The 144179-nt window shown below is 37.5% G+C and overlaps 2 protein-coding genes across 2 annotated transcripts in view; one reads left to right on the top strand and one right to left on the bottom strand.

Moving 5' to 3' along the window:
* Positions 1-23273: 23273 nt before the first annotated feature.
* Positions 23274-93494, bottom strand: LOC149793149 (uncharacterized). The gene is made up of 5 exons (XM_089967070.1): positions 93308-93494; positions 75236-75604; positions 26132-26237; positions 25363-25434; positions 23274-24692 (listed from the first exon to the last, which is right to left on the bottom strand). The coding sequence occupies exons 1-5, from the start codon at positions 93345-93347 to the stop codon at positions 24635-24637; spliced, it is 645 nt and encodes a 214-aa protein (XP_089823196.1). The 5' UTR covers positions 93348-93494; the 3' UTR covers positions 23274-24634.
* A 45197-nt stretch (positions 93495-138691) lies between these two features.
* LOC149793148 (uncharacterized) overlaps positions 138692-144179 on the top strand; it is a 42993-nt gene continuing 37505 nt past the window's right edge. Inside the window, exon 1 of the mRNA XM_089966303.1 lies at positions 138692-139200. Within this exon, the coding sequence (XP_089822429.1) occupies positions 138717-139200 (484 nt within the window). The 5' untranslated portion in view covers positions 138692-138716. The remainder of the gene's footprint in view (positions 139201-144179) is intronic.

Genomic DNA, 144179 nt, shown 5'->3' with positions numbered 1-144179 from the left:
CCACAGGCAAACCACGAATGTGCTCTTTTAAGTTATCCATCCAGGGATTACTTGAGTTTATCCCCTTCGCCCAAGTGGAAAAATCCAGCTCTGGCTAAGACTTCCGGGGTAGGTCCTCCCAGATATTTAGGCCATATTCCTTGGAAGGATTGGAAACGATTTTCAAAGTCGAAGTATTAAGGGAGTCGCACAGGGAACGAATATTTGGTCTTTTAGAGGTTAGTTTCGATGAGGGCAGGGTAAAATCGACAGATGTTTGATCAGTTTTGAGTGGTAGACGCATGGTCTCACGTTACGGTTGGCATTAATAATGAAAACCAGTAAAGACTCGACAATAACGAGCGGCATGGCTTTCGCATATGTCAGGTTTGACACGCACATCATCAATTTCCATGGTAGTTGTAGTAGTAGTAGTAGTTATAACAAAGTTCCCATGATGGTTACTGCATCGCTCTCATCGTAAAGCACAGCATCGCACTCCACTTGAGAATAACCGATCTTGAATGATGTCTGTTTAAAAGGATTTCTTCTTCGCTTGGTCTTGGTAGTTACAATGAACTATATAGATCTTGGACGTTGTCCTTTTTTATACTAGCTGTAATGAAGTCTCGAACTTGTATATCTTTCCTTTTTATGTCTAGTTTTGGAAGTCTTTCTTTTTTTCTTCCAGGACAACGGTACTACCTTCTCTAAGGAATCGTCACAATTGTACCGCAGTGTGATAGGTGGAAAGGCCATATAAAGGTAAAGACAGAACGGAGTATGTTGCAGAATAGCTGAATCTTTATAAATGCATTGATCCATTCGCAACTTCAGGCCACAACGGAAAAACTGTAATTCGTATCCAAGTCCAGTCTCAGGTACCAAGTAGACAAATCCTGTTCTAGCTAAAACATTTGAAGTAGGTTATCCTTTCTCTATCCGTGGGCCATTTTCGAAACGTTTCCAATCGACGGCCACAATCACACTAGTCAGTCACGGAGACAGGAAAATGGTATGGTTTGAACTTAGAGTTCTCATTGGGTCTCTCACTAGATTCTTGCTGTGACCAAGTCACCTTTCTTGTTGGTTGCTATCCTCTTGGAACCATTTTTTTATACCCACATGTCCGTACGGTAAAGTGAAGTGGTTGGGAAGTCGCACTTGCATCTGGTACACGATTTGATACACTTTATCCAAAGGCCGACTGACGATTTGGTGAGTGGATAAACGTACAATCTTATGCGGTTCATAGGTGGTCACTCTAAAGTTTCCATCCTCTCCAGACTGCAAGGTTTCTTTTAATACCCTGAAGTTCACCACTCCACTGGTGCGATAATTGAACGTCAATCCTTTCACTTGACACTCCGTGTGCACTTCTCTGCTTGTCGCGGTATTCGTAGCCGTACATTTTAGGACCGCCACTAGCGAAACTTAAAATCTTCTCGTCGAGGTGTTCATCTGTACAGGCTCCTAAACGGTCTCCTTCGATATCTGGGTGACGTTGACCCGGGCGATCAATGTAGATACAAACTTCCGTGTCAAAGTTCTGTACGGACCACCACCACTAAAGCTTCGTACAATATTAAGCGAGCATTTCCTGTCACATAAGCCACAATGATGACATTTCCAAATTCGTCAGCTTCTAAAGAGTTCGTAATTGACTATGATCAAGTCGTCACGAACGACGTTCACGTGTTTAATGTACTTGATTTTGTCATGAATCATCTGATAGTAACGGGAAGGTTCTGTCAGATACTCCGGCTTAGATAAACACGGTCGTTGTGCCATTTTGCAGCACAAGTAATTTGACATCACTTTGGCAAACGATCGTCTTCCTTCGTTTTTCTGGATGTGGTCTAAAGTGATGCCTTCCTGCTCCCAGTATTTCTCTTGCAATTTATTTTGGTTTTCAGGAGTTCGGCACCAGGAAGGATTGCCGCTGGCTTCTTGCTTCACTTTCATAAAGGCATACACATAGTCTTCGAAAATACCTTTCTGAGTCTCGTCGCCTTTGTGGTATTTTTGTGTCTTGGGAAAGTGGTAAATTTCGTACACTTCTAACAGTTGGTATACCAAGTACAGAGCTTTGATCAATTGTATGCTGACCCATGGTCCCGTCAAAGCACGTTCTTCCTGGCTGCGTTGACAATCTCGGTCTTGTTTGCCGTTTCAGCACAAGTACAGCACAAGGGAGACCAGTTTTCCTTGGCAATGGTGAGGTAACACGGGATGGTACAAGTCCATGGGAGGCAAAACTTTGCACTTCAAGACTTCGTATTGTGGACTGTAGTCCAGGTCACTGTGTTCCTTCAGCAATTGTGGATGTCATGCAGGATAGAGTGAACACACTTCCAAGTATTTGATTTATTCTTCTTTCTCTTTGTCAGCGTGGTACAACAAACAGGTGGCATTCATCCGTCCTCCGTACAAACTATCCCTCGGGTTCAGTGGGTCCACCAGCTTGTAACTTTCCATGATGCGTTTAAACTCGGAATCGGTTTTCAGACGGTGATCGTATGCTTGTTCTCACATTTCCACCACTTGGTATCCTTGCTGTTCTAACTGGGTCTGTTGTAAAACTGATTTTAGGTGCTACGTTGAGGGTAGCAAAAGGGACCTCCATGAAATAAGCAACCGTTAAATTCGTACGCAATCTTGGGATTTTCTAAGTCCCAAACATCCACCGAATACGTTCCAATGGTCTGTTCGCCTCCTCCGTTGCGGGCGTTCTGGATCCTTTTGTCTTCCTTGTCGTACAAGTAATGTAGCCAGCCTACGTCTTTTACCGAGTAATGACGTTTAACAAAGATGGTCGTTTGAGGGCTGATGAGTGCCATGGTGTTTTCTGGTATGAATCGTTGGCGGTACACTAAGGAACACACTTAGGCAATGGTGCAGGCTTCTTTCAAAGGATCGATCCCTCCGTGTTCCATGAGCAGTTGTCGAAATATCTACAGCAACAGCGTAAAACGACAATACTTTAACATTTCTTTATAAAATTCGAAGGGGTCCGAGGGGTGAGCCTAGTACCAAGCGCAGAAAGCTTCTCATTGTTCGGTACGCATGTTGTCAGGGTCGTATTGTGCCTTAGGCAAATGTGGTAGAACATCGTGTTGATTGACTTGGTATTAAAAAAGGGAGGAAAATAGCCTTTGGCCATTTTTGCCATTCCAAACGTTTTAGGCATTCGACTCAAAGGCATGGCCAAGTAGCTCATTGAATCTTTAAACTGTACTTGTCCCACTTGCATGGAAATGACTTTGGCTCCGTTCAAAATCACTTTAGGACGTTATGTGCCTTGTTGCTTATAGTATCTCCAATAAAAGTGTCCATCGCATCCCGAGAAATTGTGAGCCATCACCGTGGCATCGCGATGACAATCTCCGTAACGTTCGATGTCCTCTTGGCTCCACGTCTCGTCGATGGGGTCTAAGATCCAATGGACGAAATCGGCTAGCGTGTTCGGTCCCTGAAAGATTTTTTCACGTCCTCCAGGAATATTGCTACATTGAGGGCAATGACTAAAGATGCACTTCTCGCACGCTCGATGAGCCACGCAGAAATTAGGAATGTGAATCCCAGTCTCTTGCATGCACTGGACATAAAAAAGATGAAACTGCCTTTCTTCTGGTCATCGTCTTTCTCTTGATGTTTGGAATGATATTTTTGAATGTAGCGTTGGTGTTCCAAGTCTACGCTTTGGTGACAAATGTGACATCGTTTCTTTCCTGAACATACGTTTGCCTTGACATTGCTGCGTATGACTTGTCCACAAGTAGGGCACAATCTCAGCAGTTGACAAGCACTTTTATGCTATTAAAGTTGCGTTGTTAGATGTTGCTGGTAACAGGTTGGGCTGACAAAAGTGCTCTGACAAGCAGAGCAATGTAGTCGTTCTTGTCCTTCGTCAAGACAGCGTTGAGAGGCCAAACTCCCTGTGCATTTCGATCCACAATGCTTGTGTTGCTCTCGATTGTTATGCCATAGTCACATTTCTCACAGTAATAACCATATCCCAAGAAAGGTAATACTGGTGGTGACATCGAAATGTTCACCGTGATACTAGACGTGAATGTATTTTCCGTCTTTGAAATATTTGCATCGAAACAACAAAGGTCCGCGTACTTCTTGATCGTGCACTTTCAAAGTGTAGCGTGGAGCTAGGACATCTTGCAATTTTCCCATTTCGGTAATGCCACAGGGTGTGTCTTTGGATAGTCCTGCTTGTTGTAACGGGGGTTCTGCTTCTCTTTGTTGTTTGGCTCGGTTCGATTTTCGAATGTTCTCCCAGTGTCTTTTCGTTCTTGTCGGCATACGTTCGTCTCGCGACGATGGCAGGGATTAATCACACCACGTCGTGAGGGTTGTTAATTTGGACGAGGCTCTTTTTGGTGCTACGAAGGTCGTCAATCAATAACACTTTTTTGCGTTGTCTAGTCTCTTTGGGAAGAGACACATGGGTCATAAAGAGTGTCGCTTTTCCACCGGTGATGTGACACTTATCATTGGATTGTCGTATGTGTTGAATGTTGTCGATGATTTTGGAAGGTGTTAATTCTGCTGGGCTACTAAACCCTATCCAGACGGGGGGATTTTAAATTGTCGTGATGAATGGAAAGTCTCAAGCGATCGTCTTCTTTGGCTTGACATTGTTGTTTCAGTGTGGTTAACAAAGAATGCCACACCTCGGCGATGAAGCCCTCTGCTTTCTCCAACGGTACGTCAGACTAGCAATCTTTAAATTTCACTGTGGACGTGGCAGCCGTAGTTCTAAATGTTCTAGAGGAGTACCATTGCGTCTCTCGAATGTGGTAGTACCTTTCAGGGCTTACTATTGGTGGTGAACTTTGGCTAGGTGTAGACTCTCTGGGCCTGGAACCTAGCTCACTCATGCCATCTTCAAAATCACTGGCATGAATTTGTGCCAAGACTTCAGCTACTGTACGAGGCGATAAATCACGTTTCTGCCTCTTATTTTCTTCACGTTTCTCCACGAAATGAGGCGATCGTTTCAACTTGACTGCGAAAAGTAAGATGACTACATTTTAAACGCCATTGGTTGCTTTATATCCATGTCAAACCAGAGTATATATATATATAAGGGGTGTGTCTCTTCCCTTCCAGCATTCATTTCACTCTTAAACTCAGCAGAACGATGGAAGAGCCCACACAGATTGAACCTTTAATCAGAGCTTTGCGAGGTGTCATAAGAAAATTTTCTTCAGACTAACCGACGGACTAATGCCCCTACTTACTAGATAAAAGTCAATATACTTGTATATCTGTGAGAAGAAAGGACATTTGTCTTCAGAGTGTCCAGACCGTCAAAAAAAGCAAAACAGGTACCAGAAGAGACAAAAGGCAAGATACATGTTATAATTTGCCAAGAAAAAGGACATTGGTCTTCAGAATGTCTTAAGAAACAACAGGAGCAAGAACAAGAGAGGTGTTCCGAACTGAAAGCAGAAGAGAACTCCTCCCCAAAGGAATACCCCAAAAATGTGAAGAAAGAGACAAAATAGTAGAAAAGAAGACGCGAAGAAGGTGAGGAAGAAGAGGATGAAAAAACTGAATGTGAAAAAATTCAACCAAAATCAAAACAGGGAGAGTGAAGAAAGACACAGCAGTCTATGAACTTGTTTACAGTCTTGTGTTGTGATGTGAATTGGATTGTAAAATTTGTACCAGAATAGACCAGGCATAAAACGTAAGTGTCTTTTGGTTTCGATATTGTCCTACACTCAAGTAATCACACACGTACATCAAGTGCAAAACATGGCTTTTTAGTTTTAATTGATTTGGCAATTGAAATAATCACTCTTTTCGAGAGAATTGGGGTGCTTTGAAAAAGACCGTTGTGTATTTGTTTGTTTAAAAAAGAAACTCAGGAACGAGACGTAATCAACTTTAACTCCCTTAAGCCTTTGACACGCCCAAATCCTACTCCTGGACTGGCTCCTTTCGATGACGAGTTGGTAGAAATCACTAAGGGTGGTATCGCATGCGTAGTAACAGGGTTGGGTTGTTTGCCTTGGTAAGGTGTTTTTCTCTTGGGTCGTAATAAAGGAGTCTGATACATTTGTTTCAGACTCCATAACTCTGCTAAAATGTCTCAAAGTATCGTTACTGTTTGGATATAACTAATCTCCTTCTCTCCTAGACCTTGTTTCTTCTCTGCTGATTCTTACTGTCGTTTCCGTCTTCCCTCTTGCTCTTCTCGCTGTTGCTATTGAAGTAAAAAAGCTTATTCTGGTTCCTTCTGTTGATGTTAAATTTTCTCCAATTCTTATCTTTGTCTCCGTTTAAAATCTTCGACGTGTGATAAAGGAGAGGGTGGCAAAGATACTGGTACCGAGACAAATTCTTGCGAAGAAAGAATATCGACTAAATCCCAATTAAAATCGACCTCTTCTGGAAGTAAGCCTCTGTTGTCTTTGTTAGCCACTGATATTCCAACGCTTCTCGTCTCCACGGTAGGTGCACCATAATTCATTGTCTTCTTAGTTTCCGTCATGTGTCTCTCATGGATTGACTGTGCACAGACGATAACGCATCTGCATAGGCAATGTGACGTCACAGTCACCTCTCTTCGAATTGGAAGACCGACTCCGTGTTGTGACTGAATTTTGTAACTCATGTTTGTATTGGTGAATAAACTCCGTTTCGATCATCACTTCCACTATAAATAACCGCAGTTCACTTGATTCCCTTCACCTGCTCTCGTCATAAGATGTGGACAAACATAGAATCATCTACTCTCGTATCGTCGATGCTCTTCTGTACGGACTTACACATGTATGTGAAATCATCATGGACAATTATCAGGATCAAATATACGAGTGTTTGGAAAAGAAGGATTGATGTGGAGAGACAAGGCTGTGTGAAGAGAGTCCTTATCTACGGACCAAAAGACAGAAGAAGTTTGAGGAAGAGAAGAAGACGTATGCGTTGCCCTCTATATAACGGAATGATGTTAACAAAAGATATGCCTCGAAAAGAGTTGCTTTCTTGCCTATAATTTTAATGTCTTGTGTAGTTGTTTGTATAATGTCTATTCTTTGTGTTATCTCTGTCTCTGTAAAGCAAGTCCCGTTCATGCCAAGCGTTCTAGGCTTTGTTTCCTCCGCTGTTTGGTCCGATTGAGGTCAACCCCATTGTTGCTAATCGTAAGTACCGTGACGTCACTTTACCTGTTCCATTCCACTTGTCCCTATACAGTATCAATACGTTGTGTCACTCTATAGACCCACTCATTTTAAAATTCCCCATGTTAAATTTTCTTCTTCCCAATATCGTTCCACGACCTTTTCGACTGGATTTTCCATTGTCCCTATATCGTCTCCCTTCACTACTGACACCCAGTACATGAGTATCAAATGTCAGATGACCTAAATCGTTGATCGTAAACAGCAGAATGACGCTTAGTATATACATATTTTTTAAAATAGTTTTTGTCGGTATTAAGGACACTTTTAACACATGATTGGATAACAGCAGAGAGGATGAACAACCTCTAATTGACTTATCTGTCAAATCGCTAAATAAACCTTCCTCTGAAAATCGCCAAAACTCTAATTGACTCACTCTCGAATCGTCAAAATAAGCCTTCATGAAAACCGTTTAAAAAAATCGCGGCGGTGACTGGGGGGCCAAGAGAGAGTTCCTCATTGCTGCTACTGTCCAAAAATTTTATCAAGACCGACTCGGTATCTCGACCGTTGATCATGTAAGTTTATTGTTATAAATCAATGTGGGTGCTGGAATAATATATATTGAGTTTTACTACGTTGACGCCTCATCATTGTCGCATTTTCTCTGCTGCTATTAATCAAATTGATTATTATATCAAATAATGGCCAATATTGGCGAAGCGTATACCACCAGACTAGCTCGAAAGCGGGCAGAAGCACTAACGAAATATATACCAATAAGATATGCTGTTCAGGAAAAACTACAAGTAAGACAGGAATGTCAAGTTGAGTACGTAGAAGGTACAGAACAATTATTTAAACCCGTTACAAAAGTTACAGAAAGAGTCGCAACGGCTACTGAAGAGGGCCTTTTTACTAAAACGAACAAAACAAATTTTACAGGAGCTTCCAACTAAAATAGACGCCGCACAACCTCAACCACCTCACCCTAAAATTACTGTTGGTGGAAAACCAAAGGAAGGAAGGAGAATTTACTTTAAGGAAAAATTTACTGTAAAAGCTCTAAGAGTAATAAAAAAAACAGGATTTTGATAATATATATCATACGGTCGCTTTTGGTGGTTATGCAGAATCAAGTTATCATTCAAGGAAAGATTTTTTAAAACCCGGATATGTTAGAGGAGTAACTAATACGGTATGGAGGGATTGGTTGTTTACTATAAGACGAAATACTGATGGTATTGATGAGCAAGAAATACGTTATAGAGGGTTTTCAAGAGGATTAGAAACAAAAAGAAATGGAACAAGAAGAAAGGGAAAAACAAAAACGTCAACGAGAATGGAAACAAAGAGAAAGAGAAGAAAAGTAAGAACAAAAACGAAAAGAAATGCAGCGACAACTTTCCAAACAAAAGCTTTTCCTTCCTTCACTTCTACCACCTCTGCAACAACTTCCTTCACCTCCGCAACGAGAAGAAGAATCGACTGAAGATTTTTATAAACTATACGGAGAACCCAAAGAAGAAGAATCTTACGATGCACCTGGCACCGGTGCTACTGGTTGCGGTTTTACCACAGGAAGTGGTCTTACTCCATGCCCTAACAATATTTTCGATGACGTGAAACGACTAGAAGTTCTCATAGGAGGGAAACGAGCCAATAAAAATTCTCCAGAAATAATTAAAAATGAAGCAGCTGATATCTGTCGACGATTATTTCATGGTAGTATCATATGCATCGATATTTATCGGAAACTACAGCGATTAAACGAATAAATAACAAATAAGATGATCATACACAACTCTCACCGCAGGCCCGTGATGGTCAGATTAGTAAACTCATGATTACCTGTTTATACAATGTATTACGGAGATGGATTCGGGAATGCTATTCACGGATTATTTACAACGATTGCCCCAAAAGCAGCACCAATCGCGAAACAATTATCATTGAAAACCATTGGCGTTATTCGTGAAAATGCTCCTGGTGCAATCAGCAGCGTTGCTGATAAGGCGTTTTCGGCAATCAAAGACAGAATAGCACGATTAATATGTAAACGTCAAAGAGGTTTATCGTAAGTGGTTCAACCACAACCACCAGTAAAATTACTCAGCACTGAAGTTATGCCCGCAAATGGCAGTAAAGTAATAAATCAAGCCGCAAATAAATAAAAAAACTAGCAGAGTTGGCTGGTGTACCTTCCGCTAAAGAAATAGAAAACAGCATAGCTGCAAATCTGATAGCAGGAACTGGTCTTCGTGTTAGACGATAACAACTATAATAAAAATGTTCAAGCGCATATCCGACACAGCATTTGACGTAGATGCACCAGTTCCGAAAGATGAGTCTGTGCGTGATTATCAGTATTATTCTTATGATGCGCGCACACCAGACGCACGTGGAAGATTTGAATTACAAGTTCAGGATGCACGCAGATATTTCCTACCCTCCGAGGCATTCATCGAAGTTGAAGGTAGACTAACAAAAGCAGATGACACAGATTTAATTCTACGTTGAAATTCATCATTGATTTGTTCAATCTTATAATTGCCAGTGGGTATTCCAACAATTTGCCAGTCAGGTGATCCATCATCTTTATTTTGGCGATCGAGTTGGGTTTGTTGACAACGGCGTAATTGCGTTATTTAAAAGTGCTATATATATTATTGACGGAAAAAATATTGATTCGTGTCTTGAAAATGTCGAGGTGGCCACGACGATACTTGCTCTTGCAAGATACTCCGACGACTATACAAGATCGGCTGGTCCAACAATGATGTTTGCAAAAGACACAACTGATCATCCAGAGCACAGAAACGTAACCGTAGGTAATGTGGGAAACGTGGCTGGAAACGCAGAACCACCTGCAGCAATATCAATGAATGCAAATCACAACTTAGGATTTACCACACGTCGAGCAATGTTGAATAACGATGAAGAGTTTTCGTGCGCGATTCCACCATCTCATATTTTTGGATTTTGCAAAAATGTCAGAAAGATTATATTCGGTGCTAAACACACAATAATGCTTGTCAGAAAACCTACCGATAACGATGCGATATGGCATGCTGATGGAGTTGATCCTGGTAAAGTAATACTAACAAAACTGTCGCTATGGATGCCAGTAATGACTCCATCGATTACCCAGGAACAGCGAATGTTTTCTTTCTTGAACACAGGTGGTAAATCTTTGCTGTCATGGTATACAATGTCCACAGATAGTACCCCAATTAACGATGCTGGGCTGTTCACGTGGCAAATAGCATCACAGCGGGGAGTGACAGCACCACGACATGTGTTTATCGCGCTAATAATGCTAGATTAAACAACAACGAAATCCAATGGTATTTGACAAATTTAGAGTGTCTGAATTTGTTTTGAGGAAAAACGGACATCAAGAACCTTCTGAAGAAATATTGTTGGATTTTGAACACAATCATGTTGCACTTGCATATCATCGATTGATGTCGTATATGGGCGTGATCAGAATATTGACACTGGGTTGCAAATATCTCAGCGTGATTTCACAACACTGTATCCGATCTGTTAGTTTGCGTTGGAACACTTGGATTTATTGAGACAATCAGTCGATATACACTTCCGAGTTCGAATAGGTGATTTACCCTCTAATCGTGGCAGATCAATTGCTGTTATACTTTGCGACAAAGCAATGTTGATTGAAGGTGTTGGTAGTCGAATGAGAGTCATTGATGCACCAGTAGAAAATATCTGATTTAAAAACACTTGTATTATCATAAATGTCATCAAATAATCATGTTAGTATCAGTCTGACTCTTGGTCAGATTAAAAAGCTAAAATTTGCGTCAGTGAAAAAACAGGAACCACAATAACGCTAAAGCATAATCACATTACAGGCGGTCAAAATAAACTGTCGTTGACAGAACGTCACCTTAAACATCTTAATAAAGCCTAACTATCCCGAACTGGAATACGACTTGGACTTTCCGCCGAAGCCATCAAAGATGCTGTTAAGAGAGGTGGTATATTTCCACTTCTCGCGGCAATATCAGCATTGATAGCCGCTGCAGCTCCAGCCGTTGCAAAAGCGGCCGCGTTAGGTGCTGTTGGAACCGCTGCTGTAATGGCATTTAAAAAAGCAACGGGAAAGGGCTTAAGACTTCCGGGAACACTTCGTTAAAAACCAGTGGTTTAACGCCCATGTCAAATTTTGATTTACGTGATGCTGCTAAGCAACTAAAAAAAAAACTTTAGAAGTGTTTTTATGCGAGATCAGTTACCACAACGACCACACAATATTGAAACCGGTATTATTAATCTCGATAACAGCGCTGGGCCTTTAACTCATTGGGTAGCATACGCAATTGATCCCCGTGGAATTGTTTATTTCGGTTCGTATGGGTTAGCTCCACCGCAGGAATTTATACACTATGTCACATCACTTCACTTAAAAACCTGGTACTCAACGCAACCAACACAAACATTAACCGATCCACCAATATGTGGCCGTGAAGCAATTGCTGTACTCGATGCCGTATCAAAATCATCGTTGCCACCTCACAAAGTCGTATCTGATTATACAAGTCAACAGTTTGAGAAATCATTGATTTAGATCACCATTTGGAACAACGACGAAGAAAATAATGGTAGATATTTACGGAAGATCCCATGGTGATACTTCTGCGAGTATACAAAAATTCGACAAAATAGATCTGTCAAATTACGCGACTAAAGACGAACTCGCTGATAGCATGAACCTCTCTGTGGTTGACCGAGATTAGGTTGTTGTTTTTCAGGATAAATACGGCGTTTTCAAAACTATATCAATGATATAGTTCGTAGAGTCCTCGGTGCTACCACGAATAACATTTCAGTATTTACTGACGGGGGAAGAATCAGAGCCTCAAAACTATCGTTTACAACCATCAGAGAGGAAATTGCAAGAAGGTTGCTAATCGTTTAAAGAATACCGGTGACACAATGACAGGTGAACTCAGCATGAACGGAAATGAAATAGTCGTGCTAAGAGATCCAACATCCGACGAAGATGCGGCAACAAAACAATACATGGACACCGTAGATGGTAAATTATTCACGCTGCGAGCCGAGTACGACTTTCAAGTAAATATGTTCAAGAATCTTCGTAGAAATGTTTGAAAAAATTAATCAAACCGCAGAGGAATGCTTTGGTACTCCTCTGACTGCTAACGTGAAACTTTCTGATAACAAGAGGAAGATTGAAACGATTAAAATAACACTAGAATATGTCAAAAGTGGAATTCCTGATATCGTTAACAAAATTAATCTGATTAAATCCCCTCAAACAGTTTGTCAATATAATATACACAGTGTCATCGGGATTATTGACATCGTCATAGCAAAATAATAATATCAAGCATACCGCAGTAGTCACTGGTGTATATATGCTGTCTGTGTTACTAAAATTTAGCATATACACTACATATTCTTGGCGGCATTCAACCGATAAGTTTTTCGGGGTTGTGTCTTTTGTGTTAAACAGCGGTGATGAAGAAACATTTATACTGGAAGCAGCTGACAAGAAATTAACCGCAACGTCTTACTGGTGGTGTCTGGAATTTATTGCTGAAACGCTTCAATTGGTTACTGCGTAACAAATAACGAGCATTTCAATCGACGTCCAAATATTCAGATATGATCACGTACGTGATTGGCAAATAGCGTTGAAAATCATCGTTGACAAATATACACCGAAAGTAAAAAAATACCGAAGACGTGCAGTTCTCATTGATGTTATTGTTCACTCGGTATCCATACTCGTGGCATCCACCGGTGTGGTGTTATCAACGCTAACACCAGTGACAACAGCAGTAATAACAATGTGTGTTTCATCATCCGCAGCCATCGCTGGGTTTTTAATATTATCGCAAACAAGATATCCACGTGTACGAGCACAAAATTGCACTATTATGTTGTAAAATTACACACGCATCGAACGCTTATTCTAAAATGTCGTCGCTGATATCATCAAGCCTTAACGATACAACGATATCAGATTCCGAATTTGATGTGATGCTTAAGATGTACAATAATGTCATCGATTTGGAAAACCACCATTTGGAAAATGGTGTGAGTTTAAGTAATGACAACTACTTCAACAGATAGCCACAAATACAACCCCGCTGAAAACCACGATGATATCAATAAACTCCACTAACCCTGAGTTCGGTATTAATTTTCCAACCCCGATTCCAGTAAAAGAAATCGCCCTTGCGCAGTTGCGATTATACAACAGTTGGCCAAATATCCGGTCAAGGTCATTAAGTGGACTACAATCAAATAATTCGCTGGTATTTGCAAATAAAAATAAAGATGATGGATCATCTGACTGGCAAATTGTTGGAATACCCACTGGCAATTATAAGATTGAACAAATCAATGATGAATTTTAACGTAGAATTAAATCTGTTACGGGCAGGGACTCCCAGATGGCCATAACAGTACAGGAACCAACGCTATCATCCGCAATTGAAATAAATTCACCGGATTACGTCGTTGAAATATATGAGTCATCGATCAGAAGTATTTTAGGATGGCCTGAAGTTGCTCCACCAGCGCCTACATTGATACTTGAACCAGCGCGGTCTGATTTTACCTCAGCAAATCACTCGTATTAGAATTATACTCCAGATTATGAGCATAATCCGCAGTGGAAAGTTATAAAACATAACCCAGACGGCGGTGAATTACAATACATATATAATGATATATGGTGGATATACGGAATACCCCAAAAACCGTATATTGAGCAAGACATCAGGATTACCTTTGATAATATTAATCGTGAACACGAGCAGCAACGAAAAAATTGTACCAATTATTTATCGAGTATCTTCCTGACATAACGTATACAAGCGATGAAATCATTAAACAAATCGAACTATGGAGAAAAATAAATCCACTCAGCAAAATCGCTTGAGATAATATTCTCTGATAGAACAATGACTCATACGGACAAGGCCGTCATATTTCTCTGGGAATTATAAATATAACCTCAACGATCGCAGTCAACCTTATTTGTGATGTAATTGATGGAAGTTATTAGTCAAATACTGATATATCAACTCAGGCACAGCAGGATATATCTTATATACTTTTACACCTGGATATTTGATTGTGCAAGAACCGATCAAACCGGTCTATCTACGATGTCATAATCCGCTATATCAAGAATAAATTACAAACTAACTGACAAATCCGGCAACTTGCTTGACTTAAGAAATGTAACGCTGAGACTGAATTTGCAAGCAAAATCCAAAAATCTACGATTTTCGAGGATTTTTAATCGTCGAGTGTTGTCTCCCCTTATCAAGGAGAAAAAGAACAACACATAATTTAAATATGCCACTAACGTGTGATACACATTAAAAACAGTTAAAATAAATGATCTCTTTTGTCCTTGATAAAATCATTGGGATGGATATTTTTTTACTGACAAATTGACAAATATCAGTGAAAGAAAAACTAAAATCTGACATACTTTCACTTTCATTTCCACAAATGACTCTAATTTTCATTTTCATTATCACTGACAGTTTCTAACATAATTTTTCTTAATTGTCTTATGCGAGTATTGATTATATTTTTTGCGTCATATTCACGAGACAGTTCTAGTCTAATTTGTTCTATTGTGAGAGAGAGATGGACAAATTCCCTCACTTCATTTTATATTACTGTAGCTAACGATTGAAACATCCCCGTTTGAATTCGTTTTACGAACTTGTATTCCGATGGTAGCGTGTATCCACCTTCATATTTATGTTCTTGTGATGTTTCAAAATCAGCAATAATTTTTTCAGGATTAGTTCATCAGATATATTTATTCCGTCTTTTTCTAATTTTCTAATAGCAGAAATAATATCATTAATATTTCATAATTCATTATATACTAAATATACGTTTAAAAGAAGAATACTTTACACTCTTATGTTAAAACCTCTAGATTGCCATATGACATTCTAGCAAGTCCAGAAGGGTATTTTTCTTTTACACTAAGGACGGCACAACCCATGTGGTATCCTAGATTGCCATATGACAATATAGGACGCTCAGGTGCGCAAGAATCACAACCCCCATGTGAGCTCCTAGATTGCCAAAGAACAGACTAGCAGGCTCAGGAGGACGTGTTTAGTGCAGGACGGCACAGTACATAAATCTTATATCTAAATCTTAATTCTAAGGACGACAATACCACATGTGAGCTCCTAGATTGTCAAACAACAGTCTAGCAGGCTGAAAATGCCAACAGCGCTCTTGAGACAGTAGTCATTTACTTCCGTGCTTATGGAATTAACATTAAAGTAATAGGTCTGTCTTTTGTGTTGCGCCGAATCCTTCAAAAATCGATTTGACTTTTTTCCAAGCATTAGATTCTGTGACTTTTAGGAACACCTGACCCCCAAGATACTCCGGAAAAGAGAATTACCAACAAAAAAAAATTATATTTACAAATATCCTGAAATTTATCTCCCTTGACAGAGTCAATGATAAAATCAGGGACAGTGTCAAGGGAACAATGATAACTCTATCAATCACATTACATATCTGCGGCAGAGTTATCCCCGTTGATTTAATCAAGGATGTTGTCGGTATCTAATACAAACGGCAGGTATTCAAATGAAATCATTTGTACTTGTGTGAAAAAACCAATTTGGTTATTTTATCTGCTTCACGTAGTACTGGAGGCATGCATATACCGAAATACTTGGCGGCTGCATTCAGCGATTGAAATATTACTTCTTCACCGGTTTCAATATTTTTTGATTTGATGCCTCTCCTATTAAATTTTTTCATACTTCCCAGTATTTCCGAATAAACAATTTTTGCTCTGTGTAATAGCACTAATAATAATGAGGACTTTGTATAGCGCCTTATCTTTAGAAACTCTAAGCGCTTTACAACATTAGACAACACCTATAAGATAAAAAAATATATAAAGATATGATACAAACACAAACACTATGAAAGTAGAAAAAATAGAAGAATATTAAACAAAAAAATAAAAAATAAAATAAAAAATAAAATTATTTGTCTTTACAAATCTAGCCATGTATTCTTCAGGGGTTCTTATAACTTTATCAAGGGCCTTGACAGAGTCAGAGTTGTTACTTTTTATCATAATATCGTTTTAGTTCTCTATATCTTTTACCACCACATTGCACACACATCTGCGTTTTCCTCTAACCCCAACACCACACTGTAAACACGGTTCTATACCAAGACTCCCTCTTCTTACGCTTTGTAAATGCTGTCCGCAGAATTCATTTACACAAGATTTGTTACAAGGAGTTGAAGACCCTATCATCAACCAACTGCCATGATTTCTTATTTGAGTCATTGTATATATAATATTTTTTTATTTAAATATGTGTCTTAAATATAATATGGAAGAGTTTGAGAGATTATCTACAATCGAGCCCTGGAAAACTTCGTTTCCTGAATACAGATTCGATCTTCACAGAAGAACCCCCTGACTTGCGGAGGAGAGCTTTGGTTGATCCGACGAATAATCTGATTAATAATATTCGGAATGCTAAAAAAGAATTTCGTGATCATGGGGCATCTCACGTTTGGTCGACAGTCAAAATTATACGCAACACCAAAGGTGTCGACGAAGTCATTGATGCTACAATGAACGATGAGCGGGCGCAAAAGGCTATTGATTATCTCAACGATCAAAGATAATTTTTTTCAGAATAAAGTTTATTGTGCTAGCAGAAACAGATTCCGCTGAGTGGATTATCCGTGACAAACGTGACCCTGTCCTTGCCAATGAATAAAAACGCTGTACTAAGTAAAAATTCCAAACCAGGAATGTTCACTGGAATTGACAGACCATATTACGCTCGAGCGTATCCTATGACCGTGGTTATTTATGGAATTTATCAGCTAAATGATAACCCCAACATTAATGATTTTGCGCCAATGAGATTTTCAAAGCTGAATGGTGCCGCCGAATGAGTAATCGAACATTTTGCAAACGCGATGAGTGGAAATGGGTTAACGGATCTACTACGTGAAAAAGTAAACAAATGGGCTGAATTAGTTAAGAATACCGGAGGTACAATAAATGATGTCGCCTAGTTAGGAAGTAAATTAAAATTTCTAATAATACTAAAAACGATGACAGAAGAGATTTTCTACGAATCAAAGAATAAGTCGAATGGAGCTCCAATTGAAATTATTGATCATAATGCACACGCGTGGAGTAACGCAGTAAGAATATTTCCACGAGATCGAACCATAAGATTTTACCCTCAAGACTCTGGGAGAAACATGTTTGATTTTATTCACGAAATAAATAAAAACGATCCGGTATCAGTATGACTATTTAAGAGTTCCGATGATGAAAAATATGATTAATTTGTACGACCTAACGGCGAAATATAACGTAAAGAATCTGTTCATGAAAAATGAAAAATCTTGAGCATAAATTTTCAACAGAGAATACTGAACAATTGCTAAATAATTGTTTTACAGTTTCGTCAGTTGCAGCTCACTTTGCAAGAGAGAAAAATTCGTGGAAGCCAACACGATTTTAATTTCTCGAAGACGTGCTGCTTAGTTTTTGTTATTACGGACACGGTGGATTGTGGAATACTAAGTATAATTACAGCGACGTTATCTCGGTTGATATGGTCGCATGTTATCCGGGAAGATGTATTGGTTACGGAGAGTGTTCTGGATATTTTGAAAGATTTGGACACCCCACACACGAGATGACTAGAGTATCGATAAATGGACCCTTACCTGATTTTGATCTAACCGGATTCTCTCGTATTGTATCATTCGAGTTTGCTGAAGGTCTACATCCGATCTGTTATGTCTGGTTTGGTAGGCACTTTTCAGAAAAAATGTGGGCACCAATAGTTTTATTGCGATTTATGCTCGATGCAGCGATATTGATATCGATGATAAAACCCCAAAGGATCTCGGTAGAAGAATAATCGGTAAATTTACTCAAGGCGGGGCATATGATCATAAACGACATTATGCACAATTAATTCTAGATGATACTGAATATGATTTTATAATCGCCGATACAATAAAGAGAGATATATTTGTAAGTCTAGAAAACGCCTACTTGTCTAACGGAACACGATTAGGTACAATTGTTGGTTATATTGATAGCCAGTCACCTCAATTTACTCATTTAAGATCTTCAATGCTCGCTTATGTTTCTATAAATGTATTATCGATGATAAATAGATTCCCTGCCACCGCGGTCAGAGATGCAACGGTTTCATTATATATTGAAAAAAATATACAGAATTACTGACTCAATTTGCAAGTACTGATGCATCATGGGTGAATGGAGAATAAAACAAGAAATATTATTATAATTATATAATAATATAATTATATTATATAATTATTCTGAATCCGGAGATGTCGAAAGCAAAGATATTTATCACAAAAATAATCAAATATCAAAACTATCGTCTGCGGCATCCTTGTATGATCCAGTATCTAGACACAAGACTGTTTATCTAAACGGAACGGGTAAAACAACGCAAGTTATTCAATTATTTCGACAGAATTCAGATGATATGGTTGTTTTAACACTTGCACACAGACTCGCAAGAGAAATGAAACAACGAGGAGTGCAATCATGCACTTATCATAGCTTTTTTCGATGGAAGGGAGACGCACGGACTCCTGATCGAATGGGAGAGAAATATATTCCAAAGATCATCATTTTTTATGAGATATGTACAGTGTCGCTAGATACATTACAAATATTTCTCGATTGGCTGTTATTGAAAAATACTGCTGTGATAATGTGCGGCGATCAAGGTCAACCACCACCGTTTGTTGGGTTATCTCCGCACGGGTGGCTAAAGAATTTTGTGGATTATTACGAGGAGATAACTGATGATCATAAATCTCTTGATGTAGAATTAAGGGACTATAAGAAATTGATCAGACTACAACCGAATAAAATTAAATGTGAAATAATGCGTAAAATAATTTCTGAAACTTCTATGAAGATTTTCTGCAAGTGTGGAGACCAAATGATTTAACAGTGGCAAGTAGAAAGATAGTTCGTGATACGCTTCAACAGCGGTTATTTCAGTTGCATAAAGAAAAAAAATTCAGATCTACGTGTACCATTGTGTTATAGACCAGCTGATACACGACGACGGAATATCGACGTTGATATACCAGGACAGTCTGAGAAACAGAATCTTGTATTAAATGAAGTTGTCGCAGTTGATATCAGTGTTGTTGAGGTTGCGCTGAGCGCGGATAAATCCCCGTGGATACGCAATGACAATTCACTCATCTCATGGGTTAACTATTTTGATACGCTAGTTTGGATTGTCGATGATCGTGTCGAGTGGTAAAACTTAGCTTATCTCGCAGTGTCTCGAGTCAGAGGAATATCTCAGTTGCGAAGAATTGTCATAGACGCTACAGAAGCCATTGATGATGTCCTCGAAGATAGTGATATAGTAAGTAAAAAATTAGCTGGTTATAAACAAAGTGAGAGAAAAAAAGAGACTTTGATCTCGATGTTGAATTTATCATAGCGTTAAAACAACAGCAGAATAATCATTTTGCAAGTTGTAATACAGTAATGTTGTGGCGATATTCAAATAATTTACCGTAGACTGAAAAGATAGTAGACTTGGTCATACACGCCAAAATGTGATGCTAACCTGTCTTGAGGTGCTAGTTATGTGATCGCAGTGGTAATTGTGTGTCTTCAGGAATTAATTGTAATTGTTCACGTGTAAATCCACGTTGAGGAACAGTTGAATCTAGTCTGTAGATTGCAGGTCTACCCACGAATCTTACCACGCTGGAAGTTTTATGTGCCGTAATACTCCAAATAGGATCAGTCGCTCCTTTTTTTACCACCTTCAAGTTCACCAGGTTCATATAAATACCTGACAGTAACATTACCTAATACTGGTTGTTTTGAAAATTCATGTTGTTGCATTGGTATATGTTTTGGGGTTTTTTTTGTAATCGCATTAATTGGTTTCATGGCAGTTGTTCGAGTAATTTCATTATTTAATTATTATCACACTTGGTAATCTTGCAACCCTCTCGCGAGATCTTGTATCTTGAATTATTTGCTTCGCGTATTGATATCCAAATAACCACTCAGCAATCGTTCGATTAAATCGTTCACCAATTGCCTGATCATGATGAATTGCAGCATATCCTCATCGTATTTTTACATAATGTTTTTTCATCAGCTATGATACTGCGCCCTGAAATTCTTTGCCAGGATCAACCTATAGCAGCTGTGGCCATCGTAGGCCACCACGTCGATAAACACGTTCAAACGCAGGAGCAACTTCAGCTGCTGCCTTTGTTGATAACTGCTCTGCTTCTTTATATCTACTTGTAACATCAACGACAGTTAATGCGTATGTGTACGTTAATCGACGTCGACCAATTTTAATAGCATCATGTGGTAAAAATAAAATATCAGCCTGATGAACTTCATTAGGAACGCTAACATCATAATGTGCATGCTCGATTCTGTGGTAGTTAATTTGCCATAGTGCCTGTTGTGCTAAACATTTATCAGCAGCAACACGTGTAACATTTGTTGCTTCAGCGAGTTTACAAATCGCTTTTCCAATATCCTCTTGGGCTATAATAACTCGACTCCATTATAATAATAATCGGTTGATTAATTAGCAGCTCCTAATACAAGCTTACTTTTCATCGCAGATCTCACCAAGCATATAGCTAATGATTCTTTGAAAGATTTATTATTTATGGAATTTAACGCATGAATTAATTTTGCATCTGCAATATGTCTATCTTGTAGTTTTTTACTTTTATAAGCTACATCATGAGCGTGACACGCTTTATCAAGAGCGTTTACTGGTTGATCTTGGCTGTCAAGTCGAATATCAAGTCGAGTACCAGTACCGCATTAGTTATACCCGGGAAGGTGTTATGGTGTTCCTGGTAATTTTGCTAACTGAGCTGCAACATCACCTCCTCTTTTTTATATTGTTTAGATTAGAAATAAATTTAAATTTATTTTGCACCACATTGTTCACACTTACCTGTAACTGCTGATCTGTTATTTTTTTGTTGTAATAGTTGTTAGTCCACTTGTGGGAGTACGCATCCTACATTTCACACAATATAAATCCATATTATTTATTATATTTCTACATCATGGATATAACTGATTTTTCGGCAACAAAAAAGCGAGAACCGGTCAAGCATCATCCAGCATTACCAAATTATATCCAAATGTTTATAATTGAGCCATCTGGAAGTGGTAAAACGCAACTGTTACTTAATTCAATAATGAGATTTCTGAAATGGGATAAGCTGTATTTGGTAGCTCCGTCTGTGGATGATCAGCAATGCTACAATGTACTTAAAGGCTTTAATGAAAACGCAAAATTGTTGGATGAAATCGGTGTCAGTGTTATTGAAATTATTACTGATATTAATGAAGCGCCATCTGTAGATGATATTGATGGATTTATTAATAATTTAGTTGTATACGACGATGTAATGCTGGATAAGCAATCTAATCCTGCTAGAATATTTTCACGCGACAGACATAAAAACACAATTTATGTAACCCAGCGGTATACACAAATACCAAAAGTCATCAGAGATAACTGCAATATTTTAGCTGTATTTAATGGTGTTGATACACACACGTTACGAAATATTCATCAGACTTGGTGCAGCGGAGTTACGAACATAATTAAGTTTAGAAATTTATTTAGTCAGGCTCAGTTAACACCACATGGATTTATAACAATAAACTTACATGATCCGTGGTCGAGATACCGAGTCGGTCTTGATAAAATATTTGGATAGTAGCAGCAATGAGGCGCGCTGTCTCTGCCCCTCAGTCACCGCCGCGATCTTCATTTTTACGATTTTCAGGAAGGCTTATTTTGCGATTTGACAGATAAATCAATTAGAAGCTGTTCACCCTATCTACTGCTTGGCTATATCAAGCTGTAAAAATAGGAGCTACGTGGCTAGGCCACACTAAATCAGCTGACAAGGGCTGCCCTAGGTGCATATCAAACCCACTACCCATGCGTTGCGAAGCCGACGTTTTACCACCTAAGTTACCTGTCGTGGTAATGTCAAGGCGCTTATAGACTGGTGCAAGTGGACTGACGGACACCAGATGCACGATAATTAACTGTCAAATGAACAATATCATTCATATTGTAGAACAAGACTATACAGCATTCATGTTTAGTAAACCAAATAAAACAGTTATTGTTATTGGATTGTTACAACGGTAAAGTTCATTCAGCGATAATAATGCGGTTTATATACACCCATTCCGAGAAAGGAAAATATTATACACAAGTAACGGGATGGCCTCCCGATAAAGCAAGAAAAGTAAAGATGAAAATACATATATACAAGTAGACAGGTACCATCGCGTGTTTCTGTCAGGACCTTTGCTCAGAATGATAGAAGTGTGTAAAGACCAAGAGAGCGAGAGAGAGGGGGGGGGGGCATTAATAAGTTTTAATTATCTCCAACACGGAGTAAATGTATAGGAAATATATTTTTAGTTCCTTATGGTGCAATTTTCAAATACCACATAGCTATAATGATTGTATTGGCACATGGGTTTGAGGTTCACAAATGTAAGACCAAGGACATAATCAAAACATGGGCGTGAAATCAAAGTACTTGATAATTCTTCAGCAAGGAATTTTAGTCTCTGAAAAATTCATGAAAGGCATGAGTTGTGACAGATTTAAGGAAATGGTAACAATGAAAAGCTAGATTACATACGAGGTGAAAAGGGAAGATGGACAAATAAACACAATCTAGATAACAAAATGTTGTATGCATGATCAATACCTTATTTCAAATCCTTCTAAATATTTAGCTGATTTGCACATTTTGATTTTAGAACATAAACCGTGATCAAAGAATTTGGCAGGCTTGGAAATGGATCTTAATGAAGATAACGCAGATATAAAACCATCTCTCAAGCCACGGTTTTCTCACCTTACTATATGAAGTCGAATCTCTCAGAACAAATATTTCTTCGACGGGTGAGAATACCCAACTCTTTCATTAATTGCTTTTCTTTTATTTGAGAAAATGCATAAACCCCAAAGTAAAAACAAAAAAGAAACAAAAGACAAATTAAATGTGTGTAAGTTTAATGGGAGCTGAAAATATATAACAAAGAAAACATATCGTCCTAATTAATCTGACGGGAGTATTTACTGTGAAGTATAAAATTTCCTTGCGTGTATCGTAGACCGATACTATGACATTACTGTCGTGTGTCTAGTGATTAGCCTTCAGAACAAAAATACTCACTGTACCTTATTTTTCATATGGATTCGCAAAAACATAGCGAATAATACAGCAATGTTCCACCTTGAGACAGCAACCCAAATATTGCTTTCTTTTAACATTTTATCTTTTGTTATCAACTTGTATGGTTACCGCCATTCACAACAAGGTCAAGCCTACCGATCATACCTCGAACGTATGCCGAAAGCTGTCATTAGCTGCCGTTTGGACCACCTCGGCTTTTATTGAAACAAGAATTGACCGAGATGTTGCGAATATTTCTTATTTCATTCTCAACTCCTCGTTCAACCACTCTGTGGTGAATCCAATCGAAGAAATAGTCGAGATGGTCGAATTGGTTGCGGCTTCTTTCTTGCGAAGAAATTTCCGGCGAACAAACTGTATGACTTCTCTGTAAATTACAACGCCAACATATTTCTTATGTACACTTTTGTCATGCAGAATAGCCGAGGTGGTCCGAATGAAGTTAGCATATCTTAAATTCAGATTTACAAGGCCATAGCAGACGATACTTCTATATTTGTTATCAAAATATATTTGAATATCACAATCCTTTACAGAGATATATGTAATGGACATTGAAGTTTTCGCTTCTCTTGGTCTAATTTTCAATGGGAAAAAAAATAACTAAAAAAATCCATTACTGCTTCATCTTTCCTACTTAAATATAATGTGATTAACGTATTGTCGAAAGCTAGTGATCTAATTGTTTACTAATCATAGCATTCATTATCATGAAAATTCTATTTTCGATTTAATACTTATTTGAAACGTCAAAACTGATGTCGGTATTTAGATGACACAAATAGCATTCACACATAATAGATTATAAAATGTAAGCAAATTAACAATCTTATTTATTTTTGTCCTGTAATCTCTGTTAATTTAAATTCATGCAATTAAATTTATTGGGGATCAACCTTTCGCTGTTGTGTATGGAATGTTACATTTCTTTATTCATTATATTTTGTCCCAGTAGATGTGTTTGTACATAAAGATATTTGCTTTTGTTGGCCAGTGTTTACCTTTATTATGTTCTCATAGCTACAATATACATAAACATTTATTTAAGTACAGATGTAATAGTTGATGCAATGTAAGATGTATAAAGCTCAATCTGTATTGCCCCAATAGTTCTAAATTATGAATTATTTCAAGAAATTTCCTTATTATATCCCAGTTCTTTACTTTTTGTATAGGTAATGCAGGTCAACAAATTGAACCTGTGGATCGTACACCGTTCTGAAATAAAAAAAGAAATATTTAGATTAAACCTAATACTTATCGTGGGATACAAAGTCAGCTTTCAGTGGTAAATAAATAATGTTGACTTGCTTTAGAGTCAACTAACATACAGATATAAAGGCAGACAGACACAGACAGACAGACAGATAATAGATAGATATATTGTTTTTTGATTGATTGATTGATTGATTGATTGATTGAGCACTTAATCGATATATATAACAGAAGAGAAATGTAAATTGCATTGTTTCAAAATGTATCTGCTCTGAATCTACACTTCTACTGTCTTTCACAAAAATAGCTAGTTTCTCCAATCTATTTACAGCCACATCGGTATTTTAAAGCAACGTCAGTATTTTATGTAAACGTCAGTATTTTAAGGCAACGTCGGTATTTTAGGGTAACATAAGTATTTTGGACAAATTTCAATTTCTCTTCAGTAAACTCAAAGGTAATGACTTCACAAGCGTTTCCTGTTGAATAACAGTAAAATGTACTGGATATTTGAAAACTAAATAACAAGTTTTAATTGTACCAAACTCACCAGTGGCACAGGGGACTAAAACTGTATACATTATGCTGTAATGAAATTAGTATATAACATATTCGGAGCTCATTCTTTGCGCACTTTTGAAATGCATTACAATTATGTTCTCCTTTTACTTACATATATTCGTTTCCCCAAGAATTGTGTTGATTGACGTTTTTCCTCTTGTAGCGGGCATTGAATGTTATGTATCTGTGAATCAATAATACAATTATGTACATGATGATCAAACTATTTTAAGTTGTCAACATGAAAGGCTATTATAAAGTCTACGTTAACTAAAAACGTCGATTAAAAAATTTGATTTAAACTACAAGGTTTATTAAAAACTATGTAAATACAAAGGCTGTTGAAAACTCGATCTCAGCTACAAAGGCTATTGAAAACTCGATCTCAACTACAAAGGCTATTGAAAACTCGATCTCAACTATAAAGGCTATTGAAAACTCGATCTCAACTATAAAGGCTACTGGAAAGTGGGTGTAAAGTACAAATGGTCCTAAAAACTCAATGTCAACAAAAGGACATTATTCATTCTATGTAAACTACTAATGATATTAATTCTATTGTATAACCTACACTAAATATGATTAGTCTATTTACTAAAAATGTATATTAATTAATGTATGTATATTATAACGGATATTAATAATAGGATGTAACAAACTACAAAGTATATTATTAATGTTTTTTCAGCTTCAAAAGATATTAATAATTTTATGTCAATTATAAAGGATATTTTTTGCACCCTGTTAAGCTTTGATATAGTTACAGTGTATATAAGAATGGTGCTAGACAGACATCGTCCAAGATACTTGAAATGATAAGAATGAAAAATGCTAGGTAGACGAAAAGCTGAGAAAAAGGAGGAGGTGTAGGGTAAACATACATTCGGCACAGTCCATGCGTTGTCTCTAATACTACTGTGTAATCTTGGAAAGATGCTCTGGAAGCTGGACATGAGTTATAATCATCTATCACCGTCACGTTCAGGGCTGAAATAGAACTCACGGTGATCATAAACAGTAATACAAAATCAAATGAAATAATCTTTTGCAATAATCCCAACGGTATAGAGACCTACATGTTTAATGCAGTTACGGAATGCCTTTGATGTGAAATGTCGAAAATCGGCAAGGTATAATAATAACGTTATCCACAAAGTAGGTTTCATGCACCATGATATTAATGTATGAAAACTATCAAATTGCATGAAAATTGTTGGCTGGGACATCGCCGTCGCCCCGGGAACCATTGATCCTTAGTACGCCACTGTTACTACTGTATTAATCTTTTAGGAATCTATTAATCGTGAGTCATATAAATATTGTAATAAACGCTGTTCGATATTTTGTGTCTGAGTTAATAAAACGTCACTACATGATTCCTGTGAGAGATGATTTCTCACTGGCTGTCACAACGTTACATAAAAATGATTATAGGATTAAATGATCATGTTTGGGTATTTATCGATGTGTAAATTTTACATAATCACTCACAAAGTAAATAAAGTTCAAAGGACTTTATGTTAACTTTGCGAGTGATTAGGTAAAATTTACACATCGATAAATACCCAAACATGATCATTTAATCCTTATAATTTCAATTTCGTCCTTTCTTCGTCAAATCAACTTATTCCATCAACAATGCATTCCAATTTAAGTAGCGCGTACGTTCCTTTCATTCGCCGCTTCACATTGTCCCATAATACATAACCTGTACAGAATCAAAAGAACATATTGACAGTTACGTTAATTCAGAAACTTCATACTTCACATCTTATGCAATGGCTACCGATGGTTTCAACACATTTAGTTCATTTACAACATTCTTGTTCAATTTTAGTCAGTCCCATTTGCTACGTCAGATGACCATGACCTTACATAATAACAGCTGATACGGAATGAACAAGTGTGCTAGATTAAATTTCCAATCAAACCTCAAATCATAATGGATTTTATCAATGAACAACATGGAAATATGAACAAGATGATGATACCCCTTACTAACATAAAGGTAACAATTAAATAAATTGTATAAAGAAATAGCGTTATATATCATTCTCAACAGCGTTAAATTCCCCGTTAATACTTGTGAAGACTCGATCAGTGATCTAATGCCAAATGAAATTTAACAAATGTCACAGTTACGTTTATTCGGCAACTTTATACTTTACATCTTAGGAATGGCTACCAGTGGTGTCAGCACATTTCTTTTAAAATAAAAAAATAACATTCTTTTTTGATTATGGTAAATCCTATACAGGAATTACATTTTTATATCTTTTTCATCAGCGTTAATACTTAACAAGACCCTTTCAATTATCTAATCTGAAATTAAATGTGCAGTTGTTAAATGTAGAGTTGTTCGCAAAACCGGCCATATATTTTGTTTGATTGCATAGTTGAGTGCTGGAGTGCTGGAAGGAATTAATGACTACACATCCAACATAATTTGAATTAGCTAAACAATTACCTTTATGGATTATTATATACATTTTTCAACGGTGTTAAGTCACATTGGTGGAGATGGTAGTTTTACCATTTAAAAACTGTATTCACGCTTTGAATAATGATCTCATAAATATGTGTTTTTATTTTTGTGTAGGTGGTCATATTCACCAAACCACCAACATCCACATACGTTTCACGTTTTTGTAAATAAGCAAACAAAATTAAAATAAAAAGTGTATAAAAAAATTACCATTGAAAACGCCATAACCCGTTTTTGTGTTTCCTTTAGTAGCCTCTGAATATCAATTTATTTCAATAGCTTTTAAGTCATCAGATTATTTTTCGAATCTTGGTTGATATCCCTCAGTGGCCTCAAAATTGACTGGCACAGTTTCCACGCTATTATTGTTGTTGTTGCTTATGGCTAGGGTGAATGAAGTCATCAGGTGCTGTGTGAATTTATCAATCTCTGTTTTTCTGTTTCATTTTCAGCGTTTGTAACATCCATCCACATTATAGTCTAATCCATCTTCATCTGCTTCAATCGCTGCTATTATTTCTTTTAACTCCTTGTCATCCAATTGTTCAAAAAACTACGCAGAATATTGCAGCAAAAAATCACCGTAATCGGCCATTTTGCGCGACTTTGTAGCAGACGAACGCCAAATTGTAAGCTATGCATTTCATTCAAAGAATATTTGAAAAAGTATAAAAAGGGTATAATTTATGCTTTTTTTTTTTGCTGAAAAAAATGTAAATGATGAAACAATTGTTTCACAATGACGTGTCTGCTAAGTTTATTTATGTTGCAAACAGTAGAAAAAACCGAAAGTAGTCCCATAATTTATCGATGTACAAAATTCCAGATCAGTATCACGTGATCGTTTATAGCCAATCGTATTGCAGAAAATCCGTTTCATTTATAAAAGTTGGAATTATATTTCATTGATCTCTATTTTTATATAGAATGATCATTCTGCATATCGCCTGACCATGACATCACTGACTTTTACATGACGTCATAGCCATAAGTCTTAGAGTCATCAGTTAAAATGGCATTTGCATATTTCTAAAGCAAATTAAATTACATTTGTTCTTAAAATCATGTATAAAAAAGATTAAACTTATGGTGTGATAAATATACAGTTGCATGAACCAGCAAACGTATCATATTGACCTGATTTTCACATCGGCCCCTATGTTTAATGGTTTATAAAACTTCGAATTTCTCGTCAACAAATGACCATAACTGTATAGTATTAACGTACTTGTTTGATCTCGCCTAACTGATTAAAACAGCAAAACAGACTTTTAAAAATATGTCTTGCCAGTGTACATCTTGTCCTGCAAATTTCCAAATTAATATTTGTTTACAATTACAATTATTGTAGGGACACAATGTATACCAGAAGCTGTCACGTAACAAAATAGGAAGGGACCTGGAGTTTGATGCGCTATCTTTTTGTTCTTCTTTTTACATACGTCATGGCGATAGTGGCTGATGAACCTGATGTGTACCAAAACATACACGTTTCTTTCATGTAAGGGTGACAATAGCGTAGTGTACAAACGGGGGGGGGGGGGACTGGGAGGTTGCCCCGGGAGCCAGAGGTCTTGGGGCGCCAAAACAGCTGAAAAATATTTAACTGCATAAAAATTGTTGGCTAGGCCATCACCGTCGCCCCGGAAACCATTTAACCTCTGTACGCCACAGTTCCAACGGCCTCCCCCGATATTACACCCTCCCTTCGTTAATTAATGCGAGAAAACAAATTTGAATTCATGGCATCACGTGGACGAGTATTTGATGCTATTGTTGATGCTTGTGTATTCTGCTTTTTCCGGTGAAACAAATTTCCCTATATAGTTAAAACTAGTTTTTCACTGTTTATGTCAAAAATAATTACTTAATATAAGAAATACAAACATGTACAACATATACTACATGTATACATTTTCCCTTAAAAGAAAACGAGGTCGGCCGACTTTCCTTTCAATTAAAATTTTAATATATTTTATTTATATCACATTCACATAGAAATACAAATAATTCCATTTACAGCGGAGTTAGAATTGACAACAGGAAACTGTGTATTGACGGAGAGAGTGAACTCTTCACATACTTGCCCAGTTCGTCCGCTACAAAATGTAGTTATGTACCTGTTGCTCTTCACAATCCCATTGCAAATTTATAACGTGTTTTTTTACTTCTTTGGGGTGTCTATTTTCATTTATACTGATTAAATATTTATTAGCCACACTTATGATTTTAACATGAAAGATGTGTTAAGTGATGAAAGTAGAACACTACAAGCACAACATGGTTAGCTTTTTGAACAATGCCATTCAGCAAACGAGTGGGAAATATAGACGAACCAACAAAGATAATTTAAATGTTTTAATATATCTACAGTTAATCTAAGTCTTTAGACTTTAATTAACATTGCTATTCACCAGACGATTGCTTTTATGCTACAATTCTCTCTTTACCCTTTCCGTTGGCCGGTTGCATGTAAATTGTTCCAACATTCATTGTCGTCGCTTGACCTTGGCGAAAATCCGTTAAGCTCGTTATGAGCTTGCGACAATGGCAGAGAGAGAGAGAGAGAGAGAGAGAGAGTGATCATATGATCATTTTTCTCACCCATGCAACAGAGAAATCTAGGTGGCGCTCTACAGTTTCGCGTTTTGCATAGGGGTTAGAATTGTAAAGAAAATAATTTCCCCGGCTTTTCTCACTGGTTATACTGGCTATTTCAAAAAGACCTTGTATATCTTAGGTATAATTCAAAGAACCTTCAATTCCCTTTATTTTGGTGTATGATTGATGGGTGTAATATGGGTTATAGAGTATACAGCTTGGCCTTACTCTAGATGTGTACGTTTCAAAAAAGTGCTAGCTCCACATGGTCGTTTTCACTTCCTGAACTTCAGATGTAAATTGTATAAAAAAAAGAGCCGATAACTTTTTTTTTACATTTTATGTATTTAGTAATTCATTCATTGCACTTTCAGAAGCTAGTATTGTCTAGTCTGGCAAAATTCATTTTCTTTTATTTTAGTAGCTGCTATGTTAAGTGTACTTTAGACTAGTTCATGCTGCTTTTTCAGCACAAGGGAGCAGTCATTTTAGTTAGCAATGTGCTTAGATCATTTACGATTTCCAAAACTACAATATCCAAAGAAATATCATCCACATAACATTAATGTAGAATAGAGGTATGCCAACATTCTCTCCATTGTGCATGTTTTAAATGTAAACAACTTCACCTTACATTGGTCACTCTCTCAAAAGTACATAATAACTGGTGAGCGCCCCCCCCCCCAGCTGTTTTGCTAACATTATTGTTTTCGATCAGAACTACTTTTTAAAAAAAGAAACCCTTGTCGTCATCTGCTGTGCCCGACGTAGTTGTTCTAAAATCAAACAACAACAACAACAAATATATAACTAGAACATGATAAATTAGTGTCAATCCATCTTTGGGAACACACCATACAAAAACATTTTGAGAGAGACAAAGACACACACGCATATGATGTCGAACGTTTTGGTATTATGCTAGTTTGTTCCACACAGCATGGTCAGTTTTATCCTATATGCAGGCCTAGCTCAGTACATTTTCAGGTCAGCGTCATTAAATGTAGTTCAAGCTACCTACCTAGTTTTAAATACTTCATACGAAACAACTTATATACTGTTAGCTTAAGCTACATTTAATGATGCTGACCTGAAAATTGACTGTGCCACATATAGGATAAAATTCTCGATGCTGTGTGAAATGAACCATGACAGAAAACACTTATCCATGCACATAGACTATAGACATATACACTTCATAGCCTCCCAACTCTCTTAACTAGGGAAAACTTAGTAACAGCCAGAAATGTGTTACGTCAAGCATGCTTTATTCTAATTTTATTAGGCATCTCCACTGTGCGTCATTTGAATATAAAATATACCTACAATATTTCATGACAAATAATGCAATTACCAGCCAGAAGGAACCATTTATCAGTCAACACATTAATCCATAAGCAAATTTCACGGTTAGACTTGCTATATTTCCAAGATAGAAAAATAAATTTTCAAATAATCCGTGAACTTGAACGTTTAGAACATGGTTATCCGCTAATGTTCGTATTTGGACGGTCTTTTATACACGGGAGGAATATTGCAATCAATATTAAGGCTATACCAGTATGTCACAAACAGTTTCACCTCCTACAAAGAAAAGGAGAGCTATATACGATAGTGATACAGATCACTAATTACACATGAATAATCAAATGCAACATGTTACTCTTCGGTACAGCTTGTACTAAGTATAACTTCAGTAGAGCTGAGTATCCAGTATCGTTTCATTATTTACAATATAACTTTTCAGAATTGGAACTGATGAAAATGAAACAGTTTCTTGTAATAAATATTAATTATTTATTGTCAATTTCATATAACATCCATATATTAAATGTGAAATACATCATGACTATGCGACGTTTTATGCTGTTATTTTCCTTTGTTTACGCGTATAAACTGTGTACTTCGGATGCAAATGTCACATCACAGACGTCATTAATATATTTGAATTAATGAGCCGCATGTAAACATTTGCACGTGAACAATATTACACTATTGAAGAGTTATTTTTACTTTAAAGGAAAATATTGGGTGACAAGTATAATCGACTTTGGGGACTGGACCGAGACAAGGAAATCACAGTCGCGGGTTACATTATAATATAACCCCCGCGACTGCGATTTTCTTGTCTCGGTCCAAACCCCAACGTAGATTGTATATATCATATTGTCCATGCCTATGTTTTTCTATTGTCGATTAGTTTGCTGAGAGACCAAGCAACACAGCGAGAAAGAGACAAAGCGAAAGTTGCGTTCGGATATTTTAATATTTAAAATAGAGCCAAGATAGGTTATATATATATATATATATATATATATATATATATATATATATATATATATATATATATATATATATATATATATATATATATATATATATATAATAAACCCTGCTATTTAAATATAAAATGTCTTTATGTGTGTTTTTTCGTTTTTTTAGAAGATTACAATGGCACATATTTAAATGGAAGAGCAGTAACTATAACATTCTTTAATACATAACTCCTAAGAGTTATGTACCAGTTACTTTCCATATTAAACGCGAGACTCCAGGTGAAAGAGCGCTGCAAGGCACACGCCTATACAGATCACTGATAGTTTACTATGAAATATTTGGTTGGAGTCTCTGCTTCGGTCAATAAGGTTATTTGAGAAATCTTACCAGTAGCTTGCCGTGGATTGATGGTTCTTCCCGGGGTTTTCCCGGGTTCTTCCTCCACCGAATATACTGATCACCGTGTGCAGAAAAATGGTGCTATGCACATAACAATCAATCAACCAATCACACTGCACATAGTTGAGTTTCCAGAGAGTACAATGAAGCATATTTTACACCTTTTACTACTACAAAGTCTGTCTATGGAATCACCAGGTGTAAGTTTATAAAATGTCTTTTTTGAAATTAGTGATGAATGATTTTATAGTTTTGTTCTTAGAAGTCTAAAAAAGTACTAGTGAAAACAGTTCCGTCCCTAGCGCTATTTCGTTAAGCCTGTGAAATACATATTTCGTTAAACCTACGTCCTTCGACATTTGAAATTCGCAAAATCCGAAATCTGTGATTGTTTGTTTATAACATACCCAAGCAATGAAACAGCAAAGACATTACATGAATAAGCATGCAGTGGGTTACTACATTTAAACATAAAGTCTCATTTACTAAATATAACAATACCAGGTCTTAAGGAACTGGGAACAATTCTCCAAATGATATCAAAGGTGTTTGATCTCCTGACTCGCTTTGCCCGCAGGTCAAATATTTAAAAGTTTAAATAGACATCAGTTTGTTAAAATTCGAGGATATAATACGCATAAACGTGTTTTACGACACGAGTCAATCATTTCATAGCGTAGGTTGAAAACTTGACGGTATGTACATTCAAAATATCAATGTGTCATAATTTATAAAGTGGAATTGTCAACATTTACATTGGCCATACACATTTCCTTGAATGTACACACGAAGGATCTTAATTGTAACCATTTCACACATCAATTCGTACTTTAATAATTCAATAGCTTTTCTATACCTTTTGGGCAGTGTCTAATACTCTCGGTTATGAAAGTTCTCACATACTTAAAATACATATCGCTTGAATCTTGAAGAAGAACGCGTGGCGTATTGTTTATCAATAATAACTTCTTGATGTCATATTATGTTAGAAGCCTGACAGATCTTCCTTTGAAGTGATGGCAGTTGAGTTAAAATGGTTGAGTGTGTTTCTATTGTAAAAATAATAAGGAACTAGTCAATCTTCCTTCGGTAATTAATGCCAAATCGTGTAGAACGTTCATCACAGATGATATTAAATATCCACCTACAGGATGATAAATAACCCAAAAGTTACTCTGCATTACGGAGATTCGATGAGACAGATGAACAAACCGCCCTTCTACTCTCCGCACAATGCACATTACAGTGTGAAAACACAAATGTAACAAGCAACAAATGTCCCTCCACAGACGTAGCAAACCAAGATGTCACGGGCAAAATATGTTCAAAGATAATGAATTAAAAGTTAAACATTACACGCAAGACGGACTATAACAGTTAATACGAAATTCGGAGTACAGGTCGGGCGATATCATGACCCACTTTTGCAAATAGGGATAAAGAAACTAAATGTTGGATCTGTTAGACACCGACTGTGGTAAATTTATACCTTTTGCATTATCATAATATTTCAGAAACATAGTGTCTTCAGCTATATTAGAGGAAACGAGGTTATATATATATATATATATATATATATATATATATATATATATATATATATATATATATATATATATATATGAAATATGGTGACATGACCCATTAAAACCTCAAGTGGGCTATTTGCAGTTTAGATCCCGGATGTGTCAAAATAGCATTGTCTTTTTGTAAATTCTAAACCTGCAGACTGCTGTTAAACCATTCTAAACGACCATAAACTGATTGGGGGAGTCCAGAGCATGTTAAAATAAAATGTATATGTCAGAAATCTGCGTGTGACCTCGACCTGATAATATTATTCGATATGGATGAAATCAATAAGATAATATTAATCGATGGGGAATAAACTAACAGGAACATAATAATCGATATGGATTAAATCGACAACTTAATATTAATCGATATGGATTAAATCGACAACTTAATATTAATCGATAGGGATTAAACAGCTTTAAATGCATTATGTTCGAACCTGCAAATGTTACCAATGCAATTTTACAACTATTGAATATTGTTTCTAAATGTATAGGATAAGGTGTGGATATATTATAAACTTGGATATAATCTATGTCTATCATTGAGAAAGCACCAATATGATAACATATAACGAAATTCATTTTTTATAATGTAATTCTTTGTAAACTGTATATAATTCTGAACGGGTAACCCATGATGTTTGTTCTGAACTGTATTAACATTGTATAAAACACACCAGGCAGTACTAAATAAACGTGTCATGGTCCCAAGAAATTTAGAATTGATATATCCACAACCGTTAGAAACATCTGTCTATACTGATGTTATTTGTAGTTCCAGCTTTCGATTGCCATTTTAACGAGAGAAAAAAACCTGACCTAGTATTGTCTAAAATGGTTTTCCCTGCAAACATGGATATACTGATATATTTTAGTAATTTATAAAATATCCTGTACACTTGATAGTAGTGAAGGGGGATATTATAGGGTCTATGGGACTTATCATTAAAAATACCCTTGGGACAATATAGGGTCTATGTAAATTTAACATGGAGAAAAATCGTGGGACAATATAGGGTCTATGGGAATTAACATGGCCAAAAACCCTGGGACAATATAGGGTCTATGGGAATTAACATGGCCAAAAACCTAAGAATAAGAAGTGGGACAATATAGGGTCTATGTAAATTTAACATGGTCAAAAACCCCTGGGACTGTATAGGGTCTATGTAAAATTGAAACAGGGAGGGTCTCTATTTTTTTTTTAAAAAAAATAAAAAATAAAAAAGGGGTAGGCAATGGAAAGGCTATCTCTTTTCGAGAAATATGGCTGGCCCTGAAAAGGGCCTTTGGGTTTATGTTAATGTATTCATTAACATAAATGGCACCGCATTGGTCTTCTTCTTGTCCTTAGGCTACGTCTCACTGTTGGTCCGTAAATCAGCACTCTTTTCATGCATCCTTGTCTTTCAACGTAGATCCTACGTATCCACAGGCTGGTGTTTGTCCTGTGGACAACGGTCCACTTCGATCGGACATACATGAGCAAGTCTGTCCGAAACATCATGGAAGACACAAGGGTGGATGACTCAACTGTGGTCCACATCTTGAAGCGACGAGAACAGGTGAATCAATGCAGTCAACGGCGCTTATTTATAGGTACAGGTAGGATTGAAACGGATTGAGTTCATTCACCAATCCGAACACGCGTTACGAAATTCAGTTAGCCCGCATCCAATCCGAAGAGAGCAGTCTGTGACGTCACGTAGTCAATATAGATTCGCTAGCGCTTGTGTGCAGTCAATCTATGCGACAGTGATTCAACATGACGGAAACTCAGAAAACGATTCAATGGGGTGCACCAGCAGCGGAGACCGCCCAAGGGAACCCGGACTTACTTTCAGAAGAGGTAAATTGGGATTTTGTGGATTTTCTCTCCTCGCAAGAATTTGTTCCGGAACCTTCGTTACCTTCTTCATTACCGCAAGTGGAGAATTTTAGACAGAGACAGAAAGAAGAATTGGAGAAATTTATACAACGACAAAAGGAAGCGGAACAGGCTTTTCTCCTACAGCAACAGCAACAAGAAGAAGAGGTAAGAAAAAAACAACAGCAACAACAGCAAGAAGAAGTAGCAGCAAAGAAACAAGAGGGTGAGAATCAAACGGTCACGGTACTGTTGGACATTTTAGCGGAGTTAAGAAGTCTGAAACAAATGTATCAGACTTCTTTATCACGACCTAAGAGAATACGACCTTCCCGAGCTAAACACGTCAACCCTGTGACTAAGCCTACCGTACCACCCTTAGTGATTTCAACCCAATCATTATCATCATCATCAACATTACGCAGTCCAGAAGTAGGCCTTGGCCGTGGCAAAGGCATAAGGCAGTTAAAGTTGATTGCTTAAACTCACCCCTTCACCATGAAGAAAAAAGGCCCTTTTCAGGGCCACCCACATTTCTCGAAAAGAAATACAATTTCAATTTGCCAATAACTCAAAAAAATAAACCCCACCCATTTTACCCTTATAGTACGTTTCTGTGTATGAGTGCGTGAGTGTAGCTTCTTATTTTAAAATCAAAACTCAAAGACACTTACCTTATATCATTAATTTATTCTTTTATCCATTTTTTACAATCCAATTCACAATTCACAACACAACACTTTAATAAAAAGTTCATTGACTTCTTCTTTCTCCTTGTTTAGTCTCTCTGTTTTTTAAATTTCTTCACCGTTTTTTCCTCATTTTCTTCCCTTCTTCTTTTCTTCTCCTGTTTCTTTGCCTCTTCTAAATAGAATTGTCTTCTTTCTTCCTCTTCTTCCTCTGAAGAATCCCTCTCTTCTTCTGAAGAATCCTTCTTTTCTTCTGACTCCTCTTGTTTTTTTTTTTTGGGCAATCTGGAGACCAATGTCCTTTTTCTTTACAATAATAACAGGTATCTTGACTTTTGTCTTTTTTAGTCCCTGTTTTTGTTCTTTTTTGACGGTCTGGACACTCTGAAGACCAATGCCCTTTCTTCTGACAGATATAGCAAGTATCTTGACTTTTATCTCTAAAGGAAGGAGAGTAGTCCGTAGGCTGGTCGGAAGAGAATTTTCTAATGACCCCTCGCAAAGCTCTGACGAAACGTTCCATCTGGTTAGTCTCTTCCATCGTTGTGCTCGGCTTGAGAGTGAAATGAATAGTGAAAGGATAAGACACACACCCTTTTATATACGCTGGTTTGCTATGACTATAAAGTAGCTCATGGTGTTTGAACTTGAGTCATTTGACTTTTTGCTTTCAAGATGAAACGATCTAATTCATTCGAGAAGAAAGAAGAAGAAAGTAAGAGGCAGAAACGTGATCTATCGCCTCGTACCAGGGCTGAAATCTTGGCACAAATTCATGCCAGTGATTTTGAAGAGGACGTGAGTGAACCAGAATCAGAAACCTCTAAACCAAGTTCACCATCCTTAGTCAACCCTGAAAAATACTATTCCATTCGAGAAACGGAAAAGCGCTCCTCTAGAAAATTTAGAACCACGGCTTACAAATACACGGTGAAGTTTAAAGATTTCAAGTCCGAAGTACCGTTAGAGAAAGCAGAAGGGTTCATCACCGGAGTGTGGGATTCTCTGCTCACTGTACTCAAGCAACAATGTCAACCCAAAGAAGACGATCGCTTGAGACTTTCCATACAACACGACGGTTTGAAATCCCCTGTTTGGATCGAGTTTAGCACCCCTGCAGAATTGACCGCTTCCAAAGTCATGGACAAGATTCAACACGTGCAACAATCTAATGACCAGTTTGACATCACCGATGGAAAAGCCACACTGGACATGACCCACGTCTCTCCTCCTCAAGGGACTGGACGTAAAAAGATGCTATTGGTGAACGAGCTTCGCAGCATTAAGCGTAGCCTCGTCCAAATTCACAACCCTCATGACCAGATGTGTTTAGCCCGTGCCATCGTGGTGGGACGAACCTATGCCAACAAGAACGACACGGCAGAATGGAAAAGAGACTGGGAGAACATTCGACAATCGGACCGAGCCAAACAACGAAGTGAAGCAGAACTCCTGTTACGACAAGCTGGCATGTCCAAAGACACACCCTGTGGCATTCCTGAGATGCAAAAATTGCAAGATGCCCTAGCTCCACGATACACTTTGAAAGTGCACCCTCAAGAAGTGCGCGGGTCTCTGTTGTTTCGAGGGCAAGATTTTAAGGACGGAAAATACATTCATGTTTATCATCACGATGACCATTTCGATACCATTACCAGTATCACCGGATTCCTGGGATACGGTTATTACTGTGAGAAATGTGACCATGGTTATAATAATCGAGAGCAACACAAGCATTGTGGATTGAAATGCTCAGGATGTTTGGCCTCTTCACCCTGTCTGAGCGAAGAACCAGTGCCTTGTTCGACTTGTCTGCGCACGTTTGTCAGCCCTACCTGTTACCAACAACATCTGAAAACGCAAGGTTCACAGAAGAAATGTGCTTGTCAACTCCTGAGATTGTGCCCTACGTGTGAACAAGTCATACGTACCAATAATACCAAGGCACACGTATGTTCAGGAAAGAAAAAATGTCACATTTGTCACCACATCGTGGACTTGGAACACCAATGTTACGTGCAAAAATACCAACCCCCACCAGAGAAAGAGGACGGTCACAAGAAGAAAGGCAATTTCATCTTTTTCGATTTCGAATGCATGCAAGAGACTGGCATTCACATTCCTAATTTCTGCGTGGCTCATCGAGCGTGTGAGAAGTGCATTAAAGAACCTATCTTCAGTCATTGCCCTCACTGCAGCAAGATTCCCGGAGGACGTGAAAAAATCTTTCGAGGACAGAACACGTTAGCCGATTTTGCCCAATGGGTCTTAGACCCCGTCGACAAGACGTAGAGCCAAGAGGACATCGAACGTTACGGAGATTGTCATCGTCATGCCACGGTGATGGCTCACAATTTCTCCGGATACGATGGACAGTTTCTTTTGAGGCACTATACGGAACAAGGCACCGAACGTCCTAAAGTGACTTTGAACGGAGCCAAAATCATTTTCATGCAAGTGGGACAAGTACAGTTTAAAGATTCGATGAGCTATTTGGCCATGCCTTTGAGTCGAATGCCTAAAACGTTTGGAATGACAGAAATGGCTAAAGGGTACTTTCCACACTTTTTCAATACGGAAGCCAATCAACACGCCGTTCTACCCCATTTACATGAGGCTCACTATTACGACCCCGACAACATGCGTACCGAACAACGAGAAGCTTTCTACGCTTGGTACCAAGCTCACGTCTCGGACCCTTTCGACTTTCAGGAAGAAATGTTAAAGTATTGTCGTTCCGACGTGGACATTTTACGGCGTTGCCGTGGAAAATTTCGAGAACTGTTCATGGAACACGGAGGGGTCGATCCTTTGAAAGAAGCTTGCACCATTGCCAAAGCGTGTTCCTTAGTGTACCGCCAACGATTCATGCCTGAAAACACCGTGGCTGTCATCAGTCCTCAAACGACCCACTTTGTCAAACGTCAATACTCGGTCAAAGCCCTACGTTGGTAACATTACTTGTGCGACAAGGAAGACAAGTGGATTCAACATGCCCGCAACGGAGGGGGCGAAAAGACCATCGGAACGTATTCGGTCGATGGCTGGGACTTAGAAAACCCCAAGATCGTGTACGAGTTTAACGGTTGCTTATTTCACGGATGTCCCGTCTGTTACCCTGACCGTGGCACTAAAAAATCAGTTTTTGCAACGAACCATGGAAGACTTGTACCAGGACACTTGTCAGCGGCGCCTAAAGTTAGAACAGCAAGGATACCAAGTGGTGGAAATGTGGGAACACGAGTACGATCACCGTATGAAAACCGATCCCGAGTTTAAACGCCTCGTGGAAAGTTACCAGTTCATGGACCCGCTGAACCCGAGGGATAGTTTGTACGGAGGAAGGACCAATGCCACCTGTTTGCTGTACCAAGCCGACGAAGAGAAAGGAGAAGAAATCAAATACTTGGACGTGTGTTCGCTGTATCCCTACGTGTGCAAATATTGTCGCTTTCCCGTAGGGCACCCACAATTGCTGACGGAACACATCGACCTGAAAAACATTCGACAATACGAAGGCTTCATCAAGTGTAAAGTTTTGCCTCCCACGAACCTATACCATCCCGTCTTACCTCACCATTGTCAAGGCAAACTGATGTTTCCCTTGTGCCGTACTTGTGCCGAAACGTGCAACCAAGACCAACCTTGCCATCATAGCCAGGAAGAACGGTCCTTGACGGGAACCTGGGTCAGCGTAGAATTGTTCAAAGCTCTGGACATGGGATACCAACTGTTAGAAGTGTACGAAATTTGCCACTTTCCCAAGACACAACAATACCACAAGGGTGACCCCACGCAGAAAGGCATTTTCGCAGACTACGTGGATGCCTTTTTGAAACTGAAGCAAGAAGCCAGCGGCTATCCTTCCTGGTGTCACACTCCCGAAGACCAAATACAATTCAAAGAGAAATACTACGAACAAGAAGGCATCACTTTAGACCACATCGAGAAAAACGAAGGCAGGCGATCGTTTGCCAAAGTGATGTTAAATTGCTTGTGGGGTAAAATGCCACAACGACCGTGTTTACCCAAGACGGAATATTTGACAGAACCTTCCCGCTACTTCCAGATGATTCACGACAAAACCAAATACATGAAACACGTGGACGTCGTTCGAGAGAATTTGATCTTGGTCAATTACGAAGAAGATCTGGACTTTGTACAAGACGACCCTTTTGGAAATGTCATCATTGCGGCTTACGTGACAGCCCATGCTCGCTTAAAATTGTACGAAGCTTTAGAACTGTTAGAAGAACGCGTCCTGTACTTTGACACGGACAGTTGCATTTACATCCATCACCCGATTCAACATCACCCTAACATCGAAGGAGACCGTTTAGGAGCCTGGACAGACGAGCATCCCGACGACAAGATTCTAAGTTTCGTCAGTGGCGGTCCCAAAAATTACGGCTACGAATACCGGGACCCACAAGGAGAAGTGCACACGAAGTGTAAAGTGAAAGGACTGACTCTGAATTATCGTACCAGTCGAGTGGTCAACTTTGGGGTATTGAAAAAAGCCTTGCAATCGGGAGAGGATGGAAACTTTAAAGTGACCACCTATCAACCGAACAAGATTGTACGTTTACCCACTCACCACATCGTCAGTCGACCCTTGGAAAAAGTCTATCAAATTGTATACCAGAAGCGAGTGCGACTTCCCAATCACTTCACCTTACCGTACGGTCACGTCGGTATTGGTCTGTATATAAAAAGGAACACTAGGCAAGATCGATAGTTCATTGTGACTACCAAGACCGAGCGAACAAGATGAATACTTTGAAAGAGACATCGTTCCAGTTTGGGGATTGTAAAAAAGTTGTATCTTCCTCTAGTGTGACTAATACTGGATGGATAAGACCCAGGCATTGCGACGGAAAATGTCCGGAAGGAAACTGCGATTGTCCATGTGGTTACCATTGTAATTGCGTAACGGAGTTTGCAGACGAGTGCGATTGTGAGCCTTGCGATGGGTACGATGCTGTACGTTGTGACCTGAGCGATGCCGTAAAGCATCATGGGAACTTTAGTGTCACTACCCCTATCATGGAAAGGGATGCTGTGCGTGTCAAACCTGAGAGATGCGAAAGTGATGCCGCTCGTCCTCTTGGACATTTTACTGGGTTTCGTTTTAAAGGGGAATGTTCACCTTCACGTCTACCCCCTTAAGGATGTCATCCAGCCCTGAGCAAACTCCAACCTATGTCACTTAACCCTCATCGAAACGAACCTGTGAAAGACGAATATTCGTTCCCTGTGCGTTTGTCGGAATACTGCGACTTTGAAAATCGTCTTCAATCGTTCAAAGGAAAATGGCCAAAGTATCTGGGAGGACCGACCCCCGAAGAATTAGCCAGAGCCGGATTTTTCTACTTGGGTGAAGGAGATAAAGTCAAGTGCTTCAGTTGCGGTGTGTCACTTCACCACTGGGAACCGCAAGATTTGGCCTACGTAGAACATGCTCGATGGTCACCGAATTGTCATTACTTACCCTTAGTGGGACCGAGACATTGAAGTAACTTACCATGTCGTTGACGAAGAAGAAACCAGATTGGCTAGAAGTCAAATGTTGGACATCACCGAGACCAGTATTTAAACTTCATTTCAAAAACGATATTGAATCATTACCTAAAGAACTGCAAGAGAAGATTTACAAGGAAGTTTGGCAGGGGTTTGCCAGAGTGAAATCTCAATGGGTCACTGTAGAACTTTTGTGTCGAGAAATTCATAAGAGGAAAGTGAAAAAAGTCAACCAGTGTGTTAGATTTCTTTGGGTCAAGGTTGCATTCATCCTATTATATCGCTTTAGACCGTTTACATCAAAAGAGTTCAGTGACATTCTTGGACGTTACCCTGAATGGCAGTGGTCAGAAATTACTCACTATGTGGATTACTTTTGTGAATTGTACAGACTGACCTATTCATGAGTACTTTACAAGAGAACATTCGTGCTTTGCCTGTGGAATTGAGAGAAAGGATTTACCGAGAGCTGGTGAAAATACAAGTCAAACGTAAAGAACAATTGCATCCGTTACGTCACCAGATCTTTAACCACTGGTACCTGAATGGTATAAGAGAACTGATTCGTCAGAAATTGTTTCAATGGTCAGACCTTGTTCAATACTTCCAGGCCCCCGATGATTCACGTGTTGATCATTTTGGTTACTTCGAGATTCACCTAGAGCAACCCCTTGAGTAAGACGAGGTAAAGGATTACCAACATTTGTTACGTGGAATCTACTTAGCGGAAGAGGAAACTTCTAATCGAACTCTGACGTTTCGGTTACAGTATGCAAGATTTACATTCCCCACTGGAGAACGAAGATCACTGGCTAGAAAGTACGTGTATTCTTTTCGAAACAAAGAGACTATAAAAACAGGCAGCTATGCCACGACTTATGTCGTATGTCATCCAACAGATTCCGTGGAAGGAACTCAATGACCATATTCAAACTGTGGATCATTACCATCGATTATTACAAGAACTGTATCCATTCAATTTGGGACGACAAGTGGTGTGTGTCTTAGTGACTTGTTTTCTGGGATTTCGTTTACCAGCCGATTCCTTGTGGACTCTTTACGATCAGTACTTACCACCTCAATGGCCTTAAATGGTCACGAAAAACTCCTTTTGCTCAAAGCCCTGCGGTTTCATCTGGATACTTCTCGACCTCAACAGGAAAAAAAGATTCGTCAACTTTTAGCTACCCAAGACGTGTATGACGATGTGTGTGTAGCTTGTGACTTACATCCCCATTGGACAGATGTCCGTGCCTGGAAAGAATGGGGTTTTGAGACTTGGACCCAAGAAGTGGCCCAATATGCACGAGAGTTGTTCAAGGAAAAAAGTTACTTTTCAACCCGTGTTAGTGACGGTGCCAGAAGAACCCGTCACCCAGGACAGGACTGTCGTGGACAGACCTGAAAGACCCTTTCGGGAGGACACTTGTGTGACCTTACCCCCTACTATAGAACTGGTTAGAACATTACCCAAAACATGTTGTTGTACAGACACTTGTGTTTATTCCACGTTCATAGTTATCATGTGCCTTTTATCCTTGTACTTAAGCCTTTGGCTTTTATGTATTTTTGTCTTTCGTATTCATGTTTGAAAAAAAAACATTCAATAAACGTGTTCTGAAAAAGTATATAAACTCTTGTCTTGTTTGTTTTTCGTGTCACAAGTGACATTTCTCACACCATGACTACCTCTGCTGTCTCTGCTCTCTCTTCCTCTACTGTCAAAGTCATCGACGAACACTTAGATCGTGCCAGTTGGGAGGCTTTGTATCTTCGCCATCCCTTTAACATGCTCATTGCTGGACCTAGCGGTTCAGGCAAAACCGAATTCGTCAAACGTTTGATCGAACATAAACATCATTTGATCGATCGACCCCCTCAACGGATCGTGTGGTGTTACAAAGAGTGGCAATCGGCGTACAGCCTCTTGCGAGAAAGTCAAGGCGATTCCATCGTGTTTGTGGAAGGCATTCCTAAAGAAGACGACGGCATCGTCTCTGACTCCCGTCAAACCCATTTGGTCATTTTCGACGACATGTTAGGAGAAGACGAAGAAGAAATTAAATTGTGGTTCACACGCAAAGGGCATCACCGTAATGCCAGTGTCATTTACATCACCCAAAATTTGTTTCAACAAAGTAAAGCCCATCGCACCATCAGTCTCAATGCACATTACGTGGTCTTGTTTAAAAGCCCTCGAGATAAATCGCAAGTGCAAGTCTTAGCCAAACAGTTAGGAACGCCTTGGCTGACTCAGGCCTACGACGATGCCACTCAAACGCCACACGCCTATTTACTCGTCGATTTGAAACCTACGACTCCCGAGGATTTGCGATTTCGTACCCACTTGTTTCACCACTGGTGCCAAGACGGAGGGCCTGTCCTGTACACGTCTCCGTCCTCGACTTCATTTCACTCCCCATAAAAAAATCTATAAAAACCTCAGACCCTTTTTCGTCTGTCTCACACAGTGTAAACATGACGTCCCTTCAGTCGCATCTTCCCGTCAAATTGATTCGTGCCTTGTATGGCATCAGTCGAGAAAAAGATCTACAAACACGAGCTCGTGTCTTAGAAGCTAGTCTCAAAGAAGTCTTACGATGGTTTACGGTGACGGCACGTCAATTACTCCAAGGAATCATTCAGATTCCTCATCAAACCAAACGCTTTTTCGATCGAAACAAAGTCGCTTTGGTCCAACTGGCCGATCCTCGCATCGACACTCAAACCAAAAAACAAATCATTTTGAAACCTGGAGGGAGCGGTACTCTAGGAGGGGTCATCATTCGCTCACTCTTAAGATGGGATCCTAATGCCCCCAAAGTTATACCCAAGACAAAAGTTCAACGAAGCCCCAAGAAGAAAAAGAAAAAGACCAGGTCCCCAAAGAGAAGAACTTCTCCAGTGGCAGGACCCTCCTCTTACCAGACACCACCCCGGAAAAAGAAAAGAAGCCCCCAGAAAAAGAAACAGAGAAAAAGTCCTCAGAAAAAGAAAAGTCCACAGAAGAAAACTAGTCGCAAGAGAGGCGCTTCGGCCAGGACGCAACCTTACACTCGCAAACCACGACCTGCCACGGCGGTGACTGCGTCTCCGGCAGCCTCACGTTTATCCACTTCTCCGTTGATGTCACCAGGAACTGAAGAGTACTTGGAGACGTTGATCACACCAAGAACTTCTCCGTTGATGACCCCCAAAAGAACTTCCCCAGTGGCAGGACCTTCCAATTTAGCGGCAGTGGCTGCTGCTCACAAATTACCTTCTCCCAAAATCAAAGTCCATGAAAGATCGGGCATGTTACAAAGTTTACTGGATTTGTCCAAGCAAGAACTGGCTCGATTTAGTCCGTTACGTACCCCTGCACGACGTGTCATGCCTGTCCTCAAACTGATACGCCGTAAAGACAATCAGTGGCGACGCGTTCCAGTATAAAAAAGGCCTGTGACCAAGTCGGGGTATCAGTGTTTTTATGGTGCTCCTAAAGACTCAAAGATGTCACCCTCCAAAAAACCCCAAGGAAAGAAAAGGAAAGGACTGCCACCACGTTTAGCCAAACATGGGGACCTGTTATCTGTCCTGTCCAAAGCTTCTCCACCCCTACGAAAAAAACTCATTCAAACGGCCTCCAAAGAGGTCATGGATACCGTGTGCGAATGTTGTTTGAACGTTTTGAAAGGCACGATCCCTTTGTCCAAACACCAGAAACAATGCTTAGGCAAACATCGTCACTTTCTTCGCCAAATCGTTCAAAAGAAAATTCCCATTCGTCAAAAAAAGAAAATGTTGGTCCAACGTGGAGGCATTTTGCCTCTCTTGTTAGGCCCCATACTGAAAGGAGTCTTGGGAACCATGTTGGGAGGACTGGTGGGAGCAAGATAAAAAGGCCTTCGAAAGTCCCAAGATCTCAGAATCGACCCCTGACAACCTCATGGAAGGACGAAAACTAGCTTTAGTGCCTTACAAACGATGGATGGAATACCATCGGTGGCAACAACAACGCACCCCGCATTTACCTCCCAATCCCAATTTGAGCGAGATGTCCCAGTTACAACACGAATTGCAGTCCTTGATGGATCGCCAAGATTTGTCCGAAACAGAAAAATCGCAAAAGTACGGTGAACTCTTGCAACGACTGCAACTCTTTCACCAGAAAGCTTTAGACGAAACAGCTCTACCCACTCTGAAAGATTTTAAAACCTTGATGAAAAGTCCAGCACCATCACCAGTACCAGTACCAGTACCAGTGACCAAGACAGAAAAAGGAAAAGAAGAAGAAGAAGAAGAAGGGTTTCAAACTCCACCAGAAAAAGTACGCAAGTTAACAACACCACCTACCTCCAGAATTGGATGGATTAAAAAGATGATGGCCACCCCTTCTTCATCACAAGAGAAAAAGAAAGTGAAGACAAAAGTGAAGACAGAAGTGAAACAAGAACCGATATCCCCTGCTCAGACATCCTCCTCTTCAACACCTATTGCCGGTCGCACACGCAAAGCCTTGCAATCCAAGAAAATACCCCACGAGAAAAAGAGTAGCCTCTTCCAAGAGTGGGTGCCTTATTAACACACCAATCAACACAAAAAAAATGGAAAAAGTCTTAGACAGCATTTACTACGATCCCTCACATCCTGCAGGTTACGCAGGAGTTCAAAAATTGTATCGTGCTGCCAAAACTCGACTGAAAAGTCTCCGTTTACCTCAAGTGCAACGATGGTTACAAGAACAAGCTACCTACACTTTACACAAACCCATTCGACGCAAGTTTGCCAGAAGTCGCACCCGAGTGGAAGGCATCGATCATCAATGGCAAGCCGATTTAGCCGATGTCTCTCATTTGGCCAGCTACAATCGTGGCTACAAATATTTGTTTTGTGTCATCGACGTCTTTTCCAAATTTGCCTGGGTCGTGCCCTTGACTTCCAAATCCAGCAGCGAGTTAGTGCGAGCCCTGCAACGGGTGTTGAAACAAAGCGGTCGTCACCCTCTTCGATGGCAAACGGACAAAGGCACCGAATTTCTGAACCAAGCTTTCCAAAAAGAATTAAAAAAACGTGACATTCATTTTTTTACCACCGAGAATCCCGAAACCAAAGCCAGCATCGTGGAACGTTTTCAACGCACTTTGAAAGAACGCATGTGGAAATATTTTACGCATCACCACACTCTGAAGTACATCGACATCTTACCGCCCCTGGTGCAAGCGTACAACCAATCTTACCATCGAAGCATCGGACGTGCCCCGCAAGACGTGACTCCCGAGAACGAAGTGCTGGTGTTTGAGCGCCTGTTCGGTACGTCCCCGACGAGGGCTGTCCCCAAGAAAAGTGGAGAGTTGGTCGTAGGAGATTGGGTGCGCATTGGCAAAACCAAACGCACTTTCGACAAAGGTTACTTACCTAACTGGACGACCGAATTGTTTCGCGTCACTGGACGAGTGCATGGTCGTCATCCTGCCGTCTACAAATTGGAAGACATGAACGGAGAAGTACTCAAAGGAACGTTTTATTTACCCGAGTTACAACGTGTCACCAAAAAAGAAGACGACGTGTACGACATCGAAAGCATTCTCGAACGCAGAACCCGTAAAGTGGGCAAACGACGTGTCAAAGAAGTCAAAGTACGTTGGAAAGGATATCCACCCAGTTTCGATTCTTGGATCGACGCTTCGCAAGTCATCGACTATAAAAAGAAGAAGTGACCATCATGCCCTTTCACACAGCAGACGCAGCTACGTCGACCACTCCTTCTTCACCCAGTTCTTCTGTGCAAGATTTACAAAAACAACCCTTGTGGGTGTGGTGTGGAGAACGTGTGCCTAAAACGCAAATCGTCTTTTTCTGCCAAATATTCGTGGTGTATTGTGTCATCGGGGCAGCCATTGCCAATTTGAGTTTGCAACAAGGAGACAAACAATTGTGGACCATTTTATTGAGCAGTTGCATCGGTTACCTGCTTCCCAATCCCTCCCTGAAATTCTCCTCGAACGGGAACGTTGTGTCCAGTGCCAGTGCCAGTCACCACTCCAACAACAACCACAACCAAAACCCCATTTTGGGCGGAGACACGCCTCTGACATCCACTAACCCCTCGGACAGCCACAGAACTCTGGAATTATGAGTCACCAAAACCAATTTTACTTAACCTTACCCAGTGACAGTTCCATGGAGGTGTTTCCCAATAACACGTTGTGCTGTTACACGGCCAAATTACCTCAAGCCATCCCCTTAGATCACGAAGCCCATTGGGAAGTGGCTTTGGTAGAAATGATTCACCCAACCCAAGTCCTCAATGTCCTTACCCATCAAAATTTTTTTACGGTGGAAGTTTATGACGAACCATTGCAAAAGTGGATGAATGACAATATCAAATATGACAAGAAAAAACCTAACAAAGACAATCCAAAGTGGACCGACTATCAGTTGCTCATTCCCTCAGGCTATTATTTTAGTGGTCAACATTTGGTCAACACCACAGCCACCAAGTTTAATGTCGTGTTTGGGGAAGCTTTTAAGACTTTCAAGGCCAAAGCTGTCACCATGGAATACCACAAAACAGCTCGTCGCTTCCTGATGAAATTTCCTGAGGGGGAAAAAATCATGGGTTTCTATTTTAATGATGAATTGTTTGACATGTTGGGTGGTGACATAAAGATGAGGAAGAAAGTAGAACAAACACTACCCCAAAAAACCGTCATTTACGACAACGAGACTTTTGTCAAGTATTTTCGTACCCCGGTAGAACTGAACCAAGGACTGAATTTGATGTTTGTGTATTCCGATGTGGTGGAATACAACGTGGTGGGACACACCTCCGTGCCGTTACTGCGTGTCATTCCTTTCAAAGTGGATTCTGCCACGAACGCTGACGAGGAAGGTGGAAACACTTACCACGTCCACCGCGAATTTGTCCATCCTCACTATTTGCCGGTCAGCAAGTCGTATTTGGACACGGTCAACATTACTATAAAAGGAGATTTGGGACAAAATATTCCATTCACCAAAGGAAAAGTCACGGTGAAACTCCATTTTCGAGAACGGTTCTCTCACGATTCATAAGTAAGTCATGTATCCAGTGTACCGAGGGGTTGCACGACAGCGAGGACACGGTTTAGGAGATATGTTAAAATCGGCCTTTCGTTCGGTGGCCCCGGTGTTGAAACCGATGGTGACACGCGGATTGCACACCTTGAAAGATGCGGCACTGACGCAAGGCAAAGAATTTCTCCAAAATGTCATCATCGACAAACAAAACCCTAAAGAAGCCTTCATGAGGGCAGGCAAAAATGTCTTGCTGCAAACGGGCAAAGACATTTTGGGCCGACGAGACACACCTATAAATGCCCTGCACGCTACCGACTCTGGCATTCAGCAAGGACAAGGCAGAAAGAGACGACGAAGAAAACACCCTTTCACCAGACTTCAAGCGAGAAAGGCCAAGAAAAGAAGAACCGTCCGAGACTTAGACGTTTTCGATTATTGAGAAAGAGAAAAAAATGATGCACCGAGAGTCTTGCGCTTGTTCCAAGACGGAACTGGATCTGTTTGCCATGCCCCCCACCATGATGACGATGCAAGAATCCCAGTGGGTGGAATTTAATCCCGTCTCCTCATTGACCGATTCCGCTCCCATCGAGTTCGAAATCAAAGGACAGCCCGAAGATTACATCGATCTGAATAGCAGTTACTTGTACTTGAAAGTGAAAGTGATGGAAGGAACACCTCCCGCTAACATAGACGCTGATGAAGCAGTAGCTCCCGTCAACAATTTCATGCATTCCTTGTTCAGCGAGGTGGACTTGTACTTGAATAACAAACTGGTCAGCAGCAGCATGGATACTTACCCTTATCGTGCCTACCTGGAAAATCTCTTGACGTACGGAAAAGAAGCCAAGGACACTCATCTGGATGCTTGCGTGGTATGGAGACCTGACCAAGCGACTAGGTTCAACAAAATTATACTTACTGCGACGGATAATCCAAATAAAACGGGATTTGTAGAACGACAAAAGAAAATTGCTGGAAGTCGTAGTTTAGAACTAATGGATCGCTTGCATTTGGACATGTGGTTGCAAGAAAAGTATTTGCTGAACGGGGTGGATGTCCGCCTGCGACTGAATCGCAGCAGTGCCGCTTTCCATTTGATGGCTGATGATGGTTCCACTTACAAAACCATCATCGAAGAAGCCAGACTCTACGTGCGTCGTGTGGAAGTGTTACGTAAAGTAGGTAACGACATCAGTCAGACATTGAGCAGAACAACCGCCAAGTATCCCATACGACGCGTGGAAGTGAAAACGTTCACCATTGCCTCTGGACTCCGATCCAAGATCGAAGATCATCTGTTCCAAGGACAGTTACCCAAACGTTTGATTGTTGGTATCGTCAAGAATTCAGCTTTCAATGGTGTCTATAACGAAAATCCTTTTGAGTTTCAACATTACAAAGTGTCCAAGATCGAAGTCAGTCGCGACGGCAAGACCTTGTGTACCCGACCTTTCGAACCTGTCTTTAATACCGCCGATAGGACTAAGTCGAATTACTTGAGATCGTACTTGTCCCTGTACGAAGCCACCGGACAGTTAGGAACCAACACCAGTCACGGCATTACGTACGACGATTATGACGGAGGCTATGCTTTGTGGGCTTTTGATTTCACTCCTGACCAGGGCAGCGACGAGGGACATTTCCACCCTATAAAATCCGGCCAGATTCGTGTGGAACTTCAGTTTGCGGTTGGTCTACCAGACACGGTGAACGTCATCCTGTATGCAGAATTCGATAATACCATAGAAATCAACAGTTTGAGAGAAGTCATTCTAGATTACTAGAAGCCATGGAAGACTGTTATCCCTCTTTACAAAGTGGAGAAACTTTGGACATGGAATGTGAGGAGACCGTGGAAGGAGAATCCCAAGACAAAGACGAAGAAGTTGTCATGATGAAGTCGAGATGGCCAGAACAAGAAGCCCATTTAGTCTCCTGTTTTGCCAAACACTTGGTCGACAAAATGACGGAATTGATCAAGAAAAATTGCTATGGATGTCAAAACGATCATCCCAGTCAAATTCAACACGATAAATGCCTGATGTTAAGTCAAGAAGAAAAATTGGACGAGTATCTGGACGAAGCTTGGAGTCTCATCTCGAACAAAGACGTGTTGCACCAGTGGTATAAAGACTTGCGTGAACATTCTTGTCCACCATTAACCACTCAAGAGATCCATCGTATCGAAGCTCTCCTGAATCAGAGTGAGGAAACAAAACGAATAACCGTTTATTCGTCAGACATTTTCAAGCAAAAAGTCAGGATCGAATTGACGACTTATTATTACCTGTGAAGAAGAAAAAAAAACAATGGATACCTGGGAACTTTATTACCTTTTGAACCACAGTTCGTATACGGCTTCTTGGAATCCTGTCGTCTGTGCTAAAGATGAACTCCCTCATCGCAAACCTCAAGACCATCAAGCTTACGTGATCAACACGGACGACAGTCATCTCCCAGGAACCCACTGGGTAGCCGTCTACTTTCCTCAAGAAGGATGTGTGGAATATTTCGATTCGTACGGATTGCCCCCTTTGGAAGACGATATCATCGACTTTATGAGAAGAAATGCTCAAACCACCCGATTCAATAATGTGAAATTACAAGGCACAGATTCCTTGGTGTGTGGACAGTACTGTGTGTATTTTCTGCATCATCGCAGCCTGGGCTATTCCTTAGAACATTTAGTGACTCATTTCGATCCTCGTTCCTCTGCTAGAAACGATGTGAAAGTAGATCGATGGTTTTGTGACCATTATGCTTATCTTTTGTCTCAAGCTAGGAAACGTAGTGTCCATCAATGGCCTAATGATTTCCAACAGTGGAAATCACGATTTCATTCACAACGTTGTCAGCCTTGTTTAAAGTAGATTGTCTATTGAGAAAAAATGTTAGTGATTTGAAAAAAAATTGTTTGATGTTATAGTGTTGGATTATTGTTAAAAAATGTTAGAGTTGTTGTTGTTTAGTGTTAAGTGATTTTTGAATAAAAAATGTTGTGTTTTGAAAAAAAATGCCTTTGTGGTTTGTTCAGCTATAAGAATGTTGGATTGATGCTCTTTCATTTCTTACTATCCCTCTCATGACACTCACTAAACGTTGCGGCTCGAAAACCGTGTGGGGGATGTTTTCCTTCACGTCCGCGCTTTGACTTTAAGAACCGGGGTTGTTTCCAGTCTAACCATCCATTGTCGACTCATCCTCCTAAGAAGATGTGCTCCAAACTAGCTAAGCTCAACGAAGCCTATGTGAATTTGCATAGGGTCAGACACAGTCTGATACCGAAGCCAGAAGAAATAGAGAACGTGAGAATGCTAAAAATCACTGAAGACCTAATAGAAGAGCTCTTCAGAGAAGAAATGAACAGGGAAAAAGAAGAATGGACAGAGAAGTACAGACTTCAGAGACAGCAGCAGCAACAACAGCAGCAGCAGCAACCTGAAGCTGACAGAGGCTTTGTCGATTGCCGTATCGACACCAAAGAGTTCTTCTTCTCTTTCCGAAGAAGCAGACCTATCGCCAGAAAGTCTATCCTCAGAGGACATCGCATTCTTAGAAACTAAAAAAGAATGCCATAGCAAACAAAAAAACATCCCTTTTCAGGGCTACCCAATACTCTATAAAAGAAATAACGATCAATTTGCCAATGTGTAGGTAGAGTAGTGTGAAAATAAACACTAACTCTTTATTAATAGTGGAAGTGTATGTGTTTGTGAGTTTGTGTTATTAAGTGCTCAAGTAAGTTGGTATGGATATTAGATTAAAATGATGTCTTTTTTGATGTTTGAGGTGTATATTTGGGGTTAGATTGGATTGCTTTGCGTATGTGGATAGTCTATTGAAGTGATTTATAAAAAATTTTACAATAGTGATGGGTAGCATAAAAAAAAGTGAGTGTTTCTTTTAGGTCCGCGCGTTGTTGTTGTTTTTTTTTGGTCATGATCTAGGTAAGATGAATTTTATGTTATTAGGGGGATGTTTTCCTTCACGTCCGCGCTTTCAGTATAAATTGAAACTCGTTCGGCAGTCCAGCTACCCTTGTTGATTGATCAACACCAAAAAATGAACACGAGACTTGAGAAACTGTTGGAGCTTCATGTGCATCTGGAATATGCCAGGCGCATATTAAATGAACTGGCCGCGGAAGCCATTGTCGAGGAGGGAAGGATAAGAGAGGAGGAAAGAAGAAACAAAGAAGAGGAGGAGAGAAGATATAAAGAAGAAGAAGAAGAAAGAAGATATAAAGAGGAAAGAAGAAACAAAGAAGAGGAGGAGGAAAAGGAGAGTAGAAATTTCAAAATCCCAGAGAGCGAAAATTGGGATTCTGAAGCGACATATCCTGCCTCTGCTCTCTCCCCCCAAAAGGTAAAAAGTAACTGGGGGATAAGATGTGTATGTGGCGCCAGGCCTGGAAGGTGCCACCATTAACCAGGTGTCCATGAAGTTCCAAACAAAACAGCCCTTTTCAGGGCTACCCAATACTCTAGAAAAGAAATAACGATCGATTTGCCAATGTGTGTAGGTAGAGTAGTGTGAATATAAACACTAACTCTTTATTAATAGTGGAAGTGTATGTGTTTGTGTGTTTGTGTTTGTAAATGATGAAGTAAGTTTGTGTGAATAGTAGATTATGGGTTTATTTATTGATTCTTAGAGTATGTAGAGAGTAAAGTTGTGGTTATATTATATGAAATGAGAAAGTAAGGGGATGTTTTCCTTCACGTACGCGCGATGTTCGGTCATGATCTAGGTAAGATCAATTATATGTTTTAGGGGGATGTTTTCCGTCACGTCCGCGCTTTCACTATAAGAACCCACCATGTTCGTCGTTGGAACCATTCTACAAAGAAGATGGCTTCGAACCACCTCGATAAATTCCAATCATTGCAAGACGTCCTTGACAATTTGGGAATGATAGAACAAATGCTCGTACGACTCAATGAAGACCATTATTCTTATAGTCCGCATAGAGTAAAAATGGAAATTAACAATTTAAGAAAAGCAAAGGATATGATAAGTGGTGTAATGAAGGAAATAAAGGAGGAGAAGGAGGATGAAAAGGAAAAGATAAGAATAAGAACATGGAACGAAAAAATTGAAAAAGAAGAAGAAAATGAAAAGAGGAAGAAAGAAGAGGAGGAAGAGAAGAAAGAAGAAGAGGAGGAGAAGAAAAAAAAGAAAGAGAAGAAGAGTGTAGGAGATAAAATAAGAAATTGGTGGAGGAAAAGAAGAAATTAGAAGAAGAAAACCCAAAGGCCCTTTTCAGGGCCAGCCATATTTCTCGAAAAGAGATAGCCTTTCCATTGCCTACCCCTTTTTTATTTTTTATTTTTTAAAAAAAAAAACAATAGAGACCCTCCCTGTTTCAATTTTACATAGACCCTATACAGTCCCAGGGGTTTTTGACCATGTTAAATTTACATAGACCCTATATTGTCCCACTTCTTATTCTTAGGTTTTTGGCCATGTTAATTCCCATAGACCCTATATTGTCCCAGGGTTTTTGGCCATGTTAATTCCCATAGACCCTATATTGTCCCAGGGTTTTTGGCCATGTTAATTCCCATAGACCCTATATTGTCCCACGATTTTTCTCCATGTTAAATTTACATAGACCCTATATTGTCCCAAGGGTATTTTTAATGATAAGTCCCATAGACCCTATAATATCCCCCTTCACTACTCTTGATTATCATGTTGTTTCTCTTTCTTTGTCTTTACGACTTAACAACATCGTCCAGTAATTTACCATATCGGTTTAATAGTAGCAGTCAGCTGGAAACGTCGAAATCCACCAGATATGTACACAGCAGACTACATCTTGTAACGAGTCTGACAATGTATCAAGTGATCTAGCGTCTCTTACACACCTACAAACACACTAAAACACACAGACACACATACACACATTTTCAGACACCGACTATTTCTTCAGTAGATAGCATTTTTTGAGAGATCGATTATATTTCATTTAAAATGGAAATTATTCATTGTAGTTCTCACCTCGTCGATCATTATTACCTGGGTGGTCATTATAAAAGTTCCCCTAGAAATGCATATGACAAAGTCAATGTTAGGGTACATCTACATGATTAGATGGAGCCAACCAAGAGATCATCTGCAACTTCGAGGTCAATCATACGGCTCTCATCTCGAATGTATGCCAATAGCTGTTATGGGCTGCTGCTCGAAGCACCTCCGTCATTATGAAAGGTGTAGTGACCGAGAAGTTGCGAATGCATTTATGTTTTCATTCGCAGCTTCTCTGTTACAGCTATGGACAATTCAAATGTAGAGATAGACAAGCTGATCCGAATAGACTGCGGTTTCCTCTCTGTCAAATAGTTTGTTACGAACAAAATATGTGATTCTTCTGTAAAGTACTACGCCGAGCTGGAATGGTCCGAATACCAAAATACGTGATCCAAATTTAAAACAGGAATCAATCTCGCTATGATCTAACAATGAAAGCACCGCGTGTTGGAAACTGTTTATAACTAGCCTGGTTATCTGAACAATATTATCCCTGCTAAGCTATTTGTACCATGACCGCTGATTAAGCGTCTCTGTTTTCTGGCGATTTACTATCCAATTTTGGATATTATCCATAAGCTAAACAGCTTGGAGGGCATATATTTGTTTACTTTCATGACTTGTCTAGGTCAAAATAATAATTGTCTAGATTGTAACTTAACTAAAATATCTTGTTAGAGAATAAATGAGTCAATGTTTTAGCACAATGCCTAAATAGAAGTGATCGGGTTTGGAAAACAAACGGTGGAGTGCGTATCTGTGAGCATACAACGTAGAGAACAGGGCAAATTTAAACTAGTCATCACTAACATTAAGTAGGTCTTGCGTCACTTTTCTTGACCCAGATTAGTATCATTGTGCCATTGTAAAAGTCCAATGCAATCGATATATTTTCTCCTAGTCGTGTTGTGCTGATAACAAAAGGTGTCGAACACTCGCCAATAATTAATATACACTGGTAACGCTACTTAATCAACTGAGAACAACAGTTAATATTTGATTTAATATCAGTATGTGTTGATACATTAGCAACGTTGTTGGTGATTCACTATTAACATTGACCTCTGGTGACGAGGAATAATATACGTTATTTATACAAGTACTGTACTAAGAGTATTCAAAAAGAAATGTATAGATTGTGGTCATTTGGCAGATTGACCGTTGACTTTATATGGTGCCTGGAAGTTGAAATAAATTCAATGAATCTCTAGATATTTTTACGAAATTTACATACATAAACAGAACGAAAATCAGGCTTTCTATTAGTATCTATATTTGTGATTTATAAGTTGACCTTGCTTCAGTGTGCCTTGTTAAAAATGCTAAATGCTAGTGACCTCATCGGGAAGCATCTATTAAGAATACTCATTACGTATTGTATTAAGAATAATCAGTGAGTACTGAATTTAGAGTGTCCAGTTATAATGTATTAAGAGCTTTCAGTGAGTACTGTATGAAGAGTATTCAACGAGTACTGTATTGGATATATTCAATAGGTACTGTATTAAAAATGCAATAGGTATTATGAGTATTCAGTAAGTACTCTAATAACTGTAATCAATATATATTATACTAAGAACATTTAAAGAAATTATATTATGAGTTTTGAATAAATACTGTATTTACAGTATTCAGTAGACACTGTCTTAATATTTTTCAATAAGTATTTTAGAAAGAGTATCAAATAATTATTATATTAAGTGCATTCAATAGGCAGTGTGTTAAAGGGTATTCAAAAGTACAGTATTAAGTGTATTCAGTAAGCAATGGATTAAGTGTATCCGATAAGTGCTAAATTAACTGTATTCAATACGTATAGTATTAAGAGTATGGAATAAATACTGTATTAAGTGTATTCAATCGGTATTGTGTTCAATGGTATTCAAAAAGTACTGTATTAAATATATTCAAAAAGTACAGTATTAAATGCATTTAATAAGTACTTATTAAATTTATTCAATACGTACAGTATTAAGATTATTCAGCAAGTACATTATTAAGCACATTCAATAAGTACAGTATTAAGAATATTCAATAAGTACTGTATTAAATTTATTCAATAAGTACAGTATTAAGTGCATTCAGTAAGTACTGTACTAAATGTATTCAATACGTACATTATTAAGAGTATTCAATAAGTACATTAGTAAGTATATTAAATAAGTACAGTATTAAGATTATTCAAGGGTAGTGTGTTAAAGGGTATTCAAAAAGTACAGTACTAAGATTATTCAAGAAGCAATGGATTAAGTGTATTTGATACATGCTGTATTAAATGTATTCAATACGTATAGTATTAAAAATATTCAATAAGCACTGTATTAAGCGTATTCAAAGGGTAGTGTGTTAAACGGTATTTAATAAGTACTGTATTAAATATATTCAATAAGTACTGTATTAAGTGCATTCAATAAGTACAGTATTAAATACATTAAATAAGTACAGTATGAAGAGAATTGAATAAGTACAGTATTATGTGTATTCAATAAGTACTGTTTTAAGTGTAATCAAAACGTAGTGGACTAAATTTATTCAATAAGTACTGTATAAAGTGTATTCAATAAGTTCTGTATAAGTGTATTCAATAAGTACTGTATACGTGTTTTCAATAAGTACTGTACTAAATTTATTCAATAAGTACTGTATAAAGTTATTCAATAGGCACTGTATGAAGTATATTTAATAATTACGTAGTTAAATTTATTCAATAAGTATAGTATTAAGTGTATTCAACAGGCACTCTATTGAGTGTACTCAATAAGTACTGTATGACATTTATTCAATAAGTACCGTATTAAGTGTATTAAATAGGTACTGTATTAAATTGATTCAATAAGTACTGTATTAAGTGTATTCATTAATTACTGTGATAAATGTATTCAATAAGTACTGTATTAAGTGTATTCAATACGTACTGTGATAAATTATTTCAATTCAATAAGTACTGTATTAAGTGTATTCATTAATTACTGTGATAAATTTATTCAATAAGTACTGTATTAAGTGTATTCAGTACGTACTGTGATAAATTATTTCAATTCAATAAGTGCTGTATTAAGTGTATTCATTAATTACTGTGATAAATTATTTCAATAAGTACTGTATTAAGTGTATTCATTAAGTACAGTATTAAGTGTATTCAATATGTACTGTGATAAATTATTTCAATAAGTACAGTATTAAGTGTATTCATTAAGTACAGTATTAAGTGTATTCAATAAGTACAGTATTAAGTGTATTCAATAAGTGTATTCAATAAGAACAATATTGATTGTATTTAATAACTACTTTATTAAGTATATTCAATAGGCACTGTATTAAGAGTATTCATTAATTACTGTGATAAATTATTTCAATAGGCACTGTATTAAGAGTATTCATTAATTACTGTGATAAATTATTTCAATAGGCACTGTATTAAGTATATTCAATAGGCACTGTATTAAGTATATTCAATAGGCACTGTATTAGGAGTATTTAATAAATACTGCATTAAATGTATTCAATAATGATTGTCATAAGCAATACAATTAACAAGGTCCATACATCTGATTTAGCATCATGCATTGTTGTATTTCATCAACGACCATTGAGAGAGCCAATTTAATGAAAAAATAGATAACAAGTTACCTTTCATTTATTTGTATGCAGTGATGGTAGAGTGTTTTGCTAATCGAAGTTATAATAAACTAATAAACAGTGGCGATATTAGGACAATTTTTTTAAAATAAAAGTCTAAAGATTTAAATTTTCTCTAAATTGTATTAAAATAATTTCTCATTAAATTAAATTGAAAGTGTTTTTGAACTAAAATATATTGAGATTAAGTTTATTTATTTGTGTACCACATTTGTATACAATTATAATAAAGATTGCGCTTTTACGAGCAAGTGGAAAACCCCTTTGTACTAAACAATAAATTTCTCTTGTATCCAAAATAAGAGCAAATTTTAGACTCGGCTGTAAGTTGCTGAACAGGAAATTTCCTTAAATTCCTTTTAAAAGAGTAAGCTAGAATATTCACACGTTTCTTAAAACGAATAATTCGATGCAGCAGAATTGTCTGTCTGATGACGCACTCAGACGCTAAACAGCGCCTGTAGGAAAGGATGAGGGCCTCATTCTGATTCGAAATGAACGAACAGATGTACCTAGACAAATGTCAATATTTGGTCATGAGATTTACGTTCAAAATTGCGTATAAACTGAGAACAAGCTTGCGAAAGATCAGTTCGTTCGTCGAGAATCAGAAGTCTGTGTCTTTCCTTACAAGTAAGAATCGGCTGTGTTAGTAGACTTCTTTAAAGAATAGGGACTTTTTAATATTTTATTTTTTAACGGTAAAGTTCATATTTTTGCAACATTTTTGTGAGTTTTTCTCATTTTAAATTTTAATGTAATGAAGTGTTTAGTTGTTTAAAGGAATTTATATTCATTCGTATTTATGGTAATTATTATTGGAAAAGGCGAATTCGATAACCATCTTCATGTTAAGATCTAATTTGGAAATAACATATTCTTTAAGTAATAACAAATAATGCTTCAGTAACCTATTCCAAATTAGTATTCTATTTTAAATTTAGTAAAATATATTTCTTCAAAACGATTGTTACATTAATCACAACTACTGAATTTTATACTCTTTGGTTATCATGAGTTTAGTCGAGATTTAATTGTATTATATTGTATTCTAAAAAGTCAGAAATGTTTACAAATGTATGAAGTTGGTGTGCTCGAAGGAAAAGCATAATCTAATATGTATTTCGTGTATTTTAAATATAAAGGTTTTTTTTGATGTATTTCGAGACTGTAGTGTTATACATATGCATATCAATTATTTAAATAAAAAGTTTGTTCATCGAGAATCAGAAGATTCTTTCTTTTCTTACAGAATCTCCGTTACCTCTCACATTGCCATTTTCTCAAAGATGTAGCCGTATCTTCACCCTTATGAGTGACACATTTTGCTAAGAGAGACTGAACGTTTTCTCTCTCTCTCTCTCTCTCTCTCTCTCTCTCTCTAACCATGTGCAAAGACATTTCTTAGGTTATGAGTATTTCCTTCTCACAGCAAGAAATGAGAAGAAGGTTATGATTAAAATCTCTTTCATACCACCTGTGTGAGAAATGTAAGCAACAATCTTGATACTCAAAACCATTTTAAAATTACAAGAAACAATTAGTAATCGTTACCTGAGATAAATAAGTACGGAAATGTCAGTATCTAAATCAGCAGTGATCTTCTGACATGAACAATCTAATGATATCACAGCCCAAATTGGTGATCATTATCTGGCATAACTTATGCGGCGAAAGCACTGTACGGAAAGTCGTCAGTATCAGAGATAGACAATCGGGAAGTCACTGTCAAAAAAAGCACTCATTATATGAGATAAATTTCGTAGAGGTGAGAGGGTGTGTCACTGCACAGCTAGTCAACAATATGGTGAGAAATAATCGGAGAAAGTCACTGCCCAAAGTAGTAGTCATTATCTGAGACTAAACGCCAGGGGAAGTCACCATCCCCCAAAAAATGTCTTGGTTGAGAATTTAGTTTGAATTTGACTAATCGCATACCATGTCTTTTGGTTTTGGTTTTTTGTTGGTGGGGGGGGGGAGGGTAGGTTGGAAGGAAGGGTAGTTTGACTTCAACTGTGAAAGAAGAGAATTAAGCAATATGCAAGGCAGGTTTTATATCGGAGTATTGGTTCCTGTGTAAGATCCTACACTTGATAATAAATGACGTTATGAATTTTCAGATGATAAAATGGCTCATCCATCGAGAACACGAAAGCAACGTGATATAACTTACATATTATTAGCATAAATAACAAACATTTGTGACCTTATAAATCAGAAGTGTATGACCTACCCAATTTTGAAGTGATGACAATCTCCCTATGCGCGTTTTAAGGATAAAGATAATGCATTCTAGTATGTGTCCGACATTCGTACATAATTTAGGTACAAGTGCCACTTAGTGACCGAGCTGGCTTCCACATGTCATAGGAATCGAATATATTCTCATCTCCTCTCCCAATTTACGGACATACTCTCTCTCTCTCTCTCTCTCTCATACATATAAACAAATAAACGCACACACACAAACACACAAACACAACCGGGCGTGCGCGCACGATCTCACAAATTTTCATGGACAATACCCTTAACAGACCTCATTAAGTTTTAACCTTGCTCTATATTAAACAATGAGCAGCTCATAAAATGTCGCCAGTTCAAATACCAGAAGACAGGACAGGGCCAGTACAAGAAGGGTTACTGTGGGTTTAAATTACAGTCCGGTGACTTCTGAGGAAGTGGGATTGCGTAGCTATTATACATGTTACTGCAGTCTGGAACAGTCAAACATTATCTGCATTAATAATGTCGATGAACAAAGTCATGAAATCTTCTCTCGATTAAGAAATATGTTTCAAAGATTACGTAGACAGTTAAATAAATGTCGGCATGGATAAAAATATTTTTTTCAAAAAAATAACCACTCGCTGAGGAAAGCGTCACTAGTTTGTTAAAATGTTTCATTAATTAGACCAAAACGGAACAAAATAAAAATTCTATATAACAGCAGTATTATGTTGACATAGTATATAACAAGATCTGCATGCTTACAAGCATTTTTTAGAAGGGTTTAGTCACTGGCAACAGTTAACCACAGTTGTCCAATACCTAGGATGTAAACCCACGTGCAAAGCGTGTATATATATATATATATATATATATATATATATATATATATATATATATATATATATATATATATATATATATATATATATATATATATATATATATATATATATATATATATATATATATATATATATATATATATATATATATATATGTTGAAGGGTCTATTCCAGTATAGGACTTAACTACACCTTTGTAACAGATGGATCTCAACGAACCGACAAAATAGCACTAATACTGAGATGTTTACGAGTGAAGCGTTGTAACTTATGTGCTGAGGCCCACGAAATAACGATAGTAGCAATCACACCGTTCATGTTCGCTTTTAAAGGTTAAAGGATTCCTTTACGTGGATAATTAGCAACCTTATTCATGTGTCATTCATTCTGACCAGCTTGTGTTTCTTATACTGGAAGACACACACGCACGCACACGCACACACACAGAGTTCCATCAGTCTTAATATGTGTGGCGGCACATTACTCCGATCAGAATTATTAATACCGTGTCTACGACTGTGGTCCCAATTGTTTCCTCTCTTTTTTGGAGATGGTATGGCCATTCTTGGTACTGATTTAAAAGAAATTGTGAATTCTTGATAAAATGACATATTTTCCAATGTAGTTCAAAAGGCAGCGAATTATACCCGAGGTTTCATTCTCGACTTGTTACAATTTCCGAGTCAACCGCAGAACAGTGTATACTTTAATTGTTACATGTGTACTTTCATAAACAGTAACTGAGCTTATGTTCTGGAATGCACATTTGTCTCGAATACGTTGCATTCAGAATCTTAAATAGCCTGATTTTAAGTGGGATTCTATTAGGAGGATCTGCACAGATGAAATGTTGTCAACGGCTTTAATCTTGGGGCTTTAGATATAACCAAGTCCTATTCATTACATGTGTAAAGGAATGAACTTGCGATACAACTAACCTATTCAGCTTGGAAAGGTAACATTGTCTGGAAAATATTCCTAGAATCGCGAGAGCAAGACAAGTACATAATTACCTATTCTTCTTGACAGCGAAAAACAGCCTATCTATAGAAAAGACATTACACTTCTGGGGCTTCATCTCTGGGACAGTCAAAAATTTGCCGTGGGATGTATCACTTATATCACTTATATCACTTATATCACTTCTGGTGGTCCATGTCTGGGACAGTCCAAAATTTGCCTTGTGATATTTAACTTCTGGGACTCCATGACTGGGACAGTCAAATATTTGGCGAGTGATATTGCACTTCTGAGGCTCCATGTCTTGGACAGTCCAAAATTAGTCTTATAATATGTGAAAATTTTGATTTTTGAGACTTAAAGTTGAATGCACTAAACGTTAAAATTTTATCGCATTTAAGCCAGAAAAGTCATCGTGAAGGGTCACTTCGACCTTTCTTCTTTTTTCCCCCCACCCGTGTCAGTGTTAAAACTTGAAAGGCTAAAACTTATGACCCAGTGAGATCGACCAAGGCATTGCTATGCTGTCCTGAGAATATAAACATTTGAACTACCAACCATAACCGCTTATGTCAAATTATCATTTTCAAAGGGAAGTTGATATACCCCCGTAGTTCACAGATTCTATGCTGTCTAAATCTGACGAAAGAAATTATTATCTTGGGGAATATACTGGAACCGCTGCCTACAATTGGGCATAATAAAATAAGGCGTACACTTTAGAAGCAATGAGAATTTAAAGTGACGAACTTAGTCGGGATACTTTAGTCTTAATTTCCTGCGAGGGGAGTAGTTTTGGCTTGGGGGAAAACTAAAGATAATAGTGTTTTCCTCGTTAAACAAGAAAGGGACCAGGTGGCTGTCTTGTGAGAAAAGGCAGGGTTTAGTCTATGACGCACAAGTTCTGAAAGAGAACAGCATTAAGGTACGCAATTGTAAGTTCTCACGTTTTTTTTTTATTTATTGATTGTTTGTTTTATGCAAATGTGTTTGCTGTGTCTAGGTTCCATATTATGTATCGTTTATTCAATTTCATGGAAATATTTTGATGCTAGAGTTGTTATGCAATTTACCTATTAATTTTACACTTATTAGTTCATTTGTAGAATTGACTAAAGCGATCCAAAATTTCATATGTGTACGATTTCATAGGGTTATATGAAATAATTTCCTTTTGTCTCTTAGGAAGATACTGATTATCATGAGTAAACGATAATTACCTATTTATATTTGATTTTGAAATGCTTAAATAATCTTGTAGGTTAGAGATTGCTGTGAGTTAGAATTTGTGAATTTCATGCAATAGTAATCGAACATTTAGTAGCATAGGTAAAGGAATACGGCAATGTTCGATAGACGCTCACGTGGTAATTTATGACCTGACGCTGTGAAGCGATGGTAATGTTCTACCGTACTAAGTCATAATTTACGCAGTGTGTGGATAGCTAGTATGCTTTTGAGCAACGAAGTGAGGGAATTTTATGTGCATGTAGAAAATGGTACATACAGAGATTTAGGGGTAATTTTGTCCTTTAAGTAACAGCTTTCTGAGAGAGAAACGGGACAGTCCGAAGACGGAAGTCCAAATAAAAAGGAGTGACGAGTTCAGAATAAAAGACTAGGGGGTCCGGGAAGGGGTGAAGCGTAGAGAATATGAAGGCTCGAGGAAAATGGATAATGCTATTAAATTATGTTGACGTAATTTAGATTGAATTGGAATTGCTACATTCATTTTGTTTTGATTAAATTTGTTATTATTCTTGACTATGGGGGCTCGTATTGCTTTAATTCTTCCCAGTATTCTTGCTCAGTTCTCTGTTCAAATTTTATTCTTTTTTTTACTCCCATCAGCCCATAACTTCGAGGGAGTCATCCTCTAGACAACGTCAGCCAAATCCAATTAAACACCCCTTTTGTAACAGGGCGAAGTTACATAATACTAAACTGTTAGAACCCATGTCTAGAACAGACCAAAATCTGCTGTGTTTAATTACAATTCAGGAACTCTACTGTCTGGGACAGTCTAAAATTTGCCTTGTGATAATTCACTTCTGGGGCTCCATGTCTAGGACAGTCCAAAATTTGTCGTGTGATATCACACTTCTGGGGCTTCATGTCTGGGATAGTTCGAAATTTGCCGTGTGATATTACAGTTATGGGGCTCCATGTCTGGGACAGTTCAAAATTAGTCATATGACATTACACTTCTGGGGCTCCATGTCTGGGACAGTTCAAAATTAGTCATATGATATTACACTTCTGGGGCTCCATGTCTGGAATAGTTCAAAATTAGTCATATGATATTACATTTCTGGGAATCTATGTCTGTAACAATCCCAAATTAGCCGCAGAATATCACATTTCTGGAAATCTACGTCTTGGAAAGTCAAAAACTTGCCGCGTTTTTATAATTTTGGGTTACTATGTCTGGGACAGCCCACCTATTGCATGATATTATCCTTTCCTTGTAATCTAACTGAGTATGATAATAATAAAAAATAGCACGTTTGATTTAGAGTAGTTGTACAATGTACAAATTGAGCAATGAAGTACTTGACCCTAGACAATACCAGAAATATATGCATGTTGAAATATCAAATTATTAGCAATTCTTGAACAAAAACTATACTCTGGTAACATACTGAAACATTGTACATGTAAACCAATTACTCCATGATCGGGAAGAGTGCAAGAGAAGCTACATAACTTTATACATTTAGTCCACTTAATACACGCTGGTAGAGTCCACACTATGTGTGTTATGTGTGTTCTGTCTATAAGAATGATTGATTATTCCTTCTGAAAGCTGACATACTGTAATACATCTGTTCCGGGAAGGATATCACTCAAAATACCTTAACTTTTTCATATTAGTTTAGCACAAACATTCTTCACTTCTTGCAATGTTAATAAATTAATTCTCTCTCTCTCTCTCTCTCTCTCTCTCGGGGCCCCGAGTGGCCGAGTGGTCTAAAGCTCTCTCCGTTACGGATCACTGCCATCTCACCTCTGTCCGCGCAGGTTCGAGTCTCAGATTCAGCCAATGTGGGTATGTGAGAAAGCTTGCCAGTAGCTTCTCGTGGGTCGGTGGTTCTTTCCGAGATTTTCCTGGGTTCTTCCTCCACCGTTAATACTGGCCGCCATGTATGGCCTATCGTGTGCTGAAAAATGGCGTTAAACCCCACAACAACAACAACTCTCTCTCTCTCTCGTGATGCCCGTCCGTACATGTATACTTACGTGCATACCGTATATGTACGAACATACAATATTAGTTACTTTTAACTCTTTTCAACATACTTATGCGTATTTAAAGTATTGGTTTGAACAAAGATTGTCATGATATTTTCTAATATGGCTACAGATATTCTCTCCCAAATGGATAGGACCAGGTAAATTTGAAAGTTTTCCTATACCGATGTGTGCATTAGGTTTAAAGGTGTTTAAAAATAGGAATTATGGTGAAACCTGGATCGATGTAAGCTGAATGGTCGCTTTATATATCAACCAAAGAAAGAAAGACGTGGAAGTATAAGGAGAACGCGAAAGTTGACAAACACTTTCTGCACGTCATTATATCTCCCGCGAATCAGGCACCCGTCTATATGCACTAACGTGCGTGCCTACGCCAACCCCCTTGCTTAAGGTTGAGAAATGTTAACACAAATCACAAATTATGGCTGTAAATTTGTCTATGACCGCTGCGTGCGTGGGAAACAAGACTGATTCGCGACATACAATCTTACTACCATTTAGGATTGAGCGTGAAGTTCGTCCCTGTTTGACATTATTTTCCTAGTGCAGTAATTCTTCGTTTTATAGGTTACAGCATGTCCTGTTCTCTGCTCCATAGCATGTAACATTTCGTGGGCATCTCATTGAATTAATATTGAGACGTACAGAGGGAAGACGTAGGCTGTATAATTCTGACATATTACAGTGAAGTACGGCTATTGTATAAACCAAACTTATAATCAGTTCTAATGTTTTGTGTTACAGAAAGTACCATAAACACAGTAACCTTTCATTCATTCATTCTTTCTTTCTTTCAAAACTACACAATAATGCTCAGTTAACTTCACTTAGCTCAAAGTGTTTAAAAGACTTTGCTTTAACCCAACATTTACACCTGATGAGAAAACTTTGTACCTCACAGACCTTGTACTCTCACCAAAAAGAAACATGTACAATGAATGGTCAGCGACGAATGGTACTGGACTCGTCGTATCCAGACTGCACTATATCTGTTACTCGACATAAAGACAACACTGGGTCGGTGGTTCTTTCCGGGGTTTTCCGGATTCTTCCTCCACCATTAATACTGGCCGCCATGTATAGCCTATCGTGCTGAAAAATGGCGTTAAACCCCACAACAACAACATTTTGTAGTTGTTTACCATATTGAAATTCATACGCCAATTTCTCACCCCATCAGTTTCGCACATGTACAGTGTTATGCAGTTTGTTTGTCTATAGTCTAGCATTAAACTTAAAGAACGCCTTCTTTGAAAGTAATGTCAAAGTTTGCATGTAGTTTTGTTTCCTGAGAATGTTAATCTGCAGCAACGGCCTTAGCAAACGCAGGGCCCGGTTTTGATCAATTTAGCGGGCTCCCTGGATTTACGCGCTGGGCCCCCTGTTAGCACGGCATTTGGAAATAAACTTTGAAACACGTTTTATATGAGATCGAATTATAAAGTTTCTTCCATTGCTTTAAAATTTATTTCTCTGTATAGATACGTTTTTAAAACTTACTAACGCGCGGGGCCCACGTGAGCGACGGGTCCGATTGGGACAAATCGGTCAAATCGGCCTAAGGCCGGCCCTGGTAATCTGCAAAGATTATAAAGGCTGCAGATGTAGAAAACGTGTTCTCTAGTTGCTAATACTTTGGTGAAAAGAATAACAATGAAAAGTATCATTCCTATTTAAATGGACTTAATTATAATTTTTCTTCAAAATTTCAACTTGCATATTCGTCTCGACAAAAACCTTCATCCTTTCATGTTGAAAATAAATGTGCTATTTGTAAAACGAATATATCGGTACGTGACTCATTAATTTATATTAAATTAATTAATAGAAATTATACATTTGCAATTCACTGATTGAATTAAGATGAATTTGTTACCTAGCCCTGTTTTGCATTACTTCCATATGAATATTATTACATGGAACTTCGTAAGTCGGTGTCCATTGTCTTCTAATTCAATTTAAATTAGTCCGGCACACCATGATTATAAACATATATAGAATTATTTATTGGTTTTGTGGAAGTGAACATTCCGAATTTCAGCTTGACTGACTATCGATTGTTGATTTTATGGTGCAAACCATACGGATTTTTAGCGCTACAAAAACGTTTGCATGATATAGATGTTTGTGTCAAAATGATTCATTACCAGCGAGCCAAATTTGGCTTATACCAGGCCAATAGTGTCTTAAATAATAAGTACCTGTCAGTGTGTCTTTAAACGCTCTCTTTTGACAATATATATATATATATATATATATATATATATATATATATATATATATATATAATTGTGCTTAAAAATGACATGGACTATAGGGCTAGTAGCATCATTCCTTTCGGCCAAAGTATTGCTAACTTAAAGAAATGAAAATGGTTAAAGAATAGATGCGAAAAATGTGCCTAATATAAAGGATTGGACAGGTACATGTGATAAATCAGTTACATATATGTAGTGCTTTTGTAAAAGTTTAATTTTTTTCACTAACTGTTAGGAAGCTCTTAAAAGACGATACCCTATTATTGAAGTTGATGTATACCATTCGGGTTCCAAAGGTTTTCATAGCCGGGGGCGGATGTGGGAGATAAGCACCCACTTCCCTTGGAAATCCCCCAATGGCTTGCGTCTGATAGAGCCTCTGACAACCAAATCCAGCTCCAAGCCTTCACGAGTGGTGGAACCTGTTTAAACTGACTGGAGAAGGGATGACAGGCGAGTTTCTGGAGCCTCAAAACCAGACGCTTCGGACAGATGGGGCTCGTGAACCTTGGGCGGTCGCCCATCAGAGGTGATGGTAAACTCCGATTTCAACCCTTCGCTGCCTTGCGACTATACCCTCTCATTGGAAAGGCTAAAGGAATAAACCCCAACAGCAAATCCAGAGACGGAGACCCTAAAACAACTTGGCATTGCTTTCAGTGTCATCTCGGTAACTCCTGCGACTCAGCTAGTGCCATGACGTATCGGCTTGTTCTTTCCCTTGGTTCCGTCGGCTGCGTGGAGAGGGAAGATCAGAAGCATGGGCAACAGGTGATTCTCCATATCACCCTGCCCAGGCTTGCGCCATGGAGAGAACACTCCAGCTTCGCGCCACAGCGTCGACACAACACGGGAATCAGCAGTTTACAGGTTATAAGTCGCCGCTCGATTGGCGTAGATTCAGACAGCAGGGGTTGCTTCTGACGGTGGGAGAGACCAACAGGTTTCACTGGACAGCTACCGACCGCCTCAAACTTGGCAGCCCCTAGCCAATAAGGTGCCGTCCAGCCATAGTTCGCCTGCCTTACTGGGTGCGTAAGGCTTAAGGTACGTGAGTACCTGACAAACGGACTGCAACTACTGCACCAAAAAATAACAAAAGAAAACCAACAAGGAAACCTTCAATCCTCAAACTAGGTACCTGGAATATCCGGACCATGCTGACTGGGTGTTCAGATGATCTCCAGACAATCAGTTGTGTTCGACAACAGTCATCAACGACGAACTTGCAAGACTCCAGGACGACATAGCCTCGCTACATGAGACACGACTACCAGATTCCTGGTCCCTCAGAGAAACGAACTACACGTTCTTCTGGCAAGAAAAGAGCGCCGACGAAGCCAGAGAGTTTGGTGTTGGATTCGCTGTCAGGAACATTCTGCTGGGGATGATAGAACCCTGCCAATAAGGAAATGGAAGACTGATATCCCTCCGCCTCCACACCACAGCCTGGCCTGTAAACCTGATCAGCGTTTACGCTCCCACACTAAGCGCCACCACAGATACCAAAGATGACATATACGATGAGTTAAACTCGCTCGTCGACAAAAGCCCCAAGAAAGAGAACTTGATTTTGCTGAGCAACTTCAACGCTAGGGTGGTTGCCGACCATGACACTTGGCCTTCCTGTCTTGAAAAGTTTTGACGCTGAGAAGGTGAATGAGAACGGGCAGCACCTTCTAGAGATATGCTTGTACCACGAACTCAGCATATTCACCAATTCATTCTTTCAGACAAAACCACAGCATAAAGTGTTTTGGAGGCATCCACGATCTAAACACTGGCAGCAGGTGGACTTGAAGGGTGTGCTGGTGTGCTTCTTACCCATATCTTCATTATCGCTGACTGCGACACCGACCTCTCGCTGATGTGCTGATAATGAAGCTTCAGTCGGGCAACTGCAGGAGAATTACAAAGAACAACACAGACCCCTCTTCCTGACCTTTATAGACCTCACCAAGGTGTTCGATCTGGTCAGCAGAGACGCACTCTTCACAATCCTGGCAAATATTGGATGCCCTCCAAAGCTGCTAAGCATGATCCAGTTCTTCCATGATGATTGAAAGGCACAGTGTAGTACGATGGCTCCTGTAGTTGCCCGACGAAGAAGATCATGTCGATTGTGGAACTCTCTGCGCGGAACCCACACTGCGACACTGGATACACTCTGTCAGCAAGCATCTGCAGGCTGTTCAGGAAGACGCGTGCGAAAACTTTACCCACGATGCTGAGAAGGGATATGCCTCTGTAGTTGTTGCAGTCGCTTTTGTCGCCCTTGTTCTTGTACAGGGTTACGATGTTGGCGTCTCTCATGTCCTGAGTCACTGCACCACATCACAGCACTGGCAGAGGAGGTCGTTCAGGTGTATGATCAGCACGCTACATCCGCACTTGATGACTTCTGCTGTGATGCCACCCTTCCCTGGGGCTTTACCTAAGGACATTTCTCTAAGGTCTTCTTTAGTTCGGATACAGTAGGTTTGTCGTCCAGTTCGGCCACGAGAGGGAGGTTTTCAATGGCATTGAGGCATCGTTAGTCATGTGGTTTCGTTCTAGTGTACAGTTCAGAGTAGTATTCCACTCAATGCTCCATCTGCTTGCCCTTGTTGTGTATGGTATCGCCTGAGGAAGACTTCAGTGGTGCTGTCGCTTTCATCGTGATACCCACTGGTTTCTTTATGGCATCATACATGCCTCTGATGTTTACGATATCTGCTGCTGACTGGATTCTCTGACAGAGCTGAAGTCAGTATTCATTGGCGCACTGCCGTGCTAATCTCTGCACTTTGCTTTTGGTAGACCTGTATACCTGTAGTGTCTTCTGGCAGGTGGATCTCTTGTATTACAGGTGAGCACTGCGACGCTCTTCTATGGCTGGCATGAGTGTGGCGGAGTTAGCTTCAAACTAGTCATTGTTCTTTGTACATAGTCTTTCTGATCCCATCTTTCTTTGGCACTGCTGTTGGGAGGTTCTGAATCAAACATCTTGGAAAGAGCATAGGTGAATTCCTGAGCCTTGTCTGGATATGACGTTTTGCTCATACCACTGCGTGGTTTACCGTCTTGCCTAGAGTGGTGGATCTTCTTCGGCTGAAGCTTCATTGTCAGCACAGCAGCGAGAGGTCGGTGTCGCAGTTTATTTCCAAATGCCGTGCTAACAGAGGGCCCAGCGCGTAAATCCAGGGAGCCCGCTAAATTGATCAAAACCGGGCCCTGCGTTTGCTAAGGCCGTTGCTGCAGATTAACATTCTCAGGAAACAAAACTACATGCAAACTTTGACATTACTTTCAAAGAAGGCGTTCTTTAAGTTTAATGCTAGACTATAGACAAACAAACTGCATAACACTGTACATGTGCGAAACTGATGGGGTGAGAAATTGGCGTATGAATTTCAATATGGTAAACAACTACAAAAAGTGATAGCTGCTTTCGACCTCCAGTGTTGTCTTTATGTCGAGTAACAGATATAGTGCAGTCTGGATACGACGAGTCCAGTACCATTCGTCGCTGACCATTCATTGTACATGTTACTTTTTGGTGAGAGTACAAGGTCTTTGAGGTACAAAGTTTTCTCATCAGGTGTAAATGTTGGGTTAAAGCAAATTCTTTTAAACACTTTGAGTTAAGTGAAGTTAACTGAGCATTATTGTGTAGTTTTGAAAGAAAGAAAGAAAGAATGAAAGGTTACTGTGTTTATGGTACTTTCTGTAACACAAAACATTAGAACTGATTATAAATTTGGTTTATAGAATAGCCGTACTTCACTGTAATATATCAGAATTATACAGCCTACGTCTTCCCTCTGTACGTCTCAACATTAATACAATGAGATGCCCACGAAATGTTACAGTTTTTGTTGTAGCAGAAATTTATGGCGGAGTATCATGTTCTAAAAGTAGTTTAGTTATCGCTTATTTCATTGATGTCGGCGGAAAACAGATTTAATGCAAGCGAAGTAGCATAACTAAAACTAAATGAAGATACATTTTAATATTCGTAGCTATATGCGCCATGGAGCAGAGAACAGGACATGCTGTAACCTATAAAACGAAGAATTACTGCACTAGGAAACTAATGTCAAACAGATACGAACTTTACGCTCAATCCTAAATGGTAATAAGATTGTATGTCGCTAATCAGTCTTGTTTCCCACGCACGCAGCGGTCATAGACAAATTTACAGCCATAATTTGTGATTTGTGTTAACATTTCTCAACCTTAAGCAAGGGGGTTGGCGTAGGCACGCACGTTAGTGCATATAGACGGGTGCCTGTTTCGCAATGGCTCAACATCCGACCCCTTTGACATCCGCAGTGGGGTGAAACAGGGCGGCGTCCTTGCCCCCACGCTCTTCGGCATATTCATCGCAGTCCTGCTCAAGCACGCCTTTGGGACGTCCACAGAAGAGATCTACCTGCACACACGATCAGACGGCAGACTGTTCAACCTGGCACGACTGAAGGCAAAGAGCAAAGTGCGTGAAGCAACCATCAGGGACATGTTCTTCGCAGACGATGCTGCTCTAGCCACTCACATAGAAGCTGAGCTACAGCGCTTGAATGAACGCTTTGCCAAGGCATGCGATGAGTTTGGGTTGACCATCAGCCTATAGAAAACAAACGTGATGGTTCAGGACGCGGACCCCCCAAGCATCATCACCAACAACTACGAATTTGAGGTGGTCAGTGAGTTCACGTACCTCGGCTCTACAATCGCCAACATCCTCTCGCTCGATTCTGAGCTCAACAAGCGGATCGGAAAGGCAACGACAACTCTCTCCAGGTTGTCGCAGAGAGTGTGGAACAACAGCATGCTGATCCTGAACACTAAGATCTATGTGTACCGTGCCTGCGTGCTAAGCACTCTCCACTACACTAGTGAGACCTGAACTATGTACGCCTCACAAAAGAAAAGACTGAGCGTCTTTCACATGCGATGCCTTCGACGCATCGTCAGGATCACCTGGAGCGATCGAGTAACAATCAACGAGGTGCTTGAACGTGCCAAGATTCCCAGCATGGTCACACTCCTCCGTCAACGCTGCATCAGATGCCTGGGCCATGTACGTCGGATGGCAAACGGCCATATCTCCGCTTGAATGATGTCTGCAAGCGCGACATCAAAGCCCTTGATATCGATGTCAACACCTGGGAAGAGCTCGCTCTAGACAGGTCCAGCTGTCGACATGCTCTGATCATTGGTCTGAATGCCGGCGAGGACAAGCTACACTTGCTAGCTGAGGAAAATCGATCGCAGAGGAAGAAGAAGCAGCTCCAACCCACACCAGACGCAATCTTCAAGTGCAGCAAGGACTGCCACTACCGTGTTGGGCTACATAGCCACAGCAGACGCTGCACAACCACCAACCGGGACATCTCTCATGATCGCACTTCCATCGTCTCTCGAGACTAATGGATGCCAACTAACTAACTAACTAAACTAACTGTTTTTATTGTCAGTTGGGCTTTGTATAATTAATGACTTTCTGAAATTTAAATTACGGTGGGTTTGAAATGTCTGACAAAGGGGATGATGTTCTACATAAATGGTTATCCTGAGATTTTCTTTAATGTACATTTTAACAGCCATTGTCTTCGTTTTATATGTGTTGAAAGATAGTAATGTCATCAGTCTGACTATCAGTGTCTCGTACATACAAACGAGCTGCCTTTGTTCTCTGAGTCCTGTCACACAAGAATGAACAGCCCTCTCATCAATAACTCTCACTGCGGCACAATTTGACACGAGTTGAAATGATTTCAGCATTAAACCAGAATGAATGTCAATTATGCATCATACTTATCAGCATTTTGATGAATTTAAAGATGATTTCGTAATGAACGCACCTGATTAGCAGTAGAGTAAATGATGTACTGATAGCTACTCTGCTGGCATATGTGGTGATTTATTGGTGGCGACAGTAAAGTTGAAAATGTGTGATGAAAACGAATCGATTCCTTTTTCAAGGGCACACAGTCAAAAACGATAATTAGATAAACGACAACATAACAAAACATAAACACGAGAGTACTATACGAAGTCTACATTGTGTCTGCTGTAGATACATAAATACCACACACACACACACACATATATATATATGTATATATATATATATATATATATATATATATATATATATATATATATATATATATATATATATATATATATATATATATATATATATACTACTTATGTTAATAGCACTGTTAGTGATATCTATATATATATACTACTTATGTTAATAGCACTGTTAGTGCTATCGCTACATCCGTTACTTCTACTACATAAGAACAAAAGCTCTTACCGTTATTATCCCAATCAACGTACATGTCGCCTGCAAAATGTTGCGTGTATCTCGCGTTTCGTGGAGGAGCAAATGTAGTGGTCGTTGTCCTACGCCAGCCCTTCCATGAATTTCTAGACCTTAAAGTTGTTCTTGAAAATGAATTGGACTTCTCCCAGCCTCCCCTCGGGCTGTCCCAGTAATCGTAATATGGTGTTGTCCGTGGTGACAATGTGGATCCCCAGTAGGAGGATGCAGTGGTCGGGAATCCGCGATTTGAGGTACTCCATCCTCTGCCACTTCCTCCTGATACACGTCCCCACGAGCTTAGATGCTCCTCTCGAACGGACAGGGGCCTGGACCAACTCTGCCCGGTTATTGCACGTAAACCTGAAACAAATACTATTATTATTTTCTTACATAACGGGACCTATTCGAGGTGGTTTGAAACTTGGGATTCGAGGTGGTTTGAAACTTGGGATTCAGTCTTTGTGAACCTCTTTTTGTAAATACATGGGATCATGGAGAGAGAGAGAGTTTTGTTTAGCTGCTTGAGCTAAGAGTAGGCAGTGATAGGCAAGAATAAACGCAATACAGGATTTAGTTACAAGTGTCTACTAGCATGTATAACCTAGTAGCGTATAGCCATACAAAGATTATTGATACACTCCAAGTATTAAAAGTTGCGAGAAACATCGGGGTCTTCTAGGACACAGAGTGTTAATGATATGGAAAAATGGGAACCAGCCTGGAAATGGGTGAACATAAAACAGAGTATATATGGATTGTAAGTGAAAAAAATAGAGACATTGTTTTACTGATGGAATTTCAGTTCTTTTACAATTTCAGTTTGGAACACTCATTACTAAAATTAGCACCTGACTCTTTGGTGCGGAATTGAAAGCATATGTTTCAAACATCCTTTCCTCTACACAGAAGCTGACATCCAGGTTTCATCTATACTGATAAATATAGGTTTGATTATGAACATTCAAACATTTTAAGTTATTGAATTTTTAATATCATGGTGATTGCATTGGTTTATTATGGGAACTGAATTAGTACCGTGAGTCATCTATGATCTTTTGCATAAATAACCGTTAAAGGGATTGTTCATGCACTTGTAACGCTCATATATGGCTGGCGACCTTATCTCGCAGTTTTGCTCAAAGTCCTCTCTCAGATTAGGGCACGAATTTCAACCTCATTTAACTGATATACTAAAGTCTCTATATTTGCATTAATAACCAGTACTGACTATGTCTAAAGTCAACGTTTATTTGAGATAGACCATGGACTAGGAGATAACATGAAACTGATTGCTTTAGTAACAATTATCTTAATTAACCTGTCCCACCCACCATAACTATCACCATTCCATCTGATATAGCAGATACCTATAGAGAAAAATACAATTTAATTAATGATCATTTGAGGATATGCATGGGCCTGTGCAGTTTATAGTTGGACTCGACTTAAAAGCGAGTACGTACGGTAATTTGATTGGATTTTTAAAAAGACATGATAACTGACTGCAATGTCATCCTTTGAAGTTTGGATCTCTAGATCTTTCTTTAGCTACGGGTGTGAGCGAAATGTGATCATGATCACCCAAGTTCGCTTATGGTCTTCCATGCTAACGTCATAACAGCTGGTATAATCGTATAATTGTTGTTGTTTTTTTAAACCCAACCCCATCGCCCACACACAACAAACAGCAGTACCAAAAGAAAGCATCCACTTGAGGTGTATTCGCCTTCGTACAAAAATAAATATCACATGGTCAACAGGTGTTCCAAAGACATGTCAAGGCGGCTGACCCTATCTGGTTTGGGCAAGATTTGAGATTCTGCCTTTCTAGTCGTGAGTCAGCATCAGAACCACTTAATCACCGTGTCCTTAAAACTGTAAAAGTTTCGACAACCAACTATTATTTGTTCGGATTAACAACCGCTTTTTACAGAGAAACAACTTTAGTCCATTTGCTACCTCAAGGCTAACCTTAAAATTCAATTTTCTTCAAAATATCAATTTTCAAGCGATTTTGAGCCAACCCAGAATGCAATTTATTCTTGCAATGCAATATAATTAACTTCGGGCAAATTTGTCAGTAATTTGCTAAAGTAATATCTACATATTTGCCCAATGCTGCAAACATTCATAAATGAGAACTTTTTTCATTGTTTACCGCTAAAGTTACGTTAACAGCTTAAGGACAAAATATGACTGGCTACTACCATGACTTTTTTAAAGCGCACGCCTTTACACGTCAATGCCATCTCACATCTGCCTGGCCAAGCTGGTTATGTAAAACATCTTCTTAGTGGATTTCTGTGGGTCGATATTTCTTACTGGGGTTTTACCAGGTTCTTCCTCTATTAGTTATACTGGCTACCATGTATGTATAAATGCCTGCCTCGCGCTGAGGAATGGATTAGACGCCAAAATAACAAAATTACACAGTGCTGATCTTAGTTACTGCAATCATTCAATTGCATTGTATGAGTATAGTATTAGAGGTGGGTTATTATCCGTACTGGCTTTCCTTGTATATCCATCTGTAATAGATGCATCCAAAAAACTTCTTGGTTTATGCCGCAACATTCACGAGTGTATGCTTTTATTTCAACTCAGAAGAGTTTGAAACAGTATCTATTATTATTATTATTATTATTATTATTAATTTTGTTGGGGGGGTACCCTTAATATTATTTCAAATTTATGGTTGGGCAAAGGAACTATAAAATATAACATGCTATTTAATTTATATTTTGCCTCGACGAGCTGGAGAAGACATAACAGTTCATCAGCACTGACTGTGTACCTGCTTCTCTGTAAGAATCGCCGCCACCTAATAATTTGATAAGGTGTGTTCGCACTAAACACATAGTAACAAATGAAGAATATAGTATATATTCTACCATAATGCCATCTGGAATTAAACTTTGTCATTTTTCCTGACAGACCTACGCAACTAGTTATTATGCTATACCCAGTAATTACGGTATATAGAGTTGCCGCTATTACGTTATATCGAGTTGTTATGTTATAGCGAGTGGATACTGCTTTATATTCCGTCAAGCATCGTTTGGACTAAAACCATATTTGTCAAAAGGAGTAGATGGCAGATCAGTTAGATAGATAGATAGATAGATAGATAGATAGATAGATAGATAGATAGATAGATAATTGTTGCTGAATTTACGCACACATGCACACATTCTCTCTCTCTCTCTCTCTCTCTCTCTAATATATATTGATAGTGTGTGTGTGTGTGTGTGTGTGTGTGGGCGTGTGTGTGGTCAAATGGGTCATATTCATTTTTGATAGCTACAGCACTGTGCCTAAACTTTGGGCTTTGGTTTCAAGATAGTAAAATAAATCGTCGCCCAAAGTCATCATTGACAGAAATGACAAATTACACTAAACCTATCAGATGTAATGTCCCCATCGTTACAGTAACATGAATGACTATATTTATTAGGTATATTAGTGACAAGTAACGTTTCACTATAATAACAGACTGGCTGTCTCTAAATCGATTAATTAGTTGTTAAACTCCGATGATTAGCAGTGAAGAAAACGTGCATCAGTTTACATTTACGGTACGCTTAAGTTCAAATTGAAAATTTGGGGAAAATACATTTTTAGTGCGTTTGAATATACAGAGCGTAATTTGGATGCCTCAAATGTCGCAAGGGGCGGTGCTTCGAGGTGGCTGATGCAAAGGGGTGGGACACGTAGTGTTTAGTTATTCTGTCATTTGTGAGTGAATCCTTTCAAATACAAACACTTTATGTGCTTGGTTTCGGATCAATCAGGCTTGTTTTCCAACCATTCCTAGCCAACTCTAAAACAAAAATGGTTTTGTGGTCTATTAATAAAAATGGTTTCGTTGTTATGATGAGAGCTGGTTTTATGTCGTCTTCATCGTGCTTACCTTTCTTTTTTTTTAGTTTCATTTTGTTTTCGTCTTTTGTTTTAATGAAAGTCGCATGAATAATCCAGTGGAGTTTATGTTCGTAATTATTATTTCATGCATAGGGTTAAAATTTTAAAAAACCTGTTACATCACTCATTGTAGACAGTATAAACTATTTCATACCTATCGTAAAAGAACTGTCCGATCACGACACATAGCCATGACGACAGACTATTTCATATTTAACGTTTGCGAAATGCTATACCACGATATGTAGGCAAGGAACACTGAATATTTCATCCTTAGTGTGTAACAACTGTTACATCTGGAGATGTAGGAAAGGACAGAAAGTAGACAGCAAAACAAAAAAAGAAATAAAGCATCCGTATTCACACTTAAAATTTCCGTTTAAAGTGAACTTATTCCACAATGCATCTAACAAGAGGGAGGGGCAGGACTGCCTGGTGTTAAGAAATATAAATCACATTTACTTAGTTTTTCAACATATACTGAATCATTAAAACAAAAAATAAATCACAAAAGGTCGTCGACTTTGTTACTCAAATACTTCTGAACATCATGGTGATAAATAAATAACTCCCATAACTAAATCCATTTTTCCAGATTGTTCCAAATCTATGTTAGTGAAAGAAATGCTATAGATCGAAATCCCATTTTATACTGGTATTTTGACAAGAAGAAGAAGAAGAAGAAAGAAAGAAAGAAAGAAAAAAGTCGAAAAAAGAAAAAGACGATGATAACTATCACGACGTTGACGATGATGATTGTCTTTCTCTCCACGCTGATTTTGCCTTTTAAGACCTGCAATGGTGAAACTCAAAACAAACAAAAAAATACTTACAAAAATAATAAATAGCAAAAATATGTGTGCAGTCGCGATAAATTATTTCTACGTCCTATAACGTAAAAATTACAAAAACAAATGGGCAAAAAATTAGTACGTAAGAGTCATCTATTTTTGTTGTTGTTGCTTCTCTGGTGATAAAAGATGATAGCAGTCTTTCATCACCATGAAATCTACATTCTTCATGGTTATGTATACAGGCATCACATAAATCTTCTTTAAGATTGTGTCGGCGACATAATTATTAAATTGTGTTGGTATTACGAAGCAGGAGGCAGACATTTATTAACCTGTCATTTCAAGCCAATGTAGTATGCGAAAACACCAGTAGAGGTACATGCTTTCGAGAACTAATGCTTTCTTGACATAGTGAATCTATGTCAAGTGTCCTGAACTATTGATAAAGCAAGGTATTTTGCATTTTGGAGAAACGAGCCATAGTCTAAGGTAGCTCAAACACATCATGAAGTTCTATTCAGATATATTCAGTGCAAGTGACATATAAAATCAGCCAAGGATAAAATTGCTCTACGTTTTCTTTTCACCCGAGGCAGCCTGTGATAAAAGATGTACTTGATTGACAGGAGTATGTATAAAAACAGAAAGAAAGAACAACCTATCATCAAGGTGCCAAATTTATTAGTTACTCGGTTAATACGTAATTTATATTGAGTCAATCTTCCCGAAGATTTTACTTCGGATGGCAATGATTGGTTGAGCATATTTATGCATTTTTATAAGAAATGAGGATGTGTGTGATGTGATTTGGATTTTTAACGTAGCTTTAACAATTTTTCAGTCATATCGCTACGATGTCTGCAAATTGGCAGTTTATAGTGATTTCTAGCACTGGGGCATCATGCCGCAGACATGTAGCATGATGTCCCACCCAGTCACATTATCCTGACACCAGGCCGACCACTCCTAAGACTAACCTCTTAATGCTGAGCGCCAAGCGAGGCAGCTGTAAGTACTATTTTTGTAAATCTTTGGTATGACTCGGCCGGGGATCGAACCCACGGCCTCCCGCATCCGAGGCGGACGCTCTAACCACTAGGCCACCGGAGCGGTGTGAGAAATGAGGAACGTCTTTCGCTGGTAATCATAGGTCAAAAGAAAAGGTGACAGATTTTAAATCGGAACTTGCGACGAGGAATCCATAAATTTGTTACTGTGAATGCCATCTTAATGCAGTGGGCGGTCCCTCTGACGTCACTCTATGTAAAGACAATACTCGTGAAACGAAAAAGAAATATATTTCTTTATTTTATGTTCGTTCGTAAAACACTGCATTTTTAAGAGAAATGATTTTGATATTTCACGGGGGTGAAAGATAATAAATACTTTGTTTTACTGCCTGTATGCATATTGATAACATTATGACAAAGAAATTAAAACATTTGGGCACGGCGAGGACGTGGTCTAGTACTAAATATGGCCGCTGTGCACGACCAAGGTTCAAATCAAATAAATATATTTTTATGTATTGTTTTGCACTGAGTTGGAAAGGAGAATTATGTCGCTACTGGTATTTTCTGTGCAAATGTACATAAAGCAATATAAACGGCAAACCTCTGACTATCGCGCGTCATAATTAATAAATCTGCTACTTGAAGCCTGTAGTACACACTTCTAGCCAATACGTATGAGCATATATATCTCGCAGGTGAAAAATTTAAATATTTTCAAAATTGATTGAATTTATCTATTATTCACTCGGAGTAAGCAAATATTCTTTATACATGTCAGTCAACACTTTTAAACATTGTCACGTTTGCATGGACCCAGCTATAGAGTCATGTATAAATTATACTCTACCTGTCTTAGGAATATTACTGCGTCCTTGTGTTTGATCTCTAAACATTGGCGCTCGGGGTTAATGTTGAACTCTTACGCAAGGTTACCATGACCAGCCAGAGACCGAAAACTTGAGCTGGCAAAGGCGACTGGTCGCGTCACTTAACAACGGCTTGCCTTTATCACACCTATATGTTAAAGGTTAGTTCAAGGATCAAAAGTAAAATCCTCGGGGGGAACAGGGCATGTTCTTATCCGTCCACATGTTGACACACAGCGAGAGGGACATTGTCCGCTAAGTTTGTTTGGATCGGTCCAAAGCTATAGCTAATCAAAAATTGAGATAGAGGGCGTGATTACAATTCAGACCCAAATGATACCTTTCCCAACTCGTAAGATTAATTCAGTATTCGCCTGGAAGGATTGCATATCAATAGGGTTTACTCCGGGAAAGAAGCCACTCATAATCTGGCGGAAGAGCATAACGGTAGATTCTAAGGAAAGGCAAAGCTTCGAAAAGATCAGTAAGTTATTTGCTCGATTTTGCATAATATTACGGCATCAGAATTGTAATTATTTTTTAGTATGTACACTTAATTACTAGGATCGTTTGGTATGTAGAATTACCTATCTAGTGTTTCATTTACATGCATATTTGAGAAATGGGCTTGAGCCTTACGTAGAGAATTATTAGATGTGAGGCGGAAATATGTAGATTGTTAGCTTGTGGTCGGAATTAATTTTGTAATTCGCTATTAGGATACTTCTTATTAAACTAGTGCATTTATTAATGCGGTATGTTAGAATTTAAACATGGTTGAATTGTGAATTTGGAAAATGGTTAAAGTATGCATGACTAGTTAATGTGGACGTATACATGTATCAGAGCATGTATATTTGAATATTTGCATACTTTATATGAGTGGTAATTTAAAGAAATGCGTTTGAGTATTGTGATATTGTTTAGTATAACGGGATTAGGAATATGTACTGATGTCATGCAATTTATTGACGTATGTATAAGAAGCAATTGATACCGTGCTGTATTATGACGTTTGTTTTACCATACAAAAAAACTTATGGGTATCTCGATGTGAACGAATGCGTGACCGAAGAAATTTAATAGCCGTTATTTCATGATAGGCTGTGTGTAGTGTGAGCTGATTGGGCTAAGGAAAAATATTGTACCGTCCTTGTGTTTCACAGGAAGCTTTTTAGGTGACAGAGAACTTCCGGTTCCATTAGGTCCCACGTCTTCAAGAGTTGGAAACGGAATTGAGACTAGCCGAGACAGTCGAAGTCGACGGAAGAGTAGTCGTGGGTGAGAAAGTCGAGAAGGAGGAGAACGAATTGAAGAAAGGTCGTGGAGGAAAAGAAGAAGGAATTGGGAGAAATAAGAGACAGAAAATATACAACAGATGAGTATAAATACAAGGACAGTGGAAATCAATTTAACACTACTATCAAGTGATGCAACAGGCTTATTAAAGGGTCGAGCGGATGGAGTGTAATTGGAAATTTGAGTCATTTGATTACTGATTTGTTATTAAATTGTTATTCATTGAATTTCAACCTTTTTGTATATTTACCCATCCAACCATCGGCATTGCTGACTGGGGGCTCGGAGCTTTACATCTATCTTTCACTAAATTTACTTTCCAACAAAATAGAGCCTGGGTGTGAATTTTATAACAGTTTAAATAAAATATTGGAAGCATCCCACCCCAACCATTTACATCTTCACAAACATAATTGAAGATACAAACAATTAGTCAGACAACGACACAAACTTAAAGAGGAAAATTTAAAATTATGTTGAAACAAAAGGTCGACTGATGGATATATTTGGTGAGTGACCCCCCCCCCCAAAAAAAAAAACAAAAACGACATTTAGGTAGTCATGAATATATGGATCTGATTATCAACAACAAACTGTGCCCCACCCCCACCCATACTTTTATTTTATCTCATCATCGACTCTTTTATTTTGCAGTTGAACATTTCATGATATTTTCACCTTAGCCGTAGTGCGGGGGGGGGGGTGTTCCTCTACAAACTTATATGGTGTGGTGGTGGGCTGGCAAGTAACATCATAAATGTTCTATTCAGCAAAGTAAGTACACCACTAAAAAATATTGCACCCGCTTGTCTCGAACCCTCGCGCTACCACTAAGAGAATAATCAAGTAGGCAAGGGATCTGTGGGATGGAACCCCACACGAGGGCACAGGAACATGGCCCCCAGAACTTCCTGCATTTGAATCATTTCCATGGCACAATTTGAACCACCTAGTTGAAAAGGACAACTTCCCAACGTCGACACATGATTATGATCTCACGCCGTGCCAGTCAAGATTATCTGTGTATGTTAATTGTGCAGGTCTCAGGTGGATGAGAAAACACCAAACTGTCCATTGCAAAGTTTTATTTTATCAAGTCATCGACCGTGTAACTTCATGCTTGGCACGACGTCAGTCTCAATAATTCTGTAATTTTTGGAGCTACATCTCCTTGAAAAAAAATGCATACTACAGTTCTTCATTTGTATTTGCTCAATTTTTATTACTGACATTAAAAGGGACACTGCTAAGTTTGGATTGGGGCGACAGAGTTTTACTGAAATAAGCTGTTATAGGAACCAGAAAAGGACAGTAAGCAGCCTGATTGGTTTAAATTGACAGCTACCGTTTGGTTTGAAACGACAAGTTGACAGCGTTACCCTCCCACCACTCGCGATTATCAGATTATAACTCATAAATTGATAAATGAAATGGTTAAGATTTGCACATTCTTTTTATCCTTCATACTTTTCCTTTACAAATCGATGGTGTGGGGTGGGATAAAATACACGGGAAGGTGTGCGAATATCAAACATGTTCTGTGCCTAACCTCATACCTTTATCTGTAATAATTTTAGAATGGAAGAGCAGATAAACAATTGTGATGAACAGTTGAATGTATGGATGTACAGAGGAGATGAAAAGAGCATCTCCATGTTTTTCATAAAAGGCAAAAACAATAAATCCATCTCATCCAGTAACCAAATATGTGATCATCATTGTTCTGCCTGACAGTGGTTGATGGTACAATGTTTATCACTGTGTAGAAAGAAGAGTTGTTATGTGCCAAATGTTAGAGTTGTTTTGATCAAAAGAATCGAGCGCAGAATAAATGTCAACAACAAATTATAGTTGACTTTTCAACCTGTTAGTAGTTCCCTTGTAGACATCTTCTGCTGTTTGTTTTGACGCAGATTACAAAACAGACCTTAAATGTAGCAATAAGAAAAGGGAGTAGGTACATTTAGTGTTTGGCACTGTCGGTATATAACCATTTGAGGGAAGTCCATGAGCTACGACATATTTTTGTAATGTTTGCTTGCAATAAATGACAACCTGTAACGTTAATAGTATGTACGTATATGAAGAAAACAGAACACAACATTGTTATTGAAACTGTTGACATATTTCATTCGGAGATGATGAAATAAGCCAGTGAGAGAGATATGATTTAGCCACAGTGACGATACCCCTTTTGGAACTATTTTTACCATATATATATAAAACTTTCTACATGACCGCTTCGGTGACCTAGTGGCTAGAGCATCCGCCTTGAAAGCGGGATGTCGTGGGTTCGAATATTCGGTTGAGTCATACCAAAGACTTACAAAAATAGTACTAACAGCTGTCTCGCTAGGCGCTCAGCATTAAGAGGTTAGTGTTAGGACTGGTCAGCCTGGTGTCAGGATAATGTGACTTGGTGGTACATCATGCTAAATGTCTGCGGCATGATGTCCCAGTGCTAGACATCACTATAAACTGCCAAACTGTATACATCGTAGTGATATGACTGAAAAAGTGTTAAAGCTACGTTAAAAATCCTAACCACACAATCCTAACCTTTATGCATGTTCGTCAGACCTGTATTTTGTTTGGATTATTTTAAGTGGATTTTTTCCTTTTCTTTTCTATTTTCTCTGTCATCCGCCCTTCCCCTCTCTCTTTTCCTCTCCCCATCAGTATGAATAGACCGTAAATGTGTCAACATTGGTGACCCCTAAAATATATTTTTGTAATCAATGAAAAGGCGCCGTCACGAATGCATACAAATGTACCTCAAACAATAAGAGACAACAAGAAGCAGGATTCAACATTGTATAACTAGTTTTGCACATGAACCATTACAATATGTCAAATGACCGGATCCGTTGCTATTCGAAATTCTGTGTCGAATTTCACTATCATATACATGTTACACTCAACTGCAAAAGAGGCAATTTTTCTTAAAAGAAAACTCTTGATTGCATCTAAAAAGCGATTGAGAAATCATACAATGGTTAGATTGCGAACCGAAATTAATTAACAATCGAAGTTAGGGTACAGCGTCTGTCACCGAAATAGGCTGCAAGCCTGCCAACACAAAAAATTCACGCCTGAATGCAGAAATAAACAAAGTTAGAAGCCCAATTTTTTAGAAATAAAGTCACAGTCCTTAACATCTGTTGTTGAATGTTGTCACGCTCTGAATCCTGATGATCCATTCTTTCATATTGCTATAGTACCCCCATCGCAGTAATGCACCCCTACCGCAGTACCCCCACTGCAGTAATGTTGTTCACAATGTTCACTGTGTACATCCGCGCAAGAAATGTGTTAACGAAATTAAAATCTCTTCATATTTGTATAAAAACACACAGTTATTTGCACAAAATAAACTATTTTGGAGCTTCGTATGTACAATCTAAATTTGTAACAATTCAGTCTTAAAACTATTGTAAAATTTCGGTAACTTCTTTTAATCGATGTAAAATTGTAGTCGTTCATTGCATTGGCAAACAATTGATAAAATTTTTCAGGTAAAGTGAAGAATTTGGCCTAAATAAAAAAATAAAAAATGAAAATTGTGGTTTTTTTAGTACAAAAAAGGAAATATTTCATCCGTGAAGTGGAAACATGTTGTATTTTCGCTATTTCCACCTCCCACGTGAGTTATTTCCTTATAATTACTATAAAAAAACTTCGATCTCATCCGTATATCATTGTAGAAAAAACTGATATGGTCACAGTGGCGTTATAAATTTACAACTACTTAATTTCCACATTGAAGAAAAACATCTGCGACCAAGTTATTTCCAAACTTGATTGCCCCCCTTTCTCTCTCTCTCTCTCTCTCTCTCTCTCTCTCTCCTTAGATAATAAAAGAATACATAATTTTTGTTTTAATTTATGAGGATATTGCAAGAATGAAAAGATGTTAGTCAAAAAATCCTAAATGCAAACCAAAGCATAAATCCCAATAAATAAATTTCAAGTAGGGGACCACCAATTTAATTTCTACTACGTGTCTTAGATTTTGAAAAAAAATCTTTCGATATCCAGATCTCTTGAAAATAATAAAAAAATATTTTTATTTCAAGTGAGATAATGAACTATATCAGTGGGAGAATATATCACCCCCGTAGTGATACCACTGTTATCGCCAACTCGGTGATATCACTTTCGGAAATACTTTCTTTGATCATTTTGGAAATATTTTGGCCGTTATGAACGTTATTCACCCCTGTGTATCCATATTAAAGCCGATTTAATTTTTATTCTTCTTCTCCACCTTCTTTCTTTCCCTCCATCCACATCAGGATGAAATGATCTTAAAAAATGTCAACTGTAGACAAATAGTAAAGAAAATCAATGGGGGTGCCATCAAGAAAAGCCTAAAAATGAGCTCCAAACAACAAAAGGTAAACTTCAGGTGTTAACTGTTACAATTTGTTTTCTACATCAGCCTTGAAAACAGACTGTCACCCTGCCTTTAATACCGTGCTACAAATGGTAAAATGTTTGAGGAGAAAAATCGTAATTAAATACAGTAATACAGTTGTTTTAGGTAGCAATTTTAACTGGCATCACAATAGCGTTTGAGAACGATGGGTATATTGGGCGTTGCTTCGTGCTGATTGCAATCCGAAATGACAATTGAAAATTGGATAAAGCGTCTGCAACTAATTGCAACATTGCCAGGGCCAGACAAAACAAAATCAGTCTTGAATGAAGAAATAAGGAAAAGATAAGAACGAAAATCCTTACAAGAAAACTCGCATTCATTAAATACTTTGCTTAAAGTCTTAATTATATGAAGTCTATCAGACGCAACTGGTCTGTAATGTTTCAACATTAACTGATTTCCAACAGCATCAATCTGGGCATGAACTGTGTTAACAAAATTAAGACTCCTTTCATTTTCGTACGAATACAGTAAATTTTCACAAAATAACAAGATATGTAGCATGATAGGTACTTGCTAAAATTTTTACAAAGTCACTGTTCATAAATTATTGTAAAATTTTGGAACTTCTTTCTATCGATGTCTTAATGCAGCCGTTACTCGTATCAGTACATAGCTTAGAAAAACCATGCGAATCGACTGTTCTTGTCTTTAAAAATATATGCAATAAAACTAAATACCACATGTTTTAGTAGATATACGTAAACTGCCATTTGTGACAATACGTTCTTTGCACTTCATGAAATATTCCCACTTATCTACTAAAACAGCGTGGATATCACTTATCTACTAAAACAGCGTGGATATCACTTATCTACTAAAACAGCGTGGATATCACTTATCTACTAAATCATCGTAGATATCAACTAAATATCCATTATAACTGTTTCAAGATGTATCAGTTGAGTTAAATGAAATAACATTATCTCGTTCTAATGAAGATTCCGCGCCATCTCCGCAACATTTAATGGTCAACCCCTAATTGAAGATCCCAGACTATCTCTGCAACATTTAATGATCAGCCCCTAATTAAAGATCCCATGCCATCTCCGCGAATATTAAATGGTCGGTACCTAACTGAAGACCCCAGGACGCCTTCCGAAACCTTAAATGAAGATCGCAGGCTACCCTCCCAAACCTTAAATGATCGGTCCTTAATTGAAGATCGCATGCTACCTTCCCGAACCTTAAATGGTCCCTAATTAACAACTTAGGGTAATCTTCGATGTCAAACTACCATGCTTTATTTCTTTTCGGTAATGAGTATCACATAATGTGAAAATCTCGTACATTCTGTATCACATAATGTGAAAATCTTGTACATTCTGCAATTAAACCATGGTTGTTCTGGGTAAAAATGCTTGTCAAATATAATGTTTAAAGCCTGGTTGTTTACCAACTTCGACTCTCGTCATGAAGTTTAAAAATAATGGATTGTAAATCGATATCAAATCACTGTCAAATTTGGGCGTAGCTTATCGTATCGACCTATATTTCCAGCTTGTCGGTGTTCAACAGAGCTTACGTTTGAATGCAGAAAAGTAAAATAAATACTCAGAAGCGTGACCAATTTACAGTCCTTTAGATTAATGTAGTCACTGACTGTATTGGATGTCTCTCTCGAAAACGCCGTGATTTTACGCCATACCCTATATTTTGTCGCAATATAAATACACGCTAGAAACGTGTTTACAAACAAATCCAATTCATTTTTCGTATAAAACATTTGTATAAAGTGTCCTTCCTTCATTGCTACAAAATATCGAACTTCTTTCTATCGATGGACTAATAAGGTTTCCTTATTTATTGTGTGAATCGCAGTGGGATAGACTATGACAAATTATGTATATTGGGTTGTTTTCTTTGTTTTCTGATTGAATATTCTGACTGAATATACATTTTCAAATATATAATCAAAGGAGAATATTTAGGAAGGGAAAATAAAAATGTGGTAATTTCAAGCGTGACTCCGTCTCTAGTGGTAGGACTTTGTTATCGCATGTTTAAACATAACGCATGAACTGTTTTTATAGCCGTTACAGTCTTAGATTTTTTCCTCCGGTTCGTTTTCGAGATTTCTCAATTCCAAAAAGACTGCTACCTGCATTCAAAGGAAAGCAGTATTAATGCCATAACAGAAAATGAAACATTGGCTGAGTTCATTGAATGATTTGCAAAGAATAACAAAGCAAGTGTATTATTAAGACAGTTTCAGATTGGTCGCATTTACACCAGAACTTGTAATCATTTCATTCAGAATGCAACATAACCTATGTTGATTATTCTGGTATGTTGTTGTTCAAGTTAAAGCCTAACATAAGTCAAATAGTTGTTGTCCAGGAGTTAGCGCCTAACATAAGTCAGAGAGTTGTTGTCCAGGAGTTAGCGGCTAATATAAGTGAGAGAGTTGTTGTCCAGGAGTTAGCGCCTAACGTAAGTCTGATAGTTGTTGTCTACAATAGAGCCTAACTGAAGTAAGATAGTTGCTGTCCAGGTCTAACATATGTAAGAAAGTCTCGGTGAATCTGAACCGCTCCGGTGGCCTAAGTGGTTAGAGCATCCGCCTCAGATGCAGAAGGTCGTGGGTTCGAACCCGGAATGTGTCATACCAAAGACTTATAAAAATGGTATAAACAGCTGCCTCGATTGGCGCTCAGCATTAAGAGGTTAGTGTTCGGACTATTCGCCCTCTTGTCAGGATAATATGTGACTGGGTGGGACATGATGCTTTTGCCACACTGCAGATGGCAGAGATTGTTAACCTAAGTTAAAACCCAAATTACACACACACACACACACACACACACACTTGGTGAATCTGAACTTACAATTTTTCACTTCATTTCTTAACAAATTTAGACTAAGAAAACAAGTATTTAAGGAATGCAATTAATATAGTGACAGGATAAAAAGAAAATATCATGGTAAACCCACCGTGGTTATAACTGAGCGACAAGATACAGCCATAGCTAATAAGTGTATCCATTTAAATGAAATAAGTAAAAAAATCAGACCTCTGGAGCGTGTTTCAATAAAACAATGCTGACAGATATGTAATCAGTATGAGATTTAGTTTCTACACTAATTATACCGGTTAACTTGTCACATGGATGTGTACCTTGTAATTTATTTCTAACTTCCTTTGGACATAAATAAAATTTGAATGCATAGCAGTCACTTCAATGTGTTTACGTCACTCATGAGATAGTACAGGTGGTTTGTTTCGTCCGATATGATTGGACCATGGTAATTGGTTTAGGTTCATGCTCACAACAGCATTAAGACCTAGTCTTTACAATAATTACGAACTCTTAGATTTTTAGCCTGTTTTCTATAGAAAAGAGTTTGATTTGTTAATTCAAAATGACACAAAGAGCCATGATAAAGCACACATTGTGACACAGAAAGGTATGATACGTTATACAGTGTAACAAAGATAGCCGTGATGAGGCATACATTGTGATTCAGACCTGTGATAAGGTATATACTGTGACATAAAAAATCATGGTAAGACAAACATTGTGACACAGAGAGCCATGACACGTCATACATTGTGGCTCACAGAGAGCCATGGTAAGGCATGCACTGTGACACAGAGAGCCATGATACGGCATTCATAGTGGCTCAAAGAGAGCCATGGTAAGGTATACATTGTGACACAGAGTTCCTTGGTAAGGCATATATTGTTCACACAGAGTTCTATGGTAAGGCATACCTTTGTGACACATAGTCATGAGACGGCATATATTGTGACACAGGGAGTCATGCTACGGCATACATTGTAGCACACAGAGAGCCATGGTATGGCATACATTGTGGCACAGAGCTCTATGTTAAGGCATACATTGTGACACAGAGAGCAATGGTAAGGCGTACATTGTGACACAGAGAGCCATGATAAGGCACACATTGTGACACAGAGTTTCTAGGTAAGGCATACTTTGTGACACAGAGCCATGATACGGCATACATTGTGACTCACAGAGATCCATGGTAAGACATACATTGAGGCTCACAGAGAGCCATGATAAGGCATACATTGTGACATAGGGTGCCATGATAAAGCATACATTGTGACTCACAGACAACCATGGTAAGGCATACATTGAGGCTCACTGAGACCCATGGTAATGCATGCACTGAGGCTCACAGAGAGCCATGGTAAGGCATACATTGTAACAGAGAGATATTGTAAGGCATACATTATGAGAAAGAGTTCCATGGCAAGGCAAGCATTGTGACACAGAGACACATGATACGGCATACATTGTGACTCACAGAGAGCCATGGTAAGGCATACATTGTGGTTCCAAATCTAGTCACGTATGAGGAATGTAAAATATATTTTGCAGGGAAGGCATACAAATTCTAAAATTTACCCTTCTTAATAATTTAAATATTTTCCGATAAAAGGAAATTAACACACACACACACACACGAGTAAATGACAACATTATGTATTCTAACGCGTGTATGTTAATGCTGCGGTACGTAATATCTATAGGGTATTGTATCATATGAATGTCACGTGGATCTCAAAACTTCTCATATGTCATCTTCGATGTAGACAGGGCATTTACCTTCTCTAGTTCAATTTATTGAGAGATCAAAAATACGTTTCAAAATTCCAAAGCAACAATGCTGATCAGACATTTCGATTCGGCAAAAGAATATGAAACGTCTCGTTTATTAAAATTTAAATGTTAGAAATATGCCAGATATGAATAATATTGGTTTTTATGAACAAACTATTTATTTATTTGCAAAACATGTGTTATATTAAGTTTATATACATTAAGAAAGCTTCATTTGTATGAATATCGCAATTTAGTCCCTGTGTTTAGACCAGTCGTTGATCACCTATGACAAATGTGACACCATTTTGATCACTGTCTTGTTAAGATAAATTGTAGGCTAGATGAAACTACACTGGAGTAAATGCAAGCAAACTTTGCTTGTATGCCAAATGCAACCAAATTTTGTTCGTAAGACAAATGCAACCAAACTTTTATTGTATGCGTAATGCAACCAAACGTCGCTTGTATGCAAAATGCAACCAAACTTTACTTGTACGCCAAATGCAACCAAACTTTGCTTTTATACCAATTTATTAAATAACACAACGTTTAACGTTTATTCGAAAACTGGAGAAAGTATACGAAACTTAATTACAGCGAAATTAGCACAAAATCAACTTACAATTTATCATATATTTTTGTTCCTTTGTTCTGTTATAATTGAAAATATCTTATAGCCATGCAAACACTGCATTGACCTATTTTCAACGTGAATATAAGCTACCTGGGGGTGCTACTAAGGCATGCATCTAGGAAAACAGTAATAAAGAACAAAGATGTGAAATATCAGAGAACTGCATTCTATTTAGAAATCAAGTTAGAGATGAGTTTGCGGCCTAGTATTTGAGTAAATCAAGGATGTTCTTGAATTTTCATATACGTTGTCCGGTTATATATATGACACAAACATACGAAGGCAAAGAAACAATATATATCTGTAGAGCTATTATTTCAATATATAGCCCCTTTTAAGCCGTAACTCACACAGCAAAAGGCATTCTGTCAAGAATAGATTATACATATGTAAGGGAACATATTTTATAGAAGGCACGACATCATAAAGACATTACATTACACCAAGCGACAATACTATCTATACAGGCAATATTATCCAGGAAAAATACATTGTTATTCTAAATACTAAAATCTTACCTGAGAAAACAAAAAGAAAGCTAAGAAGTAAACCTCCCATTCCTTGAAATGTGAATCATGCTACAGAATACCAGAAACGTCCCAGCCGTGTGGGACAAGTCTGAAGTAAATAGATTCTACAAACTGAGATATGACATTTATCTTGTGTGATATACGCTGTGGCTGTCCGCCAGGTAACAATACAGCCCTGTCTTGACGCTGAAGGACGGAGATACGATAATGGACATAACTTGCATACTTCAAATTGCTTGTCACATATAAATGTTTTATAATAACTCAGCATACTGCACGTGACTCGTTAGAATATATACGTGACAGGTTAAGAGGAAACCATCAGTGCTGCCATTGGAAACATAAGTTAGGATTATTACATTTTCTGAAATGACTATATGTCTCTTGGTTAAACGTATTGCTTTGTCACCTGCGCATCCAATAACTTTTGTGTGATGCGTTGACGAATATAGCCAGCGCTTTGTACATAAATACAGTGAGGTCGTTGACATGATGCGTTTTATTTTATTTTATTTTAGCATATTTTTTTTTTTTTTTTTTTTTTTGCATTAATACAAGCGCCTGCTCAATGGGCAACTGAAATAACAAAATTAGTTGCACTTTAAAAAAACAACTGCAATTTTAAAAACAGTGAAAATTTGATGTCAACCAAAAACTAAAAGCTGAAGGGAGTAGTTAAAACAGCGTAGGGGACACGTAATTCTATGAAAATTGTAATGCAGCTGTTGGCAATGTAGTGAATTTACTCATCTGAAAACTAGGAGAAAAGAATATTTGAATTCTAGCAGAAGAATGTTTTAAAACGAGCATAATAATCGCGTATTTAAACTAATCTGTGCACATCAAAATTGGATAATAAAGTAGTACAAATAATGTGAATAATAAACTAGTAAATATAATGTATAATGTTCAAGAGAAAAAGGGGGAAAAACGCAAAGTAAACTGAAAATTCTGGGTTGGGTAGGCAGGAAGACAAAATGAGTGCCGTCTTCACATATGCGCCTCTCTTTTGGACCAGAATTATACGTGCTGATTGTTTTATTGCTAGAAAGATTTCATCGTATGAATATTGAATATATGTATATAAAAAATATAAAACAAATACCTAAGAAAAAATATTGCAAGGTTCCTGCTTTCGGAACTCCAGTTGGGGTTGTGAACAATTGCAATAAGTTTTAGATCACTGAATGTGTGGCCAGAGGAGGAGAAGTGTTCTGCAATTGGGCTTCTGTACAGCTTCTTTGTCATTTAATCAGATCTATGATGGTTGATCCTTTTGTGTAGCTTTTCAGTTTCTCCGACATACTGAAGGTTACAGATCTTACATGTGATGAGATAAATTACATTCTCGGTTTCGCACGTTTTCTTTGGACCATGTATGTTCAGTGTTTCTCAAGTCACTGTGCTAGAAAATGTCATTGCCTCTATCATATATTGACAGGTTTCGCACATTTCATTGCCACAAGGGCCAGATTGACTAGGGTGGTCTTGGTTTGTGACTGGCGTTAGTTTCGCCCTGAGTGGGATGTCCTTGAGTTTTTGATCTCCAGTAGGTTTGTCCGGGAGGATTAACTTCAGTGCTTCACAGAAATCCACGATTGGCCAGGGTTTCCTGATGATTTGACCTACCTTGACGTTGTCTGAATGGTAGGACATGATATATGGTATCCTATCAGCCTTTTCTTCTCAATATTTTAGTAGTTCATTGCGGGTTGTTTGTATTGTCCACTGCGTTGCCTCCGCCATCAGGTATTTGCCGTAGCCTCGGTAAATCAAATGTTTAGATAACTTATCAGGCATTATTTTAAATGTTTCATTATCAGAGCTAATTCTGCGTATCCTCTAGTGTTTTTGGTGTTTTTCGGTTGGTTTCAAATAGATGTCTATACGGAGTTTGTTTTCTACCAGTCGTGCTGTTTAGTCCAGAAAACGTGGCTTGCGTTGAAGACTTCTGCTGTGAATTGTATTGAAGGATGGAAGTTGTTTTCCTTTGATATGAAATCAACCAGATTTTATCTTCCATGTTGTCACTTTATTTATATATTATCGATGAAGCGTAGCCACTGGTGTGGTTTAAGTTTCTGCGATGCTAAAAGTTAACCCTGCAGTTTTGCCATAAATATATTAGCATACGAAGCGGCCAGTTTTGTACCCATTGCGGTTCCATTGATTTGGAGGTAGTTTTCTTCATTAAATTCTTAGTTACTGAGTTTTAAGACAAGCTCCAGGAGCTGAACTCGGAAGTGAGGGGGTGGATTGTCTACAGTTTTTGTTTCCCATGCTTATCTACACGTCTGTATCCCTTCGTAGCCTGGTATGTTACTATACATATATGTTCTCGTTTAAGAAAACAAGCAATGTACCTAGCAGTAATGGTTCTCTTGCTTCGCTTTTTTTGAGGTAATCTGTCCTGAAGATATGATGGAATGTTTAAATATTCTAAGGTGAGGGCGATGCTAACGCCAATCACTAACCACTAACTAGTCGATATGGCCCCTGTGGCGATAAAAGGTGTAACACTTGTCACATATGATATAAACCAGGACATTTTCTAGCACAGTGACTAGAGAAAAACAAAACAAAACGTGCAAAAGAGAGAATTTAATTGATCTCATTACATGTAAAATATGTAGCCTTCAGTATGTTGGAGAAACTGAAAGGCTACCCAAAGGATAAACCTTCTGATAAAATGATAAAGTAGCTGTACAGAAGCCCAGTCGCAGAACACTTCTCCTCCTCTGACCACCCTCTCAGTGATATAAAACCTATTGCAATTGCTCACAACACCATCTGGAGTTCCGAATCCAAGAAAGAAAAGGAATCTCACTGGATACGCCACATTAGAACATTCAAATCAGGCAGATTAAGCCTAGAAGACTAGAAAAAGACAGCCATGCACAGATAATATTATCTTTTTGCAATTGACACATTTTATTTTAAATAAATCTCTATATTTGCTTATTAGTTACCCAATAAACAATAATTACTAATATAACAATGCAATATGCCGGTTATACTTTGCGCTTACATAAATTTACATATAATAACAGATGTCGTTATGGCTCATCGATTTCTAGGTCAATAAAAAATATTTTCCAGCATCCGCAACAAGTTGAAAAAAGCTAGTCGAAACATAATAAATTTAAAGGTTTAATTCCTGTATAAATAGTTATGTATACATTTGCAAACATAACGGTTTTTCTGTTTTATTTGTTTGTCTTGTCTATGATTTGTATTTGTTTTTGAAAAAGGTTCATTAAGAGTCAAAAGCTCTCAGGCTAGTTAGGTACTCGTTTTGCACTTTCCGTTGCGAGTTGTTTATTATTATTATTATTATTATTATTATATATATATATATATATATATATATATATATATATATATATATATATATATATATATATATATATATATATATATAATAAAAATAATATGACTTTTAAAATATTTATATAAAATCATTTGATATACAATACTATTGGTATATCCAATAAATGCATATATAAACATTTTTGCAACGGCGCCCTTGTAACTGTGTTCTATCCGCTCATTAATCATTAGTGACGTATGAAACTAACGAGGAAAGTATTAATAATCACCTTTTCTAACATATTTAATATGGTACACAATTTCATCGCAATCCTTTCTGTTTCCCATTCACCCTCCCCTCTCATGCATAAGGGACAAATTGCGCTGAAATATGCGGTGAGAGAAAAAATAATTTGGGCTAAATGAAAACCTTGAAATTGAACACCAGGTAACCTACAAGAATATGATTCGTCATAGGGGTACTTGTACACTTTCCTTTGGATTCATCTACAGAGTTTATAGAATCAATGATACAAAGCTGCAAACCCTGTCCATATTATGCGGTAAATTTAACGGTACAGTGGTACATATACTGTGATGTAATTAATGTTTTGTTATTTTTGCCGTTATTTCTTAAACCTATTAAAATGTTCTGAAAATCAATTAATTAAATATGAAAATGTCCAAAGGCCGCATCCGCTCCCTCTCTCTCTCTCTCTCTGGACCATGCTGGCAAGATATGGGCGAAAATCTATAAAACGGCGAGCGTTGAGAAGTTTCGCTTGTGTCATCTGAATATATCTCTGGACTTATGAATGATGATAAAAGCTAAGTCAAACCGATCGAAGGATAAGAGAGAGAAAGAGAGTTTGTTTATGGTCGATAGTACTTGGTTCGTCATTGTGTTTAATTTCTATTCCGCTCTAATTTCCATGCGCCGGTACGTGAATGGCTGAGCGTTCATGTTAATCGCGGAAAACCCCCGAAAAGAACCACCAACCCCAGGGAAAGCTACTGGTAAGCTTTCCCACATATCCACATTGCCTGAGCCAGAGACTATAATCGACGCAGAGGTGAGATGACAATGATCGGTAACGAAGAACGCATTAAATATCTCGGCCATTGGGGGCCCCTGCAACAGTTTCAAACTAAAGCGATAACATGAATTAGTAACAGGACCACTATAGAGCTATGTAAAGAAGTGTGAGAACAGGACCCGTATGTAGATATAAATTAGAAATGCTTGCGGGAAAATGATCGATCACAACAAATAAAAAACTGGTAACAAAACAATCCAGGTACTCAACAATGGACAATAGTGGCTGTGATCAGTGCAACGTTTTCTCTACCTCATCTTCTTTTCCTCATTTTGTGTCTCTACAGTAATTGCATATTTTCGTAACTATCGATGTATGTTTCTATTTGTTGGCTTTGAAAAGTTATATACCCTTTAATCTATGTTTTTTTTTTTAAATATAATTTGCTGAAATGTTTGTAAAATAAACTTCAGCTTTAGATCATTTTGTGTGTTCTAGATGGGCTAGAGAACTTTCCAACCCCATATTGTTTAATGAAACGATGATACTATATGTTTGAAATAATCCAGTTCCTCATCATCATGCTGTACGTTAATGAATCGGTGGACAAGGTCACCAAGATCAAACATGTATATATTGTGAGAATAAATAATCTGAACGCTAACAAATTTGGCACATTGCCTGTCGTGATATCGTTATCTCCAGGCAAGGAGACAAGCCCGGGCCTCGTGTTTTACAAACGCATTACTTTTTCTACGTTCCACACCATGATACACGACCAATAATGTGATTGTTAAATTCAAATCCACAGCCATGTAAACACCCACTTTAAGCTCTGATTTGTTATACTGCAAAGCAATGAATCAGGTCCTTTTGCAGTTGAAGAATGCTTTGCGCAAGGACTCATGGGAATGAGAGCAAACGAACGCATCTCTACATACTTTTTACGACTAGCGTAACTAGTCTTTGTTACTAGTATTTGATGCCGACTAAGTGGTTAGCTTCTTAGACGGGCGTTTGAAAGGGAGCATGTACGAATCCTACCAAGGAAACATCCTGGTTCGGCTATCACGGTGTGTCTTTAGTTAAGAACTTTTACTCTGATTAGCTCTGTATTGAATTATTTACTTATGTTGCTGTGCCAGAAATTGCCCAGTGGTAATATTCCTGTTAGCGTGTGTGTGTGTGTGATTTGCATTTTGACGTAGCTTTAACAATTGTTCAGTCATATCGCTATACTGTTTGCATTGTTTCCGTTTATATTAATGTCTAGCACTGGCCCATCATGCCGCAGACATGTCGCATTATGCCCCACCCAGTCGCATTATCCTGACACCCGGCTGACCAGTCTTAACACTAAACATCTTAATGCTGACCTGTTAGTACCATTTTTATACGTTATTGGTATAATTCAGCCGGGGTTTCGAACCCGCCACCTCCCTCATCTCAGGGGCCGCTTTAACCACTAGGCCACCGGAGCGGTTCCTATGTTAGTGAAAAGGGGCCCCGAGTGGCCGAGTGGTCTAAAGCGTTCGCCGTTACGGATCACTGCCATCTCACCTCTGTCTGCGCCGGTTCGAGTCTCAGATTCAGCCAATGTAGATATGTGAGAAAGCATGCCAGTAGCTTCTCGTGGGTCGGTGGTTCTTTCCGGGGTTTTCCCGGGTTCTTCCTCCACCATTAATACTGGCCGCCATATATGGCCTATCGTGTGCTGAAAAATGGCGTTAAACCCCACAACAACCAACCAACCAACCAACCATGTTAGTGAAAACACTCTTCTTGTTATATCCATGCATCCGCATTTGGGTCTTTACATATGACAATTTAGTGCGAAATTGACTTTCTCTAAATTAATTTAGCACTTACTATGACCTTTCATCTATGACGTCTAATGTAATGACATACATACATACATACATACATACATACATACATACATACGAGCATGAAGCAGAGGGAGAGAGACTTGAATGCATGTATGAAAACAACAGTACATAAAATCTCTGTTGTTGTTGTTGTTATGGGGTTTAACGCCATTTTTCAGCACACGATAGGCTATCCATGGCGGCCAGTATTAATGGTGGAGGAAGAACCCTGGAAAACCCCGGGCAGAACCACCGACCCACGAGAAGGTACTGGCAAGCTTTCTCACATACCCACATTGGCCGAAACCTAGACTCGAATCCACTCAGATAGAGGTGAGATGGTAGTGATCCGTAACGGAGAGCGCTTTAGACCACTCGGCCACTCGTGTGTGTGTGTGCGTGTATATATATATATATATATATATATATATATATATATATATATATATATATATATAATCTGTGTTATTTGCATTTGTCGGATGTTCATAATGATTATATGTTATGTACATCCGTATTTTCTACTTGACCTTTGTTCGAAAACAAGTCCATGGTGTACCTGATCAGTTATATTTATTTTGTAAACAACATAATATATAGTTAATAGTTCTCAATGATTTTGGATTAAAGTTTTAGGTCATTATTCATTATAAACATTTCTGCTTTAGTTTAAATTAAAGAGTCAATCTCGATTCTGAAATTAGAAATTTATTAAATTAGAAATTTCCTATTAGGTTGGCATAGTATTTTTAGAAAATGGTCATTGAGGCATAGGGTAAGTAGAGGGATATATAATCTTAGTTACATTGCGATTATACATGTTTGCCTTAACATCAGAAGCATATTCACTCTTTATGTTGCGTTCAGTGTTCAATTTTAATGGATTTAATTTTTTTAATTAATCACTGGAATTACAAAGTACTCAATAATATTCTTGGACTAAACATTAATTTGGAAATACATTGAATTCAGACAAAAAAAATTGGTTTATATTATTGTTACACACCAAATGACTGTTAGCACATTCCAGACCATTGTCACATTAGCATATTCAAGACTATTGGCACATCATCAAATTTATTAGCGGAATTAGTTTTGAATTCCACTGAAATTCAATTGGACCCTTCTTCATTTCGGCGTGTGATAAAACTTTTAGGACTATTTGTGATTTAATTCACAATAATGTAAATTCTTTAAAAAAAATTATTTTGTATTCTAGAGAAATAAATTATTTGTTGAACTCAACAAAACTTGTTAGTTTTCGCTCTTTTATGTTACTATGTATAAGACCATAGAGTCGTAACAATAGATAACATGGTACAAATTAAGTCGCGTTTTTTTCTTATAAAGTAGCTGTTACTTTCTGCTCAGATATCTTACAACTGCAGTCATAAACTGGCTGGTGGTTTCTATTATTCTGTGAAGAAACTAACTTGCTTATGAATCTCTCTCTCTCTCTCTCTCTCTCTCTCTCTCTCTCTCTGCTGTGTGATTAAGATATTTAAATTATGGAATTTACCTTATCCATTGTTCCAAGGCACATAAATTAGGGATAAGAGGCCAAATTTACAATTTCATCTCAGGTTCATAAATATAATAGTTTTGTGAAGGTCAAAGTATCAGAAAAAACAAATAAGCAAATAAAATGTAATCCTTTTCATGTTTTTTTGCTCATAGCAAGTGCAAACAACTTGTTTTTATTGCCCACAAAATAAATTCATAAAAAGCGAACATTTATGTACAGTATATATATATTGAATACAGATACAGTAATGGTATGTTTTTGGGGATTAATTCTTGAAACAGATACTAGGGAGTATTTCCTGACTGTTCTTGAGTCATAATTTACAAATGTATGTGGTACAAAAAAAAAAGGTAATGTGTCTTGGCCAATCCAGAATTTACAGTTTTAATTCTCAGAATTTGCAATGATGAGTGTATGTCCAACCCAAAAGCCAGATTGCGTGAAAAGCTTGTCTTCATTCATGTTTTATTCATGTGAAAGTGAAAAACAAAAGGGATTGGCAAATAAATCTATAAGCACAATGTAACAAGACAATCCAGGTATTTGTTCCTTATAATTGCCAGTGTGTATGATAAATTTTGTTTCAGACTAATTCATCTAACAATATTGTCTTTATGAATGCTGGTTTAAATTAAACTTGTTTTCGTCTTATATTTCCTATGAAAAGTTAAACATAGGACTGTATGTTGTTTTTATTTATTTATTTTGCTTTATTGCATAGTTGTATTGTGCTGATATTTTTTTTGTGTCACGACAATATTAGTTTATATTTTAAACAGGATAAAATAATGATAAAATTACAGACAAATGAAGATGTTTATGTGGGGTGATGGGCGTGATGGATGCTACAAAAGCCTAAGCTGTGACTAGATTTGAAAACTTTACAAGTTTTTTTAGATAATTATGTGGTGGAGGGTCTTATTCTTCTAACAGAAAACAATTACATCTGTAGAAGACACATGTACAAAAATTATTAATCTTTTTAACTACTACATTAATTTTATATCCAAATGTATCAACCACTTTTAGTACTGTACTGTAGCAGTAATAATACAAACAAATTGAGGTGGTTACTGGTAGCGGTAGCAATGTTATTTATCTTCAATATATTATATTTTTATAATTGCTACCAAAGGAGTCTGATGTTTTATCAGTGAGGAACCATACAATCAGTCATCGTATCTGTATTATAAATATCGCTTCATATATGGATGAATACTGTTTTAAATAATAAAAAAGGTCGTTTCCAGTTTGATATCTGTCGAAATAAAGTATCTCATAACTGTATGGAAGTGTTCTTTATGTTTACATACAGAAAATATATTTCATACTCTTAGAATATCTTTTCTTATGTAATGAAATAAGTTCATATTTTTTAGCATATATGCTTTGTATGTGATGTCCTTGTTTCAAGTCATTTGTCTTTTGCTGTTGTATTGGAGCTGGAGATTCAAAATGAAATTGGAGATATGACATACTTGTCACAGACAACTTGTGACAATACTTGCTGGGTATTGCATAATCATCCATGCTATACATATATAAGAATTCTGTATAATTTGACTATTTACATTACTTCTGTTATCTCTCTCTCTCTCTCTCTCTCTCTCTCTCTCTCTCTCGTGAATAAAGAAATGAAAGCATGGCCTCGAGGTGCAATTCTCTGCACTTTTGCTCAAACATTATGAGGTCTTTACTGCTACAAAAACAGAATTTGCACTGCACTCTAGAATAATAAATATGTTCTAAACTGATCTTGCTTGTAAGCAGCTACCCTATTCTGCCACAGTGCGGCAGCGGTAAATTAAGCAGCCAAAATCATAAAATGTTCAAATAAAATGGGGTGGGAAGGGTTAGAGGAAATATAACGTTGTGTAAATACATTTAATTGTATACAATTTGATACATTTAATTTGTTTTGTGCTACTTGCAGGCCACCTCTCTTCCGAATGTTAATACTCTGAGACATAAGCTGATGTAATTTCATTCGAATTATATTTTAAATAAGACGCCCAAACATGCCGTAAATTGGTATAACCTCTTGTTGATGTGCTCAAAGTCGTATTCATATTGTAAGAAATGGACGTGTCACAGCGCCATCTGTTGTCATAATGATGCATTATTTTATGCTGACTTCCTTGATTATAACTTGCAACGTGCTTGATGCTACATTATAGTCATGATTTTTGAAGGAGCAATTTATGTAACTTGTGATATACCAAGTTTATAAATGGAATGTTAAAACTTGTAATAACTGACATAGCATTTGCCATACGACAAACTACAAAATCAATTCAGTAGTTGGCAAATTGCAAGATAAAAGGACGCAGAAGGTAAGTAGATCTAGACACTTTCAAGCAGCCATTTACAGCTTGCATCCATGAAGAATAGAAAATGCATGACTACAATTATGAATGTAGCACTCGCAAGAAGCCATTGACACTAATGCAGAAGTAACGTAGCACTTGCAAACTGCCACGTACAATCTGCATCAATGAAGAATAGACTGTACATTTATAGAATTATGAAAGTAGCACTTGCAAGCAGCCATTTACAATGGATCATCAAGGAAGATTAGAAAATACATGCATAGAATTATGGTGGTAATCCCCCTCCTTGGTATTCAGCTGCGGTGGTCAATGTTTCATGCGTGGACTCTTAAGAGCGAATGGAATTAATGATCGTACTACAAGATTACACAAACGTAGACTCACTGGTATATATTCTTTTATGTTGCTGGATAGTTCTATTATTGTCCTAGCTAGCAAGTTAGTTTATGTGCACATGTTTGACCTGGGCCAGCTCACTGGTATGCTAACTAATTAGGCCGATTGGTACAAAACTTCTTTGAACTCTCTCCCTCTCGACTCTGGTGGAAATTGTTCATCGTTTCTTTTATTTCATTATCCAAATTAGCACAACTTGCAATGAATGGCCTCCAATCATGTGCTAAACACGAATCCCTTCTGTGTTTGTGTGTGCATTTGGAGTTTTAACGTAGGTTTTTTTATATAAAAAAAATCAGTCATATCGCTACGATGTCTGCAGTGTGGAGTTTATAGTGATGTCTAGCACTGGGACATCCTGCTGCAGACATTTAGTATGATGTCCCACCCAGTCACATTATCCTGACACCAGGCCGGCCTGTCCTAATGCTAACCTCTTAATGCTGAACACCTAACAAGGCAACTGTTAGTACCATTTTTATAAGTCTTTAGTATAACTCAGCCGGGGATCGAACCCGCGACCTCCCACATCAGAGGTGGACGCTCTGACCATTAGACCAATGGCGCGGTCCCACGAATTCCTTGAATTTGCTTTTCATTTCAGCACAACGAAGCTTTTTTCTAAACAGTTCGTCGTATCCAAGTTGACCCCCATAAAGTACAAACATCTAAAGTTTATTTTGGTCTCTTTAAATAATTTAATGCTGCGTTTTCATAAATCACTTACTGTAACTTAGATTTGGTATTGTGATCCTTATTAAATGAGTGTAATTGGTGGATAATCTCATCTACTTAGAACCGCTTCGCTAATGCATTGACTTGTTGCAATCATCTCTCAACGACAACGAGACTCTTCTTTAATGAAGCTTTTATCACGACTCTTCTATGAGATATTCAAATCCTGGATGGGTTTGCAGAGTAGATCAAGCATAATGAGATTATCTCCATATATCTTTGTCATATCGGTTGTGAATATGAGGGAAGAATAGATCTATGCAAAAATGTTTATCACATGACTTTCAAGCATGGCAAAGTATATCTTATCAGCGATCATCTCACTCCCTCACTCGAGCATACCTGCACAAAAAATCGTGCCAGTGCCTATCTCTCTCTCTCTCTCTCTCTCTCTCTCTCTCTCTCTCTCTCTCTATATATATATATATATATATATATATATATATATATATATATATATATAATGTCACGTGTTTAGGTCTGAATAAATAGTAACACAAGAAAGAGTGAAGACAACAAGCTTTGAAAAAAATATAATTTATTTTCCTGTAAAAATTCTGTAAAAATGAAAAATAATGTGAATTTACGGTTTTATAAATCAAATCCAAAAATAATCAAAGAATAATCAAAGAATAAATTTTTAGTAGTCCTAATAACAAAATGTTCTACGAATTGCATGTTCGAATCACGACGAAGAATCCAAGATGGAAGATGATGTCGTATGCTGCAATCTGTAACGTTGAAGTATACAATTCCTTGTAAAAACAAGAAATATCACTCCGGTTTTTGATAGCTGAATAAATTTTTATTAAAGCTGCCTTTTTTCAACAATTTCACATGAGCACACGTGTTTTCCAGGAAAATAACAAAATTAATACTTTTGAATCAAAGTAATTTGAAAAAACTCCAATCCAAGTAATTTGAAATAACTCCCAACAGCACAACATGCAACTTCCAGTGTTACAGCCCAACTTCTACTGTGAATAATTCTCCAAAACAAAGGTTTATCGTCTTCTAAAACGTAAACAGGGGGGTCTCGTGATCATGTTCTTGAAGCTCGTATAAATTAGGTACTTGTTAAAGATTACGTCCACCCAGTGTGGCCCTGACGAAAACCAATCATTTTAATGTAAGAAATAAAAAAATAAAAAAATTGTTTACATCTTAAACTCGTAGTACCATCATGACCTCGACAACAACCAATCATCTTAAAATAAAACTAGAATTTGCTTACGTGGTTCCTACAAATTTTGAAACAAGGACAGGATTTAGATCAACACCTGGTGTTTATAAAACGAAGTCAAGGTCAAAATAGTTTCTGGTGAATAACTTTACATTACAATATCATGTAATGAAAACTAAAAATAGTTAAAACTGACAAACAATTAAACTGAAATAAATATATATTAAATCAGATATAATTAAATCAAAAATACGTAACAATATATTTGACGCGTCATGTACATCACCTGGGTGACATATAGCAAGCGTATATACAGTCCTAGATTAGGTTTATCGATAAAATTTACATATTTTTGAATTATATTTAAATTTTTTCTCTAGACAACGTAAGGACCGAATTGTTCATTAACAAACTTAACATAACATTAGTGTATTCGATTGTGTAATTGCTCTCTAAAAACTGTGTCAGACTTGCAGTACTCGTGAGACCGCCAATAAATTTCCAACCGCAAGCTTTGAATAAAGTGCGAAACATTCGCTCTTATAGACTGTCATCCACCCCACTGATGTGAAGCTACCATGAAATCACGGTAGAGTTTGTGTGTATGTGTATGTATGTTGGCACATCACCACTTCAAGGGCCACTACATGTACATTAACTTTTCCAGCATTGGATTTCCACTAAAGTTTCTTCAGAACTTTAATCATTAGGACGTATGTCTATAAGTCTAGGATTAATTTGGATTTAATTTGCAATACCGTGGGTCCTATTGTTTTCACATTTTCACTTTGTATTCTAGGGAAATAAATTATTTGTTGAATTTTGCAAAGCTTGTTGCTTCTCATTCTTTTTTAAAACTAATTTTAAGACCATATTTCTGGTCCGAATAAAGGTGTAAAACTCTAATATGCCAATTTATTTGCACCGTTGTACGCAGATAACTTGGTGCCTTCGCCGAAACTGCTACTCAGCTTCAAAGAATTCGAAATAAACTAAAACATTACTGCAACATCTGGAAATTATATGTAAACCTTGAAAAAACTAACATTGTAGTCTTTGGAAAAGGGGGATATTTGAGAAGATATGAAAGATGGTATTTTGGTGATTGCTTGATAGGGACGGTATCTTTTACCGATATCTTGACAGTGTATACTCTTCTAAAAATTCCTGGTATATAAGTCAATAAACGCTAGCAGCACAAGCGGCAAAGTCACTTTATAGTTTGAAGACTAGCCTTAATCGGTTCAGTAAACTGTACAGAGCTCTATTCCAAATATTTGACACTAAAATAGCAACAATTTTGATTTATGGGTCGGAAGTCGGGGGTTACTACAAAGTTGTTGATATAAAATCTGTACATCAGTCATTTTGCAACTAGAAAGAACCAGTGTTGTCAATACTATACAGATTATTTGAACTCTTTATATAGTGTTAGTCTGCTCTGCGTGTTTATAAATGGAAGCTTTCCCATAATGGCAAATATAGGTAGGTATAATAATATTCCCTATGTTGAAAGATTGTGCTCTTTGTGTGCAGATATAGAAGACGAATTTCACTTTGCTTTCAAACGTCCCATGCATGATAATTTGTAAAAGGATTATGTACCTTCATACATTCACTGTAATACAGCAACATGAAGGGTGAACAGACCAATTTTGGAGCAAGCCTTTTTTGAAAATAAAGCTTCATACGAACAAGATGAAAATACAAGGTCAATAACGTCTAACTGAAGCCTAAACTGATCGAGATTTTCACTAATTGGCTTAGCTCATTTTGTTACTTCACTCACCCGGAGACTAATTTTTGGTCGCATCCTCCCTGTTCCTGTCTCTTAACCAAAAATTTATCAAGACCTACACGATATCGCGACCGAGGATCATGTAAATTTATTGCGATAAATCTGTGTTGTGTAGAATGCGCTTTTGAAAAACAAATTTTAAACTTAATCATGTCCATATCCCCTGAACTCCAAGTTTGATGAATGTTTCGCAGAGTATTTATAACAACTCCATTAAATACAAATAAAATATTGCAGTTAGCTCTGATCACTTTAAGTATTTGTGTATATCGCCGAGTAACATAAACCACATCCATGTTCTTGTGTCTGCTTCGAGAAAACATCCGAGATGGATTTAATTGTCCAGCATCACAATATCGTATACTACGAGATTATTAATAAATCCATCAAGGTCATCTACATATAAGGCTTCATCAACATCGGTGATGAAATTAATAATACCATTACCATCCTCGTCCAACAATTTTGCATTTTCATTAAAATCTTTGAGTATATCGTAGCGTATCTGATCATCTACAGATGGTGCCACTAAATATAAATTATCCCACTTGAGCCATCTCACTGTCAGATTAAGTAATAATTGCGTTTTACCAGACCCAGATGGACCTATGATAATTCCTCTGATAGAATTTGATATCACAGGATAACGTTTGACTGGCTGTTGCTTTCGTGTCGCTGAGAAATCAGTGATATCCATGTTGTAGAAATAAAATTAATAATATGGATTTATATTGTGTTTGATGCAAAGCATTCACCCCACCGGTGGATTAACAACAATAATAACAAACAAAAAAAAAAAAAAAAAAACGTGCGCTTACAGGTAAGTGTGTGAAATGTGGTAGCAGCAACTACAGATTTACATCCGGACAGAAAGTGTCTGTTGTTGATATCGCTGCTTCATTAGGAGAATTATTAGCAGCTCCATGGGCTAAGTATCCATGAGAAAAACATCTTCCTGTATATATAATATTTGTGGTCATAGAACCCGACTTGATATCAGACTTGACGAGCGAGATCAACCAAGACCTGGATAGTGTCCCATAAATGTTATTGATCAAGCATGTCACGTTCATAATGTGGCGTATAAAAATAAGGATTTACAACAAAGACATGTTGCAAATGTGAAATTGATTCACTCGTTATATACCATAAAAAATAAATCACTCAAAGAAAAAAGTGCTAGCTTTCTAGTAAAATCCGCGATGAAAATTAAACTACTGCTAGGGGCCAGTAACTGATAAACCGATTAATATTGTTATTATTATAACGGACTAGATTTATTATAGCCCGAGAGGATATAGAAGGGGTAGAGGAGCGATTAGCAAACTCGCTGATGCAGCAAATGTCACACGTACTGTTACTGTAAAATTGGTTAGCACGACAGGCAATATGGCAAATTTTATTTACCACCACCTAAACAAATTTAGTACGCACATTTTGATGTCAGCACTCCCAATGAAGTTCATCATTCAGATAGTTTGTTTTTACCACACGATACCCTAAACACTGGTAGATGTCAATCACGCACACGTAAATACGCATAGACTGTCGTTGAATTTGTACGTAGGTATAAAGAAGCAGAACCGCTATCAACTACAGCAGCAACTGCATTTTCGTCTGCTTTTGAACGAATTTATCAACAAGGACCCTTGCGATGGCCACATTTGCTACAGGTTCATCCTGGCAAGGAATTTCTCTGTGTAGTATCATCTCTGATGAAAAACAGAACGTCAAAATTCATCGCGATCAGGCAATTGATGAACGATTTATTAAACACTTGCTGAACATTGTTTGGATATCAATATGCAAAGGAAATATTTCAGAAAGATATGAGATCCCGTAAATGGGTTGCAAGACTACCAAGTATGATAGCTGCGTTAAATAATGAAATTACTCGTACAAGTGTTATGAAACCTACCAATGCAATCACAAATAGAACATATCCCAATACAACGATATCATTCTTTCTCAAAACAACCAGTATTGGGAATGTGACTGTAAGATATTTATATGAACCTGGTGAACTTGAAGGGGGTAAAAGAGCAACTGATCATATTTGGAGTGTTACGACACATACAATTTCCAGCGTGGTAAGACCCAGAGTAGACGTACGATCTGCAGACTAGATTCAACTGCTCCTCAGCGTGAATTTCTACGTGAACAATTATAAGTAATTTTTGAGGATACACAATTACCACCGCGTTCAATTTTGTGAACTAGCGCATCGACGTCGATTACACTCAAGACAGATCAGCATCACTTTTTTCGCGTGTGTGACCAAGACTACTATTAATTATATCTACCTTAAACTGTCTTTGATTATTATTTGAATATTGTCACAACATTACTGTGTTACAGATTGCACACTGATAAATCTGTCGTTGTTTCAGCGTCATGATTAATTCAGCATCGAGATCAAAGTCGCGTTTATCACATTGTTTATAACCAGTCAATTTCATTCTCACTATATTATCTCCATTGCTAGCAGTTTGATAATTATTTCTGTGAAGTCTATGATAACCTTCCGCAACTGAGACATTCTTCTGACTCGAGACACTGCGAGATAACCAATTTTCACCACTCAATACGTTCATCAGCAATCGAAATATTAGTATCCGAAATAGTTAATTCTTGTGATGAATGAATCATTATAGCGTATCCTAGCGTCCATGGAGTCTTCCTTTTACCCATCTTTAACGCGCTCTCAGCAACACGGACAGGAAATAAAGCAATATAATTTAACACAAGAATGCTTTTACTACCACACCCTGGAATTTCAACGTCGATATTTTACCGTCGAGTATCTGCTGCTCGATAACACTATGGTACGGGTAGATTTTAAAACTGCACTTTATGTAACAGAAATAATTGTTGTTGACGTGTGTAATAATTTACCTAAAGAACATAACAATTGCATAAGTGTTTAAGTGATCCTTCATCTATTATTCTTAAAATTTGTATTCATGACTGTAAAATGTAGTGATTATCAATAGCTAAATTTATGTATAAGGGTATAGATTTTGTTTTTTAGATTTCGTATTATAAAGATGTGCCTTACGTAAGTGTTTACAATCATTAAGAATAAAATTAATAATAGATATCTTCCTACCTGCAACTATCAAATCATTTGGTTTCCATAAATTATAAATATTGTTCATAGGAGTTTCTGAAATTACTTCACGCATTTCTTTCACACTGAATCTTGTCTGGTTGTAGTCTGATAGTCAAATTCTTCCAGCTGTTCGTCAATAGCTTTATCGTCATCAGTTGTCTCCTCATAATAATTACCAAATGGTTTTAACCATTCATGCGGAGACAAACCAACAAGAGGTGGCGGTTTACCATCATCACCACACACCGATCGTTGGCCTAGTCATTAGAGGATCCTTCTCGGAAGAGGGAGGTTGTGGGTTCGAACTCCGGCCGAGTCATACCAAAGACCTACAAAAATTGGTACTAAAAGCTGCCTTGCTAGGCGCTCAGCATTAAGACATTTGTGTTAGGATTGGTCGGTCTGGTGTCAGGATGTGAATGGGTAGGACATCTTGCTACATGTCTGTGACATTTTATAAATGTTAACTTATGGGACGGAACTAAATTAGGTACAATTGTGAATTACACTGATGGTGAGTCACCGCAGTTTACTCATTTAAAATTTTGATTGCTCTCGTTCGTTGCGATAAATTTGTTATCGGTGATAAACAGATTTCCTGTTGCCGCTGTTAGAGTTTCCACAGATTCATTTTATGTCAATACAAATTATAGAATAACTACATATTGGCGATGATGCGTCATAGAGCGACTGGAAAATGAAACAAGAAAATATAATTAGTTATTCTGAATCTACCGACTTTGAAATCAAATATATTTATTACAAAAATAATCAAATATCAAAATTGTCATCAGAACCATCGGTATATGGTCCTGTGACCAGACATAATACTTTTTATCTTAATGGGACCGGTAGGTTCTGGTAAAACAACATCTGTGATCTAATTATTTCGTTGACTTAATCTAACTGTGTTAACCCTTACACATAGACTCGCCAGGGAAATGAACGAACGAAGAGTTAAATCGCATACTTATCACAGCATTTTCCGATCGAAGGGAGATACATGAACGAATGGGTGAAAAATATATTCCAAAGATTATTATCTGGGACTAAATATGTACAGTGTCGCTAAAGACATTAAAATATTTACTGACAAATAATACTGATGTGATAATGTGTGGTGATCATGTGTGTGTGTGTGTGTGTGTGTGTGTGTGTGTGTGTATGATTTGAATTTTTAATGTAGCTTGAACACTTTTTCATTCATATCGCTACGGTATCGGCAGTGTGACATTTTATAGTGGTGTCTAGCACTGGGGCATCATGTCGCAGACATGTAGCATGATGTCCCACCCAGTAACATTATCCTGACACCGCCCCGACCAGTCCTAACACTAACCCCTTAATGCTGAGCGCCAAGCGAGGCAGCTGTAAGTACCATTTTTGTAAGTCTTTGATATGACTCGGCCTGGGTTCAAACCCGCTACATCTCGCATCCGAGGCGGACGCTCTAACCACTAGGCCACCGGAGCGGTGCGACGGAACAGTAAAACAATTACTCAGCAATTGTTCTGTTTCGTCATGGATATATTACAACGAATGATTTTTCATTTCTTCGTGGATAAATATATCCATTCGACCGTAAAACGTAATCATAGTTTGCATCATTGGAACTTTGAAACATCCACAAGGATACAGGATCGCTTTTACAAATATTTCTGATCAAATCATATATATCTGCTTGGTAAAATCTAACGGTTATGTCTCATGAACATATTGTTATTGTCGATGTCCACGTATGGGCATTATGATAAATAATAGTTATTGCTAGCTCATTCCATTTATACTTCGATTTGTACAAAATCTCTTCGGTTATTGTTTTTACTTATATTGGAAATTTAAGTTTCTTTCCCAGTTCAGCTACATTTTTGATAGAGGCTCCGGTATCTTTAACTATTTCTGTCCACTCATTTATGTTTTTACATCTTAGATCCGTTAAACTGCTTCCACTTATAGCGTTTGTGAAATGTTCTCTTATTTGCTCGGCTACACAATTAAACGTTGAAAATTTCATTGGTTTGAGATCATGAATGCTAGGTTTATTATTCAGCGGATATATTGCATATATAACTGCAATCACTTGATACGCCAGTTCATAATACGATTTGTCAATACCAGTCAACATTCCTGGTTTGGAATTTTTATTTAACGTAACAATATTTCCAGTGTGAAGACGGACAATCACCTTTGTCACAGATAATCCAAGTCTCGTTTAGCTCCGTAATAAATTTACGCAAAAAATATCTCTGATTGTCAAGATTGTTAATAATCGTCGCCGCTTGTTGGTCATTCATTATAGAATCAACATCACCTTCGGTGTCGCATACATAATTCTGATTATTGACGACACATGAGCTGCGCCATCTTCGCGAAATTCTTTCTTGACGTCATGAATACTTTTAATCAGAGTGTTATTCGTCGGATCAACCAGAGCTCGCTTCGGGCTGTCAGGGGTTCTTCTGTCAAGATCGAATCTAGTTTTAGAAGGTTCGATTGTAGATAAACTGTCGAACTCTTCCATGTTATACTTAAGGCATATTATCATTTAAACAAGGAACAACTAAATAGTTAATGATAGGTTCAACAACTCCATGTAAGGACCCCTGCGTAGACGATTGATGTGGACTTCACCTACAAAGCGTACGAAGAAGGAGTCTAGGACCAAAATCGTGTTTGAAGTGTGGTGATGCGTTAAGAGGAGAAACGCAGTTGTGTGTGCAATGCGCTGGTAAAAAAAAAAAAACGTAAAGCTAAAACGATATTATGATTTTAAAAAAACACCTATGAATCTCGCAAAAAACCGTTTAAGACTATCTAGGCAGATTTTCAAAATCATTTTTTTTCACGGATTAATTAAACATGGACTTGTGATTGGTCATATTAATTCAGATCCTAAAGATAATCCCTTGGGTAATTTAAGAGCTATTACACGGAGTTAAAATAGCAAATTTGGAAATATTGGCTGCAATGATAATAGCACCAGAGCAGCTGTATCTACAAATATAGAGACCGGCAGTAAAATAAGATTTCCATCGATATATGCAGATAGGAAATATTTTGATATTTGCAGTCCTTCAATACACGTTGTTGCAAATAATATAACCTGATCCGCGTTTTCGAAGAAATATAAACAGAAAATAACATTTCAATGTCTCCCGATCGCTAGATACAAACAGACGAAGTGAGATAATCAGTCATAAAAGCTCTATCCAGTAGAGTAATTAAGTAGTTACCAAGCTTCTTACTGCGTAATAACTAACGCGAATTGTTACTTTTTGTATCATCATTCAGTAACTAACATACAGTAATTTAATAATCCGTGTTTCACTTAACATAACACAGTTCAAGAAAATGTTTAACTTACCTGTTCACTTCCACGAATACACTTGCTGAATGATCACGAATAATTATGGCTGCTTTTTATAATCATTATAACGCCTACACGGAATTTCCAAACGTATTTTCTAGAATGATTTGCGAATTTCCAAAAAGAACTTATTACGTATTTATGTTTGGAATTTTGTAGAACTGTTTGGGACATTCAAAAATAACTCATTACGTATTTCTGTTTGCAGTTTTCTAGAACGGTTTGGGAATTTCCAGAATAATACATTACGTATCACTGTTTGGTAATCAGAATTTTTGTTCGTCGTCAATTAGCAAGTATATTCGTGGAAGTGAACAATTAAGTAAAACATTCATTTGTTGTGTCTGTGCTATACTGTACAATTGTTGTGTCGTCCTTAGATCTAAAATTATATATACTGTAAATATGCTAATATATGTTGTGAAATATTTTTATTTTATTTTAAACAGATATTTATTATATAATGAATTTCGAAAATATTAATGTTATTCTTTATGATAATAAAAAATTACATAATAATGGTATAAAAGTTACTTATCCTAAGAAAATTATTTGTGACTTTGAATCATTACCACGACGAAAATTTGAAGATAGACATACGTTACTAGCAGAATATAGATTCGTTACGTTGATTCAACAATCTATGTTACAATTCTTGCCGACGGTCAAAGATACAGAAGTTGAAAAATTCGTATCTCTCGCACGCGTAATATAAAAATTTAGATCCGAATTATCTAACAAATATGATTCAAAAAAGATTGTGAATACAACTGTAAGACAACTGAAAAAGATTATGTCTGCAAGTAATTCTGTTACTGGTGGAAGTGAAAATGAAAGAGCTGTCACCAGTGACCGTAATGATTGTGAAAGCACCGTCAGTAACAGCTAAACAATGTGAAAGTAGTTGCGGAGTATGAAAATGAAAGTAATTGTAACAGATAAACAAAAGTGAAAATTCTTGACAGAGTCGACGACAGAGGTGTTGGGGAATAAGTCATTCCTGACTATAAATAAAAAATATTTTATTTCTGATAATAATATTTATTCAGAATTAGATTATAATATTTATTAGATTATAATATTTATTTTTTAGTTTTAATCAATAATCTGAAGAATTTGTCTGATAATCATAATACATTGATACATTATAGAATACCCATTGATTAAATCAAGGAATACTTATTTGTGTCTGTGCGTGTGCAATTTTGATTGTTAACGTAGCTTTGACAATTTTTCAGTCATATGGATACAAAGTCTGCAGTTTGGCAGTTTATAGTGATGTCTAGCACTGGGGCATCGTGCGGCAGACATGTAGAATAATGTCCCACCCAGTCACATTATCCTGACACCGGGCCGACCAGTCTCGACACTAACCTCTTAATGCTGAGCGCCAAGCGAGGTAGCTGTTAGTAGCATTTCTACAAGTCTTTGGAGTGACTTGTCAGGGGATTGACCCCACGAACTCCCGTATCCGAGGACACGCTCTAACCACTAAGTCATCAGAGCGCTGAATAATTATTTATAAAATGTCAACTTCGACTCATATGCAGATCTTGCAAAATCCTCTACGAACATGAAGATCTATGATCTTACATGCAGATTTAATATTTAAAACTTTTTACTCAAATCAAGGTGTCCGTCTGTAAGCTTGAAAAGTATCCTTGATAATATGGAATTATGACATCGCAGATAAATCGGATTCATGGGTTCATTTAAGATCAAATATTCAGGAGGTACTTGAGGTGCAAATGTATAGAAAATATACCCCTGCTGAGCCTGACTGGAGTTTTAAAGATGTACTTGATAGCTGCCATCAATTATATCACATACAAGATTGACTGCGATCGTTGATGTTATATTAATAATGCCTGGCGAAATATGCCTGCCACTACCGTATGGATCATTGTTATACTTGAGGATACCTGCTGGGGGGATACTTTTTCCTCCGTGACTCGATGATTGTATAATAGTATACACCGATGACGTCGTTGAGTGATTTTTGTCAAATTCTTAAGTATTGAATCCTGGTACTATAAAATCTGGCTATTGTTCTTCTGTGATCGCATAGTATCTTAGAAACAACTGTTTAAATGTTTTCACGTTGATGTATGGAAAAGTATCATACGTTACATGATCACCCCAGTCAATCACTTATTAAACGGTCTGTTTATTGATAAAGGTGAGATATGATGCAACCTGGTTTAGATGTTGTATTGACTCAGTGATCATTTGCTTTATATCATCGTTGTAATGTTGTGCGACAAAGGAAAATAAATTTCGTAGTTTATTGCTTACTTGTTCATGTTCAGACTTAATGACATCGGAAAAGATATTTTTTTCGTCGATGAAATTTTTATTCTCCTCGTCTATATCAGATATATCATCATGATATAAGAACCTAGGATGTCTTGTGCCATCAAACTTAGCAATATAACAAGATATATTTGCTATGTTCTGTGGATGATTTTTTCGATACTCTGAACGTTTTATGAATATTTTCTTATTCGTGAAAACATCATCTCGTTTTGGTTCAAAAGGTCCTTGATTAACACTCCGGTATTATCTCTGGCCATTCTAACACTGTATGGATTGACGATTTATATATATATATATATATATATATATATATATATATATATATATATATATATATATATATATATATATATATATATATATATATATATATATATATATATATATATATATATCTGCAGCATAATCTAGAAAGTTTATTTCTATCGCGGCCGATAATGTTGGTTCGTGAACATTGATAGCTATTTTAGATTCTTTTCCAATGATTTAATTCTGCGCTGAAAATCATCGTTGATTTGTTCGATTTGATAAATACCATGTGAAATTAAAACAACTTGCCAATTGGGGGGTTCCGTCAGGTTTATTGATATGTCCAAATACCAGGGAATTATTTGCTTGCAACCCACCGAATGAATTTGATCTAATATTTGGCCAGCTATGATATATACTCGTAATTGTTCTAGTGCTATTTCTTTCGCTGGAATTGCAGTTGGAACATTGATGCTATACTCAGGATTGGTTGAACTTCCTGATATCATTGTATTTTTTGACGGAGTTGTATTAGCGACGATATGTTGCATTAATTCTTGAGATGACGATATTATTGTTAAATCCTCATTATAAATACCGATTTTCTAAATCGAACGTTGATCCTGATACAGCCATTGCCTCTTTGTAAATCTTAATTATTTTTGTAAACTCAGTACCTGATATTATTCCGTCGCTAAGGCCTGATGATATCAACGAAGATAAGATGGAGTATGCTTGCTTCGCTGTGTACAACCTTTTTGTATACTCATGAAACTGTGTATTTGTACATGTATATTTTTTTGCGATGATATTAAGAACACCAGCAAGTGTTGCTGAAACACAAATTGTTACAACTGCTGGTGATGTCATTGTTATTGTTGATAGCAATAAGCCGGTTGCAGCGATACCAGCGGACACCGAATACACAATTATGTCAACGACAACTACATAATTTGCGATTTTTGTTTTAATTTTAATGTATCCTCGTCAACGATATTGTTCAATTTGGTCTGCCATTCCCATACTTGAATTGTATCTGTAAATTTGAATGTCGATCCACGATACAGTAGGTGGTAGTTTAGCTACTACTTCAAAACACCAATAGTACAACAAACTTAAAATATTTTCTTCGTGTTTCACCACAAATATTTCCTCCTCGTTTTGGTCCAATATCACTAGCATATATCCAGAGGATCAGTTAGTGGAAAATGCCATGAAATTGTGGTAGATATCGTAAATGTCGTAGTGCCGAGTACTGAAAACCTGTATATACCGGTAACCTCAGCGCAATGTTTGATGGATTTATTAAGTGGTGTCCATAATGCTAATCAAGACAATACTGTATATAGTTCACTGTCGGGGATCTTTTTAATGTCAGATAGTTTAATACAGATACATGTTGACTTTTCAAAGAAATCATCAACAATACCCCAAATTTACAAACGATTGTACATGATTAGAATATTAAGATCTAAATGTGGTCAATCCATCATTTATTTTCACTAACGATGACATCATCGTAATGTTACTGTCAACGATTTCCTTCGTTGCAGCTTTATCGCCTATTAATGATTCTCCTAAAAAAGCAGTGGTATTACTAGCCCTATTGAGATTGCCAGTCATTGTATCATCGGCTTTAGCAACATATTTACTGATCACAGTTCTGCTGCCTACGTATATTTTTGCTGCTATATCCTCGTCTGATTTTCGTTTGCTCACATTAATAATTGTATTTTTGCTGATATTGAGATCGCCATATATAATATCTCCAATTCTTCTGATGCGTCTAGTAATATCCTCCATGAGTGTTAGGACTGATTCCTCAGATTGTTTAATTTTACCGTTTTTAGCAAACACCATTCAATTTTCTTGGGTCGCATCAAGAACCCACAGAATAATAACTGTAATTGGGATATTGCTCTTCTTTAATTGTCTATCATGAAAAACAACGACTTCAATTTGTTCCACATTTGCGAGAATCAAACGATTAGCGAGTTCATCTTTGGCCTCGTCAAGGGTTGCATATTTAGATAAGTCGCCTAGAGGTTTGCCCTGAGTCTTACTCAGAGAAGATCTTCAGTAAATATATACTATTATACTGTATGGTCTCTTGAAAACGACTGTGAACAGTTATACCGTCTACGTGCATATTCGTGCATGACTTTATGAGGTGGTGTCAGCGACTTTGACACAGCGAGGAGAACAGTAATTACTTCACTTTGCCGACATATTTTAAAAATTCTTTTGATGGAGACAACCATACGAATCGAAATAAATAATTCCACGTGGATCAATCGCGTATGCAACCCAATGAGTTCCTGGACCAGAATTCATATCGAGATTAATGATACCGATTTCAACACTGTTTGGTTGTTTTAATCACGCATAAAAACACCTCTGAAGCTTTTTCTATATTTAATCCGCTTAGCAGCATCAAGTAAATTAAAATTGGACATAGGAAGGAGACGATTTGCGTCTAACGAAGTGTCGCGCGAAGTCTTAAACCGCTTCCATACCACTGTGAGTTCTTTGTAGTCTGGGACCCTTTCCCTTTCTTTTTGGAAGTCTTTATTCCGTGACATGTTGCTTTCTTTAGTTCCATCCTAGCCGCAGTTCCAATATCAACAAGTGTAGGTGCTTTTGAAACAGCTGGGGCTTCAGCGGCTGTTAACGCTGGTATAGCTGCAAGAAGTGGAAATACGCCACCATCTTGACTGCGGCTTTCACGGCACACGCAGAAAGATTAAGTCTAACTCCAATTTTTGATTCTTTAGCTTTCTTGAAGTGGCTGAGTTGACGTTATGACAATGATAGTTCATTTTGACCACCTTCGATTTGTTCTTTTTTAGTGATAGTTTTATTCCTCAGTTCTTTGCTGATTTCTATTGAAGTTTTTTAATCTGACAAGGGGTCAGAGTAACACCAACATGATGATATGACATCATAATATCATGAGCGATTTTCTTACATGTTTTCCACTGAGGAATCAATAACTCTCATTCGTCCACCAACACCTTTAAGTAGTATTGTTTTGTCTGAGAGTATAACAGCGATTGCTCTGTAACCACCAGGGATAATTGGTGGACCATATTCATGGTGGTGATCGTGCTACACGAGCTCGGAAGTGTATATCAATGATAAATTGCCTGAGTAAGACTAAATGTTCCAACGAAAAGTAATAGACTGGATAAAACGTTGTAAAATCACGCTGAGATATGTGCAAACTAGAATGAACCTTCTGATCACGCCCCATAAATGTCACCAACCGAGTATAAGCATGTGCTACATGATTGTGATCAAAACTCAGTAATACTTCTTCGGATAGTTCCTGATGCCCATTTATCCTTAATAAAAACTTCACTAACTACAAGCGTATCAAGTACCATTGGATTTCGTATTTGTGTGTTTTCTGGTGCATTTTCCTGAAATGCGATAAATATATGTCGCGGTGCAGAAACACCCTGCTGTGATGCTATCTGCCATGTAAATAAACTAGCAACCTCACATGAAATACTCTCTGTTGCCATCGCTAACCATAATAATGATGATTTACCACCTTGACTCATAAAAGAGATCAGACGTTCTTCGTCACATATTGTTGGAGTCATTGCTGGCATCCACAATGAAAGTTTTGTAACTCCTACTATACACGCAACAACTGCATCGGCTCGCCAGATTGTATCATTGTCGTTGTCTTTTTTAGCAAGTACAACTGTATGTTTGGGTCCGAAAATGACCTTTTTGACTTGTCTACAACATTCAAATATATGTGATAGTGGAATCATACATGAAAATTCTTCTTCATCATCTAACATTAATCTACGTGCCGGAAAAGCTGAGTTGAATTCATCGCTCATTGATAATAGTGCATCGGTCCATCCCCTGCAGCGTTTCTTACGTTACCTATATTTACGTTTCTGCCTTCTGGATGATCAGTTGTATCCTTTGCAAACACCACTGACGGACCAGCTGATCTGATCACTGTATCTTGCAAGGAAAAGTATCGTCGTGGCAATATCGACGTTTTCCAGGCATGATTCAATAGGTCTTCCCTCAATCATGTATATGGCACTTTTAAATAACGCCATAATACCGTTGTTAATAAAACCCTGTACCATCTGCTTGTACACGTCTATCTTCTACTTCACTGAGTGCCTCAGGGGGTAAAAGATATCATCTTGTATCCTGAACTTGAAGTTCGATTAGTCCACGCTGATTTGGCTCTAGTGGGTTATAAGAATAATATTGATAATCGCACACAGTTTCATCTTTGAGAGCTGGCATATCCATGTGAAATGCTGGATCAGATACACGTTTGAACATTTTATTAAAGTTGTTATCGTCTAACACGAAGACCACTTCCTGCTATCAGACTAGCAGTTATATATTTATATTTTCTAAGAGTGGTACACCAACCAACTCTGACAGTATTTGATTTGTAGCTTGATTTATTGTTTTACTAACATTTGAAGGCACAACTTCGATAATGGGTAATGTTACTGGCTGCGGTTTTCGTCGTATTTATTCTGCTAGTCTATCCTTGATTGCCGAGAATGCGTTACTAGCACCATCACCAGCAGCATCAATACCTTCATCACGAACAACGCCAATAGTTTTCGTTGATAATTGTTTTGCAATCGGTATTGCTTTTGAGCTATCCTTCTAAATAAACCCTGAACAACATCACTGAATCCATCACAGTAGATCGCTTTATACGCAGGTAATCGCGAATGTATCACCCTGATCATGATCATTCCACGTTGAGCATTATGTATTATCATCTATTTTCAGTCATTTGATCTAATTGGATACCCTCAATCACTCTGGTAATCACCTGCAACTTCATCGAAGAGGGACCCATAACTATTGATGTCCCTGATACCGCCTGTAAATAATCTTTGAAAAATAGCAGCTGCTTCATTAATAATTTATGGGAAATTATTACCGACTCGTCCTCCGCCAATCAGAATTTATAATCGTTCAGCATCGGCAAGGACATTATTGGGACATGGAGTAATATAGCCACTTTCTCGAGTAGTAATACCACTTGAACGCACTTAAGGGCCTCGGCCTACTAGTTGCATCAGGCTGGAGCTTAAGGGCAAATGCAAAACGAACTACCTTGCTCTTAAAGTGGAAAACAACGATCAAGATAAGAAGAATAGGCCCAGTAGTCGAAGAGGTGAAAACACAAGGAAACCGAGAAAGCATAACATGCAGACCCAGTTACCCCAGACATCAATTTCGAACCAAGAAATCAACAATCCCCAGCAGTCAACTGAGCCATTTGTATCGATTACAACAACAGGGGCTAGACTCAATAATTCGACTGCCCAGGTTAGACCAGACCACGATCTGGAAATATCTCAACATCAACAGCAACAAAATGTAACCTGAGCAAGCGTTGTTGCCAGCCCACATAAAAGTAGGTCTCCAGCAAGATTTACAATATCCACACCTACTACTCCTCAAGAATCCAGCAGGTCAGCAATGAGCAAGTATTTAGAGATATTCAATTGCTATTAAAGACAGTACTTCCAATACAGAAGACCAAACAAAGAAATCCGGAGCTACAAAAGGGAAATCAAACCAAATTGAGACAAAAGAAATTAGTTACCCATATAACATAAGACTGAACTCCCTTGGTTTAAATGAAGCTGTTGTAGACCAACCTCAACCTGAAGAATTTATTGAGGCTGTCACTCATGTGGCATGGAGAGCACTCAGGACTAAGAAACCCTGGCCACAACAACGGCACCATAGTAGGCGCACTCTTTACCACCACTACAACGAAGCCTATACTCACCACCCGATGTCAACCCTAATAGAAGCTGCTGAGTTCCTTGCGGAACACCACGGGGTAGAGGCACATCCAACTCGACGGTACAAGGAAACCCAGACGGATGAGAAATTATGTGATGAAGACTTCAGCCGATATACTTACAAACCGGCTGGAAAATAACAACCTTTTCAAGGCTACCATAGTTGCCTCTTATGAAGGGAACGATTTTGGCTTGGTATCCCAATTCGATAAAACCATTACGTGCTTTAACTTGATCCTTTTATCCACCGCATCAAAATTCAAACATTTTTAAACCTAACAGTGACCAAACTTTTTATAAGTCGTTTAGACATATTAGTGTTTAGACATTTATAATGTACACTATGTACCAGAATTATTAGATTTTTAGGACGTATGAGAATTTTTAAAACTTGTTCGATTCGATCTAATTGCACAGGTGGCTTACATACTACTGGTATTTTTTTATTGTCGATTAGAATAACTGGACTAAAATTTGTTTAAGTACGGACTGACGTTTTTGGGCTCTGTGCGTTTGCTCCTACTGCCGGGTACCTTTCCTTCCTTGCTACTCCCGGACCTCCTGTACCTTTGACGGCATCCCCATGTGACGTCATCAAAGCGACCAATCGCAACAAGCGTCACATACTGCTTAGGTCGACTCCTGAAACAGTCGATAACAGACTGAAATTCATCTTTTTTAACATGAGTATGTGCTGGGTCCATTCCAACTCATGAAAGATCTTCATGCAGGTCGTTAGGGACCTGATGGCTAAATTAACAGTGCTCTTTGAGCACATCAACGCCGGGGGGGATGAGGCTCTAATTCTTTCCCCCAGCAACAATTATCAGTCAGCTTTGCGGACATAAACCAGTGGCACATGTACGTATTGTATGCACGCCACTGTAATTAAATAATCAATCAATTCGCGATATATGGACAACTACAAAACAACATGGCCACAACGTGGTAGCCTCCTGCTTCCGTCGAGCAATTCATCATGGAAATTAATAAGCTGCTGATATAAAGAGGTCGTTGGACAGCCGTAACGGATAAATGGAGGAGGGCCAGAACACGAAGTAGCCGAAAGGGAGGTAGCCAGTGTGAGACCCCACCATAAAGAGACTGGCAGTAAAGCAGAAAGAAAGAACCAGGCTGCCTGATGAAATAACGCAGCACCATTGGAGTTTAATGGAAAGGCACCAAACACGAGGCTATCACGAGTCAGTGTTGAGTTGTCACCAGAGAAACGTATATGAGTAGCCGTTGAATACCGGAGCATCAGAAACAGGAGAAGCAAGATTTATGGCCATATCATATTGCTTGAATGTATACGGTTTTCATTTTGGCTCGAAAACCGTTTTGATTATATTTTTATTTTAATATACCAATTTGGTCCATTTTGTTACCATCATCAAATTTTTTATTCTCCAATTTTCATTATACAAACTAAACATAAGTCATTTTGACTTTACTGATTAGGTTCAATTAGTTTATTGTATGTACACTTAATTCCAACTTTATTAATGAATCAGTTTTGAAACATTTTGGACTCAGTTTATTTATCTAATTGCACAGGTGGCTTACGCATTATTGGTACTCTTATTGTCCATTAAAATAACTGGACCAGATTTTACTAAGTATGGGCTGGCGCTTCAGGGCTCTGTTTGTAGGCGCCTGCTGCCTCGTACCTCTTTTCCCTTGCCTCTCCCGGTTGTCCTGTACCACGATGGAGATATGGAACCATTTCCACCCGTCTAAACCTAGGTGTCCCGATGTGACGTCACAGTTGCCACCAGTCGCAACGTGTCTCACATGCTGCATCGGTAGACATCTAGCTCAGTAGACAGACTGAAAAATACTTATTTTAACATGAGTCTGTTGGGTCTATTCCCACTCACGAAAGCCCTACATTCAGATCGTTAGGGACTTACTGTCCTACGACCTGAGGCTAAATTAACAGTACTCTCTGAGCACATTAACGCCTTGGGGATGTGGCACTAATTCCTTCCCTCATGAATAATTAGAAGCCTAAGGTGCAGGCATAAAACCGACGCACATACCCGAATGGGCACACACGTTGTTAATCCAAATGATCAATCAATCAAAAAATGCGTCATTCAATACTGAATAAACCAAGATGGCAAGTAAAATGAAGAAGCTGCAAGACGTTCTGGATAATTTGGGAATGATCGAAGAATTGTTAGTCAAACTGGATGACGATTTTTATTCTTATAGCCCCCATGGAATCAAGATGGAAATCAATAATCTAAGAAACTCAAAGGCCATGTTAAAGGAAATGATTAAAGAAGAAAAAGAGTAAAAGGAGAATGAAGAGGATAGAAGAAGAATGAGGGAATGGAATGAAAAGATAGAAAACGAAGAGAATAATGAGAGGAGGGAGAAAAAGGAAGAGGAGAAAGAAAAACAGGAGGAGGAAAAAATGAAAAAATAAAAAGACAACATCATTAACAAAACTAAGAACATGGTGGAGGAAAACACGAAACTAGAAGAACAAGAAGAAGAAACCCAAAAGCCCTTTTCAGGGCCACTCATCTGCCTCGAAAAGATATTTATTCTCTTTGCCATATATGCGTTTGATGTTCATCAATCTACGTCTGTGTGTTGTATATGTATATGCCTATGTCTATATCTCTGTTTGTTTCTCCCTATAATAGCGCGTATTCAGGTCAATGCCTTGCTACATTGTTACCAATGTCCAGTACTGTGACGTCACGTCACCTGTTCCATTCCTTTTGTCCCTATACAACAACCAAACTTTCCCTTCTCGCTATACAGACCCAATATTTCCCATGTTCAATTCCCCTTGACGCTAAACGTTCCCAGGAGGTCTGATAAATCTTGACGCTAAACGTTCCCACGACCTTTTTGACTGGGATTTCCATTGAGGCTAAGGTATCCCCTATAACTTCTGACCGTATATCCAAACTCATCGTTTAATTTTCAGAATGTTTATGTGCTTATCCATATTTATGACACTGGGCATATATGAAATAAACGATTTATCCTGGTTTGATTTCTGTGAGGACTTAAATGCAATGGTAATCAAATTTTCAAGCGAAATACATTTTGTGTATGTATTGTATATGCTATCGTAGGAAGAAAACGAAAAGATAAACCAGTAAGATTTACCAACCGACGAATGTGACAGCATACGTATGTATTTAACATCCGGTGAATCCTAAAAATGGCTTTACTGTTCAGTTCTTTTTCAATAATAGTCGATCTTATATTTATGTATTTATTTATTTATTTGGATGAGAAGAAATTATCAATAGACATATCTATTCCTTTTTTTTAAATCTGAGATCGAGACCAACACTAACTATTTATGGTATCATCCACGCACGGTTGTTTGCCCGATAATCAACAGGAAATGACTTCACGTGTTTAAAATAACGTGGAATTTTAAAATTGCAGATAACCAAAGGTTCGACTTTTCGGACTCATCCATGTTTGCACAAGTAAGAAACGTTAGCCTATCTTTGTTTCGAAACATCAAGGTAATCGTTTTGTGAATTGCAAATTTTCCGCCATTTTCACAAACAGTCAGAATCCAAACAAATCATGAGAGATCTTTACTTGGAAGTGTACTAATTCAACTCACATGCCTAGAACGATATCTAACTGTTATTTATAAATTATGTATTCAAAACAAAAAAAAACAGAACACAAATATTTAATTTCCTACTTTAATGACATTGTACAGGTAACCCATGATTACAAAACAGTGGTTATGAATGCGATATGAAAGCTTTCATTAACTGACAATTTGTTAAGCCCCTGTTCTTTACACACGATCAATGATACTTGATTATTATGCTTATGTTACCTAGTGCATTCGTTGTCACGCCTTTGTCAATTAAACAATCGCCATTTTTAAAATAGTTTGGCGCGTCATGTGACAAACAGGTATGCTACCTAGTGCATTCGTTGTTACGCCTTTGTCAATTAAACGATCGCCATTTTTAAAATAGTTTGGCGCGTCATGTGACAAACAGGTATGTTACCTAGTGCATTCGTTGTTACGCCTTTGTCAATTAAACGATCGCCATTTTTAAAATAGTTTGGCGCGTCATGTGACAAACAGGTATGTTACCTAGTGCATTCGTTGTTACGTCTTTGTCAATTAAACGATCGCCATTTTTAAAATAGTTTGGCGCGTCATGTGACAAACAGGTATGTTACCTAGTGCATTCGTTGTTACGCCTTTGTCAATTAAACGATCGCCATTTTTAAAATAGTTTGGCGCGTCATGTGACAAACAGGAATGTTACCTAGTGCATTCGTTGTTACGCCTTTGTCAATTAAACGATCGCCATTTTTAAAATAGTTTGGCGCGTCATGTGACAAACAGGTATGTTACCTAGTGCATTCGTTGTTACGCCTTTGTCAATTAAACGATCGCCATTTTAAAAATAGTTTGGCGCGTAATGTGACAAACAGGTACAATGAGGACACTTTGTAAGCCTGACTACACAAAATCAAATCAAACACTATAGCCATTCAAACGTTGTTAGATATAAGGCGCCGTAGCGGACAAAAGCTGGTCCAATGAGAAAGCTGCAAATGAAATTTCGATATCGTATGTCGAGAAATCCAACATCACGTGTGGGATCAAATTTCATGTTCCATTTTTTAGATCGAGATTTTATATGTTGAATTATACAGTGGTGGTTTAAAGTTCTATTCCTATGTCAACGTTTTATAGTGTATATTTTGAATTACACAGCGGTGGTTGAAATTTCAATATAATATGTCGAGAATCCCTAATTCACACGTTGTATGTAATTGTTTGTGATGAAAGTTCCATTTCATATGTTGACTATTTCGATTTCATCTGTTGAATTTCACAACAACGAGAAGCAGCCTCCTTGTTTAAAAATAACGCGGTCCGTTCACTAGAGCGACCTCTAGCGAAGAAATTCATAGTAATTCTCGACCTGTGAATTGTATCTTTCAAACTGTAAATGCGTGAAATGTAATGGCGCCTCATAATTGAATACACGAATGATGTATCCTAATACTCGATATTATTCTGAATTGTTCAAGTGGACATTGGTAGTTACGTTTAACACGAACACATCATTCACCATAATAAAAATAACAATTCTGACGAGCACAATAAAATGGCCAATCACCGCTGTGTAATTCAACAGATACAATTTAAAAACTCAGCATACGAAATGGAGCTTTCAGCACAATCAATTCAACATGTTAAATTGAAACTCTCGACATATGACATTAAAATTTCAACAACTACCGTGTAATTCAGAAGATACAATCTAAAAACTCGACACTGGACATCGAATTTTCAATCATTGCTCTGTAATTAAATCTAAATACTCAACATGCGAAATGGAACTTTCAACATAAACTCTTTGAACCAATACGTAAATGAGGAATTCTCGACGTATGATATTGAAATTTCAACCACCGACGTGTAATTCAAACGACACAATCTAAAACCTCGACATATAAAATACAACTTTAAACCACTCCGGTTTATTTCATCAGATACAATCTAAAATCTCGACCTAGAAAATGGATCTTTAAGGACAAGCATTTTTGATACAACACGTGAAATTGGAATTCTGGACATACGACATTAAAATTTCAACGGCAACGTTCTGATAGGACCAGATTTTGTCCCCTACGGCACCTCATAGTTAGAGAGGAACTTAATTATAACAATGCCTTTGGAATACATAGTAAATCTTAATTTGGCAGAGGCAATTAAACTCAGATGTCCTCACAGAAGAAACGTCGAACCGATGAACGCAATAAACGTTTAACTCTATATCAAGGGGCTATCCATCCGCATGTTCTCAGCTATGATGAAAACTCCTTATATCAAGGACAAATTCTCTTCCTTCGTACACTATCGTTTTCTTGGTATATCATGAACACTACCTTTATTTACACAATCTCTCAGGTTATTAGTTTATTCTTCAGGTTATTACACGTTTTAAGCCGCAACTGTCGTACATACTCGCTTTTAAGTTTGGTCCAACTGCAATCTGCACAGACCCGGATCTGCCATCGTGTAATCGGTATATCTGAGTCTATGCAGTTTGTTAAACGTGTTCAATAGAACAAGCAACACAAATTATGATCTGCCTGCGCCTTAAGCTGCGGAAAATCTATGTTGTTTTACAGTTGGACTCGATAGTTAAGGGAGTATGTGCGCTATGCATAATATTGGTAAACATCCATACTGTTTGGAAGTTGTATTTAGTTTTAAAAAAATAATATTCGTTTTATTGTAACTCTTCTGTTTGTATTTCTTTAATTTTGACGAGTACCTTTATGCTATGCTGCTAGATGCCTTTACAGAGCTGATACTTAGATTTTAGCTTTGTGATGTGCATATTTAATTTATATGGTATGCTTCGTCCATGATTGAGGATAGAGTTCTGGTTCTACCTGATTATTGTAATTTTGCAGAGATATTACTTTAATTTTAGATCAAGACCAAGCCTTGATTACGACCATATACTTATTGTTCTGGACGCAAACATGTTGAGAATATTTGATGAATTTTCATTTGAAAATGACCCACATCCGGGAAATAATTTTGTATCTAGGTTCTAGTGACATGCTGTATATAAAGGAGACCAGGTAAACAATTATTAATTATTATATTATTATCAGAAAGTGGAGTTCCTTTTAACTGTATTCAGTTATGCTTTGAGAGGAATTATTTATTTAACTTATTCCATGGAACTAAAAAGTTCTCATCGAATTTTGGGACTAAAACACTACTTCGGGATTATTCAGTACTTCAAAGACAGTCCGGATTATATCGTTGTGGTACATCAAGACTATTGGTATATCAGTTCATTCAAGACTATTATTACATCATCACCTTTAAGACTATTTGTCTTCATTCAGAATATTATGTATTTTCGTGCTTGTAATATAGCCTAACATTTAGGATTATTTGGAATTTAATTCACAATACAGTCAGCTCCTTTTAAACTTTCAGATTGAATTCTAGGTAAATAAAATGGTTTGTTGAATTTTGCTGTACATATTGATTTTGCTTTTTTTTGTTACTTAGTTTAAGACCAAAGAGTCGCAACAGTTGTTTTTTTATTATGAAGGAATATATTTAATAAGAATAGTTTTTCTTAATATAGTCGTTTCTGTCTCCTAAATTGAATGAATTCAAGTCATTGAGTTTGTCACTTAAATTCTTTCTAAACAATTGAATTCCACAGCATCTGAAACAACTTGTTTCGTACTTACACAATTCATATATTGTCTGCTTTCAATGTTTTAATTATTATTTTGTTGCTTTTGTAATATTTGCTTATTCTCTAAAAGTAACCCAACAGTTGTTGCACAGTTTCACATTTTTTTGAAAGTAGGTGAAAGTTAGGAAGATATATATTCACTAATTTGGAAAAATAGCTTTCCTTAGATCCTTTAGCTCATACCAAGCTACCTTCCTACACTTTAACGTTGATGCTTTTCTTTCTTCTAGATGTTAACAGGAAGGCTGTTTGTACTGTCTAAATATTATCAATTTGACAGGTGTTTCAAGGATTGCTGTTTCTTCGACGTGATTTATTTCCTTTGCTAAGTAATATAGTTCAACCCGTCTTTCGTCTGAATCTGAAAATCAAAGCGTTCTATTTTTGTGTGGTTTTATGGGTTAAATGTAATTTATTTGACGGGCTATACATGGCAGCCAGTATATCTGGAGGAGGGAACACCCGGGAAGAATCACAGACTCAAGGGAACCCACTGACAAGCTTTCTCACATGTTCACGTGAGCCGTGTCTGAAATATCATGTTTGAAACCACTGACGAGCGGACATACTGAGTACGACAGAAAATGAATTTGTGTGAGGCGTTTGAAGAAGTTTAAGTGCGCAAAACCTCTAAGTAGCTAAATTTAAGTCCATTAAAGACTTTGAGATTAGAATGGTTGATCTTTTCTGATCTTCATAATGTTGCAACTCTTTTGACTGTATACGAAAACACATACTATTCAACCGATATAGAATTTCTTCAATTACCTAACTCTAACTAGTGTTATACAGTTATGTTATAATTTCGTTCATCACCGAGTGGCACTGGACCAAACAAAGTGAGAAAATATTGTTCTAAAGTTATGCAAAGTTAAGTAGTATGTTGCTAGACAATGTTACAGAGTCTTCAAAGCTATGTGATACACAGTATGTAGAAACCTGCAATGTGGACTGAATTGTATGAGTATCGTTGAATAATACAACATACAACGCTCTACAAACAGCTCTGGGATATATTATCATTGAAATATTTTCATAAATTTCATATGGAACTAACACTGAAGTAAGATATGTTATGTATATCTATAATAAAAAAAACCACAATCACTTTATCTTTCCCATAAGCTTCTTAACCAGTAGAATCCTTAGACAGATTGACAAAACAAAGGATAAACCAAATAAATATATTATGAAGGCGACGATATAATAAGTAAATTATGCAAAACGCTGTGTCACGAAAAGGCATTACTGAGTCAGGAAAAGGCATTTCTGAGTCACGAAAGGCATTACTGAGTCATGCCAAGAAGATAACCACAGTATGGAAAAAGTATGTAATCCTCCATCTAAATTGTTTTCGATACTGCTATTCCTTATTCAGGAAAGCCAGCTAATAGGTCGAATATAAGTAAAATGAAGCCACCATAATGAAACCACCTGGTGCATGTCTAAACATTTGAGTCTTGTTCAGCCTCATTTAGTGTGGTCATTTCATTCTTTTGAACAGAATCGGATCTACTTGAAATTAGCAACATATTTCCTAGCCTGACTGTTATTTAGTCCAAATAAATTAAGGCAACTGATCGTTGGTTGCGCATTGTTTTGTTGAGCAAAGTTTTGTGCTGTTTGGATTTTGGTTTTCCTCTAAAATGTGAAAATCAATCAGTCTGATACATCAACGCTTTTGATACAAAAGGCAGAGGCTGAACACCGTGTGCGTTGCAACGGTACGTACAAACGTTCGGCTACGATGAATATGTGAAAATGGTTGCTGATATCAAGTGCGTATATGTATAATTCAGAACCGATATGCAACATGTTTGAAAGGTGTAATACAACGTCGTTTCTATGTATGAAATCATTCAGCGGCATGGTTATTTAGTTTAAACCTCTCAGTAATATAGTCGTTTCGTTTTCGTTTCTACTAATAAGAAGTTGAACATATAAAAGTAATAAAATATTGACTGTGTCAAAGTTATTCTTGAGGGACTCGGGCTCAGTGATTTTGTCATTCACCTCAGCCTGACGTGACTACGTTGGAGACCGCACTTCGTGTAGTACGCTTATGCTGCCACACGATTGATTTATATAGGCTGGTATAGGCTTATATAGGCTTATATATACTGCCATGCGATTGATTTACATAGGCTGGTAGAGGTTTATATAGGCTTATATATGCTTATATATGCTGCAACTGCAAAACGATTGATTTATATAGGCTGGTATAGGCTTATATATGCTTATATATGCTGCAACTGCAAAACGATTGATTTATATAGGCTGGTATAGGCTTATATAGGCTTATACATGCTGCCACACGATTGATTTATATAGGCTTATATAGGCTTATATACGCTGCCACGCGATTAATTTATATAGGCTGGTATTAGCGCGATAAGACCACATATTGCGTGAATCGCATCAAAAGATTTACCATTGGACAGGGTTTCAACGAAAAACTTTGTGAAATTGACTTGAAAGTGTAATAAACGCAAAAATATAATGGAAGTCACTGAAGAGCAAGATGTTGGTGACAGTGATTATAATTTTAACAGGGTATATTAATACTGACCAAGAGGCAAATACTTACAATCGACAATATGGCTTGAGAAAATGTCCTAATTAAAAATTTGACCAAAGTCATTGAAATGTGAAATGTAGGTCACAGTGACCTACTTTCATTAAGCTGATGTTCTGTTGACCAATAATCAGATCGTACAAAAAGTAAAAGATCCAAACTTACCATGGTGGATTTTGGAGCCATGACTGGCCCTGACCAAAATGATCTGGTCGAGCGTGAAGTTAAGTGTAGAATTATTATGTTGAATTATTACCTCCTTGATTATACTCGTTTTCTCTTTCATTGCACGTTTTCCTACATTGTACGTAACTTTCAAATGCTGCTGGTCCCGCATTATAACCAGGACCGGATAATGAATGAACGTTGCTTTATGGGCAGCTATCTTTTTCATTATTCGTGTCACCCACTTCCGCTAAAACAAGAAAAAATAAAACAAGCAAATATAATAATGATATAAGGACGGAAATTATTTCTCGTGAAATCATCTTTGATTGCTTATAAGAACATATATGATACTTATGTATTCAGAACGAGCGCGAAAGGTATCAAACTAACTAATATTAACTTGTGGTCACAGAAAGCCGAATCATGCTGACTGTAATTAAAGATTAAAATGTACACTGCGGGAAAAAATTAAGAACTCCGTGTCCTGTAAAATTACGCGGGGTTCCTAAGGTATTCCCACTCACAGGTGCAAACTGCACTTCCAACTGCTTGCCGACTTTTAAGTCGCTGCCCCTCAGCAAATCTTTGATAATCGGATGCAGCCAAAAATCACTTAGAGCGAAATCAAGGGATGTATATCACGACTCCTGATGGTTGCACTTGTGCTATGTCAAGGAGTAGACAGGTGCGCGGACGGGTGATTCTGTCGTGTTTGACATCTTTTGGAACCACACTGGAAATGTAAAAATGTTCAGCAACACAAGCAAAGTACCTGATTGATCGCGAAAAAAATATACCGCGTATAAAATTCTATTGATAATCAAACTTCGTCGATCAATTTGTGATTTTTGCTCATTTTCTCTAAAGGAAACGTTATTATTTTCCCTGGAGTCCGTTCCAAAACAAAGCTGACCCATGATTCATCACCTGTAACAATCTCTTTTAAACATCTGGGTCACTCTATTCATATTTGATTGGTACCTGTTTGGTCATTTCAGCACGAGGATGTTGTTGATCAGGCAACACAAAACACAAGACCCATGTTCCACAAAATTTTCTGTGCTTGAAATGAGACTTCAATATGTTAAAAAGGGTTGATGAATCAGTGCAGGTGACAATAAAAATATCGTCCGCAATGTAGCTAGCATCTTCGTTATTCCATAAAAAGCAGACGATTCCCGCTCATCACTCACAGACAACGATTTTCCAGAGTATGATTTATCTGCAATTGATTGGTGACCATCTTTAGAAAGACGAACCCAGTTTCAAAGTGTAGGACATCAGATAATTGCAACTGTAAACCATATCCAAGTTATATCATTTGGAGAGTAACCATCAAGCATCCTGGTTTTGCAGTACGCTCGTTGCTCAGTAACAGAATTGTTCTTTTCCAACATGTGTAGATCACTGTCATTTACCGATGTTACTTCAAGCGTGTATGTCTGCAGGTTTCCTGCATGTTGTAAGTACATACGTAGGACATATTTATAGCGTTATTTGGCCTATCGATCGGCATTAAATGTACTGGTTCAAAAGAAATAAACCTTCGTATGAAATATTCAGAAGAGAGTTTTTCATTCTTAAAATGTTTAAGCAACTATACAAATTCACTTGTTCAATATTTGATTTGTACTGGCGGGAATAATACTTATGATTTGATGCATAGGTTTTGACAAGGAAGTTGAATCATTTTATTAATCCTTTGCACAACAATAAACCTATAATTGAACGCTAAAACTTACGAAAAACTGAAATATTCTTAAATGACATAAACATATATAAAGGTTGATTTTCGGTGTAATTCAGCATTAATTTGTATTAAGAAAGATTTGCATAAATTAAATGAAATACATTGTTTTTTACTACATAAATAATGTTTAAGCCATTACTCGAAATCCTGTCCATGTCCAATTTGTACGAATGTTTGTATATCAAACCTCTTTGCAAGATATGTTTGGATGCTTTAGATATGTCGCAATATGCCATCCAGGTATATTGACAAGAACCGAGAGATATACATTTTTTGTTTCAAAATATCTGATTCACAGTTGAATAACATAATTTGAAGTCTGACTGATATTTTTCTAACCGTTTTGGCTCGCGAAGATAGTTTTATATGTATTTAACTAAATTAATTTAACATATTTTACAAATGCAATTCAATCACTTTGATATCATATTTGTAATACACCTTTACTCGCAAATGTATGGACTTTGTAAGACAATTTTTTTTCTGGGCGGGTCAACCCCAAAAGCGACAAATTTGTATGACTTCCACAAAATGTTACGGTTAAGACGTATTTGTACAACATGTAGCGTATTAAAACATTTAACATTACTTTTAACAGAAGTTAAATTTGAGTGCCCGATACGTTTGGGTTTGCACAAGTCTTTACGTCATAAACTTTTGTTTAAAAATTAGATTTGTTAGCACCTTTGGCTTGCACTAACAGCTTTGGCCTTTACCCTCTCTCTCTCTCTCTCTCTCTCTCTCTCCAGCTCTCCACCTTTCTCTCTCCACATCCATACACACACACATGCATACAAGTACCCACAACACACACACACACACAGACACATGCGCGAGCATGCACACTCACCAAGAATTATAAGACAATTTTTACAGTCATAATTATCCCTGTGCGAGGAATGAAAAACGGTTGACTTGTACAACCCGTTGCAAATAACCCTGTGCATATCTTAGACCCAAAGTAGTAAGTTACAGAAACACTACAAATTTATGATTTTTAAAAGATGTGCTACTGCTTGGAGTAAATTAAAAATGTTGGTGATGTTAAACACACTTCTATTTTAGTCGGGAAATTGACTAAGATACCAGATATTTATGTTATCACATGCAATAATACAGTGGCTGATTTGAGACTCAAAAAGGTTTGTGCAAGTTGGTTCCAGCAATTTTAGACGGCTAATCAAAAAATTAGGACTGGCTTGAAATCGCCAGACAACGCCTTTAGCCAAGTATGAATTCAGTGACCAAGACCGTGAATAAAATGGTCATAGGTGATGAAAAGCAGATTTTTAAAAAATAAATCAGACTTATGAGAAAATAGTGAAGTTTGGTTTGGAGAAGACGTGCAGAAACCACAACTTGCTTGGAGTAGACCGACTGTCAAGAAAGTTTTCTAGGCATTATTTATCTATATTAGGTAGCTGTGATCTATGTTACACGGGTAAGTGACTGGTTAAATTTTCCATTGATGTCTTTTCTCTGGTACATTCGTGTTTAACGAAGATATTATATAATTTTACACTTTTTTTTCATTCAGTATACGAACTAATGATTCTAATAAAATCAATACTAACAAATGCAATTAATAAAACATGGTGAGTAAAAACATTTAATAGATCGCATTGAAAACCTTAGCAATGAAAAAGTCAAGCGCTTTTAAGTAAAACACTGTTAAGACTAAATAAGCTTCATTAATTGATTAAGATTAATACCTCCTTATATTTTAAGCCAATCAACATCCTATATAGACCGCTCGGGTGGCTTAAGTGGTTAGAGCGGATACGGGAGAACACGGCCGAGTTATTTTAAAGACTTATAAAAATAGTTCTAGCAGATGCTTAGCTTGGCGTTCAGAATTAAGAGTTTAGTGCTAGGAATAGTAAGCCTGGTGTCAGGATAATGTGACTGGGTCGTACAAGATCTTACTTGTCTGCGGCATGATGCCCCAGTGCTAGACATCACTACAACTGCCTCGCTGCAGACATCGTAGCGGTAAAAGGTATTAAATCTACGTTAAAAATCCAGATCTCTCCCTTTCTCTCTCTCTCTCTCTCTCTCTCTCTCTCTCTCTCTCACGCACACACACACAAACACAAACACACGCACATACACACACACACTATATATATATATATATATATATATATATATATATATATATATATATATACATATATACATACATATATATATATATATATATATATATATATATATATATATATATATATATATATATATATATATATATATATATATATATATATATATAATATCAAGACCTTTCCTAGGCCTAATAAATATCGAAATGTCTTAGCAATGCTGATATTAATCTTCAAAATGCAATGAAGTCTTACGTTTGGCTATGGCCTACATTGTCATCTAGTTAAAATATCTGAATGCATGTTTAAGTAATCTCTCTAATAAAATGTGTATAATGTAATGTCATGTTGTACTTCAGACACTTCGACTGTGGAAATTGTTATCGTTTGCTTAACGTTTTGAGAGAGCACCAAACTTTACAAGACCTAAATTTAGAATACTTTTCTATTTTGTGGCCATACAATTGTACGGATTCCCAAACATTAAAGTGTTTATCTTGTTAAGACTATGATCACAAAGTATGTAAAAGAAAATAGAAAACCATCAAGTTTTGTAAAATTTGACAGACTGTTTAATTATCAAATGAAAATGTGAGAGGCAGAAAAATAAAGTATTATAAAGTGAATCAAAACTAGTCCTTATAAAGGTCCATTAAAGTCTTAAATGAATAAAAAGTTTCTTATAAATTTCAAAACCGGAAATGTACTGGTCCTTCAAGAAAAGTGACGTTGTCAAGATGGCGTTGTTCAGAATTCCTTCAAATAATTTATAACAGAATAATATTTTAGTCCAAATAATGAGCACTTTGCATTACCACTGAACATTCCGAACAAATGATATTTCCTTTCGAATAATGTATGTTCAATACAAATCACGTGTGCAGACTTACAACATGAACACTATAAGTGTGAATGACTTCTAAATCGGAATGAAACTGCATTATGTTCTCCTTATATACACTGTATATTGCCACTGTATTTCGCAATAGGTCCCATCTGACAGAATACACTACACATATTTCGTCGTTTCGGCCTATTCATGTGACCTAGCCGAACCATTGGAAAGTTAAAGAATTATTTTAGAAACGTCAAAACCCCAGCATCCACTGACAGTTTAAGCGTTAAGCGCCAAGTGAGTCTTATTATTAAGATTATTATTATTAATAATTGTCAATACTTACGTAAATATCTATTTATAGATCATATCCTATGCAATATTATGATCTTAACATATTCAAGTCATGTGGGCACACCGAAATAAAGGTTTTGTGTACACATTACAGCCATGTATAAAAGTTATCAAAATTAGTTAAAATCATGTACCAGGAGTTATCAAAATTAGTTAAAATCATGTACCAGGAGTTACAAAACACTTATACATAACAACACAATTTTGATAACTTTAAAAATTTTGTAGATTGAACAATGAATCAAAATTCAAACGTCATGTTTTGCTACAACTGAATCAGATGAAGGAATATGTTGCCCTTCCTGTCATCTCATCTGCCTGGCATAACTGATGTTTATTCAATATATACCAGTACAAGAAACAGAGGATATCCAGTAGGGTAGATAATTACTCTGATAATTGTTTCTAAACAACTTTGGACAATGAAAAATAAGGTTATTAAGAAACCGATCTGAAACTTATTTGTCAGTTGTATTTCAAGATTGGAGCTTTTAAAACCTTTTGAAAAGGGTGCCCAGCTAGTTGTATAGTTTGACAAAATTTATTACCTTGGCAAAAAATAATTTTACCTAATCGCTTCGACTTTGGTAATATTTTAGCTTCCATCATTTCTTTCGCAGTCATTAAATAGTGGTCTGGGCTTGACTAGCAAACGCGACATGAGTAGACAATTGCATATGTAATAGTCTCAGTAGACCAATATATAATCATAGGCAATGTCACTGAATCATATACGATTTCCGTACTACATAACACTTGCATCAGACGTAATTCATAAAATATTATCTGCTAAGTGCTGAGATTTGTAGCGTTGACACATAAGTTAATATATATGTAGTCTTAATACTTTCATAATCGGTCATTTAAAAACAAATCTCAAAGATATATTGTCTTCTTCACTTACTTATACAATTCATTGTAATATCCCTTTATTGTTCTGCCATTTAAAGTCTGTTTTACAAACATGTAACTCCGACCATGACTCTGAAAATACGAAACCCCACCTGCAATGAAATCCTATGTATGTATGTATGTATGTATGTATGTGTTGGTGCATGCGTGCGTGCGTGCGTATGTTGGGCGGTACGTTGTAGGTAGCTAAGGTAGTTTTTTGCATCTATATAATTTGGCACGAATGTCTTTGCACAATGGACAGTGTCAAGGTTAACTTAATTTAAACTCGAAGGCGAATCGACGAATGACATGTGTAATCTTATCAAGCGAATACCTGCCGAAATAAATGAATCATGTGACAGACATACATGTAGTGCAAGACAAACGTTCTGCTTGCCACAGTTTGTGACAGGATGCAAAGTTTGATCCTTTTTGGTGCTTTCTTCCAAGCAATATATCTTGGAGCGGCAGATGAGAAATTCATCCATGACCAGGATGGTGGAATTGTTTCGGTACTTTTGAAGAAAATTCGTGATTTAGAAAAACGTGATCGCGAATTCGATAGAAAAGTCCAAGAGATTGATGTGCTTAAAGAACGTCTTGACGAGACTGAACAACGATTGGCGAATATGCAGGATCTAGAGCACAGATTGCAAAAGGCAGAAGAACGAATACGGGTGTTAGTAAATCGTGTGGACAACAATAATGATGGTTGCAAATTGAACGAATCAGCCACCACGAAGGTTTTAGATACACACAGAACACATGGCAATATTGATATCGGTTCCTCTGGCTCCGTTGGGATACGAAGTGCTGTTTCAAACATAGAGGCACGACAAGATGAGATGAGTGAAAAACTTGTGGTGCGTTCATTGCTAAAAAATCCCATGAAGATAGGTAACGTTTCATTGGTCTTATTTTAAGCATTTAATTAACTATATACTTATTTTGCATCAATCAGAAATATCAAAGAGTCTTCTATAGTCTTGTTCTGCATATCGACATTTCTTACCCAAAGTAAAAAGCCTATGGTAAGTATGAAAGTTCTTAACTACTTGAAGTTTCTGTAAATAGTACGATTATTTTCGCGCACCAAGTAAAATAAGAAAAGAATTATTAACCTATTCACAACCCTACTAAACTTCCTAACGTGTTGGAAGCTCTGGTCACCTAGTGGAATGATCCAATGATATGTTGCAAATCCATCTGTAAAATGCATATTCAAAATGGATAATATGAATGCTAGTAGAAAGTCAATATAAATACTATGTCAACAGCAGATGCAGAGAGCATGTGTGATTTAGGACACGGTGTAACTCATTTGTGTTAATGATCTCGCCTCCATCCAAAACGACAATGCAAAATGAATTGAAATGTTTGCAAAATACTTTAATATCTGAGAAATATATATCAAAAAATTTCTTGTTAATTCAATCTGATCAATGCTTCGATCCTTGGCTTACCGATTCAAAAGCAATTGAGGAAAAATATTATGCTGCTTCAATATATTTCGGAAATAAATAAAAAACAGTACGTCCAAAAAATCTCACTTTAACAAAATCGTCACGAACTGATTTAGACATTCATTCAAAACAAAAGTTAAACTAGTGCATGTGGCAACGATAAAGATTTTCTAGAATATTCCAAATGTACTCTACTTTTCTTGAGATAATTCAAGATATTGGAGACTTTGATACTGTGAAGGAACCGTTAGATTTAATGTTAAGACGTGTGGAAGCCAATGGCAGAGCTCGTGCAAGGCACATCTAACTAAATAAACCAGATTAAATGAAGATAACATTGCCACAGATTAAGTCCTTTGAACTTATATAGCAAAGGTGAAATTTGTATTGCCACTGACGGTTTAACGAAATTTTCCATACCAAGCCGAACGCGTGTGTTAGTGTTTAGGCTCGAATAAACAGTAACATAGAAAGAGTGAAACAACAAGCTTTTAAAAATTTAGCAAATAATTTATTTCCTTGGAAAAATTCTGTAAAAATGAAAAAAGGAGAAGAACTTACGGTTTCAAGAATCAAATCCAAAAATAATGCACGAATTAAATTGCAGAAGTCCTAGTAATAAATGTTCTAATAATTTCAAGTTCGAATCCTGATGGAAAATCCAAGATGGATGACGACGACGTATGCTGTAATCAGTACTGTGCTTATATACAGTTCCTTGTAGAAATACAAATAATGGCACTCCGGTGTTGGAAATCTAAATTAAATTTGTAAGCAATGTCTTTCCAAATTTTCTGTGTGAGCACTCCTCCAAATATTTCCAGAGAAAAAAGAATTAATCCTTTTGAAATCCAACTGATCTGAAGAAAATTATAACTCAAAATCTGGCTACAACAAAATAACTTGACGTCAGTGTAAAAGCCCAAAACACAGAAATCTCCCTCTACGCATCTCTATTAAAACTAACAAATGCGCAGCAATGTAAAATCCGGAATTGGGAAATCTGGGGGGGGGGGGGTGTCAAGTGATCGTGTTTATTTCACGTACACCAAAAATGACCCTGACGAAAATCAATCATTTTAAAATAAAATAGAACTTGTTTACGAAGGTTGCTACAAATTCTGAAACAAGGTCGGGATTTAGATCAACAACTGTTGTTTACGAAAGAATGATTTAGGTCAACTGATTTTCTAGAAAAATATCATCTCCAGTGAATAAATTTACATTATAATAGCATATAATAAAATTACAAAATTAAAACTTACAAATAATTAAATTAAAATAAATATTAATTAAATCAGATATATGTAACACAGGAAAAATGTGAAAGGGCGAAATTAGTGTTTGACAGTACTAAATATTTCAATTATCTGCACAGGGGAAGCCCATATATGGATCTGCCTGAAGGAGTTAAGAACAGAAAAGCTTGTGACAGTGCAAGACACCCTCAAAACGACATATTAGAGGTGTTATTTCAATACACGAATACAAAAGTGGACATATAGATGTGCCATCAAAATACAGTTTGGAAGTATCTCGTCACTGGTTTAATAGATATCTGATTCAAATAGATACGATTGGAAAAATTAGGAATATAGGTTATATCTCTGTACATTGCAGTGCAAAATTAAACAGAAATGACGCTGTTGCTAAACCGACTGTTAAACTGGTTAGATTAACAGCAACATAGTTAGTGAGTTACGATCTTTCGCATTGTTTAAATGAATTAAACACTACAGAAATCACCTAGCAAATTATTACAGAGTGCCAAGATTAACTATCCGAGCTGAGTCAGCACGTTTGACTGATGATGTTGATAGTAGTGAATAGGGGCGTTTCTGCGTCAAGGGGACTTACCATTAAAAACATGGTCCCGGCACTTTGGCGCCTATGTAAATTTAACATAGGAATACTAGCCCGGCACTTTGGCGTCAAGGGGAATTTAACATGAGAGATACAGGCCCGGCACTTTGGCGTCAAGGGGAATTGAACATGGGAGATACAGGCCCGGCACTTTGGCGTCAAGGGGAATTGAACATGGGAATAAATCGTGGGCCTGTTTAGCGTCAAGGGGAAATGGAACAGGGTCGGGACCCTATTTTAATACGGTCCCGACCTTAAGGGTCTATGGAAATTGAACATGGGAAAATTTAAACAGGGAGGGTCTCTATTTTTTTATTTTTAAAAAAGGGCTAGGCATGAAAGTCAAGGTCTTTTCCAGACCTATGAGTGGCCTTGAAAAGGGCCTTTGGTTTTATGTTAACATACCCTACTGTTAACACAGAGAGCACCGCATTGGTCTTCTTCTTGTCCTCAAACTACGTCTGATTTCAGGGCCGTAAATGAGAACCCTATTTAGGCATCCTTGCCTCTCCACGTAAATCCTTCGTATCCATAGGCTGATTTATGTCCTATGGACAATAGTCCACTTGGATCGGACATACATCGGTATGTACGTCCGGAACATCATGGAAGATACAAGAGTTGATGATTCCACTGTGGTCCACATGTTGGATACTGAGAACAGGTGAAGGAATGCAGTGAACTGCGCTTATTTATAGGGAGAGGAAGGATTGAAACGGATTGAGTTCATTGACCAATCCAAACACGCGTTACAAAATTCAGTCAGCCCACGTCCAATCCGAAGAGAGCAGTCTGTGACGTCACATTCCTTATATAGATTCGCTAGCGCCTGTGCGCAGTCAATCCATGCTACAGTTTCTCAACATGACGGAAACTCAGAAAACGATAAATTGGGGTGCACCAGCCGTGGAGACTACCCAAGGGAACCCGGACTTACTTTTAGAAGAGGTGAATTGGGATTTTGTGGATTTTCTTACCTCGCAAGAATTTGTTCCGGAACCTTCGCCACCTTCTCCTTCATTACCGCACGTGGAGAATTTTAGCCAGAAACAGAAAGAAGAATTGGAGAAATTTATACAACATCAAAAGGAAGCAGAACAAGCTTTTCTCCTACAGCAACAACAACAAGAAGAGGTAAGAAAAAAACAACAACAACAAGAAGCAGCAGCAAAGAAACAAGGGTGTGAAAGTCAAACGGTCAGGGTACTGTTGGATATTTTAGCGGAGTTAAGAAGTATCAGACTTCTTTATTACGACCGAAGAGAATACGACCTTCCCGAGCTAAACACTCCAACCCTGTGACTAAGCCTACCGTACCACCCTTAGTGATTTCAACCAAATCATCATCATCATCATCAACATTACACAGTCCAGAAGTAGGCCTTGGCCGTGGCAAAGGCTTAAGGCAGTTAAAGTTGATTGTTTAAACTCACCCATATACCAAAAAAGGCCCCTTTCAGGGCCACCCATGTCTCTTGAAAAGAGATAATCTTTCAATTGCCAACATCCATTCAAACTCAAAAAAGCCCCATTTTACCCCTATAGTACGTGTGAATGATAGAGTGTTTGAGTGTAGGTTCTTATTTTAAAATCAAAACCCAAAGACACTTACCTTTTATACCTAATTTATTCTTTTATAAATATTTACAATCCAATTCACAATTCACAACATAGCACTTTAAAAAGTTCATAGACTTCTTCTGTCTCTTTGTTCACTCTCACTGTTTTTTGAATTTCTTCACCGTCACAGTCTTTTCCTCCTCTTCATCCTCACTTTCTTCCCTTCTTCTTTTCTTCTCCTGTTTCTTTTTCTTCACCTGTCTGCTTTCTTCCTCCTCTTCTTCTTCTCCATCACTCTCCTCTTCTTCTTGCTCCTGTTGTTTCTTTGGGCAATCTGGAGACCAATGTCCTTTTTCTTGACAATAATAACAGGTATCTTGATTTTTGTCTCTTTTAGCCCCTGGTTTGCTTTTTTGACGTTCTGGACACTCTGAAGACCAATGCCCTTTCTTTTGACAGATATAGCAAGTATCTTGACTTTTATCTCGAAAGGAAGGAGAGTAGTCCGACGACTGGTCTGAAGAAAATTTTCTAATGACCCCTCGCAACGCTCTGATGAAACGTTCGATTTGTGTAGTCTCTTCCATCGTTGTGCTCGGTTTGAGAGTGAAATGAATAGTGGAAGGACAAGACACACACCCTTTATATACGATGGTCTGTCATGACTATAAAGTAACCCATGGTGTTTAAATTTTAGTCATTTGACGTTTTGCTATCAAGATGAAACGATCCAATTCATTCAAGAAGAAATTAAGAGGCAGAAACGTGATCTATCGCCTCGTACCAGGGCTGAAGTCTTGGCACAAATTCATGACAGCGATTTTGAAGAGGACATGAGTGAACCAGAATCCAAACCCAGAGAGTTTTCCTCTAAACAAAGTTCACCACCCTTAGTCAACCCTGAAAAGTACTATTCCATTCAAGAGACGGAAAAGCGTCCCTCTAGAAAATTTAGAACCACGGCTTACAAATACACGGTGAAGTTTAAAG

This window comes from Sinohyriopsis cumingii, chromosome 8 (assembly GCF_028554795.1).
Source record: "Sinohyriopsis cumingii isolate HCF-2022 chromosome 8, ASM2855479v2, whole genome shotgun sequence".
Taxonomy (NCBI): domain Eukaryota; kingdom Metazoa; phylum Mollusca; class Bivalvia; order Unionida; family Unionidae; genus Sinohyriopsis; species Sinohyriopsis cumingii.
The sequence above is the reverse complement of the archived record's forward strand: the minus strand, read 5'-3'. Positions and strand labels throughout refer to the sequence as shown.

Bases quoted from the DNA above. Each gene is read 5' to 3' on its own strand.
- LOC149793149 (XM_089967070.1), bottom strand. From the start codon at position 93,347: ATGGGAGGTTTACTTCTTAGCTTTCTTTTTGTTTTCTCAG. The intron at 26,238-75,235 runs GTAAGAGCTTTT...GTTCTATTTCAG, and splicing joins CGTTGATTGGGATAATAACG to CCCTGAACGTGACGGTGATA. The intron at 24,693-25,362 runs GTAAGTAAAAGG...TTTTTATTTCAG, and splicing joins TCTTGGGGAAACGAATATAT to AACGGTGTACGATCCACAGG.